The 130,090-nt window shown below is 42.6% G+C and overlaps 1 protein-coding gene and 1 pseudogene across 7 annotated transcripts; one reads left to right on the top strand and one right to left on the bottom strand.

Moving 5' to 3' along the window:
• Positions 1-9,827: 9,827 nt before the first annotated feature.
• gli2a (GLI family zinc finger 2a) lies at positions 9,828-128,846 on the bottom strand. 7 transcript variants are annotated; one of them, XM_061841137.1, is made up of 15 exons: positions 128,429-128,846; positions 107,797-107,812; positions 106,778-106,910; positions 64,779-64,884; positions 51,832-52,037; positions 49,851-50,060; positions 44,997-45,198; positions 44,600-44,798; positions 36,468-36,578; positions 31,425-31,565; positions 29,356-29,505; positions 19,703-19,867; positions 19,216-19,497; positions 13,190-13,556; positions 9,829-13,112 (listed from the first exon to the last, which is right to left on the bottom strand). In XM_061841137.1, the coding sequence occupies exons 3-15, from the start codon at positions 106,884-106,886 to the stop codon at positions 10,849-10,851; spliced, it is 4,512 nt and encodes a 1,503-aa protein (XP_061697121.1). In that variant the 5' UTR covers positions 106,887-106,910; positions 107,797-107,812; positions 128,429-128,846; the 3' UTR covers positions 9,829-10,848. The 7 variants fall into 7 exon arrangements, with proteins under 7 accessions (XP_061697127.1, XP_061697121.1, XP_061697120.1 ...); XM_061841136.1 differs by lacking the exon at positions 107,797-107,812; XM_061841140.1 differs by lacking the exon at positions 107,797-107,812 and having other exon boundaries at positions 49,851-50,003.
• On the top strand, positions 101,505-101,623 carry LOC133512777 (5S ribosomal RNA; annotated as a pseudogene).
• Positions 128,847-130,090: the final 1,244 nt, after the last annotated feature.

The raw sequence follows: 130,090 nt of genomic DNA, 5'->3' as shown, positions 1-130,090 counted from the left end.
CACCATCACCCTCTTGGGCCCCGTAGCTCAGTGCACTGCTTTGGTAAACCAGGGGTTGTGGGTCCGTATCCCACTGGGGCCTCGACTCCCTGAGAAGGGTTGCGTCAGGAAGGGCATCCGGACATATATATGCGTTGATCTGAGATGATATGCTGTGGCGACCCCGAAAGGGACAAGCTGAAAGAAACACAAACACACATCACCCTCTTGGGTAAAAATAGAGCAATCAACAGTACCACACCTTCAATTAAAGTATTATGTATATTCTGCTGAGAATAGAGTATAATACGGCAGACCAAGAATCAATTTTTGAAAAACACTATAGATATCTGGTTTAAATCACACAAACATAGGGGACACTCCTTTACTTTCACGCTTTTCTCCCATATGGGGTAATGCGACTTTTAAAGCTGGAAGAGCAGATGGGGGTTTTAAATTATGGGCAAATAATGGTATAAAATCAATAGGTGACCTTTATGTAAATGGTGAAATGCTTACATTCATTCAAATATGTCAAACATTTTCTCTCTCTCTCTCTCTCTCCTCTCTCTCTCTCTCTCTCTCTCTCTCTCTCTCTCTCTCTCTCTCTCTCTCTATATATATATATATATATATATATATATATATATACAAAGTAGTTATCCATTTTCTTCACCGCTTATCCTCACGAGGATCGCGGGGGGTGCCTATCCCAGCTGTCAATGGACAAGAGGCAGGGTACACCCTGAACTGGTTGGCAGCCAGTCACAGGGCAAATGGAGACAAACAGCCGCACTCACAATCACAAATAGGCGCAAATTAGTGTCCAGCATGTATATATGTATATATATATATATATATATATTAATTGTCATGTTTATTGTTTTTTTCCCCATTTTAAATCTTTTATCTCTTTGTATTCAAATCCTTTTAATCATCATCTTTTTGTATAAAGTTAGCGATACATATAATTTTGCTTTCCTTTCTGGCAGTATGGTAGTGCAGCTATGAAGCGTCTCACAGTTCTGAGGTTCAGGGTTTGATCCCGGCCTCGCCTATGTGGAGTTTGCATGTTCTCCCTGTGCTGCGTGGGTTTTCTCTGGGCACTCCGGTTTCCTCTCACATCCCAAAAACATATAACATTAATTGGATACTCTAAATTCCCCCTAGGTGTGAATGTGAGTATGATTTTTTGTCTATATGTGGCTGAGACTCTGTTTGTCTCCATGGGCCCTGCGATTGGCTGGCAACCAGTTCAGGGCAGGGAGTGCCCTGCCTCCTGCCCATTAACAGCTGGGGTAGGCTCCAGCACTCCCTTGACCCTTGTGAGCATAAGCATTTAATAAAATAAATGGATGGACAGATGCTATGCTTTCCTTCCCTATATCATCCTTCCTGTTTCTTGATTCAAGTGCGCCCAATTTGTCGATCGGGAAAAAAAAAAAAGGGTAAAAAGGGGCATAAAAAGTTGTTCATCTTCCGACCCTTTCATAGTCAAATTAAGTCAAAATTTTCAGGCAGACATTTTGAGTTTGAGGTTATGAAAGAGGTTTAATAATGAGTGGGGGAGCTGGACCAAGTACAAAGACTAAAAGGGACAAAACGAGCTATCAAGAACTACCGTTACATGATGCAGTGGAGCCATGGCTGTGGATTTGACCAAGACACTTTGGAAATATATTGCCAAAATGAAAAGTCTAGCATTTGATTTTTCGTTTTTTTAATATCTTCCGTGTCGTGTGACACCTTGTGTCGCCCAATGGGATTGTGTATGGTGACTGGCGCGTCACCTCCTGTGTCTTGGCCTTGTCAACATTTATTCACGCGCACGTTTGTTTACCAAAGCTTTAGAGCATGACTGGGCAGACCGCCAGCATTTATTTTTTTTTTACCTACAACCATTAGTGCTAACACTGGCTAACATGGCTGCATGGCATTTTGTTGTCTGTTTGCCGGTCGTGTCGTATTAAAATTTATGGAGATTCCTCCAGCAAACCTAAAATCAATGTCCTCTCGCGATCACCGCTGATGACCACCACATTTTTCTTCATTTCAATTGCTTCGTCCCCCCAAAACAATACATTGGCGCAGTGCATTGTTGTAGTTGCCCTCGTAATGAGTGTATCCTCTGGTCACGTTGACCAGTGACAGTTTTTCTGCCCCCCCCCCCAAAAAAAAAAACTATTTTAATTTGACAAGACCAGTAACGGGATAGGCTTTAATTGCTTGTGCTGGGACCAGTGACGGCTCTGCACTCGGAGCCAGTCCGGCCTGAACCCACTAGATGGCGCTAGTGTAGCACTATGGAGGCGCAAAATAATTGTCTTCTCTTTATAGCGGAATAATCTAAAAATAATATTTTATCATGTAAAATTTCCATAATTATGAATACTTCCAAAGCAATTCCATTGTAAACATTTTGCATATTCCAGCCCGTGAGCATTTGTTTAAAGGTCCACTGTCATGAAATGCATAAAACGGCAGCCGGTACGGACCGATCCATCTTTTCACATCAAAATATGATTTTGACGTATATGGCTTTTTGGAACTCCCGCCATGAAAATCCTCTTGAGGGATTTGTTTTTGAGAAGAAGCAGGAAGTGACGTACAGGGCAGTAGCAGACTCAGGCGGGCTTGTATGTTTCGATTTGTTTTGCCTGGGGGAAGGTAGCTCTTTGTTCAATCGTGTTAGCCAAAATGCCGTGTTATTGTATTGCTGGAAATTACTCGAACACTCGCGAGGATACATTCACTCTTCATACTTTTCCAAAAGACCGTTTGTCGTGAAAAATGGATTGCACAGGTGCAAACGACGAGAGCTTCGTGGGTTCCAAATGACAGGGAGGTGTGTACACAGCTACTAAAAAAACGTAATAGTTGAGGGGCGGGGGTGAAATCCGTAAATCAGGGGTGCTAAATGTGTCGATGTGCCACCCGGGCCGAAGTCGTGATTGTGGCTGGTCGCAGCACCGGGCCGCGGTGGAGATGAGCCACGGAAGTGGATTGGACAGGGATGCGGTTTGGCTGCAGCGTCGTCGTCGCTCGCGGGCATGGTTATCACTGCCATGGAAGTGGATCAGACGGGGAGGTGGTTTGGCCGCGATGTCATCGTCGCTTGCGGGCAGCGGTGTTTATCACCGACGTGGAAGTGGATCGGATGGGGAGGCGGATTGGCCGCATCGTCGTCGCTCACGGGCGCCGTTGTTCATCGCCGCCACGGAGGTGGATCGGGCAGGGAGGTGGTTTGGCCACATGCGGTTTGGCTGTGATTTGCAAATCATCTAAATATGGCTCAAAACGATAGGGTAATATTGCACTCGTCACTTCACTCGGTTGTGAGATGTTCTCTTCTTCGAAAAGAGCTTCTGTGTCAGAAGGGGCATCGGTAAAATACGAATATCTCTGTTGTTTGTCTCCTATTGTAGGTGGCACAGCGTGTTTTCAATGGCGAATGTCACAGTGTGACGTCACGGACAGAAGATGCAGCCAATATGGCGACCACTTGAATGTCGAATGAGACTTCTTCAACTTTGTGCATGAATGACGCGCTCTCTGCTCATATTTATTTTTTCGTATAGACATTGAAGTGAATAATGCTATATGTAGTTTTCATTACAATATCCATTTTAGAATGTTTATAGGCATGACACTTGTGATGAGCTACTAAAATCATAGAGCGCATGTTTTTAACTCCTCACAGTAGGCAACCATGGGGCCCAGGCCCAAATCAGCCAATTAAAATGCAGTATTGTAGTGACATACGTCAAGATGGAACAAATGTTCAGTTTTGCCAGATCGCGGCAGCAAGCTTTGTTTTCATTGCAAGCTAAAGAACTAATAAAAGCAACCCATCAATATGAATGATGTAGATACTTTAATAAAGACTAGAATGATCACTTTGCCACTTGAGGAAAAATATAAAATTAAACATTTGGGACAGCATCAGCTGATGGATTTTAACATTATTCAAGCAGGAAAGGACAAAACTCACACCTTCAACCCTGAATTCTTCAAGAGGAAAACATGGCTTACTGGATGTACAGAGCAGAAGATCGCTGTTTTGCTTTCCTTGCCAGCTCTTCGGGGAAGACATTAAATGAACTACAACAGGATCCAAAGATTTGAAACATCTTTCAGAATGTCTAGCCAAACATGAGAGCAGTCGCTCACATGTTGAGAATTCCCTGAAACTGAGTTTGCTTGGGACTGCTAGCATAGCTGCACAGTTGAATTCCATTCACAAACATGCCATATAACTGCACAATCAGCAAACTGTGGAAAACAATCTGGTGCTTGAACGAATTATTACATGCTTAAAACTCTGGGGTAAATGTGAAATCTCCTTATGGCCAATCACTGTGATTAATCAGATGCCTTTATGAATCTGGACATTTTATGCAGCATTTTTGAGACTATGTGTGAAGGTGATTTGTACTTCAAAGGGACCTCAGCGACTATTCAAAATTAACTTCTGCAGTTGATGTTTAATGTATATCAAGAAGAAGTTATAAACCAGGTGTCCGAAAGAAAGTTTTCAACTCTAAAAAGGATCAAGACATTTACAAGAAACACAATGGGCCTGCAGAGATTAAATGCACTACCAATGTTGTCTGTTGAAAATCTGAATGAGAATCAGCTTTATTGGCGATGAATGAATACATTCATGGATTATTGGACCTTGACAAATTGGTTATTGACAAGTTTGCCCAGATGAAATGTATCCTTTCTATTCAAAAAGTGAACAGCCGTGGTGTGTGATACTTTCATTTGGAATCTTTTAAAGCTTTTATTAATAGCCTTAATTTGTAAAGGTATGAATTAAAAAGGATTGTGTTCTTGATTTGAAATAATGCAGCCCTATGGGGGCACAAACCAGTGCAATCTGTAGGCCGGTCCCAAGCCCGGATAAATGCAGAGGGTTGCGTCAGGAAGGGCATCCGGCGTAAAAACTGTGCCAAACAAATATGAGCGTTCATCTAAAGAATCCCATACCGGATCGGTCGTGGCCCGGGTTAACAACGCCCGCCCCCGGCACTGCTAACCTGCAGGGCGTCGGTGGAAATTCAGCTACTGTGGGTCGAAGACAAAGAAGAGGAGGAAACCGGATCCAGCGTCAGAAGAAAAAAAGGAATGCACAGAGCCTACAACTGAGTGTAGGGACTTTGAATGTTGGGACTATGACAGGAAAAGCTCAGGAGTTGGTTGACATGATGATTAGGAGAAAGGTTGATATTCTGTGCATCCAAGAGAGCAGGTGGAAAGGTAGTAAGGCTAGAAGTTTGGGAGCAGGGTTTAAATTATTCTACCACGGAGTAGATGGGAAGAGAAATGGAGTAGGGGTTATTTTAAAGGAAGAGCTGGCTAAGAATGTCTTGGAGGTGAAAAGAGTATCAGATCGAGTGATGAGACTAAAATTTGAAATTGAGGGTGTTATGTATAATGTGGTTAGCGGCTATGCACCACAGGTAGGATGTGACCTAGAGTTGAAAGAGAAATTCTGGAAGGAACTAGATGAAGTAGTTCTGAGCATCCCAGACAGCGAGAGAGTTGTGATTGGTGCAGATTGTAATGGACATATTGGTAAAGGAAACAGGGGCGATGAAGAAGTGATGGGTAAGTATGGCATCCAGGAAAGGAACTTTGAAGGGCAGATGGTGGTGGACTTTGCAAAAAGGATGGAGATGGCTGTAGTGAACACTTATTTCCAAAAGAGGGAGGAACATATAGTGACCTACAAGAGCGGCGGTAGAACCACGCAGGTAGATTATATTTTGTGCAGACGATGTAATCTGAAGGAGGTTACTGACTGTAAAGTAGTGGTAGGGGAGAGTGTAGCTCGACAGCATAGGATGGTAGTATGTAGGATGATTCTGGTGGTGGGTAGGAAGATTAAGAAGACAAAGGTAGAGCAGAGAACCATGTGGTGGAAGCTGAGAAAGGAAGAATGTTGTGCGGCCTTCCGGAAAGAGGTGAGACAGGCTCTCGATGGACAACCAAAGCTCCTGGAAGACTGGACGACGTCAGCCAAGATGATCAGAGAGACAGGCAGGAGAGTACTTGGTGTGTCATCTGGTAGGAAAGGGGAGAAGGAGACTTGGTGGTGGAACCCCATAATACAGGGAGTCATACAAGGAAAGAGATTAGCGAAGAAGAAGTGGGATACTGAGAGGACTGAGGAGAGGCGAAAGGAGTACATCGAGATGCGACGTAGGGCAAAGGTAGAGGTGGCAAAGGCTAAACAAGAGGCATATGAAGACATGTACACCAGGTTGGACACGAAAGAAGGAGAAAAGGATCTCTACAGGTTGGCCAGACAGAGGGATAGAGATGGGAAGGATGTGCAGCAGGTTAGGCTGATTAAGGATAGAGATGGAAATGTGTTGACTGGTGCCGGTAGTGTGCTAAATAGATGGAAAGAATACTTTGAGAAGTTGATGAATGAAGAAAATGAGAGAGAAGGAAGAGTTGAAGAGGCAAGAGTGAAGGACCAGGAAGTGGAAATGATTACTAAGGGGGAAGTCAGAAAGGCATTACAAAGGATGAAAAATGGGAAGGCAGTTGGTCCTGATGACATACCGGTAGAGGTATGGAAGCAATTTGGAGAGATGGCTGTGGAGTTTTTGACCAACTTATTCAACAGAATACTAGCGGGCGAAAAGATGCCTGAAGAATGGAGGAAAAGTGTTCTAGTTCCCATTTTTAAGAACAAAGGGGATGTTCAGAGCTGTGGGAACTATAGAGGAATAAAGTTGATGAGCCACACAATGAAGTTATGGGAAAGAGTAGTGGAGGCTAGACTCAGGTCAGAAGTAAGTATCTGCGAGCAACAGTATAGTTTCATGCCTAGAAAGAGTACCACAGATGCATTATTTGCCTTGAGGATGCTCGTGGAAAAGTACAGAGAAGGTCAGAAGGAGCTACATTGTGTCTTTGTGGATCTAGAGAAAGCCTATGACAGAGTACCAAGAGAGGAACTGTGGTACTGCATGCGTAAGTCTGGTGTGGCAGAGAAGTATGTTAAAATAGTACAGGACATGTATGATGGCAGCAGAACAATGGTGAGGTGTGCCTTAGGTGTGACAGAGGAATTTAAGGTGGAGGTGGGACTGCATCAGGGATCAGCTCTGAGCCCCTTCCTGTTTGCAGTGGTAATGGATAGGCTGACAGATGAGGTTAGACTGGAATCCCCTTGGACCATGATGTTCGCAGATGATATTGTCATATGCAGTGAAAGCAGGGAGCATGCAGAGGAACAATTGGAAAGATGGAGACATGCACTGGAAAGGAGAGGAATGAAGATTAGCCGAAGTAAAACAGAATATATGTGCGTGAATGAGAAAAGTAGAGGGGGAAGAGTGAGGCTACAGGGAGAAGAGATAGCGAGGGTGGATGACTTCAAATACTTGGGGTCAACAATACAGAGCAATGGAGAGTGTGGTCAGGAAGTGAAGAAACGGGTCCAAGCAGGTTGGAACAGCTGGCGAAAGGTGTCTGGTGTGTTATGTGACAGAAGAGTGTCTGCTCGGATGAAGGGCAAAGTTTACAAAACAGTGGTGAGGCTGGCCATGATGTACGGATTAGAGACAGTGGCACTGAAGAAACAACAGGAATCTGAACTGGAGGTGGCAGAAATGAAGATGTTGAGGTTCTCGCTCGGAGTGACCAGGTTGGATAGGATTAGAAATGAGCTCATTAGAGGGACAGCCAAAGCTGGATGTTTTGGAGACAAGATTCGAGAGAGCAGACTTCGATGGTTTGGACATGTTCAGAGGCGAGAGAGTGAGTATATTGGTAGAAGGATGCTGAGGATGGAGCTCCTAGGCAAAAGAGCGAGAGGAAGACCAAAGAGAAGGTTTATGGATGTGGTGAGGGAAGACATGAGGGCAGTTGGGGTTAGAGAGGAAGATGCAGGAGATAGGCTAAGATGGCAAAAGATGACACGCTGTGGCGACCCCTAACGGGACAAGCCGAAAGGAAAAGGAGTGTTCTTGATTTGAAATATAATTTCTTGTGTAGGTTTTGCATCTTGTGCCCCACTCAACTTTTCATGCTAGAGACACCACTAATAACGACACTAGTTATACTAATCTTTCAACTCATGGGTTCTTACAGGTGTTTAGACACTATAAAATTATTCCAACGCATCACTCATCAGCATTGCCTTGATCATTTCCCACATGCTGTCCTGCCCTTTTCCGTCCTCCCTCATCTTGTTTTCTTGGTTAGTAATTGCATGTCCTCACCGAGTGACAACCCCCATCCACAAATAAGAACATTATTTGACTGTTGTAATGTCAGAGATGAAAGTGGAATTTCCTGAAACCGAAAGTGCAAAGTCCTGCTAGGGGTTCTGGGGCATGCCCGGCCTTGGAAAATTTTGAAAAAATGGATGGCTGTGATGCATTCTGGCGATATCTGTGAACAAAATTCAGACAAAAATTGAAATTACATTTTGAAGTCCTGACCAAAAAAAAAAAATTGGGTAGAAGTTCCCCAAGGGCCAAGCCCAGATTTTTTTTTGCCCCAATCACCTTATCACTGGATAGCACAAAATCACATTTGTCATTAAAATATGCTTAAAATATGCCATCTTGTCTCAAGACCGATGAATTGTAAACTATTCTGTAAAAAGACATTTAAAATTGTCTTTTTCCCCACATTATACATATTATAATATACACAAAAAAATATCCTAGAATTTCTACACTGTACAGCAAAACATGGTAAAGAAGTTGATCTGTAGTAATTACTATTAACGTTTAAGTCTCAAACTTGTTACGTCGTGTTGTACGGATACACTCGATCAGATTGCTCACTATCTTAGATATAAATCTAGTAATACTAATAGTATAATGACTTGCCTTTAATATATACATACTGTGGATATAAATATATTTGATTTTAACTGACTTACCAGGTTTGTCTCAAGCCATGACCACTTGAACGTGTTCCTAAAACACGCCTCTATTGCACGTATGTCAGCTTGCCTGTCTCCCTCTTTGAACATTGCGCTGGGGCCGTACCCGGCCGATCACGCATGTATTAGTTTACACAACACGCTATTCAAATACTCGACATTCAATGATTAATCTGCTTATTGTGTGCAGACGTGCAGCCTTTATGGCTTCCGGTGTCGCCGAAATCTCGAAATCTCCGAGATATGGCGAGTCATGAGAATGCGAGGGGAGGGGCATTACTGTTACTAGTGTTAGTGTCAACATGGCTACGCTCGTGAAAGCAAAACAACGAATCTAAACGTGTGTTCGTTCAATGTTGTCAACTAATATCTGGATTAATTTTACGCAATTTTTCCTAAATTTTCCGGAGTAATTTTCATGAAAATTTGAAAATCCAGAATTCCGGGAAAATCCGGAGTACTTTCATCATTGTGTATCTCACTATTGTTCTGCCATGGTTTGCATCCCTATTCCCCTTGTTTGTCCTCTCTGTCCCATAACGCCCTTTTCTGTGTTGCTGAATTTACAACAAACATCAGAGTAATTAAAAATCTTTAAAACAGAAGAGGAAGTATTTTAAATTCTCTGTTGCACAGCAAAACCGTCCTAGCAGAAAGACATACATATCCACCATTATGATGTAAAAAAAAAAGAAGAAACAGGATGCGGTGGTGTTGTGTAGTGTTGCCAGTGTTGTTCTCTGACCGAGATATGGTAAGATTTTATGCCAGGAATCTGACATAGTGCAACTGAGTGAGACCAAATTTGTCTTGTAGACTGAGAATGTCTGTTTACTGGTGCCCTTCAAACCAGTACAGTACTCAAACTCGGCCTGCATAGGCTCCAGTTCACCCATGACCATAGTGTGGATAGTATAGGACACAATCATACAGAAAAAAGGACAGTTTATTAGAAATGTCCAAAGATTATAGACAGTGTCACACAATTTAAAACATGCATAAAAGTATAGGCTGTTGTAGGAAATAAACATTTTAAAAGGCTTCTTAGAAATTAGACAACATAACAGAATTTGGGATTTTTGTTTGCTGGGCGAGTACACCAAAACAGGATTTTGAACATGAAGTCTCTCCCTTTCTGAATTTGTCATCCTATTCATCCAAAGCCCAAGGGGAGGTATGGGTTGTAAAAAAAGGTGGTGGGGGTGATATTATGAATGTGTTAACTAGAATTGGTTCCGATTAGGATCACACAGAGGGACTTGTATATTATTTTAGAGAATCTTCCCCATGATGAACAAGGATCCAAATTCCTGGATAGACCAAAGCATACCCTTGTCCATTTCACTCATTTAGCCTTGTGGGTTTGACACCATGGAGAGTTCATGCCTCTGATCCAGAGGTGCATCCGCAAAAGTTCAGACCTTGAACAAAAAGCGAGTCTATCGACCCTGATGTTAGTATCAAATATTTTACCATGATTGTACCATGATTCTGTACCTCACATGTCATTATGACAATTGGTTGTCAGACATCCTGGTGAACTTTATGACATAATAATTGTATGTATAACGTATTAGAACACATCACAAAAACCCATCACATAACTTGTAGGATGTACCATACAATATAATACTAAAAACATTGGAAAATATTACCCAACTTTCCTATTTCCTGGTGCTGGAACTGTAATTAAATGCCCGTACTCAAAGACCCAAGGTTTTCACTGGACCCCTATATACAGTGTATGTACATGTGAATGAGTCCTTTCTATTTACTAGACACTTGATGAAACATAATCTGATAAAAATACAAGAATATTATGCTGCCAAAGTAAAGGAAAACAACACAAACAAAATGGACACTCATTTTTAATTCCACTAGTGCTTTACCTAGTTCATATATTCCTGATGTGTGACTTATTGAGACTGAATGGCTTAAAGCTATATTTACTCCTAACTGATCATGTTGAGGAACTTACTTTCTTCAGCCAGTGCTGTGAGCATCGAGCTCATATCACCAATGGCCATGTTGCCAATTCCTGTTGGAAACGATGCAAGTGTAACAGAATTACGAGGGGTAGTGAGACGAGATGAATTCTGGGAGAGGCTCTGCAAAAGTCCAGGACTTAGGGTGCCTGACATTAGGCTGGAGTGATCCCCATCATCTAATATGGAATCAAAATCTATTTGGGTGTGTTCTGCGCCACCATTTCCACTCGTGGAAGAATCCACGGTACTGCTAGAGACCTGGTTGACACCTGGTGAGGCCATGTTACTTGCTGCAATGTTGTTACTGGTCTGACTCATATTGGGGGATATTGAAGCATTGAAGGTGACAGGAGTTTGTTCAAACAAATGAATCGCACCTGTGTAGAACATTTCAGAGTTGGGATACTCAGAGTTGTTTTGTTGGGTATCTGACTGATTAGGTCTTTTTGGACTTGCCTCTGATGTGTCGTTATGCAGGCCAGGGCTAACATCAGTTAACTTGGGTATCCTGTCCAATTGCATCATATCAGTGCCAAAATGCTGTGTGCCACCAGGCTTGGGCTCTCCTGGAGGTCTTGGCAGTAGCATTGCACTGGTATTATTAGGTACGTTGCCATGCAGGGTTGAAATGTTATTGTGCTGTTGTTGATGAACCACATTGTTAATATGAAAGTATTCATCAGCCTGTGCCCTTACTCTGTAACTTTGCAGTCCGTGAATCATCACAGCATTTCGAGTGGGTCTCACATTATTGCTTGCAGAAATAGAATTTGGAATTGTGTCTTGGCTAAGCCCTTGCGGCAAACTTTGGTCACTATATTTCAAATTGCTGTACTGTCTTTGCTGATGATGAGGATTGTTCAACCTCTTGGGGTTGTGGTTGGCATAGCCCTGCTTATGCATATGCTGACTCATGGGTATTGCCTGCTGGTTGTTGCAAAGGCTTTGACCTTGTGCCTGGAAGGAACCAAAATTGTTCCTCTGTGAAACAACAGCTAGGTTTCCCCTGAGAGAATGCTGTTGTTTGGGTGGCTTTGGTATGGTATCCACGGTCCCTGAAGTCACCTCATTCCACTGTACTGGCATATTATTCTTGTTCATGTGCGATGATGCTGAGAAAGGCTTTTGGGAGTCACTATGATCAATACCCTGAGCAGATTGCCTCATGCAGGCATCAACCATGGCAACCCTTCTCTGGGAATAAAATGAGGCTAGTGGGGCAATGCCCGTCTGGTAGCCCTGAGACTGGTTATGGAATTGGTAGTTCCCTTGTACCAAGTGATGACCTTGAGTGCCAGGGTTTTGGGACCTCAGGTATTGCACCATGTCATCAGGAAGAACTATATCATCCTCTGGACTCTGTTCTCCCCCTGTCCCCATCCCATCTACTGCCATGTTCTCCATAGCTACATTCTCAGAAATGCTTGGTGGTCTGGGAGTAAATGGATAGCGCTGCAGATTGCCATCAGAACGAGTGTAACCCTGCATTGCCAATGATCGGTGATATTCTGATGAACTATTCATGCTGTTCATACTGTTATAGCGCTGCACTGCCGAAAGGGCCAGAGAGTCAAGGGTAGGACGTCGCACTGGATCACTTGCCCGGCGGGGAAGGCTACCAGGTACTTCATGGGGCATCATGCTGTGATTATCATATCCAATATCGCTGCATCGCCGAGGCATAGTTGCAGAGGGTGGAAGGAGGTACTGGTGTGATGAACATTCCTGAGAGTGCCTATTGAGGGCCTTGCACATCTTTAGACTCATTCTGTCCATATTAGGTAAGGGGGTAGGCGGTGCACCACCAATGGCAGCAGCATATTTTGCCTTGAGACAGTAATGTTGAGCCGGAGTCAGACTAAGAAGGCTAGGGAGGTTTCCTCCACCTGCTCCTCCGAAACCACCACCTCCACACTGGCTCGCCTCGCTGGAGCGTCGGGATAAATCAGTGGAGATTGGGTCATAGGAATCAGCTGAACTGATATTGTTATGACGGTTGGCCCCAAATTGTGATGCCTCACTGGAGCGCCGGCTGGAGTAGCAAGGTGAGATGCCGGAGGAACGCCGACTCATGGTGTACGCTGAGCTGATCGTGCTGGTTGTGCTATTACGCCGATCATTCAGCTGGTTCAGCAGAGTCACTTCACACAAAGACTGGTCTCCCAATCGCTGACCATTGTGTAAACTGTTCAGGTTACTTGTTAAATTTGAGTTCTCCAGCGGGGAACCTGTAGATGCAAAGTACATGATTAATGGCTTTTATAACTGGTAGAGCTTGAATGAATCAAGATATCAGAGCTCATACCAACTGCAACTATTGGGGGCAGCTTTGTGTTGTTGCATTGGGCCTGTAGGGGCTGTGGTGCGGAACTGACCCATGGGCAAGAGTCTCTCACTGTCTTCAACCTTTCTTTCTTGATAGTCTCCATTTTGACGGTAAATGTGCCACTATGGCCTACTACTTTCCTTAGCTGAAGTCCAAACCCTGCGTGTTGCCCCCCAGCAGGAAGAGTAGAGTCAACCATGGCGCAGTCATCCTGCACACTGAGGTCCCCGAAGCTGCCCCCACTGTGAATGGCCATCTCTACCCCACTGTCATTGTTGTTGGTGCTGCTGAGAGGTGATGGCTGACTCCTACATGATGAGTGACTGCCAGGACTGGACTGATACATCTAGTGAGGGACAGCAAAGGAGTGTGTGTAAGAAAAAAAAAATACAAACCACAATGTAACACAGAGGGGGAAACCAGTGTAACTTGGCGGGACATTTAATACACGGACAACAGTGTCCATAGGTGTGAACATGAGTATGAAGGTTTCTTCCTCTACATCACTGGCATCAGGGCACAAAATGCCATGGCCAAACTGAGTAAATTTCATACGGTGTTCCACAAATATATATTTTTTGTCAGTGCCCATGTGTTCTTTTGATTGTATTTTTTTTTTCAAATTATTCACAATCCAAAGTGTTGAAAATGACTTGCTGTCTTTGGGAATGCAAAGTTAATGGTTCAACAAACACATTGTTATTTTGGTTTCTCAAAAAATGTTGGTTTTAGAAATAAAAGGATTCCACGTGACACCAGTTAAATGTGCCGGTGATTGAATGTCACCAGTATGGGTGTAGTCTGTCTCTCATAACACACCCAAATTAGCTGGGACAGGCAGCAGTTTCCCCAAAAGCCTGAAATGGTTAGTGTCTGTACAGATAAAAAAACTAAAAAGAGGAGCTCGTCTATAAGTCCCATTATGGCACATAATTTGATTATTCGAATTATTGGGAGTTTTTAACCATAAGAAGGTCATAATTGTTTTTTAGACATTGTAAAGCGGTGCGACGGTGACACAGCTGTAAAGCGTTAGCCTCAACGTTCCAGGTCCAGGGTTTGATTCCAGCCCCAGCCCAGAAAATGGATGGATGGATGGACATTATAAAGCAGTTGTTTCCACACTAAATGCCAAAATGGTAACCCCATTATGAAATAAAATGTCATGATTTGCAACATGATTTCTAAGCACGCCTTTTCCATCAAAATGTCATGATTATTAACATGTTTTCTAAGCATTATAATTACATTTTTGGATGTATAATATTTTTGTAAAATTTATCACATCAAAAACAAATGCATCTTACGGTCTTCAAGGATGGTTCTTTTACAAACATTAATTATTTTTCACTCAACCTGTCTTTATGTCATGGACAAAACACTGGGTTGGACCCAAAGTGAATGAGTCTGTAAACAAAGTATTGTTTGAGCAGGAGTTTTATTCAGTCCAAAATCAGTACGAAGGCAGGCAGTCCAAGAAGGCAAGAGTAGAAAAAAACAAGGTAGGGTCTATCTTACGAAACGTTATTTAGGTGAGCAAGACACTGCTGGAACGTGACGGTGAGGTAGAATGATCCGGCAAAGGACATAGTGAAACGGGAGGCAATATAGACAAGGGATAATCAATGTAAATCAGGCTGAGGTGTGGAGGCTGCTCCTAAGGGTAGGTGCACATGAGGCAGGGAAAGGACCACACCCATGACAGTACCCTCCTCCTAATGGCTGGCACTGGCCAGCCCCGGGGCCTCAGGATGCGCAACATGGAAATCCCTAATGACCAAAGGGTTGAGGATGAACCAAGATGGGGTCCACGACTGCTCCTCAGGTCCGTAGCCCTCCCAATCCATGAGATACCTCACTCTCTCCCCCGCGGCACAAGGACAGCAACCACCAAGACAGGACAAATGGGGACACCCGGGGAGGCTTGAGCAGGCTGGTGTGAAATGCCGGATGGAACTACATGAACTTTGGGAGTTTCAGCCTCATTGTGACCGGGTTGACAACCTTCATGATGGGGAATGGTCTAACGACCCTTGTGACCCTTCCAAGCTTCCGGGATTCCATATGGATTGCAATATGTTAGAAGACTTGCTGACCCACTCTTTAGGCTGGGGTCGTGGTCTTATAGGACCATCCCAGACATAGTAGCATACGCCGGACTCACTCGAAGGTCCACCTGCAGCGTCTCACCAAGGTCAATGCAGACAGAACCGAAGATTTGGGGGCTATGGCAGGAAATAAAGAGGGTTGACAACCATGCAAGATATGGAACAGAATGGATTCTGACGGAAGAGCATAAGTACTCAACCCAAACCAGTTTCTGACTCCAGGAGTGTGGGTCTTGTTAGGTTAGACATCAGAGCCCTGTCTCCAGGTCTTGTCCAAGTCTCTCAGTCTGCCCATTGCCTTCTGGATGGAAACCCAAAGATGGACTGACAGTGGACCCGATGAGGGAACAAAATTCTTTCCAGAACCGCAAAATGAATTGGGGCCCACTATCAGATACAATGTCGCTGGGAAAACCATGCAACTTGAACACATTTTTTAACATCAGTTCTGCATCCTGCTTATTGGAGGGAACTTTTGGTAGCTGGAAGAAATGAACAATTTTAGAGAATTGGTCTACCACAGTGAGAACGGTGGTGTGGCCCTGCGAAGGCAGCAACCCGGTCCGCAAGTCTACTGAAAATATTAGACCATGGATAGACAGAAGTCGCAACTCCCAAAAGACGTTGTCGGGAGAGTTTGTTAGCTGCACACATTTTTTTCATGTTGGGCCACCAGAGTTGTTGTTTTATAAGAGACTGCATTTTAGCTATGCTCGGTGACAAAACATTTTGTTGGAATGAAGCCATTGAATTACTTTTCCCCTTAAAGGAGGGACCACAAAAAGCCTGTCATCCGGGCACCCTTCAGGGCTGTGAGCATCCTTCAATGCGTCGTTGACCTGCGTTTCAATTTCCCAGGTGAAGACACAAATGAAACAAGATTCTATCAAAATGGATCTGGAATCAGATACGACATTCCCCTAACAATAGATCCATGATAGTGCATCGGGTTTGCCAATCCTGGCTCCAGGTGGGTAGGACAGCATGAAATTAAATTGAATGAAGAAGAGGGCCCACCTAGCCTGCCTAACATTAAGACTTTTGGGTAATTTAAGGTACTCTAAGTTCTTCTGGTCAATTAATATGAGAAACGGGAGCTGAGCTCTTTAATGCCAGTGCCTTCACTCCGCCAAAGTCACCCTGGCGACTAATAATCTGTGGTTGATGATATAATTCCTTTCCGTGGGTGTAAATTTCTTGGACAGAAACGAGCAGGGATTCAGTCTGCCATCATTGGGGTTCCTCTGAGACAGAACTGGTCCGAAACTGGAATCAGATGCATCCATTTCCACAACAAATTAGCGGTTGTGATCTGTTAAGGTGAGGATGGGGGGATGGAGCTTGTCTTTAATCTCTGAATGGTGGTCTGAAACCGTCGGATCCCAAGGTTCTGTGTGGTGAGATGAGATTGTGAAATGGTGATGCTGTTGTGCTGAAGTTCCTAAAGACTTACGCTAGAAATGAGCAAAACCTGAGAACATCTGAACCACTTGGCATGTCGTTGGTGTGGGCCAGTTAGACAAGGCCTCAATCCATTCGGATCACCTCCTGAGCGAACACAAATCCCAGGAAAGATACAAGTGGCCGGTGGAACTCACATTTCTTCGTATTAACATAGAAGTCATTAAGTAGGAGCTGCTGTTACAACACAGATTGAATATGACCAATGTGGGACTTTTCATCCGGAGAGAAATTGATATCTCACCCAGAAACACAAAAACATAAATATTGAGCATGTTATGCAATACATCATTCACAAAATTCAGAAAAACTGCCAGTGCATTTGTGAAACCAAAAGGTATTGCCAAGTATTCATAATGAAGTGTCGATGTGTTGAATCCAGCTTTCCACTCTTCCCCCTCCCTAATCTTGATGTGGTGATAAGCATTTCTTAAATCCATTTTGGTAAATACCCTAACCACCTCCAGGAGCTCAAAAGGTGGTGGAGATGTGGGAAAGAGGGAACCTGTTGTCTATTGTAATATTGTTGAATCCCTAATTGTCAATGCAGCAGATAGCAGGGTCTTATCACTCTCCTCTATGACGAAAAAAACCCAGCCGAGGATGACAAGGGTCCAAAGAGTCTGCCTGCCAGTGATTTGGTGCTACAGGCTTGAAAGTGAGAACAGCCTCCTATAAGGAGGTGTGGTACTGGGTAGCAAATCAATAGCACAGTCAGATGGTTTATGTGGGGGGGGGAAGAGATTTGGCTTTGGACTTGGAAAACATCTCATTTATGTCACGATAACAAGAAGGCACCATTTATTCTCGGTACTCTGTGACTCGAAACAGGTCCAGGCGCAATTAGAGCTCCATGACTTTACTGTGAATGCCACTGGAGAGACCCTCAGTATGTTGTTGGAATTAACCATATGGATCTGTCAGCTGAAGAGAAAGGATGAGGAATCCATTTTGCATTTACATAAAAGTAGAGAGCAAAACACCCATCCATCCATTATCTGAGCTGCTTATCCTCACAAAGGTCGTGGGAGCCCTGGAGCCTATCCCAGCTATCTTTGGGCAGGAGGCATGGTGCACCCTGAACCAGTTGTCAAACTATCGCAAGGCACATAGAGACAAACAACAGTCACACTCACAACAACACCTTAGTGTTACTTAGAGTCTCTTAATTAATTTATGTTTTTGAGATGTTGGAGGAAACCATAGTGCCCAGAGAAAATCCAAGGAGGCACGGGAGAGCATGCAAAGTCCACACAGGCGGGCTGGCATTTGTACCACGGTCCTCAGAATTGTGAGGAACACGCGCTAATCAGTTGCTCCAATTTGCCACCAGAGAGCAAAACAAATGGTGAGATGTGAAGGAATATATGAAATTTTTAAAATGTCAGAACTCTTGGATGTCTTTACCATTTTTACGACTGAATAAAGATAAGCATGTAATGGGTTTTAATGAGTAGTTAGAATGTGTTCTACACTTGTTTCCGGAGAGTGTGAAGTGTAACCTAAGGGCAATATTTAAATTCTTCAACTAACATTTTTTTGGTTTGTCTTTATCATTATGCACTTTTGTCTTTACTGTTACAAAAAGATTTCAATGTGTCACCACCATTTGCTCTGTCAATAAGGATTGCCTTTACTATAGATGCCTGCAATTTCACATCATCAAAAGTTTTCTTAAAATATGACTTATAGCAGGGCTGTTTCAGCTTGGAGAGAGATTTACTTGTATAAAACCAAGGCACCATACAAAAACTGCTGAATGATACTTTTTATATATGTGTCTTTATCATTATTTATGAATTTATATGAAAAATGAAACATCACCATCACTAATGATTTTTTGATTAGTGCTTCATGCAGGACAAGATGGAGTTTGACATGAGGAGACTTTAACACCTGTAGATTGAGTCACGAAACAGAGTTGTTGGAGTGCTCACCTCAGTGAAGACTATCCATTATGAAGGTTTTCAGGGAAAGAGAAAAGCTTGTTCAAGGTAAAACTAAAATTATGACTCAAGGATCCAGACAACAACCAGTCAGATATTTAACCAGGGTAATGTTAGTAAATAAAGGGGGAAACAAAGAGACACAAGTCATGCAAGTACAGCACAATATTCAATCAAATTATAATGATAATGACAATTCAAAGCATACAATCATGACTCACAATGGAATTCTCAGTTTTGATAGATTTGACTTGCAGGCAGTCTTCTATGGCTATCCATTGTGAAGGTTTTCAGGGAAAGAGAAAAGCTTGTTCCAGGTAAAACTAAAATTATGACTCAAGGATGCAGACAACTGCCAGTCAGATATTTAACCAGAGTAATGTTAGTAAATAAAAGGGGAAACAAAGAGACACAAGTCATGCAAGTACAGCACAATATTCAATCAAATTATAATGATAATGACAATTCGAAGCATACAATCATGACTCACAATGGAATTCTCAGTTTTGATAGATTTAACTTGTAGGCAGTCTTCTATGCTTCTAGTGGAGCCTTTGGTATCCGGCCTCCCATCTGCCCCGCCTGTGCCATTGTTAGAAAGGTATCCATAATCTCCATTGTCTTTGGGTGGTTGAAATCCTCGAGGACCATCACTTCGCTGTTTCTTGGTGATATGAGCTTCAGGTCCATGAACAGTCTTAACATGCTTCCTGAGTGAGCTGGGGTCCGTGTAGCGCTTGGTACATCCCGCAATTTTACATACATATGGTTTCTGTCAAGAGGGATTTAACACAATTTGTTTTAACAAGAGTTGCAATTCAGCGTCAGTCAGAAAGGAAAGATGAGCAACAAATAAAAATATACATTCAGTTGACATAAGTCATGACAATAACATATTTACCAACAAATACAGCGGACAATTGTTCAGCTCTACAAGCATTACCAAAGGACGACTGCACAAAAAGTGGTTGACATACCTCGTTAGAATGTGTGCGGTTCTGATGCTTGGCCCGGTCTGAAGCATTTGAGAAGGCCTTGTTGCAACCTTCATGCTCACACACATAGGGTTTTTCCCCAGTATGAGACCGAAGGTGGGTCTTGAGATTCTCTAGTCGGGAGTAAGCTTTTGTGCAGCCCTCAAACTGTAAACAGACAGAAAGTCAAATAAAAACATAGAAAAAGAACATGACAGTATCTATCTATCTATCGATCGATCTATCTATCTATCTAGCTCTCTCTATCTAGATCTAGCGAGATAGAGCTAGTATGAGCTAGCGAGAGAGAGAGCGAGCGAGCGAGGAGTCGAGCGAGCGCGATCTATCTAATCTATCGAGTCTCGAGCATAGAGAGCGAGCTAGAGAGCGAGAGAGAGAGCTAGCGAGCGAGAGAGTCGAGCGAGAGAGAGAGAGAGAGAGAGAGCCGAGCGAGAGTAGCGAGATCTATTAGCTATCTATCTCTATCTATCTATTAATCACTGCGATATTATCTATCTATCGAGCGAGAGAGCTGCGAGCAGCTCCTATCTATCTAGCTATAGCTATCGATTCTATCTATCTAGTCTATCATCTATCTATCTCTATCTATCTATCTCTATATATCTCTATCTATCTATTATCTATCTATCTATCCAGTATTTAGGGTATGCTGCCCTGTGACTGACTAGCACAACCAGTTCAGGGTGTAGGCTGAGGAACCAGGATAACCATTTAATGTCAATGTTTCCTCCTCAACAAACTACTCACTCTCTATCTTGGAGTCCTTCAGGTGTTTTTATTTTAGCAAACTCTATGCGCAGTTTCATGTGTCTTGCAATGAGGAGAGGCTCCTGTCGGGCCGCTCTGCCATAAAATACTGGTGGAGGACTCCAGTGATGGTTGACTTTCTAGAAAGCTAGCCTATCTCCCGACTCCGTCTCTGGAACTCAGTTACAGTGAGCTTTCAGTTTCTCTTTACCTCTCTCACCAAGGCTCTTCTCCCCCGACTGCTTAGTTTGACAGGATGGCCATCTCAAGGTAGGGTTCTAGTCGTTCCAAAAATCTTTCAGTTAAACCTAATGGAGGCCACCGTAATTTGGAACCTTAAGCAGCGCTAAATTCCTTGGTGTACACATCTCCGAAGACCTGTCCTGGACCACTAACACCCCAGTACTGGGTAAAAAGCCTCAACGGCGGCTCTACCGCCTGCGGAAACTGAGAAGACTGAGAGCCCTGTCCCCCAAAATGATCTCCTTTGACCGAGGGATGATTGAGATTGCGTGGCAACATCATCGTGTGGTATGTCAGCTACAATAAATCTTGTCACAAGATCCTGCAACACACTAGAGCAGCTGAGAAGATCATCCTTGTCTACCCTTCCTTCTGGAAATTTATCACACCTGCCTCATCCACAAGGCTACCAGAATCAGAGGTGACTGCACTCATCCACCCCACTACCTTTTCATATTGCTGCCACCAGGGAGGAGGCCGCACAGCCTTCGGCCCAAAACTCGCAGGCTCAAATACAGTGTCTTCCACCAGGCAGTCCCTCTCTGCTTTGCCCCCATTCTTATTATCAATGCCTGGCACTCACCACCACCAACTCTTGACCATAAATTAAGATCATGCACAAACCGCATTTTAAGCACTATTTGCTTTGCCCTTGCAGCACTGTGTATATTACCCAACTGATTACTCTCCTACACTGTTCATAAATGTCTATAATTTAATATCTTCTTCTTCTTTTCCTTTCAGCTTGTCCTTTTAGGGGTCGCCAGAGCATGTCATCTTTTTCCATCTAAGCCAATCTCCTGCATTTTCCTCTCTAACACCCACTGCCCTCATGTCTTCCCTCACAACAACCATCAAGTTTCTCTTAAGTCTTCCTCTCACTCTTTTTCCTGGCATCTCCCTCCGTAGCACCCTTCTACCAATATAAACACTCTCTCGGCTCTTGACATGTCCAAACCATCAAAGTCTGCTCTCTCGAACCTTGTCTCCAAAACATCCAAATTTGGCTGTCCCTCTAATGTCTCATTTCTAATCCTATCCAACCTGCTCACTCCTAGCGAGAAACTCAACATCTTAATTTCTGCCACCTCCAATTCTGCTGCTTCCTGTTGTCTCTTTGCTGCTACCATCTCTAATCCAAATATAATGGCTGGGCTCACCACTGTTTTATAAACTTTGCCCTTCAATCTTGCAGAGTCTTCTGTCAGATAAAACACCTGACACCTTCCCCCAGTTGTTCCGACATGCTTGGACCCGTTTCTTCACTTCCTTACCACAATCACCATTCCGCTGGATTGTTGACCCCAAGTATTTGAAGTCGTCCACCCTCACTATCTCTTCTCCCTGGAGCCTCACTCTTCCCCCTCGCCCACTCTCATTCACACACATATATTCTGTTTTACTTCGACTAATCTTCATTCCTCTCCTTTCCAGTGGAGGCCTCCATCTTTCGAATTGTTCCCCCACCTGCCCCCTGCTTTCACTGCATATCACATTATCATCATGGTCCAAGGGGATTCCAGTCTAACCACGTCTGTCACCCTATCTATTACCACAGCAAACAGGAAGGGGCTCAGAGCTGATCCCTGATGCAGTCTCACCTCAACCTTAAATTCTCACCTCTGTTCACACTTACGCCACACCTCACCAATTTTCTGCTGCCTTCATACATGTCCTGTGCTATTCTAACATATTTTTCCGCCACACCAGACTTACGCATGCAGTACCGCAGTTCCTCTCTCGGCACTCTGTCATAGGCTTTCTCTTGATCCACAAAGACACAATGTAGCTTTGTCTGAGCTTCTCTGTACTTTTACACTACTACTTTTACAAGGCAAATAATGCTTCCGTGGTAGTCTTTCTAGGCATGAAACCATACTGTTGCTCGCAGATACTTACTGCTGTCCTGATTCGAGCCTCCACTACCCTTTCCCATATTTTAATTGTGTGGCTCATCAACTTTATTCCTCTATAGTTCCCACAGCTTTGCAAATCGCCTTTGTTCTTAAAAATGGGAACGAGCACACTTTTCCTCCATTCTTCTGGCATCTTCTGTCTCGCTAGTATTCTATTGAATAAGTTGGTCAAAAACTTCACAGCCACTTCTTCTCTCATTTTCTTCATTCATCAACTTCTCAAAGTATTCTATCTATTTAGCACACGAATGACACTTGTCAACATATTTCCGTCTCTGTCCTTAATCACCCTTACCTGCTGCACATCCTTACCATCTCGATCTCTCTGTAGAGATCCTTTTCTTCTTCTTTCATATCCAACCTAGTGTACTTGTCATATGTCTCCTGTTTAGCCTTCACCACCTCCACCTTTGCCCTACGTCACATCTCAATGTATTCCTTTTGCCTCTCCACAGTCCTCTCAGTGTCCCACTTATTATAGCCTTACTACCTTTCACCTGCTCTCTTGGCTGCACAATATAGCAACCTCTCTCCTCATCATAATTTAAACAACTCCTGAGCCTATCCTGCAGGTTAGTGGTGCCGGGGGCGGGTGTTGTTAACCCGGGCCACGACCTATGCAGTATGAAATTATTTAGATGAACCCTCATATTTGTTTGGCACAGTTCTACGCTGGATGTCCTTCCTGACGCAACCCTCTGCATTTATATGGGCTTGAGACCGGCCTACAGATTGCACTGGCTTGCACCCTCATAGGGCTACATAATAATGTAATTTACTGTCCATAATACTCAATCGTATACATTGTTCCTCATCATGCCAATACCACAGATTTATGTGTATTGTATTAGGCAGATTGACCATATTGGTTATATTCTCTAGTATCAATTACAATGTAAATATTTTAGACAAACAAGTTTGTTTATATTTGATTCATTCAATTTTAACCATTTAATCTATTGTACCACCAAAGGTCCGACCACGACAGGAGTGCTATTTCAGGTATGCAGTGTGTCATGCGTATTTCACTCATCTGACAGTAAAGTTACTTCAACTTGAACTAAGGTGCAGCCGAATTTTTTTTTAAATGCCCACATCTCTGCCTTATAACAGTTCTGTCTCTGAGCTCCTCAGGCAGTTCCTTTGACCTCATGAATCTCATTTGTTCTGACATGCAATATGAGCAGGAAGGTCTTGTACAGACAGGTGTGTGGCTTTCTTAATGATGATGGAGGCCACTGTCCTCATTAGAACCTTCAAAGCAGCAGAGGTTTTTCGATACCCTTCTCCATATTTGTACTTCAAGATAAGCCTGTCTCAGAGGTCTACTGACGATTCTTTTGACTTCATGCTTAGTTTGTGCTCTGAGATGCTCTTTCACCTGTCGGACCTTATATAGACAGGAGTGTGCCTTTCCAAATCATGTCCAGTCAACTGAAATTCAAGTTAACCTGTCAGAACCTCTCAAGGATGATCAGTAGAAACATGATCCACCTGAAATCAATCAATGTTTTGAGCTTTGTGGCAAGAGTACATGTGATTCCTCAGTTTAAAAAAAAAATACATTTGCCAAAAAAAATAGAAGTTCACATTGTCATTACAGGGTGTTGAATGAAGAATTATGTGACAAAGAATTCATTCAATTTTGTAGTGATGCTGTTGCACAAAATGTGAACAAGTGAAGTGCTGTGAATACATTCTAGACACAATCTGTGTTTAAACCATTCACCAATATTTTGACACACATCAGGTCACACATCATCCCTGGGAGTGAACAATGTGCAACAACAGTGAACAATAACGTGTATATGATTTCTCTTTCTGTTTAAGCGTTCAACAAAATTAACCATGTTTTTTTATGTTTTTTGATGCATCTGGTATAAAAAGAATAATTTAAAATAAATTCAGAGATATTTAACCTATTAATGTTCAATCAGTTGTTTTCATTGTTGTCAATGTGCCTCAGGTTTTTCCTAAAACAGTTGAAATTTGTGACGATGCCGAATACTTTGATATATACCGTATTTTCGTGACCATAAGGTGCACCATATTAAAAGACACAGACTGCGCTGCGGCTGCAATTTCAGTATTTAATGCATATATAAGACACACCGTATTTTTAGGCATAAACATGGTGGCAATCACGAGACAGTGAGGCAAAATTGTCCCTTTATTTTTGCAAGCAGAAGAACAAGCGTCACCTTTTTTTGGTGGAAGCAAGTCACCAGTCAACATGCCATCCTCACCCACGGTGTCACACCAAACCAAAATCATTAAACCACAGCAAACAGAAAATCACAACCAGCAGATAATAAAGCAACCTAAACGATTAGGGAAACATGCACTTCAAATGTTATTTACTTACATGTTTAGCGCCGCAAAGCATCCAGCTTTATAGCTGTATAGCCACACAAGCATATAACATACGGTAGTATTCATGCACGCTGAATAAAAAGGCAATGGGAGCTAAACTGAGTTCACTTGTTTATTGAAGTGTTTAAAATGCCACTGACAGCCAAGTATACATTTTAAAATATATGTTATGAAAACTATATATAATATTGTTCCCTTCAATGTCTATATGAAAAAATTGAGCGGAGAGCGTGTCATTTCTGCGCAAAGTTGCTGAAGTCTTAGTTCACATCCCAGTGGCCTGCAATGTCATCTACAGATGTCGCACTGAGACAGTATCCAAAACACGCTGTGCCACCTGCAATGGGAGATGAACAAGACAGATTTTCTGATTTTTCTGACGCCCCTTAAGAGACTGAAGCTCATTTTGAAGAAGAGAACATCTCAGAATCTAGTGAAGTGACCGGGGAAATATTACCCTATTGTTTCAAGCCGTATTTAGATGATATGCAGATCACTTCTAACGAACAACAGACTTTCTGACAGACGGACGAGCAACCCGATGAAATATTCAAAATGACAGGTCTATCATTGTTCGATTTCCTCACTCTTTTACCAGTCTTGTGTATGTAGCGTACTCAGGAGGACCAATGTCATAACTACTTCAGGGGTGCCAAGACACGGCCAGTGGGGGGGAGACCTCCTTTCTCCTTTCCGCCAGCAGTGTGACAGCACGGGCCAGGCAACCTCCCGGCCCGACCCACCTCTGTGTCGGGTGAAACGGCGGCGAATGGCGGCTAAATGCGGCGACTGGCGATATGACGCGGAATCTTTTGTTACGTTCTGAGAGAAGGATTATGTTGTCAGACGCGGACTGAGCTTTTTATTCATCCTGCTGCTATCAGACAAGTACACAGACACCACCGATATGACATGGATCTTTTGTTACATTCTGAGAGAAGGATTACGTCATCGGACGCAGACGGAGTTTTTTATTATTGCTGCTTTCGGAGAAGTTGTTCGAATTTAGTGACTATCTGTCTAGTTAGCTAGCTAGCTCGTGTTACATGCTACGAAACTGTCTTTGTACTTCTATTTTGTTATTGTTTTGTGTTGTGTTGAATTGGGTGTGATTAAATTGTCTTAAACGCATTACAAGTGCTTTGTTATATTTTGCCGGTTTGACCAAGGGGATTTATTCTAAATTATCACATGAAATATGCTATAGACTGTGAGACAAATTAGTCCCCCCCAAGTATTATTTTTGTGAAATAGCTCTATACACACCTACCTGTCATTTCGAACCCACAAAGCTCTTATCCTTTGCACTTGTGCAACCGTGTTTCTTTTGGAAAGAGTGAATCCATTTTCCCGAGTGTTCGAGCAAAATCCAGCATTACAATGAACCGGCATTTTGGCTAACACACTGGAAAAAACAGGTAATTTCTCGCCGGTACAATAGGTATAAACCGTGTGAAGAGTGAATTAATTTTCCCAAGTGTTCGAGCAAAATCCAGCAATACAATGAGCCGGCATTTTGGCTAACACACTGAAAAAAATAGGTAATTTCTCACCGGTACAATAGGTATAGACCAATATAAATACTTGACCCCGCTACTGCAAAAATGTCACTTCCCGGTGCTTCCTCAACACAAAATCTTAGAGAGACTGTCCCTGGCAGGAGATGAAAAAAACAATATACGGTAAAATTCTGACTTGCTGTGAAAAAAACGATGGGTCCATCCCAGATGATTATTTTTGGTTGAAAACATACTAAATTTTATGTTTTAGGTGTCAGTGGCCCTTTAACAATGTAAACAGTGAGTTCGGTTGTAGTTTATTGAAGTATTTAACAACATAGCTATACAATATAGCTATACAGCGACACTCGCTTAAAATATGAGGTAGCATGCATGCACACCATTTAAATACTTCAATAAAGTAAAACCAAACTCACTGTTTACATCGTTTTCAATAAAGTACAACCGAACTCAGTTTTCCTCCAAGTGCTTTTTGAAATAGTGTGCATGCATGCTACCGTATGTTTTTAGATAGTGTTGCTATGTAGCTATGTTGTATTGCTTCATTGTTAAATAATTAAATAAACTGCAACCGAGCTCACTGTTTACATTGTTAAATACTTCAATAAAGTACAACTGAACTCTGTTTTGCTCTGAGTGCCTTTTTTAAACAGCGTGCATGCATGCAACCGTATGTTTTAAGCTAGTGTTGCTAGATAGCTATGTTGTATTGCTACATTGTTAAATAATATAATAAAGTACAACCGAGCTCACTGTTTACATTGTTAAATACTTCAATAAAGTACAACCAAACTCAGTTTCGCTCCCGGTGCCTTTTTAACAATGTACATTTAATTTTTTTATGAATCCTCATCCATAAATCCATAAGTCCTTATGTTGTGTATCTAAAATGAACAGCTGGGCACGTTCTCCATCAAACACGCTCGTCAATTTCATTGTCAGTCCTATTGCCGTGCGACTCCTCAGATATGATGCCGGCTTTTCGAACAACAGCGGAAGCAGACACATTAGCCCAAGCACCCATAATCCATTCACATTCCATTCCAATTCATTTGCGCTACCTTTGAGTAAAGCTATGCTCGCCATTTGTCATCCATTGCGCCCACGCCACTCGCAACTTCACTTTGTAAACCCTGTTTTATGCCCAGCGAATGAAGTTGCTTCGTCAAGGCTCCTGGAATCATAGCAAGCTCCGAATTCATTTGCTGCACTTGTTGTTTCACAGTGGTTGTTTGTTCTTTGATCGTTAATCCATTGCTGGAGTTGTTCTTCCAACTTGGACCACCTTACCTTGTTTCCATGGAAACTCAACTTTGTCTTCTTGTCTTGGTGTAGGTCATTTTCCTGCTACCTCAACTCTAGCACCATGGATTCGTTGATCTTGAATTATGTAGCGGTTGCTTGATTGTCATGTTTCTTTGCGTAAGTGGTAGCTTGCAGTTTATACTGTTCTTCATAAACGTGTTTCTTTATTGGTGCCATTTTGGGGGGTCCTTAGCCAAAGTGATGTTGTTTAGCAAAAAAGATTTACCGGCATTATGTACTTTCTGGGGGGCATGCTTTTAGCCTTTTCTCCCACGCCCACACTTCCCCCTGTAACATCCGCATGCTGTCCCCTCACTGTCCGCTTTTCTCTGTATAAGTAGCCTGTCAATAGGAAGTAATCCAAGTCAGTTACAAAATTTGGATGTCAATTCACACATAAGGCACTCTGCATTACAAGGTGCCCCATCCATTTTTGAGAAAATTTAAGACTTAAGTGTACCTTGTAGTCGTGAAAATACTGTAGTATAAATAATTTAGGACGTAACACATAGGCTCTTGGATGTTAAGATTCTCTTTACAAATCCTGAGTCAAGTTTAATGAGAAAATGCATAGGGATCTGGGCTACAATTTGGCTGTTTATATTTTTATCGTAATGATGAAACACACACCATCAATAAGTCTTCTTAAGTCATCTATTAAAATACTGTATGTCCAAAATAGCCCATAAAATTATTCGGAATAAGATGCGCCACTATCTGGTCAATGAAGTGCTTCAAACCTCCTAGCAACCTAAATGCAAGGACCAGGGATGAGAATGCCAAATGAGAAAAAAGTCTGAAAAGTAGCCGGGGGCCTGGGTGCGGCAGGCCCTCAGTGAGGTGCTGGGGCAGCGGCCCGTTAGGGACCCAGGGGGTGATGACCCCGGAAGCTAAGCGATTTTAGCAATTTGTTAGCCCCAAAACCATTAATTTCAACACTGAATTTAACTGGATTTGTGGAAAAAATGTCCCTTGTTTGGTCCTGTACCAGTACAGCAGAAATTGAAATATCAGTTTCATTTCTTCAGTGCTTGAATTATTGTACTTATTAGAAGCACATTACATATAAAAGTTTTACCATTTGCCAAACTTCAGAATGAATTTTCAATCTCTTTCACTGTTTAATATGGATACACCATTACATTTGCTTTTTGATATGCAGTCAGTTATTCATAGAATTAGTATAGTGTAGAGATGAAGCACAAGTTTTTAGAACAATATGAATAAAAATTACCTTACCAAATATGTGCTGTAGGGTGCTTTATCCATATTTCTCCTCAAGAATTTAATCAATTCAAAGTTTTTAGTATTTCAATGAATAGTTTATATACAATTGAAGAATGGTCATTTTGGTCTAAAAAAGGCAGAAAATTCTCATCCCTGAGGGACAAAGATTTTTTTGGGGTGATGTTTTGTGAAAGGGTTTAAGATTAAAGAGTCATTCTGTATACTGTATTCAGTTGAATAAAATCAACAAGCTAGAGATGTCAATTATGAGACTATAGAATATCACTCGTTGGTTAGTACTTACAGTGCATTTATGTGGCTTCTCGCCTGTGTGTCTCCTCATATGGACGACCAGCATATACTGGGCCTTGAAGGGCTTTTGCCCCCTCGAACACTCCATCCACCGACACACAAACTCCTTCTTTTCACCATGGATGTGGTCATTGTTGATGTGCTGAAGGGACAATTCAAGTCACAATGAGGCACATGTGTGCTACAGGGGTACAGATCCATTGCTTGATGACAAAAATGAGTCAGCAAATTCTTGTCTTTTCCTACAAAGCACATGCACGATAATGACACACATTGTGAGTGATGCTGCCATAAATAATCTCTGGCAGGCATTGTGCTTCTGCCATCAGCAGATTAAAAGAAAAACTGTAAAAACTGTCTCTGTTTGTACAGGCTGTCTACACTCTTGTATGTTTGCAAAGAAATGCGGGTTTCCTCCATCGAGGATTTATTGCCAGCTTCTATCTCCCTCCAGTGTATCTCAAATTTATCTAATTACAGCTCTTACATAAAGATGGGGTTTATTGACTTAAAATAACTTGTACTGCGTCATAGTTCTAAGGACTGGGCTTGTGTGGAATTTACATGTTCTCCGCATGCCGGTATGGCTTTTATTCTTGGCACTCAGGTTTCCTCCCAAATCCCAAAAACAGGCATGAAACTTAAGTGTGATTGTGTGTGTGAATGGTTGTTTGTTTCTCTGTGCCCTGCAATTGACTGGCAACCAGTTCAGGATGTACCCCGCCTCCTGTCTAGAGATAGCTGAGATAGGCTCCAGCACTCCCACGTACCTCATGAGGATAAGCGGATCATTGCAGACAAAGAAACATTTAAACCTCACAACCCAAATATCTGCGCATTGATAGGAATCACTTCATTTCCTGAGGAGACACCCTAGCTCACAATGCTCCAATTGTCACTGTTTTTTTGGTTTTGCTTTGTTTTTTACCAGCTAAATATGCTTTGGAGTGCATGTTTCTGCTGCAATCTATTTTGGGTGTAGGAAGAGGAATGGAAACAAGTTTGTTACTCAGCAAAAACATCTATCTTCAGATTACATACCACAATGGCCTCTTTATTTGGGGGCTCTTAAAACAGTATTATTTTGGTTAAGCAGAGCCAACGCTTACAGGTTCACATGAAACCCTCAAGTGCTTTAGTAGTTGCCGTCAATAATTTTTGTTGGGGTAAATAATATCCATCCATCCAATTATCCAAGCCACTTATCCTCACAAGGATCACAGGAGAGCTGGAGCCTATCCCAGCTAGCTTCAGGCGAAAGGCAGCCTACACCCTGAATTGGTCACCAGGCAGTCACAGGACAGATATCTACACCATCATTCAGCAGCAATCGATCCCACGCTGCCTGCTCTAGAGTCAGGCGGGTGTGTATAGCACTGCACGTAATAGTTACAAGTAATAGTTACACCCAAAATCTTGTAAGTTTGAGAGGCATCAAGATCTTATTAAAAATTTTGGAACTAGTTGCCGACGCATCCTTTTACTAAGTAGACACTCAAACACTACTTTATTCATAGGATCGAGAGTTGGGCCAAAGTTTTTTCTTGAGGAAACTACCACAAACAGACCCTTTCCTCCTGCATCTCATTTTGTGAACAAGACGTATCCCTCCGAACTAAAGATCAGAGCTCACTGACGGTCAAGAAGTGGAAAGAGTGTTGAAATGTCAGTCTAGAAATTGAGCAGCACATGTTTTCCAAAACCAAGAGCTACTGGCATTATGATAGATTTATGAGTGGCCCTCTGGCCTTCAGGAGTTGTGAGTGTTGCTGAGAGAGAGAGGTTCAGGGTTACCGGTCAGAGGGTCAGGTGCGCACAGGTGCAAAGCCTGGCCCGCATTTGGTGAGAGCAGGAACCCTCAATAATGTTGCGTGTGTCAACTAAACAGTTAAGGGTCAGTGGCTGGACTGATTTCTGATTAGCTTCAATTAACACGACTCTAGTGGCAGAAAGGTTAGGGGCAACTTTAACGTAGGCACCAAACAAATTGATGTGGTCTAGATAAACATGCAAAAAAAAAAAAAAAAGTATTCATCCTTTTATAAGACTAGCCAAACTCACATGTACAAGCTGGTCTTGGGTATCATACTCCTTGGTACAAAACTCCCAGTGGCAGTTGGTCTCATATATGGTCTCAGGTTCCTGTTTGCACTCATCTTTATCAAGATCCTCACTCAGGTCCAGAATCCCTCCACTATGGTCCTAAAGAAAAGAGACAGAATTTTGTCATTTAGTGAAATTCCAAAAATACACATTGTTTGAAAGGGTTGTCTTGTTCTCAATTTGTGACAAATATCTTTCCATACAGTTCAAGGCTAACTTGTAATTTCCATAATCTATAGCACACGGCAGTATATCCAGAATAATAGATTAATCCGCTATTTTAGGCTTTTGCTGTTAATTTGTTGTTTTACCGTTGATTATGGTCAAGAGAAATGTTTTTTTTGAGTATAGTTTGGGGCCGTCTTGAATGAGTTCCTCAATATAATATATGGGTTCAACCCCCAATTTACCTGCAACACTGTCAAAATATTCTCAATTGTCTTAATGAGTTCTTAGCTTTTCTTTCATGCCCCCATTAGTAACTATAAATAAGAAATGGGAATTTTGTGCTTCTGATTCGACTATCAATACTGCTTATAGATCCAATTCCTTATTGATTGAATTCTCGTTTATTCGTATTGGGTAAGGAAGTACAATAACACAAATATCTTCAGCTTTCGACTGAAGATACAGCAAATCTAGTATGCACTCACAATCTATCATGAATTATTAGGGGGGAAAAAAAGAAAAGAACATGACTAACTTCTCAACTTACCGGTATGTCAAGAGACTAACACGCACAATGCAGATTTGTGCATCTAACAAGATATGATTGTGCCTGAGGAAATTGTCCAGTTCTACTGTTATTGGTCCAGGAAAAAAAAAGTTTTTTTTAAATCCAATCAATGTAATAACTTGTAACTATGAGACAAAAAAGCCAAAAGAGATCTTGTAACTTGAATAATTCCTGGAAGGGTATCAATTTCCATCATCCACCAGTTATAGATTATTTCACTAGATAAATTTCCCAGTATGTGAGACTCTGGTGACCAATCATTTGAAAATATTGACAGCACTTTTTGCATTCACCTTGATCCAAAACTAATTCAGACAAAAAAGAAATAGTCGGCTCAAAAAGATTTGACCTTGTTTTGAAAAATACTATCCGCACGATTATAGTAACCAACTTTTTGTAAACTCCCACCAACTGAGAATGGGGCGATTTTTTTTTAAAAACATCCATGAGAGGTGAGAGTCAGGGCAGCTTTGTTAGTACGAAGCACCCGTGTGAGTGTGAATGGTTGTTTGTATGTTCCCTGCGAGAACATGGAAACTAAATTAGGGTGTATCACGCCTCTCGGCCTGAGTCAGCTGGGATATGGTCCAGCATAAGGATAACTGGCAAGGTACATTAATAAATGGATAATTGAAGATTCAATCTGATGGAGATGTCTGTTTTAAAACAGAAAATATAAAGATTACAATACTTTTTTCGTCAAATTTGAGTTATTTCATATTTTTTGTCATACTTGCTCAAAACTGACTGATCCATCCATCCATTTTCTAGCGGGGAAGTAGCTTCAGCAAGGATACCCAGACATCCCTTTCCTCAGGCACTTCTTCCAGTTCTTCCAGAGGTAACCCGAGGTTTCCCAAGTCAGCCGAGAGACAGTCTCTCCAGCGTGTCCTGGGTCATCCCCGGGGTCTCTTTCCGGTGGGACATGCTAGGAACAACTCACCACGGATCAGATGGTTGACGGATCTAATCTGCTTCCTCTCAATGCGGAGGAGCAGTGGCTCGACACTGAGCCCCTCCTGGACGACTGAGCTTCTCACCCAATCTCCAGGGAGAGCCCGAAAACCCTGCAGAGAAAACTAATTTCGTGCACTTGTATCCAGAATCTTTTTCTTTCGGTCACGACCCACAGGTCGTGCCCATCGGTGAGGGTAGGAACATAGATCGATTGGTTATTTAAGAGCTTCGCCTTAAGAACACCCCAAGATACTTGAACTCCTCCACTTGTGGCAGGATCTCATCCCGGACCTGGAGAGGGCACACCACCGTTTTCCAACTGAGGGACATGGTCTCAGATATGGAGGTGGTGATTCTCATCCCACCTCCTTAACATTCGGGTGTGAGCGTTGGAGATCATGGCTTGGTGAAGCCAACAGAACCACATCATCTGCAAAGAGCAGAGATGCGAGGCTGAGAACACCCTCTACATTTCGGCTGTGCCTAGAGATTCTGTTCATAAAAGTTATGAACAAATTCAGTGACGAAGGGCAGCCTTGGGGGAGTCCAACAGCACCTGCTTAACATTCGGGTGTGAGCATTGGAGATCATGGCTTGGTGAAGCCAACAGAACCACATCATTTGAAAAGAGCAGAGATGCGAGGCTGAGAACACCCTCTATGCTTCGGCTGTGCCTAGAGATTCTGTTCATAAAAGTTATGAACAAATTCAGTGACAAAGGGCAGCCTTGGGGGAGTCCAACTCTCACCGGAAACGAGTTCGACTTATTGCCGACAATGCGGACAAAACTCTGACAGCGGTTGTACAGGGACCGAACAGCCCGTATCAGGAGGTTCGGTACCTCATACTCCCAAAGAAACCCCCATAAGACTCCCTGAGGGACATGGTCGAATGCCTTCTCAAGGTCCACAAAACACATGTATACTGGTTGGGCAAACTCCCATGCACCCTTGATGATCCTGCCGAAGAGCTGGTCCACTGTTCCATGGCCAGGACCAAAACTACATTGCTTCTCCTGGATCTGAGATTCTACTTCCCGACGGACCCTACTCTCCGGCACCCCTGAATAGACCTTACGAGGGACGTTGAGGAGTGTGATCCCTTATACAGTATTTGCAACACACCCTCCGGTTCCCCTTTCTTAGAAAGGGGAACTACCACCCCAGCCTGCCAATCCAGAGGCCCCGATGTCCACGCGAGATTGCGTATCAACCAAGACAGCCACACAACATCCGGAAAATGTAGGAACTCCGGGTGAATCTTATCCTCCCGGGGCCCTCCCACAAAGGAGCTTTTTAACCATCTCGGTGACCTCAACCCCAGAGACAGAAGAGCCCACCTCAGAGCACCCAGACTTACCTTCCTCATTGGAAGGCATGTTGGTGGAATTGAGGGGGAATTTTCTCCCCACCGACTAACAACATCTGGAGTTGAGGTCGTCCGTGCCCCATCCCCACTATACATAGTGTTGACAGTCCACTGCTTCCCCCTCCTAAGATGGCGGACGTTGTACCAGAATTTCCTCGAAGCTGTCTTGAAGTCCTTCTCCATGACCTCACCAAACTCCTCCCACACCAGGGTTTATTCCTCAGTGGCTAGCTGGTACCTGTCAGCTGCCTCAGGAGTCCCACAGGCCAAAAATGCCCGATAGGACTCCTTATTCAGCTTGATCCCATCCCTCACTGTTAGGGTCCACCAACGTATTCGGGATTTCTGCTGCGACAAGCAGCGACCACCTTACAGCAACAGCTCCGGTTGGCCGCCTCAGCAATGGAGGCACGGAACATCATCCATTCGAACTCAATGTCCAGCGCCACCCCAGGAGCGTGAGCAAAGTTCTTACGGAGATGGGAATTGAAATGCCTTCTGACAGGGGGATCTGCAAGCCATTCCCAGCAGATCCCAGAATATGTTTGGGCCTGCCATGTCAGACCGGCATCTTCCCCAACCATCGGAGCCAACTAACCACCATGTGGTGATCAGTTGACAGCTCCGTCCCTCTCTTCACCCGAGTGTCCAAGACATGTGGTCAGAAGTCCGATGACACGACCACAAAGTCGATCATCGAACTCCGACCTTGGTCTTCTGGTGCCAGGTGCACTTGTGGACAGTCTTATGGCTGAACATGGTGTTCGTTATGGACAATACGTGATGAGCACAGAACAGTAACAGAACACCACTCGAGTTCTGATCCGGGGGGCCGTTCTTCCCAATCATGGCCTTCCAGGTTTCACTGTCATTGCCCACGTGAGCATTGAAGTCCACCAGCAGAATGATGGGGTCCCCAGAGTGGGCGCTCTCTAGCACTCCCTCTAAGGACACCAAAAAGAGTGGGTACCCTGAACTGGTGTTTGCTGCATAGGCACAAACAACAGTTGGTGCCCGTCCGCCTACCAGAAGGCAGAGGGAGGCTACCTTCTCATCCACCGGGTAAACCTCAATATACAGACCCCGAGCTGGGGAGCAATAAGTACACCCACACCTGCTCGGCGTCTCTCACTGTGGGCAACTCCAGACTGGAAAAGAGTCCAATTCATCTCAAGAGGAATGGTGAAGGAGCCCAAGTGGTGCATAGAGGCGAGTCCGACTATATCTAGTCGGAAATTCTCACGCACCAAGTCTGGCTCCTTCCCTGCCAAAGAGGTGACATTCCATGTCCCTAGATCTAGTTCCTGTAGCCAGGGATTGGGTCACCAAAGTCCCCGCATAGAATTAATGTAGCTCCCTCCTGAAAAAATTAAGCATTTAAATGATCATCCATCAGGAGCATTGATTCCAAATTTCTGCCAGCGGTTGAAGAACTTTTTTCCTTCCGAACCTTTCCCTCATTCCCACCATAATATGAGCCCAATCACAGGCGAAAGACAATTGCTTTAAGTGGCTTCGTGAGTGGACGCTGTTTTTTCTTCATTTCCCTATCTCCTCTTGTCGCTACTTGCTTTCCCCTCCACTGCATTGCACGTGAGAATTCGGCACACAAGGGGCCTCACTACTGGCCAAGCAAATTTATGTGTTTTTTTTTTCTTTTTTCTATGAAAAGAGTCAGCCACTGGAGTCAGCAGGTAAACTAACAAACAATGTTTAGGAATAGAATTAATGGGAACTGGTTCTAAAATATATTTCAATACCCATACCTAATCAGGGAACAACGGTAAATATTTGAAGCCTACAGACTGTCTTGGAACCATGTTACTTGTTAACTTAATCTAAAATTATACCAATTCAATTAAATTACAATATACAGGTACAATGGTTTGTGTGTTGTTATTGTTCAAGAAAGGTTCACAAGGTAAGTTGGATGTCCTTACCAGAGAGGTTGGTGACATGGGCAGAGGTCCTTCGACTTCCATCTTAACCTTTGTTCTCTTGGAATTTAATTGGTTGACTGTGCTGCTCACTGCTGGATCTCCACTAGGATTCTGAAAGACAGATATGACAGACACTGTCACTTAGTCACAGATATTATTTCCAATTTATGTGAAAAGGATTCCATAAGTCAGACCACGACCAGCTGTGGAGACTAAACAATTTAGACTGGGTTATGAGCACCCAAGCCACAGGGAAATATGACAGGGAAGGAGTTATTACACTTGTTAGAGGGCTAAGGGATGTTTATTTGAACATTGAGGTGGCTTTGATCTGCTAACAGATTCTGAACTTGACAAAAATACAAAGAAACACATGGGTGCTTTAGGTGCTGAGGAAATAAGGGAAACTCATTATATCGTTTAAACCAGCCAAAAAATGTGTCTATGAAGGAGGTGGCCCTTGGCTCTCACCCAGCAACTGCTGCTGGCATCGGTACAGATTTCTATGTTCACGTGTACTTTTGGCATTTGCAAGAAGACAGAATCTCCCATTGTTGAAAATTTGTTTGAGACAGCAACACATTTTATGTGTAAGACAAAATGATTCACTAAGTAGGAGGTTTATAGAAGGAGTCACCCGAGTGATGTTATTTTTCTCACTTTTCATAAAGTCAAGATGTTTTTTTCTTTGCTGTGCTTGCTTTGCCTCTTTTTACATTTTTGTTTTGCTGATAAGCTTGGTGTCTTATGAAATTCTTTTTAAAGCAACGGCTCCTGGATAGTTTTGAACCCGTGGGACTAAAATTTTCTTATTTGTGGATGTGAATGTGAATCAGTTGTTTAATCATTACATGAGCTTATTCTTCTTTTCCTTTCGGCTTGTCCCATTGGGGGTCGCCACAGTGTGTCCTCTTTTTCCATCTAAGCCTATCTTGTGCATCTTCCTCTCGAACACTCACTGTCCTCATATCCTCCCTCAAAACATGGTTGATGGCAACCTGACAGCTCCATCCTCAGCACCCTTCTACCAATATACTCACTCTCTTGCCTCTGTACATGTCCAAACCATCTAAGTCAGCTCTCTCTAACCTTGTCTCCAAAACATCCAACTTTGGCTGTCCTTCTAATGAACTCATTTCTAATCCTATCCAACCAGTGCACACCAAGTGAAAACCTCAGGATCTTCATTTCTGCTACCTCAAGCTCTGCTTCCCGTTTTTTCTTCAGAGCCACCGTCTCTAATCCGTACATCATGGATGCCCCCACCACTGTTTTATAAACTTTGCCCTTCATCCTTGCAGAGACTCTTCTGTCACATAGAACACCAGACACCTTCACCCTGCTTGGACCCGTTTCTTCACTTCCTGACCACACTCTCCATTGCTCTGTATTGTTGAGCCCAAGTATTTAAAGTCGTCCACCCCCGCTATCTCTTCTCCCTAGAGCTTCACTCTTCCTCCTCCGCCCCTCAAATTAATGCACATATATTCTGTTTTACTTCGGCTAATCTTCATTCCTCTCCTTTCCGTTGCATGTCTCCATCTTTCGAAGTGTTCTTCCACCTGCTCCCTGCTTTCACTGCATATCACAATATCATCTGCGAACATCATGGTCCAAGGGGATTCCAGTCTAACCTCATCTGTCAGCCTATCCATTACCACCGCAAACAGGAAGGGGCTCAGCCTGGATCCCTGATGCAGTCCCACCTCCACCTTAAATTCATCTGACACACCTACAGCACATCTCACGGCTGTTCTATTGCCCTTATATATGTCCTGTACTATTATAAGCTATTTCTCCGCCACACCAGACTTGCGCAAGCAGTACCACAGTTCCTCTCTTGGTACTCTGTCATGGGCTTTCTCTAGGTCTACAAAGACACAATGTAGCTCATTTTGACCTTCTCTGTACTTTTCCACGACCATTCTCAAGGCAAATAATCCCATGGGGCCCGGCCGGGCTCAGCCCAAAAGGGTAACATGGGTCTCCCTTCCCATGGGCTCACCACCTGTGAGAGGGGCCATAGGGGTCAGGTGCAATGTGGGCTGGGCGGCGGCCAAAGGCAGGGACCTTGGTGATCCGATCCTCAGCAACAGAAACTAGCTCTAGGGACATGGAATGTCACCTCTTTGGCAGGGAAGGAGCGGAAGTTTGTGCATGAGGTCGAGAAGTTCCGACTAGATATAGTCGGACTCGCCTCTACGCACAACTTGGGTTCTGGCACAACTCCTCTTGAGAGGGTTTGGACTCTGTTCCACTTTGGAGTTGGTATTTCAACTCCCACCTCTGAAAGAACTTTATTCACGTCCCAGAGGAGGGAGGGGACATTGAATCTGAATGGACAATGTTCCGCGCCTCCATTGCTGAGGCGGCCGACCGGAGGTGTGGCCGTAAGGTGGTCGGTGCCTGTCGTGGCGGCAACCCACCAACATGTTGGTGGACATCAACAGTGAGGGATGCCGTCAAGCTGAAGAAGGAGTCCTATCGGGGATTTCTGGCCTGTGGGACTCCCAAGGCAGCTGAAAGGTATCGGCTGGCCGAGCGGAATGCAGCTTCGGTGGTCACTGAGGCAAAAACCAGGGCGTGGGAGGAGGAAGTTCGGTGAGGCCATGGAGAACGACTTCAGGACGGCTTCGAGGAAATTCTGGTCCACCGTCCGGCATCTCAGGAGGGGGAAGCAGTACACCGTCAACACTGTGTATGGTGGGGACGGGGCGCTGCTGACCTCAATTCGGGATGTTGTGAGTCGGTGGGGAGAATACTTCGAAGACCTCCTCAATTCCACCAACATGCCTTCCCATGAGGAAGCTGAGTCTGGGTGCTCTGAGGCAGGCTCTTCTATCTCTGGTTGCAATGTGGTTTTCGTCCTGGCCATGGAACAGTGGACTAGCTCTACACCCTCAGCAGGATCCTCGAGGGAGTGCATGGGAGTTAGCCCAACCAGTCTACATGTGTTTTGTGGACATGGAGAAAGCATTCGACTGTGTCCACCGGGGAGTCCTATGGGGGGTTCTTAGGGAGAATAGGGTACCGAACCCCCTGATACGAGCTGTTCGGTCCCTGTACAACCACTGTCACAGTTTGGTCCTCATTGTCGGCAATAAACCGGACTCGTTTCTAGTGAGAGTTGGACTCCGCCATCGATGCACTGAGCACCCCTGAACTAGAGTCTGTCTCACCTCTTTTCGAAAGGCAATCCAACATTCTTCATTTCTCAACTTCCACCACCTGATCCTCTGTTCTACCTTTGTCTTCTTAATCTTCCTACCTGCTACCAGAGTCATTCTAAACAACATCATCCTATGCTGTCGAACCACACTCTCCCCCACCACTACCTTACAATCAGTAACCTCCTTCAGATTACACCGTCTGCACAAAATATAATCCACCTGCGTGCTACTACCTCCGCTCTTGTAGGTCGCTCTTGTAGGGCACTATATGTTCCTCCCTCTTCTGGAAATAAGTGTTCACTACAGCCATCTCCATCCTTTTTGCAAAGTCCACCACCATCTGCCCTTCAAAGTTCCTTTCCTGGATGCCGTACTTACCCATCACTTCTTCATCGTCCCTGTTTCCTTTACCAATATGTCCATTACAATCTGCACCAATCACAACTCTCTCTCTCTCTCTGGGATGCTCAGAACTACTTCATCTAGTTCCTTCCAGAATTTCTCTTTCAACTCGCGGTCACATCCTACCTGTGGGGCATAGCCGCTAACCACATTATACAAAACACCCTCAATTTCAAGTTTCATCAACATCACTTGATCTGATACTCTATTCACCTCCAAGACATTCTTAGCCAGCTCTTCCTTTAAAATAACCCCTACTCCATTTCTCGTCCCATCTATTCCATGACAAAATAATGTAAACCCTGCTCCTAAACTTCGAGCCTTACTCCCTTTCCACTTGCTCTCTTGGATGCACAATATATCAACCTTTCTCCTAATCATCATGTCAACTAACTCTTGAGCTGAAGTATGATGATGCCCAAAAACTACCCTGGGAATGCCCGAACTCGTCCAATCTCACAAGCTAAGCAGGGTCGGTCCGATCTTGAATGATACAGGGTGTTTCGGAAAAGTTGCAAAACTGGTGTCACAAAAGATATGAAGAGTTTATATAATGTATAAATCAAAGAATCAACAGAAACATGGATATATCTGCTTTTGCGTCTGAACTCTTCATATATTTCAAACCCACGCTACAACCAAAGAGAACCTGAGGTGTTTGCCTTGTTCAGTGTGCAAGAAAAGGCAAGAGTTGTGGCAGGATTATATGTGGATGGTTCACCATGACAACACACGTGCTCACAACGCCCTGATCATCTGATAGTTCCTGGCCAGGAAGAACATCTCAGAGCTTGAAAATGTGTAGTTTTGGTTCGAAATACAGTGGAACCTTAATTCAGCAGACTCATGGCCAAAGGGGTTGTCTGTTAAATCAGATTTTCCATCATAATTTTAAATTGAAATGTAAGCATTTTTTGCAGCTTAATAATACCAGTAACAGTAGAAAATTGTTTTGTACTGTTTTTGTGGGCTAACAATACGCGCAGAAGAAAATTATTGTAAATTAATCTGAAAAAACCCCTTTAAAATATTTGAAAAATGTTATTTATCTAAATTTAGCTCACTGATACATGAAAAAGGTGATTTTGGGTTCCAGCTGGACAGTATTTGCTGTCTTTCTTTTTGTGACAGTAGTTGTGGAATTTTTGGAACAAACCTCATACAGCGGCTGAAATACGTGTTTAAAACGACCATTTTTCTCACTAAATGGACCAATCACCAGAGATGATCTCTTTGGCATTCTCCATGTGTGAGTATAAAGAGGCCTTTAGCCATCATGAGATGCGTCTTACCTCACACCTTGGCAATGAAACCTTTTTGCAGGCCATTAATTAGGACTGAACCAGCTGATATTCATTTGCACTGACAAGAGAATGGATTGCTGTTTGATTATTGAAAGATTTTAGGTGTTGTCTTGGCCTTACATGCCTTTTCCGCCTCCTTTTCTTCATTTGTTAGTACTTTTTCACGATATCATTTGACATTATTACATGCAACTTAATTTTCTTATTTGTCCGGCTTTCTTTTATGTATACATTGTTAGGGTTGTTTCCAACATCAGGTGAAATGTTCATGTCAATCGCACTTTGGAAGATTTTTTATCCATCCATGCATCCATTATCTACCGCTATTCCGGGTCGGGTCGCGGGGGAAGTAGCTTTAGCAGGGATACCCAGACTTCCCTTTCCCCAGCCACTTCTTCCAGCTTTTCCGGAGGGATCCCGAGGAGTTCCCAAGCCAGCCCAGAGACGAAGTCCTCAGTGTCTCTTTCCGTTGAGACATGCCTAGAACACCTCACCAGGGAGGCGTCCAGGAGGCATCTGAATCAGATGCTCCAGCCACCTCATCTAGCTCCTCTCAATGCGGAGGAGTAGCAGCTCGAGACTGAGCTCCTCCCGGATGACCCAGCTTCTCACCCTATCTTTAAGGGAGAACCCGGACACCCTGCGGAGGAAACTCATTTCGGCTGCTTGGATCTGGGATTTTGTTCTTTCGGTCACGACCCACAGTTCATGCCCATAGGTGAGGGTAGGAACATAGATTGACTGGTAAATTGAGAGCTTTGCCTTTTGACTTAGCTCCCTCTTTACCACAACGGACCGATACAAAGTACGCATCACCGCAGACGCTGCACCGATCCGTCTGTCAATCTCCTGCTCCATTCTTCCCTCACTCGTGAACAAGACCCCAAGATACTTGAACTCCTCCACTTGGGGCAGGGCTCTCATCCCCGACCCGGAGAGGGCACACCACCCTTTTTCAACTGAGGACCATAGTTTCGGATTTGAAGGTGCTGATTCTCATCCCAGCCGCTTCACACTCGGCTGCGAATCACTCCAGTGAGAGATGGAGACCCCGTCTTGATGAAGCCAACAGAACCACATCATCTGCAAAGAGCAGAGATGCAATGCTGAGGCCACCAAACCGGACACCCTCTACGCCTGTCCATAAAAGTTATGAACAAAATCAAGACTTTGGAATCCCAAAATACACAAAGTCATCCAAGGAAAGAGATTAGCAAAGAAGAAGTGGGAGATGGAGAGGAATGAGGAGGGGTGTAAGGAATACATTAAGATGTACCGTAGGACAAAGGTAGAGGTGGCGAAGGCTAAACAAGAGGCATATGACGACATGTACTGCAGGTTGGATATGAAAGAAGGAGAACAGGATCTCTACAGGTTGGCCAGACAGAGGGATAGAGAAGGGAAGGATGTGCAGTAAATAAAGGTGATTAAGGGTAGCGATGGAAATATGTTGACTGATGCAAGTAGTGTGCTAAGTAGATCGAAAGAGTACTTTGAGAAGTTAATGAATGAAGAAAATGGGAGAAAAGGTAGAGTAGAAAAGGTGAGCGTGAATGACTGGGAAGTGGCAATGATTAGTAAGGGAGAAGTTAAAAAGGCACTGAACAGAATGAAAAATAGAAAGACAGTTGGACAAGATGACATACCAGTGAGGTGGCTGTGGAGTTTTTGACCAACTTATTCAATAGAATACTACCGGGAGAGAAGATGCCAGAAGAATGGAGGAAAAGTGTGTTAGACCCCATTTTTAAGAACAAAGGTGATGTTCATAACTGTGGAAACTACAGAGGAATAAAGAAGATGAGCCACACAATAAAGTTATGGGAAAGAATAGTGGAACCTAGACTGACAACAGAAGTAAATATCTGCGAGCAACAGTCTGGTTTCATGCCTAGAAAGAGTACCACAGATGCATTATTTGCCTTGAGGATGCTCGTGGAAAAGTACAGAAAAGGTCAAAATGAGCTATATTGTATCTTTGTAGACCTAGAGAAAGCCTATGACAGAGTACCAAGAGAGTAACTGTAGCATTGGATGCGCGAGTCTGGTGTGGCGGAGAAATATGTTAGAATAGTACAGGACATGTATGAGGACAGCAGAATAGCGGTGGGATGTGCCGTAGGTGTGTGAATTTATAAGGTAGAGGTGGGACTGCATCAAGGTTCCGTGCTGAGCCCCTTCCTGTTCGCGGTAGTAATGATAGGCTGACAGATAAGGTTAGACTGGAATCCCCTTGGACCATGATGTTCGGAGATAATATTGTGATCTGCAGTGAAAGCAGGGAGCAGGCAGAGGAACAATTTGATAGACGGAGGTACGCACTGGAAAGGAGAGGAATGAAGATGAGCTGAAGTAAAACAGAATATATGTGCGTGAATGAGAGGGGTGGAGGAGGAAGAGTGAAGCTCTGAGGAGGAAAGATAGCGAGGGTGGATGAAATACTTGGGGTCAACAATACAGAGCAATGGTGAGTGTGGTAAGGAAGTGAAGAAACGGGTCCAAGCGGGATGGAACAGTTGGCGAAAGGTGTCTGGTGTTCTATGTGACAGAAGAGTATCTGCTGGGATGAAGGGCAAAGTTTATAAAACAGTGGTGGGGGCAGCGATGATGTACGGATTAGAGACGGTGGCTCTGAAGAAAAAACAGGAAGCAGAACTGGAGGTAGCAGAAATGAAGATCCTGAGGTTTTCACATGGTGTGCACTGGTTGGATAGGATTTGAAATGCGCTCATTAGAGGGACAGCCAAAGTTGGATGTTTTGGAGACAAGTTTAAGAGAGAGCAGACTGATGGTTTGGACATGTAGAGAGGCGAGAGAGTTATTATATTGGTAGAAGGGTGCTGAGGATGGAGCTGCCAGGCAAAAGAGTGAGAGGAAGACCAAAGAAAAGGTTGATGCATGTTGTGAGGGACGACATGAGGACAGTGAGTTATAGAGAGGAAGATGCGCGAGATAGGCTTGAATGGAAAAAGATGACACGCTGTGGCTACCCCTACTGGGACAAGCCGAAAGAAAAAGAAGAATTGATTATTCACTGAAATTCAGTTTGATCTTTTTTTTTTATCTCATCGCTTTCCAGATTTATAATTTACTCACATGGAATTTATGGATCCTCTCGTATTTCAACGTGTTGTTTAATTAAAATACAAATTAGTGGATTACGGAAAGGAGTAATTGGCTCGTAAAACATGATATACCGTTTATTGTCAGTGAAAATGTGTAAAACATTTAAATTTATCGGTATACCCATTCCCACCTGATTCGCTTCGGAGTTGGTGCTGTTATGGGTGGTGGACAAAGGCGGAGTGGCCAGGGAATGTTGACGGGCAGAAAACGAGGACGGTGGCGGTTGAATGAGAGGGGGAGTGTGGCCAAAGGCATTCAGGCTCCTCTGCTGAGATAACAACTGCTGATACGCCACCGGGTTAATGGAATGAGGAAAGCTGAATGAAGGGCTGGGATAGAAATAAAAGGCTATTACATCACAGGAATAAGGAACACACTTTCGTGTGTATGTACACAAAAAAGTCACTCCTAAAAAGTATGAGGCTCTTGGCAGAAGAGTCAACCTTATCTGATCAAGGAATTCTGCTCTAGTTCATATCTGTGTAGAGTATGTTTTGATGATACATAGTACAATTGCTCCTACATACCTGATTCCTCCAACTGAGAGGTGCCCATATGAGCTGCTGGCAGCTGAACTAGAGCGGGAGTTATTGATGTAGGCAACCAGGGAGTTGGGAGAAGTACGGATCATGGTCTGCAGGTCAATACTGGCATCTGATAGTGGAGAGATGGATAGTGCCCTCTTCCTGCTCAGTCGTGGTGTCACCCGGGGACTGGAGAAACGTGAAACTGTACACAAACAAAAAAGCCAAGATTACAGTCATGTGATTCCTTGCTATTTCGTGGTTTTATCATTGCAGATTCACTGTATCACAATAAAAAACATGTTTTTAATATAGGCACTATAAGTCTAGTATAACCCTTACACACCCCTCTTTTTTTTTAACAGAGAGCTTTATTGGCTGTATGATTTTAATACATTAGCTCGTATCAGGTTAGTTGGGATCTTAATCCTTGCATAAAAATATTTGCAGAAAAAGAAAATTTACAGAGTAATCTTAATGCATACACTTGATCAGTCACTTAATTGCTTCATGTTACAAATATTTTTGCCATGCCACTGTTAAAAACACAAGCCACAATCCACTTTTATTAAATAAATCCAGAAATACAGTACCAACCTTAGCTCGACAAACAGGCCAATGGAAACATTCATAATAATATCGACAGAAACAAATGAAAGTAAAAAGCAATTAAGTTTAGCTTGATTTTCTTCAAAAACTGTAGTGTCTTTAAAAACCTTACCACAATGAATTTCGGGTCCTCATAATGCTTTTTTCAGAGACAAGTCCCTTGTGTGGATCAACAACTGCTGATTAGTGTGAGAGGATAGAAAGCAGGACTAGTTGTTTGAGTGCACATGTAATTAGGTCTTACAGAAGACATTATGAGAGGTGTGAGAGGCAGGAAAGCCGTAATGGACACGTCACCTCGGTATATGCAGTAACTCAACAGTGTTTCTACGCCTTGATTCCTGTCAATACTGTACGTAGCAATGACAGAGTTGCCAGTGGCACACACAGCAGTTTCAGCCAAATTAATCCTGGCACCATATTTACTGTGCTAGACCCATAGCAATAAGCTAGGGTCTTACTACCAAAACTATTTTTCTTGGAGGTGGTTGTCGTAAAATAAAGACATATGCACAAAGGCCCATTGAATTCGACAGCAGTTCTGGGGATGAATGCAAAAAGGGAACATTAGCAAAGACTTAGAAGTATATTAAAAGCAACGGTGCCATATGCCTCTTTTCTATATTAAAGAAACATTTTATTTAATTTCATATGTGGCAATGAAAAATTTTAATTGGAATCATGGGTATCATGGGTATGGCGGTCATTCTTAGAACCAATGCTTTAAAAGGATTGGGCATGTAGCTGTAATGATTTGTATTTTTTTGTTTTGTCTTTGCAATGTCGGCCAGTACAGCAATGTTCATATTTTATAAATATAATATTTTATAAAGCAGGAAACAGGCCTCCCAGTCTGGCAACGTGGTAACCTGCCACTTGCCTTGCCCCTCTAGGCGGTTTGTGCAAATCAAAGCACTCCGCTCCATCTTCTAACCATCGCTTAAAGCTACACTCTTAACTCTCAAGAAGTTGTTATGGCTCCTGCTAACATGTGCTATGCTGTTCATTTGGCTTAACAAATGAAAAGGCCAGCTTCTAAGACAGCAGTTGGGGCAAAGAATGTTAATCTTCAACGCAAATTTTTCATGAAATAAACTATCATTCTTTGCCATTGAGCATTATAAAGGTGGTGCATAAAAATTGAAATGGTGGGTTCTGGCAAGGAGTAAGAAAACAGATGTGCAGGCCACAGTTGCCTAGAAATGTGCACACATTCCAAATAGTGTCATGTGTGTGTGTGCGTGTGTGTGTGTGTGTGTGTGTGTGTGTGTGTGGTGTGTGTGTGTGTGTGAGTCTGCCTTACATGTAACATCCCTCTGTTGGAGTACATTGGGAGTCAATTGTAATTGTGCAACCTGTACTTGCATGGAGAAAATTACAGGCACAATCACACATTGATATAATTTTACAAAGCGTGTAAAGAGTAAAGAGTGTGCATGAATGAATGTGCTTTTGTGCTTTGGTACAATTTTGTAAAAGGTTGTGCAGGTTGTGTTTTATTCCTCACTCTAATCACAAGGATACTACAAAGTTCTTCAAAACAATCAGTCATTGCTCATGACAATCTTTCGTACCCCAAAAATAATTTAAAGTGATCCAAACAAAACAGAAAACTTGTTTTGTGTAAGAAGTACAGGCTTTGTGACTCATTTATAAAAATTAAAATGTTGGTGAAAGTTTGCAGCAGAACTGCTAAAGGATGTTTCTTAGACATTATAGAGTGCATAATCTTTGGCATGTTCCCCTTGACCTAGACATAAGTAAATAAAACCTCATCTTACTCCTCCTTTGAGATGAAGAGGACCAATTCTACATAAGAGAGTACACCCATGCCAGACTTCTTGAATTAATGACAGAAGGACTTTGTCATGATCCTGCCGGTCCAGCCCTGGCTCCATGGGTGCCCGCGCGGTCGCGCTGATTGGGAGGCACACACCTGCGGCTCATGCTGGCTGATTGGCCCCGGTGTATATAGGACCATGGGGACGACTGGTCCGGGGCCAGATCGTTGCGGTTCATGCCCCGTTCCAGCACTCCCATATCTCTGATCGTATTCCCGTGTGTACAGACCTCCGCCTGTCCTCCGACCAACCCCGTAAGCCTGATTGATCTCCCGTGTACCGACTCCTGCCTGCCCGCTGACCTGCTCTCTACGCCTGACGTCCTCACTTCCGCTGCTGCACCTGACTGCCCGCCCGATCCCTGACCGTGGAACAATAAACGTTTTTCCCGAATTACCTCTGCGTCTCCCGTGTACCAGGATTTGAACCTCAGTCGTCAGAACTGTGAAATGATGTACAGGATGTAGTAATCACTCTTCGACTGTGCCACTACTTTGTAATACGTGTGTGTGTGTTTTAACCTTTACATGGATGGTCATGTATCAGCGCTTGTGTTAATCTTTATTTCATCAATGCCATTATACAGAGCGGTTACCATGACCTCATGTCCTCATGTTTAATGTATCAAGTTGTGTTTTTTTTAGTTTTGGTCTTCCTAGACTTCTCTGAAACTTTACAATCCCATTGATATGGTGGGAATTATCATTTTAGTCTAACAAGTGTAGTGGTACACATGCCTGACTTTGGTGTGTGCAGCGTGGGATCGATTCCCACTCAGTGATCGTGTCGATATGTGCCCAACGACTGACTGGCGACTAGTTCAGGGTAGTCCAGCTTTTGTCAGCTGGGATAGGGTTCAGCACTCCTGTGACCCTTATGAGGATAAGCAGCTTGGAAAATTGATGGATACAAACACAAAAATATTAAGTAGTATTACAGACTCTGTATTTAATGCTGATATTTCACACAAAATCAAGCAATTGATATTCTTTTCATAAGCATTTGGTCTACCTTCTGATAAGTTCAAGTAAATGCTAATAAGAGCTTCAGTCTTGGTAAAAATACAGAGTACTCTGTGAAGGGGTTCAATCAAAGGTCAAGAAATTTTCTTTCTCCCAAATAAACCACGAGTGTAAGTAGTAGGTGTCTGATTAGGCACACTTTGGGGTCACTGAATGCTCCTTTTTGTGGTGGGTCTATTAAATATTACTGTACAGTATATGTAAAGTGATTTTTTTTCGTCATCGTTTAATCTGTGTTGCTGTCCAAAGCAAACACCAAGAGATGAAGCCCATATTGACCACCTCAGCCACTACTCGTCTTCTCTTACCCTGGCACTAAATAAGGTCTTTGATTCAGGCTGAGGCTGTCAGCAGAGACCATTAGATGGCTGCCTGGGTCTACATGGGCCCTGTGTCCTCTAAACGCCGCAATGCAAGCGCCTTCATGCAGGTACAAGGCCAAATCACAACCACATCATCACCACGAGGATGATGGAACGCAAAATAAAGCCATTGGGATGGTCCCAGTCAGTGTAAGCACAGCATTGGAGCATGTAGTGGTGGATGTGGGTATTAGAGTAAACAGTCTATCCAAACAGCAGCGGGTAGGCAGCACAGTGGTGGTCACTGAGGCGGGTGGAGGAAGAGAAGAACACCTTGTAATCATGTTTTTTTTTTTTTTTTGCTTTTATGGCATAGCTTACTTGCATAAATATGACTGCATTTGTGTTTTATTCTGAATATCCAAAGTCATATGTGGGTGGGGTAAGTGGAGCAATATTTGTATGAATGAGTGGTTGCACAAGAATGAAAGAAGAGTATTTAATTACTGGTATATGCCATTGAAAAATGGATTGCGCCCTGTGGTATCTATCAGCAATTGGTGAAAAATGCAAGCTTTTACTGGTTACGTAAAAGAGGAATGCTTCGGAGCTCGAGCCCCACCATGATCCGTCTTAAATATTCCATCCATCCATCCATCCATCCATTTTCTTAGCTGCTTATCCTAACAAGGGTCACAGGAGTGCTGAAGCCAATCCCTGCTGTCAACGGGCAAGAGGCAGGATACACCCTGCACTGGTTGCCATCCCATCACAGGGCACATGGAGAGAGACATCAGTCACTCACAACCATGTCAGATTTCAGTGTTGTGACATACAAATGTCACTCTGTGTTTGGTATGTGGTGGGTGAAGCAGGGCTGCTGCCATGGCATCAATAAAACTTGTTTCAAATAGTTGAATTTTCAACATTTAAATGCTATTTATTTGCAATAATTCAACAAAACGACAGCCAAAAGGGCACTTCAACCAAGCTTACACGCCAAAAAATGGAAACAGATAACAAACAAACAATCACCAGATAAGCTCACTAACATCACCTAAAATTGAGTAGACTTGTTCTTACCATCCACTGGACTAATGTAATCTGGTAAATGAGCTGCTGCAGCCGCCGCCGCTGCCATTGCTGCTGCTGCACCACTCTGCATCAAGAGGTCGCCATATGGATTTCGCTGGCTGGCACTGGCCATCAAATGGTAGTATTCTGTGGGGTTGGCCCCTGGTGGTGGTGGAGGAAGAGTGAATAGGGCTCGGTCTTTTAAGTGTTCATGGTTAACTGCCAGAGAAATGGGAACCACAAAATTAAGTTTAGGACTGATGAATCCATTGTTGTTGAACCTCAATGTTAAATATTGATAAAAACAGAATAAGAAGAAGCAGTTCCACTGGTACAGTAGGACAGTGGTTAGAGCCCTGGTTTGGCAAACCAGGGGCTGTGGCTTCATATCCCACTGGGGCCTCCACTCCATGAGAAGGGTTGCGTCAGGAAGGGCATCCAGTGTAAAAATTGTGCCAAACATATATGTGCGTTCGTCTGAGATGACACCCTGTGGCGACCCCGAAAGGGACAAGCCGAAAGAAACTTACATTTTACACCACACAAGGAAACAATTCAAATCCAAGCAGACAAGGAAGACATCTCCACAAAATAAATTTACTCTACATTAATGTCATGTACGGGGTATTCAAATACAAATGCTTGTTTATTTATAGCCTTGTTCCATGTATTATGAAAAAGTACTGTACTGTAAATATCTTCACAAGTGCCCAGGAAAAAGACTATAAACTTTCAATATATCAATCCAATGTTCCCAATGTTCATATTGTATACATTTTGACCCTTGTTCTTGTAAATAATGTACATTGAAAAATGTATGGGTGTGGTCAGTCATGCCCGCAGATATAAAGTTACGGGTGTGGTCCACCAATCATGACGCAGATATAAAGTTGTGTGTGTGATTAGAGATGTAATCTCTTCTTCTTCTTTTCCTTTTACCTTGTCCTGTTAGGGGTCACCACAGCGTGTCATCTTTTTCCATCTAAGCCTATCGCGTGCATCCTCCTCTCAAACACCCACTGTCCTCAGGTCCTCCCTCACAACATCCATCAAGCTTTTCTATGGTCTTCCTCTTGCTCTTTTGCCTGGCAGCTTCACCCTCAGCACCCTTCTACCAATATACCCACTCTCTCGCCTCTGCACATGTCCAAACCATCGAAGTCTGCTCTCTCTAAGCTTGTCTCCAATTATATCCATTAGATGATATCTTGCATGGGGCTCCACTCTGATTGAGATTGACCGTCATGTTTAATTTCTTCCAGTTTCTAATGATTAGAGTTTCTAATGATTGGTCCAACAGTGGACCTTTTTTTCACCATGCTGCTTGGCAATTTCTCCATAGCCCTTTCCAGCCATGTGGAGTTGTACAATTTTGTCTCTGGTGTCTTTGGACAGCTCTTTGTTTTCGGCCATGTTACAAGTTTGAGTCTTACTGATTGTTTAGGGTGGACAGGTGTCTTTATGCATCTTACGATCTCACACAGGTGCATCTGATTCAGGATAATAAATACATGGGGTGGAGGTGGACTTTTAAAGGCAGGTCTTTGAGGGTCAGAATTCTTGCTGATAGACAGGTGTTCAAATACTTTTTTGCAGCTATATCACACAAATAAATTGTTGAAAAAAATCATACATTGAGATTTCTGGATTTTTCTTTTTAGATTATCTCTCTCACAGTGGATATACACCTACAATGAAAATTTCACACCCCTCCATGATTTCTAAGTGGGGGAACTCGCATTGTAGCAGGGTGTTCAAATACTTATTTTCTTGACTGTAAGTTGGTTAAATTAAAATGGGTGCATTACTTTTTGACTGCCTCTCGTATGCCTCATATAACACAGCCTGTCAATGCATGATCAGGTAGATAAAAGCTTTCCGAATGAGATAGAATGACTTGTCTTTGTGTTGGACTTGCTTTCAATAAATTGCTGCAAAATTCCTTTCAAATATTTTGTTGGACTACATGACAGTGTACAGTGGGTCTCACCTTCTGCGGGGCTCAGTCCCCGTGCTGCAGAAATCATAGATAGCGTGGGGCTTCCATGTACTGAGCGTAGGTAATGTTCCATGTGGGGGCTCACGTAGGGATGTGGAGGGCTGAATGGAGACTCACCAGGCCCAGTTGATCCATGAGGTGATAAACGAATTAAGGAGATATCTGAGATTACTGGACTCCCAGTTAGTCCTGGAGGTCTGTTGGGGAAGAGATGGAGATGTCATTTTAGACGCATTTTTGCAACATTTTCTTGGCTTGCAGTCAGTGGTGGGCAGTGCATTTGGTACCTAGACCTTCGTTGCGGTTTTAATGGATTTACTGCACTGATAATAGACTGCTGGGAATAAAGTAATGCTATCTAATGGGTCAATGATTGGAATTTAGAATGTAGGTGAGTGCTTCTGGTCGTGTATCTGCCAGCAGAGAAGGCTTTGCTGGCTCTCACAGTTTGCCACTGATCACTGTCCTGTGTCTAATGGACCAAATAGGGATAGGGGGTGGAAATAAAGAATTTAACAGCTTCCATTGTGGTATCTGACGTGGATCTCTGCCAGCTGCAACCAAGGTTCATGTGCTTTAGTTTTGAAATGATTTGTTGCTGTCATTCTGATGTCTCCAAACATTAATTATGTTCATGAGTAAACACGCATAGTCTGTCTGAGCGTGCAGTTTGGACAGACGGTTGTCGGCTTGAGCTAGTTCTTTCTTTTTTTTTTTAAATACATTTTGGACCTATCCTTGAAGGGCTGTAGCTCAAATGGTTGCCTTTTCAGCAGATATGACCCAGACCTGTAAAATCCCTTATATATTAGGACCTTACACAAAAAGTCCAGATATTACGTTTAATGAGTTAAAATTACCCATTTTCTAAAACAGATTTACTCTGCTCTGTCGCTCTATATTGTATCAAAATCATGGTTTGTATGGCCAATTTGTTCTCATGTTCTCCCTAATTTTTCATTTTTTGATTTTGAATTCAAACTCACCTACAAAATAAAATATCCAAAGTATCACTAAAGATAGATGAAATTCTGAACAAAAAAAGAAATAAATCAATGGAACACAAAATAGTTTGGACTGAGAAAAATAATTGTATTGTTTTTTTTTAGTCCTGTGAAAGGGTGATTATATGTTTGGAATGCAAAATTACATTCATGTTGAAGGTTGGTATTCTTATCATTGACATTGTGTAACTTTAGTCAAAGACATAAAGAATGCTGTTGATCCAGTGTTTACATACAGTATTGATGGTGGGCCAAGCAAGCAGCCACTTTTCTGATAGGACCTCCTTTCATCAGCTGCCCTTCTCAGTCTCTCATTAAAACCGTCCCTTTACAGACACAAACTTGCACCCAACAAATCCCACCCCACTTCAGGCTGGGCCAACCAAGGCCTTTGGCTCTTGTTCCATTTCCAGTAAGAATCTGCAGACTGTCTCCATGTCTAGCAGCCAACTTTCTGCCATTGGGCCCACTCTTCCCCTACAAACAACCACAAAGAGCCTCCTGTCTTGGATGAGAGGAGAGAAGTGAGAAGAAACATTCACTACATATACAAAAACACTTCCTTTGGTCCAAATCAAACCTCCAAACAGAAACATTGACACTGCCTCCTTAGACTACAGTTTGGTTGTTTCAGTCAAGGTCCATGATTATTTGGAAGTGAGTCTCTTTTAATGCAATGTTTAAAATAATTTTGTTTACGTTCCAATTTACTATTATTGTGTTTTAAGCAAGGTACTGTACTGCTTTTTATGGTAACATTTTTGTCTCTGAACAATACCATTCAATGACATGGACAAGTAAAGGGCCATTTACACAGAGACCAACAAGCGACCCGTTGTTGTGTAAACAGATGCGTAATATCGCTGTGGTAACAACCTCCAGTAAAAATATATATTTTTATGTATTCCAGTTGTTGATAAAAACAGATTTTAAGTAGGTATTATTTCTACCATCTCTATGTACAGGTCTACAAATCTTAATGACATGATATTTTACTGACCACATTTAGAAGAAGCAACAACATATAATCAACTGGATTTCTTGAATGATTGGAAGCCCACATGATGGAACATACAAACTTTACTCATGGGACAAAAAGTGGGTAGAAGGTTTTGATAATAAGGAAACATTTACAACTGCCTGTCAGGAGACAATAATAGTTTTGTCTGGCAGGAACCATTATTGAAGCCTTATTTGATCCACGTTTTCTGACAAGATGGTACTTGAATTCAGTGTAAATTCCAGACGCTTCAATCCCACTTGTTAAATGGGAAACTGTTTGAGGACCTCAGATTCCTTGAACAGCAAAAGTCTCTTCATCAGCAGCTGCCATTCATAGAAACCTCCGGCATACCTCAACACAATGGGTGGCTACTCACTCGGGGGGAAAGAAAGTGAACTTCAGAATGGGCAAACACTTTTGTAGCATTTAAAATCAAATTTGTTGAGAATTGAAGAAAATGAGAGAGAGAGAGAGAGAGAGAGAGAGAGAGAGAGAGAGAGAGAGAGAGAGAGAGAGAGAGAGAAACAGCTTTGAACATGATAATTGCTATTCGTCTCTGACGTCCGTGTAATCCCATGATCAGTTGTACCATTGATAAAACTGGTAATATTAAAAATTGATTTGGACGTGGCTAAAATTGTTAATCTTATAAATAACAGGTAAGAGTACAATAGTTTGCATGACTTTGCTGGCAGGGAGCAATTAGATTGTTACATCTTAATTAAGGGGAAACATTATTCAGACAAACAATTTAAAGTAAAAATGGACTATAATACCAAACAGTTCACATTTTTTGGGATGCTGAGCTCAAATTGTGTAACAAGAATTGACAGTGACCAGGAATAGATCATCTGTATCACTTTTATGCTGACCGTACAGAAATGAACATTCAATGACAATCACTACACGCTAAACACACACATCTGTTATTTGAAGAGAAACTCTGAATTTTGTCACTTAAACACTGTTGTCAAATTCAAATAATTCTATTTTTCCATTCCATTTCCTGAGCTCTTTATCCTCACAAGGGTCACAGGAATGCTGGACTCAATCCCAACTATCATTGGGCAGGAGGCGGGGTACCCCATGACCATGTTGCCAGCCAATCCCAGGGCATATAGGGACGGTCGGACTCACAATCACACCTAAGGGAAATTTAGAGTCTCCAATTAATGCACGTTTTTGAGATTTGGGAGGAAACCAGATTGCTTGGCGAAAACCCATGCAGGCACATGCCAAACATCCAAACTCCACACAGGTGGGGCCGAGATTTGAACCTCGGTCCTCAGAATTGTGAAGGCAATGCTCGAACCCACAGGTGTAAAACCCGGGGGCCAGATCCGGCCCACCACATTAATTTATGTGGCCCGCAAAACCAAATCATGCAAATCATCTTCCCTGATTTTTGTTCAAATCTCTACCAACATTTCAAATTGTCATATTATAAATAATAACTTTGAGATATTGCGAGTATTCTCTGTGTTACCAAACAACAAAAGTTGAAAAACCCCATTACCCTTGATTTCTGATTCCAAAATTAATTCATAGACTTCATGTCTCAACATGATGAGGCGGTGAAAGGTTTTTTGGTTTTAGTCATAATGGCCCTCTGAGCGAAATCGTAACTACAATGTGGCCCACGATAAAAATGAGTTTGACAATCCTGCTCTAACCAGTTGCTCCACTGTGCCGCCCTGCAATGTAACAGGGTGAAAAACTCAAGGCGGTCTGAATACTTTCCATACCCTCTATATGTGTTTAGCTCAGCAACAATGTTGGTAACAAAACAGCAGGTACCACAGTCATCTTGCTAAATAATAAGTTGGAAACAATGCCTGAAGCCCTCATGCCAACATACTGTTTTGATGTCTGATCGGAAGTAACACCTATTAATGTCAAAACAGCTGGTGTTGTCTTTGACCAAGTGCCTTACACAGACATTTTTTTTCCTGAATGACACACCATAGTTGTATTTGGCATTCACAGGAAGAGCACCTGGATGAAGGTCATAATTGGGAGGTTTTTTTTTTATTGTTGTTTTTTGCTGACTGACGCATCTAGCAAAACAAAATGAGTAATGTAAATTAGCTTTCTCTCGTGTTCAAAGCAACACATCAAAGGTCTTTGGGTGACTTAACTTCTATGTTGTCTTTGCACATAAAAGCAGAATATAGTATCCATACAATTTAGATCAGGCAGCGGTTGCACAACCAGCCTTCATCATTCCTACCACTCTATATGTAGCATTTATATATGTGAATTCACATGTACAACAACCTAGTCATCATATTGTCCTTGGAAGAAAGTTCTATAAACTCGATGTTCTTCTCTACATTTTCACACAATACGCAGGGAACAGCCACTTTAAGCCCAGATCTGGTGCACAATTTTCACATTAGCGACACCGACACTCTGTACACCAGTTGACTAACATGCATGTGAGACGGTTTTGATTCATGAATAAGTTCCACACGCTGTTGTCTTGCTTTTCTCATGCTAGGACAAATAACCATAACACAAGTTAACTCACAGAGTTTTACTGGTGTTTATAGACAATAAAAGCACCCCATTGCACTCTTAAAACAAAGCAAGGCTAATTATTTGGATAGCACATTTCATACAGAAGGTAACTCAATGTGCTTTACATGATTAAAAGCATAAATGTACAAAGGAAAAAAACATTTAAAACAGGAACAATACAACTAAGGAGAATTAAAACAGCATCAAATATTGAAATATCATTATTAAGAGCACTGCCTTGCTCATTTTTCAGATCATGACCTTTCCTGCCCTTTGGTGTCCTTTCTCAGCTTATTGTGTTGAAATGATTTTTAAATTGGGGGTCGCACACCCAAGTGGGGGCCCGGCATGATACAGTGAAGAAAATAAGTATTTGAACACCCACTTATATTGCAAGTTGTCCCACTTAGAAATTATGGAGGGTTCTGAAATTTTCATGCATGTCCACTGTGAGAGAAATAATCTAAAAAGAAAAATCCAGAAATCACAATGTATGATTTTTTTAACGATTTATTTGTGTGATACAGCTGCAAATAAGTATTTGAAGACCTGAAAAAAACAATGTTAATATTTGTTACAGTAGCATTTGTTTGCAATTACAGCGGTCAAACGTTTCCTGTAGTTGTTCACCAGATTTGCACACATTGCAGGAGGGATTTTGGTCCACTCCTCCATACAGATCTTCTCAAGATCAGAGAGGCTTCTGGACTGTCGCTGAGAAACACAGAGTTTCAGCTCCCTCCAAAGATTTTCTATTGGGTTTAGGTCTGGAGATTGGGTAGGCCACGCCAGACCCTTGACATGCTTCTTACAGAGCCACTCCTTGGTTTTCCTGGCTGTGTGCTTCGGGTCATTGTCATGTTGAAAGACCCAGCCACGACCCATCTTCAATGTTCTGACTGAGGGAAAGAGGTTGTTCCCCAAAATCTCACAATACATGGCCGTCTTCATCCTCTCCTTAATACAGTGCAGTCGTCCTGGTCCCATGTGCAGAAAAACAGCCCCAAAGTATGATGCTACCACCCCCATGCTTCATAGTTGGAATGGTGTTCTTGGAATGGAACTCATCATTCATCTTTCTCCAAAAACGGTTAGTTGAATTATGACCAAAAAGTTCCATTTTGGTGTCATCAGACCCCAAAAACGTCTCCCATGACTCCTCTGTATCATCCAAATGGTCATTTGCAAACTTAAGACGGGCCTTGACGTGTGCTGGTTTAAGCAAGGGAAACTTCCGTGCCATGCATGATTTCAAACCATGATGTCTTAGTATTATCATGTTATCTTGGAAACGGTGGTCATGCCTGGAGGTGGGGCTCAAAGACAAGCACCTGGTGGCTGGGCCTGCACCCATGGGGATCGGCCAGGCACAGCTCGAAAGGGTAACATGGGTCCCCCTTCCCATAGGGTCGCCACCTGTGAGAGGGGCCATAGCAGTCCGGTGCAATGTAAGCTGGGCGGTAGCTGAAGGCGGGGAGCTTGGATATCCCGGCTAGAGAAACTGCCTCTTGGACATGGAATGTCACCTCTCTGGCAGGGTAGAAGCCCAAGCTGGTGTGTGATTTCGAGAAGTTCTGACGAGATATAGTCAGACTTTCCAATATAGACTGCATGGGATCTGGACCAGTCCTCTTGAGAGGGGTTGGATTCCATTCCACTCTGGAGTTGCCCATGGAGCGAGGCATCGAGCATGTGTGGGGAAACTGATTGCGCCCCCGGCTCAACATCTGTATGTTGGGGTTAACTACGCTGGAAGAGAGGGTAGCCTCTCTCTGAAGGTATCATGGCCCTGCCAGTCCCTGTCCTGGCTGTACCGGTCCCTGATGCGGCACGCACCTGCCGTAATCAGCAGAGGCACCCACCTGCGCCTCGTCTCTAGTAATTATGTCCCAGTTATATAGAACCACACGTACAGTCTGGCCTTTGCCACATCGTTGCTTCATGCGTCGTTCCCACACACTCGTAATCCCATTCCTGAGCTCCTGTGTACCGACCCCTGCCTACCCACTGACCTGCCTCCTACGGCTGATGTCCTTGTTACTCCTGCTCCCGGTGACTACCTGCCTGATCCCTGACACTGGACCAAATAAATATGTTTCCCGAACTGCCTCTACGTCTCCATAAGTCGTCCATTTGCGTTCAACCGTGTGTTCTGGTCATGACAGAATGATATGGCCATAACATGGATCCAGCCGACTCTGCTGGGATCCGCCAGTCCCTGCAGAACCAGGGCAGATGTATTGCCGAGCAGGAAGCCGCTCTACAGGTAACTAATCACCGGTAACCAGAGATACAGTGATGAAATAAGTATTTTAACAACCTGCTATATTGCAAGTTCTCCCACTTAGAAATCATGGAGGGGTCTGAAATTTTCATCGAAGTTGCATGTCCACTGTGAGAGAGATAATCAAAGAAGAAAAATCCAGAAATCACAATGTATTTTTTTTTTAACGATTTGTTTGATACAGGTGCAAATACATATTTGTACACCTGTCTCTCAACTCGAATTTTGACCATCAAAGACCTGTTAGTCCGCCTTTAAAAGTCCACCTTCACTCCATGTATTATACTGAATGAGATGCACCTGTGTAGGTCATGAGCTGCATAAAAACACCTGTCCACACCATACAATCAGTAAGATTCAAACTAGGAACATGGCCAAGACCAACAAGCTGTCAAAAGATACCAGAGAAAAAATTGTACTACTAAACATGGCTGGAGAAATTGCCAAGCAGCTTGGTGAAAAAAGGTCCACTATTGGAGCAATCATAAGAAAATTGAAGAAGCTAAACATGGCAGTCAATGTCAAACAGGGTGGAAGATGTCACCTCGTGGGGTCTCAATGATGCTTAGGAAGGTGAGGAATCTGTCCAGGACTATACGACAGGACTTGGTCAATGACCTGAAAGGGACCACCGTTTCCAAGATGACATGATAATACTAAGACGTCATGGTTTGAAATCATGCATGGCTCGGAAGGTTCCCCTGCTTAATCCAGCACATGTCAAGGCCCGTCTTAAATTTGCCAATGACCATTTGGATGATAGGAGGAGTCATGGCAGAAGGTTTTGTGGTCAGATGAGACCAAAATGGAACATTTTCATCATAATTCCACAAACCATGTTTGGAGGAAGACGAATGATGAGTTCTATCCTAAAAACACCATCCCTACTGTGAAGCATGCAGGTGGTAGCATCATGCTTTGGGGGTGTTTTACTGCACATGGGACAGGACGACTGCACTGTATTAAGGAGAGGGTGACCGCAGCCATGTATTGGGACATTTTGGGGAACAACCTCTTTCCCTCAGTCAGAGCATTAAGGATGGGTCATGGCTAGGTCTTTCAATATAACAATGACCCGAAGCACACACCCAGGAAAACCAAGGAATAGCTCCGTAAGAAGCATATAAAAGTTCTGGTGTGGCCTAGCCAGTCTCCAGACCTAAACCCAATAGAAAATCTTTGGAGGGAGCTGAAAATCCGTGTTTCTCAGCGACAGCCCATAAACCTAAGTGGACTGTAGAACTGGACTGTGGGGAGGAGTGCACCAAAATCCCTCCTGCAGTGTGTGCAAACCTGGTGAACAACTACAGGAAACGTTTGACCTCTGTAATTGCAAACAAAGGCTACTGTAACAAATAACCTTGGTTTTCTCGGGTTTTCACATACTTATTTGTAGCTGTATACCACAAATAAATTGTTAAAAAAAATCATACATTGGGATTTCTGGAATTTTCTTTTTAGATTATCTCTCTCACAGTGGACATGCATCTACGATGACAATTTCAGACCCCTCCATGATTTCTAAGTGGGAGAACTTGCATTATAACAGGGTGTTCAAATACTAATTTTCTTCACTGTATGTGCTCGGCTGGACTCCTGATTCACGTCCATGTCCAGTCCGCTGACAGCCACTGCCTCCGCACGCTCCCCTCCCGGTCACAGACACCCAGTTAACCGTGTGTACCTGTGTTCTCCGGAGACACGGGTAATATTAAACCCTTCCTCAACAAATTTGATCGCCATTTTGAATTGCAGCCCTTCGCCTTCCCCACTGACCGCTCCCGGATAGCCTTCGTTATATCCCATCTGACAGGAAGAGCAGAGGTATGGGCCACAGCTGAATGCAGGCGCGGTTCTGAAACCTGCCGCACCTGGACCTCCTTTATGTGTGCAATGATGCAGGTGATTCAATAAATGTCCCGTGACGCGGCGGCTGATGCTTTGATTTCGCTCCGACAGGCGCTCCGCAGCATAGCGGATTACGCCATCGAGTTTCGAATACGAGCGGCGGAGAGCCGGTGGAACGAGGGAGCACTCCTTCTTTTCAGGGGCTCTCGCCCGGGATTCAAAATCACCTCATCGCAGTGGAACTGCCCACAGACCTGGACTTGCTCATCGCCCTTGTCCTGAAGGTCGACCAGAGGCTCGCAATACAGGGGAGGGTCGACACGTTTGACGGAGGTTCGTACCACAGACCGCGCGCCAACTGGTTCAGCCTGTTGCAAGGAGGAACGACAACGACGCCGGCGAGAGGGTCGCTATTACTATTGTGGATGGCTGGGCCACCTTGTGGCTCGCTGCCCAGTCAATCCAGTACGACCCGCACTCAAGGTATCCACAACGGTGAGTCGGAATTACGCTGCGGGTGGCCCGACACGGTCTCTGCTTCAGGTGACATTAAGCGCAAGAGAACATTTATACATGGTTCATTGACTCCGGGTCTGACGCCAACCTCCTGGACTCGCGAGTGATTGACTTATTGACCTTCGAGAACTTTAGAAGGAGAAGTTTTTGTGCCAGATTACTCACCGCACTCAGACCAACATGACATTTCCAGACGCACACATTGAACACTTGAGTTTTCACGTGTTCGATTCACGAAGCAGTAACATCATCTTGGGGAGCCCCTGGCTCAGGCAACATAACCCACTGATTGACTGGCCATCCAGACAAATCAAGTCGTGGGGTTCGAAATGCGGAGGCACGTGCTTCACATCCCCTTCGGAACCTCCGCGGGGCTCTCCACAGGAGCCGGATTTAACCTTGGTCCCAGACTGCTCCACTGATCTGAACCTGTTTTCTGAAGCAAAGGCCAAGTCCCTTCCGCCTCACCGGCCGTATGACTGTGCTATTAATTTAATGCTCTTCACCTCACCCGCGCGGGGGAAATTCTTCACTCTTACAGGCCCAGAACACGAAGTTATGAGGTACTATGTGGGGGAGTCGCTGGCGGCAGGTCTCATCCGACCCTCCTCATCATCCGCCAGAGCGGGCTTCTTCTTGTTAATCTACGAAGGTTTGAATTTCATCACCATTAAAAAACAGGTACCCTCTTCCCCTAATCACCACAGCCTTTGAACTGCTGAAAGGAGCCAGGATATATACTAAGATGGACCTGAAGAACGCATACCACCTGGTGCGTATTAGGGAGGGAGACGAATGGAAAACTGCCTTTATCACGCCCACGGGGCTCGATGAGTACCTTGTAATGTCTTTGGGACTGACGAATGCACCAACGGTGTTACAGAACTTCGTCAATGACGTTCTATGCGAGACGCTCAACAGGCATGTTTTTGTATATCTTGACGACATACTGTTTGACTGACCGGACGAAGATTCCCATATCAGGCACGTCCAGGCTGTGCTGCAGCAGCTGTTGCGGCACGATGTGTAGGTGATGGCAGAGAAGTGTGAATTACACCGACCCTCCGTCTCGTTCCTGGGTTTTGTTCTAGCGGAGGGGGACATCTGCATGGATCCCGGCAAGGTCGAGGTCGTCCTTCAGTGGCCCACTCCCACAAATTGCAAAGAGGTACAGAGATTCATTGGGTTTGCCAACTTTTATCGCATGTTTATCTGGAATTCTAGCACCATAGCTGCCCCCTTGCATGTACTCACCTCTCCCTGCAGTGCCTTTGACTGGGATCTGGCCTGCCAGCAAGCTCAAGTACGGCTTCAGGTCAGCCCTGGTCCTCATCCTGCCTGACCCTGATAGGCAATGTATTGTCGAGGTGGACGCATCAGATTCCGGGATAGGGGCGGTCCTCTCTTAGAACAGTTCCAGGGATGGGAGACTACACCTGTGCGCTTTCCTCTCCAAGAGGCTGACGACGGCAGACATAACTATGACATTGGGGGCCACGGCGAGTCTGTCCTTGGGTCAGCACCCAGAGTCCATTGGCCAGACCGAACGGGTCAATCAGGACATGGAAACCGGTCTCTATTGCCTGGCCTCCCGTGACCCCGCCTCATGGAGTCGGCAGCTCGGTTGGGTGGAATACTCCCACAACTCTCTTCCCTTGGCATTGACAGGTATGTCCCACTTCCATCTGGTGCATAGCTAACCTCCCTTTCTCTTCCACTCTCTAGACACTGACTCACCGGTGCCATCAGCATTGGCCATGGTAAGGCACTGTAAGCAGAACTAGTAGCGAGCCAGATGAATGCTCCTACGTATGGGGTGCACCTACAAGCGCGCAGCGGACCGCAAGAGGTTGAGGGCACCGACCTATAAAGTTGGACAGCACGTCTGGCTGTCGGCGAGAGGCTTCCCGCTATGGAAGGAATCTCGCAAGCTGGTCCCCATGTTCGTCGGTCATTTCCCTATCACTAAGGTGATCAACCCGGTTGCAGTATCAGTGAAACTCCCGAGATTGATGCGGGTCCAGCATACCTTTCATGTTAGTCTGCTGAAGCCAGCTCGGTCGTCTCGCTGGTCTCGCCTGCCAAGCCCCCTTCACCCCCCTCCCATTGTTGATGGGGGCCTGGTCTACACTGTGCGCCAGCTCCTGTCGTCCCGCCATCGAGGAAGGGGTGTCCAGTACCTGTTAGACTAGAAGGGCTCCTGTCCCGAAGAACGATCATGGACCCCGTCCGGGTTCATGGTCAATCCCCTCCCTCATCAGAGACTTTCACACCTTTCACCCTGAGGCGCCTGGGCCGTCCGTTAAGGGTTTGGGGGTACTGTCATGACCTTGCCGGTCCTTGTCCTGGCCGTACTGGTCCCCGATGCGGCATGCAGCTGCCGTAATAAGGGGAGGTGCACACCTGTGCCTCGTCTTTAGTAATTACGGGTTAGTTATTTCGAACCACACATAATTGGGAAGAAAGTCCCCCTGATCAGAACCAAAATACATACACTGCGAATACTTTACGTATCATTTTTTTCTTCTTTTGTAAAAATGCTTAAGCTTATCTGACTTCCGGTATGGGATGCCATTTTTGGCATGCGAACACTACTGTGCATACAATCAAGGGTGAGAGAGCTGTTTGTCATATGTAAAATGTTGTATTTCTTTCCTCATCTGATGGTTTTCAGAAGAAAACAAATGAAACCCAGCTTGAAAATTACTGTGTACAGTAGCCTTTTGCCCATTTTGCGCAGTACTGCATGTTCTCAGATTTTCTGCTCAGGTTTTTTCTTCTTCCCCATCATGTACCATATTTTCACAACACAAAATTTCAAAATCTGCAAACTTTATTGTGTGAGTATTCCATTGAAGTACAACCTAACACATACAAATCATATTGTGAGCATACATTCTAATTTCTTCAGGAGGCAGTAATGAACAAATGCAATTGACTGTCGCCTACACTGACAGTGTAGGCAAGTCATTCATCAACATGTTGTTCACACTAATGGTGTCCCATAAAAACTAAAATTATCACATCAAAGCAAAGAGAATAGCATAACTTGCAAATAATAACACAATGACTGAAGAAATAATGGACACAAAACATGCACTTTAAACATTATTTACATCCTTGTTAGTGCCGCAAAGCATGTTGGGAGCACTCAAATCATGCTGGGAGTGTTTACTTTGCTAGCCAGCTTTGGCCAGAATGTATAGTCGGACATTATGATGTGTGTGTATGCGGAAGGAACAAGGGTGATGTAAAAATATACAACATGGGGGTAAGTAAGTATGCCTGGTTTCACACCTGGTCCCACTATTCCTTTGCACAAATGAGCTCATTAGAGGGACAGCCAAAGTTGGATGTTGTGGAGACAAGGTTACAGAGAGCAGACTTCGATGGTTTGGACATGTTCCGAGGCGAGAGAGTGAGTATATTGGGAGAAGGGGGCTGAGGAAGGAGCTGCCAGGCAAAAGAGCGAGAGGAAGACCAAAGAAAATGTTGATGGATGTTGTGAGGGAGGAAATGAGGACAGTGGGTGTTCGAGAGTAGGGTGCACGAGATAGGCTTGGATGGAAAAAGGTGACACGCTGTGGTGAACCCTAACGGGACAAGCCAAAAGAAAAAGAAGAAGCTATAGAAGCCTGAAAATTTGCAGGTCAACTCGAACGCCACATTCTGAATCTATAGCTTCACTGAGCAGCGTGTCTGAATAAAGTGGGTGAGGAGTAGTCTTTAATGGGCTGTCTGAAAGGAATTGAAGAAAACGTACCCTTGCGCGGTGTGCAGTGGATGGGGTTCGTAATGATATCGCCCCTCGTGGTGTCTCATGTTGATTGGGATGGGTGTATGAAATGTTGGGAAGATATGGTGGGCACCTGTAAATGAACATAGAACAGAATAGGTTAACGTGCAAAAAGCAATTAGTAGGATTAGGAGGAAAAAATAAATAGGACAATTGCTAATAGAAAGCAAGAGATCATGGGTATTGTCTTCACCACAGCACAAGATGTAACTACCATTTTACTGTTCCTGTAACTCATAAGTAATTGATACCTTCTAAACTGTCTGTGCCTTGTGCCTGAAGAGCTATAGTTAATTAAAGGCTTTTCCAATCTAATAATACCAACACAGATTTTACGCAACAAAGAAAATGTTTTTATGCGTGAAACAAACACAGCAAAAACGCCATTTCCTGCCATAAAATGGTCTCTTGGCTTATGGGAATCCTAATGAGAAAAACACACGGCTGATCTAAATTAATCGTTGTCATTACAGCTGCAGTAAAAGACATATTTTTGTTTGGACTTCAATTGACCCCTCCGTGGATATTGCACAATGCGCGTCAGTGACCAATCAGAGGCCAGAGATCTGCATAAACCAAAGCCCGTTTTTGCTCCTCCGATTTTCTCAGACAACATTGCATGGTCCAGTATAGGTTTAGTTAGCGTTTTATCGCGTATTTGGGTTATTTAACAAAAAATATGGTTAAGAGGTGTAGTCACGGACTTTGTAATAGTGACAACAGGTATCCTGAAAGGGTAGTTGGTGGAGTTCGATTCGTACCCTTTCAAAAACCGAAGACCCAGTACAAAAAATGCCTTCGATGGATCAAACTTTGTGGAAGACCGCATCATCAACTAAATCCATCTAATATCAACCGGAACACATATGTTTGCATGAAGGTATGCCCTATATTTGATGATCAATACATGTCTCGTATAAATGAATTTGAATTTCTTCGCTAGCATAACACTGCTGCGTGTGAACGATTGACACACTTATTCTTTGTTGAGCGATATTTAGCGATGATCGGACTGCACAAACGTATTGATTTCTTGCTGGCTCGTGGCCGAAGCTTAACCAGACTGTGTTTGCACGAAGATATGCCCTAAATTTGATTTTTAATACACGTCTCGTATAAATGAATGAGACGTTCTCCGCTAGCATAACACCGCTACGTGTGAACGATTGACACACTTTTCTTTGTTGAGCGATATTTAGCGATGATCGGACTGCACAAACATATTGATTTCTTGCAGGCTTGCGGCCGAAGCTTAACCAGACTGTGTTTGCACGAAGATATGCCCTAAATTTGATTTTTAATTCACGTCTCGTATAAATGAATGAGACGTTCTCCGCTAGCATAACACTGCCACGTGTGAACGATTGACACACTTATTCTTTGTTGAGCGATATTTAGCGATGATCGGACTGCACAAACGTGTCGCTTTGTTGCTGGCTCGCGGCCGAAGCTTAACCAGACTGTGTTTGCACGAAGATATGCCCTAAATTTGATTTTTAATACACGTCTCGTATAAATGAATGAGACGCTCTCTGCTAGCATGACATTGCTACGTGTGAATGATTGAATGAAATCAGAAGCATGGCGTCTCTCTCAGTTAAGAATGTATTGTATTTAGAATCTATAATATATCGTTGATTTGAATGAAATCAGAAGCATGGAGTCTGTCTCAGTTAAGAATGTATTGTATTGTATTTGCCATTTTTACTGTTTGTCTTACGTCAGCGCACGTGGCGTGATGTCACTTCAGGAGGCGTGGTTAAGTGCCCTGTACGGAGGGGTCAATTGTGAAAGAGCTGTTGTAAAATCTTGAATGTTAGATTCATGAAAAAAAACAGCAAAATATTTTTCTTAATGTGCATGTATTTGGACAGGAAAAATAGGTGCACACATGAAGAGTATTGGACCATTTGTGTCCCGCATCTGCCTCGATATCACCTGTGTGAAGTTTGCATTTTCTCCTCGTGCCTGTGTTTTCTCCAAGGTACTCTTGTTTCCTCCCATGTCCCAAAAAACGTCTAAGTAGATTGAACACCCTAAATTGCCCATTGGTGTGGATGTGGGTGTGAATGTTTGTTTTTTTTAGATGATAGCTGAGTTAGGATAAATCCTGCTGAATTTGGAATGAATGTTGTGAATACTCGACGTGGGACGCTTCTGGCGATTACTTCAGTGGACTAAAGTCACCATCTGTAAATTCTTAGTAACCAAATTGGAGCCGTATCGTTCACATTGAAGTAGCTCAGCCGAAAATAACCTAGCCTAGATCACTAACAACAAAACAAATCTGTTTTCTAATATTTACTGAAGAGAAAACATCAAGACGTCCTGCAAAGCCTACGTATCATATACAACGAGGATCGTGAGTACTCATAAGAAGTTGGGCGAGTACAAATGTCAACTTAAACTTGTTTCTCGGCCAAGTAATCCTTAGCTTAGCTTGCTAAGAATGACACGTGTTTGTGATCAATTCGTTGATGTTGAAGAAACATCGAAGTGGACTCAACCTTCAATACTAGAGTGAAACCCATTGTGGTTTGAAGCTCTTCCATCCCCATTTCCATTAAATCGCCATATCCTTTATATTTTCACACAGGTAGTATGTGATTTGTGTACCTTATGTGCTGACTGTGTTTATGTGATTGCTTTCATTTGACCTTATCTTTAACATAGATTAGGTAGTATGTGAATTGTGTATCTTATGTGCTGACTTTGTTTATTTGATTCCTTTTTCTTTTTGACTATTTGCAGCCCGTTGGGAAGCACAATATTGTGCTACCTGTCAGCCGGTCCCAAGGAGAGGGTTGTGTCATACGGATTTCATAACGGCTATGTCGTGCCCGCCCCCGGAAATGTTAATCTGCAAAGTGTAGGTAGAAAGTCAGATAATGTAGGTCGAAGACAAATAAGAGGAGGAAAGCGGCTTGATCAGCAGAAGAAGAAGATGAATGCACAGACCATAAAGCCGTGCGTAGGGACTTTGAATGTTGGGACTATGACAGGAAAAGCCCAGGAGTTAGTTGACATGATGATTGGGAGAAAGGCTGATATATTGAGGCAGGCAGGAGAGTACTTGGGGTGCCTTCAGGTAGGAAAGTGGAGAAGGAGACTTGGTGGTGGAAACCCAAAATATGCATCCAAGAGAGCAAGTGGAAAGGGAGTAAGGCGAGAAGTTCAGGAATAGTGGGAAAAGAAATGGACTAGGGGTTATTTGAAAAGAAAAGCTGGCTAAGAATGTCTTGGAGGTGAAAAGAGTATCAGCTCGAGTGATGATGATGATGAAACTTGAAATTGAGGGTATTGTGTATAATGTGATTAGCAGCTATGCCCCATAGGTAGGATGGGTAAGTATGGTAAAGGAATTTTTTGGGGCAGATGGTGGTGGACTTCGCAAAAGGATGGAATTGGCAGTCGTGAACATTACAACATTATTTTCAGAAGAAACAGGAATATAAGAGTGACCTACAAGAGCGGCGGTAAAAACACGCAGGTGGATTATATTTTGTGCAGATGATTTAATCTGAAGGAGGTTACCGACTGTAAAGTAGTGGTGGGGGAGAGTGTGGCTCGACAGCATGAGATGGTGGTGTGTAGGATGACTCTGGTAGCGGGTAAGAAGATTCAGAAGACAAAGGTAGAGCAGAGAATCAGGTGGTGGAAGTTGACAAAGGAAGAATGTTGTGTGGCCTTTCAGATAGCGGTGAGACAGGCTCTAGATGGTCAGGAAGAGCTCCCAGAGGACTGGAATACTACTGCCAAGGTACTCAGAGAGCCAAGCAGGAGAGTACTTGGGGTGTCTTCTGGTAGGAAAGGGGAGAAGGAGACTTGGTGGTGGAACCCCAAAATACGTGAAGTCATCCAAGGAAAGAGATTAGCGAAGAAGAAGTGGTACAAGGAGAGGATTGAGAAGAGGCGTAAAGGAAAATATTGAGAAGCGTCGTAGGGCAAAGGTAGAGGTGGCAAAGGCTAAAAAAGAGCCATATGATGACATATACTCCAGGTTGGATACTATAGAAGGAGAAAAGGATCTCTCCAGGTTGGGCAGACAGAGGGATAGCGATGGGAAGGATGTGCAGCAAGTAAAGGTGATCAAGGATAGCCCTGGAAATCTGTTGACTGGTGCCAGTAGTGCGCTAAGTAGATGGAAAAAGAACTTTGAGAACTTAATAAATGAAGAAAATGGGAGAGAAGGTCGAGTAGAAGAGGCAAGCGTGAATGACCAGGAAGTGGCAATGATTAGTAAGAAGGAAGTTAGAAAGGCACTGAATGGAATGAAAAATGGAAAGACAGTTGGTCCCGTAACATACCAGTGGAGGAATGGAAGCAATTTGGGGAGGTGGCTGTGAAGTTTTTGATCAACTTATTCAATCGAATACAAGCAGGCGAGAAGATGCCAGAAGAATGGAGGAAAAGTGTGCTAGTCCCCATTTTTAAGAACAAAGGCAATGTTCAGAACTAAAAAGGAATAAAGATGATAAACCACACAATGAAGTTATGGGAAAGAGTAGTGGAGGCGAGACTCACAAGAGAAGTTAGTATTTGCGAGCAACAGCATGGTTTCATGCATAGAAAGAGTAGCACAGATGCATTATTTGCCTCGAAGATGCTCGTGGAAAAGTACAGATAAGGTCAGAAGGAGCTGCATAGTATCTTTATAGCCCTACAGAATGCCTATGACAGAGTACCAAGAGAGGAACTTTGGTACTGGATGTGCAAGTCTGGTGTGGCGGAGAAATATGTTACAATTGTAAAGGACATGTATGAGGGCAGCAGGACAGTGGTAACATGTGCCCTAGGTGTGTCAGAAGAATTTAAGGTGGAGGTGGGACTTCATCAGGGTTCTGCGCTGAGCCCCTGGATAGTTTTGACAGACGAGGTTAGACTCAAATAACCTTGGACCATGACGTTCGCAGATGATATTGTGATCTGCAGTGAAATCAGGGAACAGGCGGAGGAAGAGTTAGAAAGTTGGAGGTCCACACTTGAAAGGAGAGGAATGAAGATTTGTCGAAGTAAATGTGCGTGAATGAGAGGGGCAGAGGAGGAAGAGTGAAGCTCCAGGGAGAAGAGATAGTGAAGTGGTCAAATAGTTGGGGTCAACAATACAGTGCAATGGAGCGTGTGGTAAGGAAGTGAAGAAATGGGTCCAAGCGGGGTGGAAAAGTTGGCGGAAGGTGTCTGGTGTTCTCCGTGTATCCGCCAGGATGAAGGGCAAAGTTTTTAAAACAGTGGTGAGGTAGGGCATGATATATGGATTAGAGACGCTGGCACAAAAGAAACAATAGGAAGCAGCACTGGAGGTAGCAGAAATGAAGATGCTGTCACGTCCCATCGGAACGGGGGTAGGACCCAAATGCAGGACTCGGACGATGGAAGGTAGTTCAAGGAGCAACGTTTATTATATGCCGAGGTCGGTCAACCGCGGACACCCGCACAGCCCGGGCTGGAGCAGCAGGATCATGACAGTACCCCCCTCAAAGGCACGGCTCCCAGACGTGCCTAAACAAAAGAAACAGACAATAATTAACACAGGCAGGGGTGGGCGCAAGGGGGGTCCGGAGGAGGGCACGCCCCCCCCGAACCCCAGTCTGTTGGCCATCCAGGCCACCAAATGCAAGGCGTCCGGGTGGACAGGTCAGGAGGACGACGCGGACGCCAAGCACCAAGGTCCCCACGGAGCGATTCGGGCGGACGACCTCTGTGAGGAACCAAACGGCGAAGCAGGAACCAGGCCGAGGCAGGCAACAGCTCCGGACGAGAACCTCCCACGCCGTGGTTGCGAGACGACCAGGGACTGGTCGCCACCGAGGCTTGGTCAGGAGACAGCCGTGGATTGGTCACCAACGAGGCCAGGTCCTGAAGCGGCTGGGAGCCCTCAGGAGCGACGAGGGTGATGGAGAGAAGGACAAGAGCCATGATCGCCACCCTCACAGCCATCCCGAAGTCTCTCCAGCTTCGGGGTGGCTCCACAGAACTCCCCAGCTCCTCCTCCTGGACAGCAACGTGAGAAGGCGGTGGCAGCATCGCCATCACGACCTCCTCCTGGACAGCAACGCGAGAAGGCGGCGACACCATTGCCGCCACCACCTCCTGGACAGCAACCTGAGAAGGCGGGGACACCATCGCCATCCCCATCTCCTCCTGGACAGGAACGTGAGGCGGCTGGGGAACACTCGCCACCTCCTGGACAGGAACGTGAGACGGCTGGGGAACCGTTGCCACCTCCTGGACAGGAACGTGAGAAGGTGGAGGCAGCATCACCAACTCCACCTCCTCCTGGACGGGAACGTGAGGAGGCCGCGGTGCCATCGCCCCCTCCTGGATGGCAACGTGAGGCGGCTGGGGAACCATTGCCACCTCCTGGACAGGAACGTGAGAAGGCGGAGGCAGCATCACCAACTCCACCTCCACCTCCTCCTGGACGGGAACGTGAGGAGGCCGCGGTGCCATCGCCCCCTCGTGGACGGCAATGTGAGAAGGCGGCGACACCACCGCCATCCCCGGGACGGGAACATATGGACGTGCCCGTCGCTGTCGGAGCAGGAACAGGGGATGACCGCGGACCGGTCGCCGACAGAGCAAGAACGGGGAGCGACGGCCACGTGAACCTGCGTCAGCAGCGAGTCTGTTGCCATTGCGACGTCAGAGTAGCTCGGCTGGTTCGCCAATCCTTGCCAGACCTGGACCGTGAGAGCCACCAATTCGGCGCTCTGCCGCTCTATCTGCACCCGCATTTCGCGGCGGAACGCCTCGTGATTTGGCGGCTCCTCCTCCATCTGGGCTGGAAGCTTCGCCACCAGCTGGGGGTCTGCTGGTTTCGCCGTTGCTGGCGAGGAGTGGGAGGATGGTGTCTTAGTTGCCGGGCAGCGGGTGGCACATAGGAGCGGCTGGCGGGGCGTCTCCTCTGGACGCCACGCGGAGGTCCCAGGTAGATGGCCAAGCGGGTTCCCTCATACGGATTGGTGTACTTGGACCTACCGGGCGAAGACGCTCGGGTGCTGGAAACGCGGGGAGGTGAAACAAACTGACTAGGATGAAAGATCGGACGAGCAGATTCATAATCAGAATAATCGGCGTCGTACTCCGGCAGCCAGTCATACAAATCACGGTCCACCTCATATTCCGAAAAGTCAGAGTCCAGAAGAATATGAGGAGCCGGACGGGTCGTGTTCTGGACGTATTCATACCTCGCTGGCGGAGCGTAAGACACGGAAGCGGGGGACGTCAAGGAGCCTACCCAGATCGGACAGGCTTGGTCCTCTGGCAGACGGTCTACCTTGCGTCGGTCCCGGCGACGCCGGGTCTTTCCTGCTGCGTCCTATGCCCGCCAGTTCGTTCTGTCACGTCCAATTGGAACGGGGGTAGGACCCAAATGCAGGACTCGGACGATGCAAGGTAGTTCAAGGAGCAACGTTTATTATATGCCGAGGTCGGGGATCGAGCAGGTAGTCCGGTGCAGCAGCGGTAGTTGGGACGTCGGGCGAAGAGAGCAGGTGAGCGGGTAGGCAGGAGTCGGTACACAGGAGAACGATAAAGGCAGGCAGAAGTATCAAAGGAGTCAGGCTTACAAGGTTGGTCGGAGAACGGGCGAAGGTCTGTACACACAGGTTGTCGATCAGGGATACGAGAGTGCTGGAACGGGACATGAAGCTCAACGAACTGGCCCCGGCCAGTCGTCATCGGGGTCATATAAATACACAGCATAATCAGGCTGGATGAGGCGCAGGTGTGCACCTCCCCATCAGAGCAATTGCGGACACCCGCACAGCCCGGGCTGGAGCGGCAGGATCGTGACAGATGCTTAGGTTCTTGCTTGGAGTGAAGAGAGCCGTCTTAGATCGTTTGGACATGTCCAGAGGCAAGAGAGTGAGTATATTGCTAGAAAGGTGCTGAGGATGGAGTTGCCGGGCAAAAGAGCGAGAGGAGAACCAAAGAAAAGGTTGATGGGTGTTGTGAGGGAGGACATGAGGACAGTGGGTGTTAGAGAGGAGGATGCACGAGAGAGACTAAGATGGAAAAAGATGACACGCTGTGGTGACCCCTAACGGGACAAGTCGAAAGAAAAAGAAGAAGAAGGTGGTATTGGGTGGAAACCAGTTTAGGGTCCATGACCTTTATGAGGGTAACAGTATCAGCGGTACAGAAAATGGATGTTCTCTTGTTTAACGCGGCAGTAACGTTCCCAAAATACCCTCATGTGAAATCCATGGAGTATCAGTTTTTTTTTTTTTTAATTTACAGTGTTATTTTCATTCACAGTATGTTTTCCCCCATTTCTTTTTTTCTTTTAAGTCTGTTAAACCCCTACCCACGCACTTTGTGAATTTTTTTCAGATAGGCATTAACATTTTCTCAGATTTCTCTCATTTAAACACTCAAAATTCAAACCTTCGTAGATTAACAAATAAAGTACACGAGAAGGGCAGCACGGTGGGGCAGCTGGAAAGCATTGGCCTCACAGTTCTTTCTGGGATAGGTTCTAGCACTTCCATGACCCTTGGAGAATAAGAGGCTTGGAAAATGAACAAACTGTGATGTTGGAGATGCAATAAATTATTAATAGCAATTCTGCTGTTGTGTCGTTGGTGCACGTGTCATGTTCGTGAAAAAAAATAGCTAATGGTCGTTGTTGCCGTTCTTTTTTTCTTCTGAACAAGAATATTCTTATAAATAGACATGCTACCTTTAATTATGTTAGAGAACTGAAGCCTGGACGCTTTTTGTGTGGTGTACCGAAACACTGAAGGGTCCGCTGCCCGGTACATCTATTACATTAGTAAGTAACGCGATACTTTATGTCATGTGAGCACATGTGCATCATATACTGTACCCTGTCACATTTGTATTTGCATTGTTCGGCAAACACTTCAATAATTGCAAGCTGACTTGAAACAGGAAATGTTCCACTGTGATTTTTGTTCCCAACTGAAGAAATTGGGGAGGCTGAGTGTGTTTAAAGTTTTAAGTTAAGGTTTAAAGTTGTTTTGTCTTTGTTGTGTTGTCTTTGGCATAAACTTAGTGGTGTGAGCAGGATGACTGCGTTCATCAGGCTTCAGTCCAAAATATTCCTACATCATTGTGGTAGTATTAGGCTTTAGAACTAATTCCATTCACGCCAATTAATTTTCTTTGACTGTGCAGCTACTGGCTTAGAAAACTTAAAAAAAAATTCACATATGCACATGGACAATCAGAGGAAGGGTCCCTGCCTTTCACTCTCTTTGCTTGGCTTAGAGACTATGATGGGTTTCATGTGTGCTTTCATGTCACTTTTTTTTCCCCTAATGAATGGGCACCTTTTTTTTTTTTGCCGCGATTGTCTGCCCTAAGTATCAGGACCACTGCTGCGGCACAACGCTTTCTATAAAGGCTTTGTCCTCCGGCAGCGGTCCGGTAGTAAGGGTGGTTGACATTGGTTTACAGTACCTGAACCAATTGGGATGCAGAAAACGATGCAGGGATTCCCATATCAAATCAGGATGCATGATTATTTATATAGTGCATTTCATACATAAGGTAAATCAGTCTGGTTTCCATGATTTAAAAGCATTTGAATACAAAGAAATAAAACATTTAAAACGAGGGGAAAAACAATAAAAATGACAACAAAATATATATATAAGAAATAAAAGTACAATTAAAAACAGCATGTAGTGCAAGAAATATCATTAAAAGTGGAAATACTAGTAATAAGAGAAGAATAATGAGATGAGGAAAAAATTAGTTTTCAACCTGGATTTAAAAACATTCACACTTGGGGCTTGTCTTGGCAACATATTCCATTTGTGTGCATCATAATAGTTAAATGCCTCTTCACCATGTTTGCCTTGGACTCTGCGCTCCACTATTTGACCTGAATCTGTCAATGTCAGCGCTCTAATGGGGTTGTATAGTCACCATTTCTTTAATGTATTCAGGACCTAAACCATTTACTTATTTATAGACCAGTAGCAGAACTTTAAAATCTATTCTTAGGCTTACTGGAAGTCAGTACAAGGACTTTAGAATTGAAGTTATATGCTCTGATTTACAGTATTTGTTCTGGTCAGAACCTGAGCTGCATCATTCTGAATGAGCTGCAGCTGTTTAATACTCTTTTTAGGGAGTCCAGTCAGAAAACCATTATTGTAGTCAAGTTTTTGTGATTGATTTGATATGACTGTAGAAAGTCTGGTCGGAATCTATCAGAACACTGAAGTTTCGGACTTGGTCTTTAGTTTTTAAAGATAGAAAGTCCAGGTATTTACTGACAGCAATTTTCTTTTATTTATTGCCAAAAACAAAAGTCTCCATTTTATTTTGGTTTAGTTGAAGAAAAAATTGGCTCATCCAGTTACTTATCTAGATTAGACAGTGACACAGAACTTCAAATTAACTGGAGTCACCTTGGGACACTGTTAAATATAATTGTGTGTCATCTGGATAGCTATGATAGTCTAAATTAAAGTTTTGAAAAATTTGACCAGAGAGTAGCATATACAGGCTGAACAGGAGGTGTCCAAGAACTGAGCCTTGAGGGACCCCATACTTCATTGCCATTTGTTGAGATTGAGCACTTCTAACGGTTACAAAGTAGCTCTGTTCCTCCCGGTAGGACCTGAACCATCTAAGGACCATTCCATTTAGTCCTGCCCACATTTCCAACCCGTTCAGCAGTATTTTATCACCATTTCAAAGGCTGCACTATGATCCAACAAAACCAAAATTGACACTTTTCCTTAGTCAATATTCAACCTCATATCATTTCTCACTTTGATAATAGTAGATTTTCTACTGTGATGAGTTTGGAAACCTGAGTGGAATTTGTAAAAAAGTCCATTTAAATTCAAGAAATTGCAGAGTTGATTTAAAAAAATTACTCAATCTTGGGTATGAAAGGGAGATTTGAGATGGGTCTATAACTTGCTAACATGGAATCGTCCACTGCTCTATTTTTTAGAAGAAGCTTCATGGCAGCTACTTTAAGAGCCTTAGGAAACTTGCTAGACTGCTTATTTCTTGCATATCAGCTGGCACTCACTTCACAATAGCTTTGAAAAAGTGAGATGGTATTGAGTCGAACCAGCTCGTTGATGGTTTCTATTGATGAACCGATTTCTCGACAGTTTTTTTGGTCAACTGTACCAAATTCTTATGAGGCGAAGGAGGTTTCCCTGCGTGAGTTCAGATGTAGAATCATTTAATCATTTTTCTGATTTGTGGTGATATTTAACCTGATGAATTGTACTTTTTCACTAAAATAACAGGCAAACTCATTGGATTTATCAGTTGTTACGAGATCTGGAGCTATCTGATTCGAGGGGGGGTGTGAGCTTGTCAACCACAACAAGCAGAGTACTAGTATTTTTGAGGTTCTTACTGATGATTTCAGAAAAATGTTGCTGTATCACCCTAACTAACTCTAGGTTGAAATTACAAAGACACTGTAGAGGTCATGGTCTTTTTAGATTATCTTTCTCACAGTGGACATGCACCACAATGAAAATTTCAGACCCATCCATGATTTCTAAGTGGGAGAACTTGCAATATAGCATGGTGTTCAAATACTTATTTTTTTCACCATATTGACACATGTATATATGTCCATCCATCCATTTCCTTAGCTGCTCATCCTCACGATGGTCGTGGGAGTGCTTCAGCCAATCCCAGCTTTCAACGGGCAAGAGGTAGGGTACACCCTGAACTGGTTGCCAGCCAATCGCAGGGCAAATAGAGACAAGCAGCTGCACTCACAATCACACCTAGGGGCAATTTAGAGTGTCCAATTAATGTTGGATGTTTTTGGGATGGCAAATAGAGACAAGCAGCTGCACTCGCAATCACACCTAGGGGCAATTTAGAGTGTCCAATTAATGTTGGATGTTTTTGGGATGTGGGAGGAAACCGCAGTGTCCGGACAAAACCCATGCAGGACGGGGACAACCTGCACAGGGAGGGCTGGGATTGAACCCAGGTCCTCAGAATTGTGAGGTCAACGCTTTCCAGTTGCTCCACCGTGCCGCTTGTATAATATAACGTATGTATATATTTGTTAAGTATCACAAGTTTTGCGATTTTTTACCTTTGGCGGAAACATGTCACATAGCCCCTCATACAATTGGTTCTCACAAAAGAGCCCTCAGCTTCACAAAGGTTGGTGACCCCTGGTCTACACCATGACAATAGACAGCCACTTGAAGTCATCACTTGTTTGGGACACATTAAAGGTGATGTTCTTTTTGTCTTTATAAAGTTGTGTGTGCCTGGTGCTCATGAGTCACTTACATTACACACCTTATTATCAGGCAGTCAATTAGGTAAATAAAATATGAGCAAATAAAGTAATTCAGTATGCAAGACTTAGTGACAAATGCTGATGGAATGTAGGAGACCGTTGTGTACGCAGTCATTGCTTTCTACTATCCGTTTGCAAGAACCAGAAGAGTGCTCACACTCGGGGTCTCATGAGTGTAAAACAAACCCAGTCATGAGTGGAATCCTTTTAAAAGAGAGAGCACCCAAATAAGGAACTGAGAAATTGTGGGGTCAGACGTTATATGATCAGTTTGATCACAATACCAGGAAGACAATCTTGATTAGTACAAAACTATGTTATATTTTGACTTCCAAAGACTTCAGATGGAGTTATACTGAATGAAATATGTTAGTCTTTTAATGTTAATCCATTTACATATTAGTTTATAGACCAAATTTCTATTTGCCCCTAACCTTTATTATGCGGTTTTAGTTCTGTCAATTGTGTTGAACATTCTGCTTTTAAATTTGCAACATAAAGCAAAGCAATGTTTTGTTCTGAAACTGAAGGCCATGCCAACATATTCACATCACACACATGACTGAGAAAGGAGAATCTTTCATAAGGAAAATCAGTTTTCCTTATGTAAAAGCTCCACTGTCCTGCCTATAAACATTCTAAAATAGATATTGTAATGAAAAATACATGTGACATTATTCACTTCAATGTCTATACGAAAAAAAAATATATAAATATGAGCGGAGAGCGTGTCATCCATGCACAAAGTTGCGGAAGTCTCATCCGACATCCAAGTGGTCGCCATATTGCCTGCAACGTCATTATCAGATGTTACACCGGGACATTCCCCATTAAAACACGTAGTGGCAACTTGCTATGGAACACGGAAACGCTTTTCGAAGCGAACATCTCACAATCAAGTGAAATGACGTGGGCAATATTACCCTATCATTTCGAGCCATATTTTGATGATACGCGGATCACTTCTAACTAACAGCAGATTCGCCGACAGTATGTAGCGTACTCTGGAGGACCCATGCCGGGCGGGGAGGAGAGCTCCTTTCTTCTCCCGCACGCGGCCAAACCACCTCTGCGTTTGGGCCAATTTGGAAGCTGTCAGCCGGCGAGCAAACCGTTGCTGACGGGCGAGCCATGGCGAGTGAGCCGATGCGGAAGTCGTCGCCGGTGAGCCATCGTGCGAAGCGGGGTGCCCAGACACCAGTGGCCGTTGGCGGGAGACCCCAGCCAACAACCTCCCCGCCAAATTCGCCTCCACGTCGGGCCAAGCTGGCCTTGTGGATCGCCGCAAGGCCGGCGGCGATCCACAGGCCGTGCGGAGGCCGTCCCTTCCACGGCTACTGCGCAGAAGCAGTCCAACGCGCACATCGACAGATTTAGCACCCCTGACTTACGTACGTGGATCTTTTGTTACGTTATAAGAGGATTACGTCCCCACACCTCCAACTATTGTTTTTTTAGTAGCTCTATACACACCTACATGTCATTTGGAACCCACAAAGCTCTTGTCCTTTGCACCTGTGCAATCCAATCACGACGAATGGATCTTTTTTAAAAGTATGACGAGTGAATCCATCCTCGGGAGTGTTCGAACAATATCCAGCAATACAACGAGCCGGCATTTTGGCTAACACAAAGGGACAATGAACTACCTTCCAGCAGGCAAAACTAGTATAAACAGACGAGCCAGCCTGAGTGCGCTGCTGCTGTTAACATCACTTCCTGCTTCTTCTCAAAAACAAATCCCTCGAGAGGATTTTCATGGCGCTAGGTACAAAATGCCATACATGTCAAAATCATGTTTCAAAAAACGGATGGGACCATTCTGTCTGCCTTTTTTTCATAACATAGTAAAAATCATGCATTTGATGACAGCGGACCTTTAAATAAAGTTGCGAAACAGGACCACCCTAAAGATAAACATAGTGTTCTCATGTATTTGAGGAAGTACTCAACAATAAAAAAAACAGTGCCTGCAGAGGCCTGGCCAGGAGCGAAACTGGAAAAAAAATTTTGTTGTGCAGTGGGAGAAAGACAACAAGAAGTAGAGAGAAGGGAAGAGAGGAAAACAGTGAGTTACATGAAGAGTAGAAGAGTAGTATTAGGTGTGGGGGTGCTCACTTGAGACAGGAAATTCCAGCAGAAAAAGTTGGCCGTGTTCCTAACTATATAGTCCAGTGTCAACCGCGAAAACAAATTCTCATATGCGCGCACATACACACAACTACACAAGCACGTTTGTCTTGATTTGTTTTGTGGCTTGCTCTTAGTAGATATCTGAGGAGACAAAAACACAATAACGTTTAGATTGAATAGCATTTCGAAAACACATCCACAAAAAGCCACTGTGCTTTACATGTCTTCAAATGGCTATATGTTCATCCATTCCATGCTGCAAAATATATTGTGAATCCTCTAGATTTATTAGTTTGCAAAACATTGCTTCCTCCAAGGTAGCACATTGATGAGTAACGGCGACACAGGGATTAAGGTCTTACAGCAGTGCATGTAACAGCGACTACCGGTTATAGACTTTATAAAGCCCCCAAGGGCAATTAAATCATTATGGTTTTGTTTGTTCCTCTGCAGGCACAGTTTTTTTTATTGTTGAGTACTTCCTCAAATACATGAGAACACTATGTTATATCCATCCATTTTCTTAGCCGCCTATCCTCCCAAGGGTCGCAGGAGATGCCTATCCCTGTTGTCAACTTGAATTGGCAGTTTTATGACTTGCGAGATACTTGCCAAACACCTAAAGATTTGACTTGAGTATAGACTTGGTTGCTTTGACTTGAACTACACGATCTGACAAGTCATCTCGGTAAGAGTTGGGAATCTATATTTTACTCAAGACGGGTTGCCTTTTTCTCTTTAAAGTAATACATATTTTGGGTTGTTTCATACGTGCCAGCCTCCATTACTCCGCACTTGCCACTGTGATGGAGCTACCTGGATGAGCGATGATGGAAGGCGTTCCTGAGATAATAAAATTTGGATTCAAGGGTGATCCTTTCAAAGAAGTCTGCAGAAAGGGGAGGCCAGCTTGCATCGCTTGCAATTGACACTAATTATGTCAGGTATTTAGGTCTAATGTATTATGTAATTAGTTTACAGTTTGTTGTATAAGACAGCATGAGTCTGTGTGAGTATGCGAGCTTCTTGTGGTGTCCTTGCCTCGTTGCCATGACCCAACGTTCCTGTGTCACCAAGCCAAGTGTGACTACCCCTTGTTGTGATAGATGCTGCAGCTGTCAATGGGAAGGAGTACTGGAACCTGAACTGGTTGCCAGCCAATTGGAGGGCCCATCGAGACCAACAGCCGACTCACATTCACACCGAGGGGCAATTTAGAGGGTCCAATTAATGTTGCATGTTTTTGGGATATGGGAGGAACCCGGAGTGCCTGGAGAAAACCCACACAGGCATGGGGAGAGCAAGCAAACTTGAAACAGGCGGGTTTGGGATTGAACCAAGGACCTCAGAACTGTGATGCCAACACTTTCCAGTTGAGCCACCGTGCCACCCTATATATATATTTAATGACATAATTTAAAAATCTTTCCACAGTCCCCCTCCAAAACTCAATCTACACTCCCCTTATGATATATCATATCTATATATATCTATATATATCAGGCCCGTTCACAGCCTCAATTTTGAACCTCCGGAGAAACTTAAAAAAAACTGGAGTTCGCTGCCACAAATGTCAAGGTTGGGGCCACATCCAGAAGCAGTGTCCTTCCACTTAATACATCACCAGGACATCACAAGTGAGGAGTATCTATTGTAACAGTCCTGAATCAACAGTGCTCCAACTCAATTCCCAGGAAAGAGTGTGCATAGTCCTGCAAATCTATGAACTGAGAGTATGTGCAGTGTTGGACACTGGAGCCCGAAGGAGTGTGGTACTTCTTCATTACCACGAGGCTATCCACCTGGACATGAGGCCTCCCCTGCAGCATTCAACTGTTGGGACCTTGATGGGTGTTGGGCTAGGGGACGTGCTTGTGCTAGGTGAAGCCTAAATCCCTGTCAATCTCTGTAATTGGCAAGTTATCATTGATTTTATCGTGGCAGATATAACAGGCAATTAAGTATTGCTCGGGCATCCCTTCCTCATTCAAGTTGAGGCTCACCTTGAATTCGGCAGGCACCGTATCGTTCTTTTTGGTGAACATACGCCCTACTACCGAACAGAGGCAAGCCCAAAATCACTGGCGGTGAAGTCAACATGATCTCTGCCTTTAACAAGTCCGTCTTCGTGTATTGAACTACGTTCATAAAGCCTGACTTCTGGCTGGACAACTGTAGGTGCGCATTAGGGATCGCAACCGGTTACAAATAACCGGTTTTCATTATTTTTTAAACCGAAACCGTAATCGGACTTTCGAAATCGGTTAAAATTTCCAATCATTTCTTCCGGTTCCGGTACTCCACGTTGCGCTATTTTTTCAACATCATTTCCACTTTTTTCAAGTTTCGCTGTTAGAGTAAAGTTGGACTCAAAAGAACATTCAGTTAAATCAAAGAAACATCAAACATGGCAACGAGGAAACGCTCCAAAGTATGGGAGTAAACTTGTTTTATTGGCAGACATCAAAACAGTACTCGCATAAGAGGGGGGGGGGGGGGGGAACTCTGTGAACTCGTCACTCCAGAAGAGCAATAACAAAAACAGTCAGTGCGGAACCCCGCACCCCAACTCGAGGTCCCGCGGGTGAATTACGTAAACCCCACTATGGTACTGGTTTTTTGCTACAGCTGTTCGGTTAAAGCCGGTTATGAAAGTAAGCGTTTTTTTGCGATCCCTAGTGAGCATGCACTGCTAGTACCACTGCCTGAAGTTGATGCTTCACTATCTTGATATTTTAGAAACAGAGTCATACCAACGGAAGATGAAAGAGTCTTCGCCAAATCAGCATGTCTCCTCTTTTTCCCGTGCGACTCCAGCGCTTTGACGCCCATCTTTTCAAGCTGGTAACTCTGCTTGCATAGATGGCAGTAAAACATGTGCCGATCTTTTGGATCTTAACGAACCCAGCTCCCGAACTCCTTACTTTCAACCCAAGCATATTGAAAAATGCGCTTCCGTGATACAAGTTGGATCGATGAAAGAACTACGCTACTTCGTAACGAAGACGAAGTGAAATGCCTACTCACGGAAACAAACAATGGAATATCGACAAGATGGCGACTAGTTGTCAACACGGTGACTTCAGTTGACAATTTCCGGCTGATTTGGACGCCAGACGTTAATGATGTCACAGTTGTGTATATCAGTTCATATGTTGCTGTACTGGAGTGGCATTATTTTAGTGCCATCCAGAGTGGGGGTAGTGTTGCGGGTTTCGTGTAGGTGGGCGTGTGTGTTGTGTGGGTGAGATGGACTTCCTATGCGTTTTTGGTGAGAAGCGAGTGTGAGAGGAAAAAGAAAGTTGATTCACGGCGACCGGGAACTGTTGTGTGCCAAAAAAGAAAATAAAGCGAGTAAACAGCAAGTCTATCTCCGTGAATTTACTACTCCCGCCATTGAGCTTCGGAGTTGGGACCCGAGAACGGAGTTAACCCCAAGGAGAACAACCTCGGCCCCAGAGAAGACGTCTTCCCTGCGTCACGCAACTACGGTCAGGCGACCGGAGTAGGAACGGTTAACACCACATTATGTTGAAGTTGAAAACCTAACCCTAACCCTAACCTAACCCTAACCCACCCCCGGCACTGTTAATCTGCAAGGCGTATGAAGAAATTGAGATGATGTAGGTCAAAGGTAAAAGAGAGGAGGAAACCGGCTTGGCTGACACAAGAAGAAGAGGAATGAACAGACCCGACAGCTGTGTCTAGGGACTTTGAATGTTCGGACTATGACAGGAAAAGCGCAGGAGTTAGTTGACATGATGATTAGGAGAAACGTTTATATATTCTGCATCCAGGAGAGCAAAAGGAAAGTTTAGGAGCAGGGTATAAATTATTTTACCATGAAGTAGATGGGAAGAGAACTGGAGTTGGGGTTATTCTAAAAGAAGAGCTGACTAAGAATGTATTGGAGGTGAAAAGAGTATCAGATCGAGTGATGAGGATGACATTTGAATTTTAGGGTATTATGTATAGAGAGTAGATTAGTAGATATGCCCCACAGGTTGGATGTGACCTTGAGTAAGAAATTCTGTAAGAAACTAGACGAAGTAGTCCTGAGCATCCCAGTCAGAGAGAGAGTTGTGATTGGTGCAGATTGCAATGGACATGTTGGCGAAGGAAACAGGGGAGATGAAGAAATGATGGGTAAGTACGACATCCAGCAAAGGAACTTTGAGGGTCAGATGGTGGTGGACTTCTCAAAAAGGATAGATTTGGCAGTGGTGAACACTTGTTTCCAGAAGAGACAGAAAGAGTGATTTACAAGAGCATCGGTAGAAGCACGCAGGTGGATTATATTTTATGCCGACAATGTAATTTGAAGGAGGTTACTGACTGGAAGTTAGTGGTGGGGGAGAGTGTACCTCAACATCATAGGATGGTGGTGTGTAGGATGACTGGTAGCGGGTACGAAGATTAAGAAGGCAAAGGTAGAGCAGAGTATCAGATGGTGGAAGTTGAGAAAGGAAGAGTGTTGTGTGGCCTTTTGGAAAGAGGTGAGACAGACTTTAGATGGACAGGTGGAGCTCCCAGAAGACTGGAATACTACTGCCAAGGTTTTCACAGAGGCAGGCAGGAGAGTACTTGGGATGTCTTCTGGTAGGAAAGGGGAGAAGGAAACTTGGTGGTGGAACCCCAAAATACGGGAAGTCATTCAAGGAAAGAGATTAGCGAAAAAGAAGTGGGACATGGAGAGGACTGAGGAGAGGCGCAAGGAGTACATTGATATGCAACGTAGGGCAAAGGTAGAGGTGGCAGAGGCCAAACAAGAGGCATATGATGACATGTACACCAGGTTGGATACAAAAGAAGGAGAAAAGGATCTCTACAGGTTGGCCAGATAGAGGGATAGAGATGGGAAGGATGTGCAGCAAGTAAAGGTGATTAAGGATAGCGATGGAAATATGTTGAATTGTGCCAGTAGTGTGCTAAGTAGATGAAAAGAGTACTTTGACATGTTAATGAATGAGGAAAATAGGAGAGAAGGAAGTATAGAAGATGATGAATGAATGACGAGGAATTGGCAACGATTAGTAAGAAGGAAGTTAGAAAGGCACTGAATAGAATGAAAAATGGAAAGACAGTTGGTCCTGATGACATACCAGTGGAGGTATGGAAGCAATTAGGAGAGGTGGCTGTGGAGTTTTTGGACCAACTTATTCATTAGAATACTAGCGGGAAAAGATGCCAGAAGAATGGAGGAAAAGTGTACTAGTTCCCATTTTTAAGAACAAAGGCAATGTTCAGAACTGTGGAAACTACAGAGGAATAAAGATGATGAGCCACACAATGAAGTTATGGGAAAGAGTAGTGGAGGCTAAACTCAGGCCAGAAGTAAGTATATCCGAGCAACAGTATGGTTTCATGCATAGAAAGAGTACCACAGATGCATTATTTTTGAGGAAGCTTGTGGAAAACAACAGAGAAGGTCAGAAGGAGCTACACTGTGTCTTTGTAGACAGAGAAAGCCTATGGCAGAGTACCAAGAGAGGAACTCTGGTACTGTATGTGCAAGTCTGGTGTGGCTGAGAAATATGTTAGAATCGTACAGAAGATGTATGAGGACAGCAGAACAGCGGTGAGATGTGCCGTACGTGTGTCAGAAGAATTTAAGGTGGAGGTGGGACTGCATCAGGGTTCTGCGCTGAGCCCCTTCTTGTTTGTGGTACTAATGGATAGTTCTGACAGACGAGGCTAGACGAGAATCCCCTTGGACCATGATGTTGGCAGATGATATTGTGATCTGCAGTGAAATCAGGGAACAGGTGGAGGAAGAGTTACAAAGATGGAGGTACACGCTGGAAAGGAGAAGAATGAAGATTAGCCAAAGTAAAACAGAATATATGTGCATGAATGAGAGAGGTAGTGGGGGAAGAGTGAAGCTCCAGGGAGAAGAGATAGCAAGGTTGGATGACTTCAAATACTTGGAGTCAACAATCCAGAGCAATGGTGAGTGTGGTAAGGAATTGAGGAAACGAGTCCAAGTGGGGTTGGAACAGCTGGCGGATGGTGTCTGGTGTGTTATGAGGAGCTTCTGCTTGGATGAAGGGCAAGGTTTATAATGTACGGATTAGAGACAGTGGCAATGAAGAAACAAAAGGTAGTAGAAGTTGAGGTAGCAGAAATGAAGATGTTGAGGTTCTCGTTCGGAGTGAGCAGGTTTTATAGGACTACAAATGAGCTCATCAGAGGGACAGCTAAAGTTGGATGTTTTGGAGAAAATGTTAGAGAGAGCAGACTTCGATGGTTTGGACAAGAGAGTAAGTATATTGGTAGAAGGGTGCTGAGAATGGAGCCTCCAGGCAAAAGAGTGAGAGGAAGATCAAAGAAAAGGTTGATGGATATTGTGAGGGAGGACATGAAGACAGTGGGTGTTAGAGAGGAAGATGCATGAGATAGGCTTAGCTGGAAAAAGATGACACGCTGTGGTGACCTCTAATCGGGACAAGTCGAAAGGAAAAGAAGATCATGTTCTACTAAGATCTGTTGAAATTGGAAATGATCATTCTTGAGTTTGTAATATTTTTCTATTTTACTTATGTATTAGTTTATTTTATTTTTAATTTACAGTTATGTTATATTAATCCAGTAAATTATTCTAAGGTCTTGAGATTCCATCCCTAATCAGACCCACAACTTTATCTGCGGGCATGACTGGTGGACCACACTCGTAACTTTATATCTGCGAGCATGACTGACCACACCCATACATTTTTCAAATGTGAGTGACTGTTTGTGTGTGTATATTATATCCACACACACACAGGTATATATTTTTAGAGGGTGTATGGACACATTTTCATTTCAGATGTCAAGAAGTGTTTGTGGCTCCCAATGTTGTCTTGCCAGGTCGTTGTGCTACTACGTCACATTCCCGCAACCCTTTGCCTACGTCCTGACTACTCTGTGTTCTGAACCCTGCCTCGTTAACGACCCTACCTTCACGCCTGCTGATTTTGGTCCTGCAGCTTTTTTGGACTGCCTGCCTGTGTTTTGACCTCAGACTGAATAAAGACGCTTCCTGAACTCTACCTGGTCTCTTGAGTGGAGCATTTTGGGTTCAGCCTCGTGTTCTGGTCATGATAGATAGATAGAGAGATAGATAGAGAGATAGATAGAGAGAGAGAGAGAGAGAGAGAGAGAGAGAGAGAGAGAGAGAGAGAGAGAGAGAGAGAGATTACAGAAAACAAACTTGTTCGTCAGATGGGCCATTACCCTGAAAATACTAGAAAACTGGCATTCCATTTTCCTGTTGGTGCCACGTGCTGTGCTGTGCTCAGACCATACTAGTAACCAGCTGCTTCTTTCAATTTACCTCCAATCTCAAAAATATGAAAAACCTGTTTTATTTGTAATGAGAAATTAAAACCAAACCAGGACTTTCAACCTTAATGTGAGTATATAGAAACAATGGTTAAAGGACAACAACTTTGCATTCCTTGCAGCTCTGACTTATTTGTCCATTGAAATAGTTTATCTATTATTGAATTACAAAACAAAAAAAATTCCATGGTATCATAGTGTGATTGTACAGTGTTTTATCTACAAGATTCTAATACACATCATAATTATCCTCATAATCCACTTTTATATTGTGCTGTACTGCAAAAGAACACATTCACTCCCATTTTTGCAATGTGCCCAAACTCACTTTGCGCATACGTGCCTCAAACTTGCTTAGTTTCATTCCATGAACTGGTTGGTGTCTTTTCAGCATGTACTAACAGGTCCTTCTGTTGGTCATTTTAATGAGTCAGTATTGTACCAGTTGTGAGTAGCTACATACGTATATATTTTTATACTACTGAAAGTGTTTGTTGAGGTTTCACGATTAAAATGTCATCTGTTATGTTGGCTCTTTGTTCAAGCTGCCTGCACTACATTCAAAATTGAGACCACAGCATATGAAACACAACCTCTAATCTAATGACAGTTGGCAATCGTCAGTACTGTACTTTGAAACTGGAAATTTTGAGAGCATGTGCACAGGGAAGCAACCACTTTTTCAGTTGTTTTTTTCAAATGAGCTGTACTGGTCATGTGTCACATACATTCATCAATCCATTTTCTTTGCCGCTTATCCTCACGAGGGTCGCGGAGAGTGCTGGAACCTATCCCAGCTGTCAACGGGTAGGAGGCGGGATACATGAACTGGTTACCAGCCAATCACAGGGCACATCGAGACAAACAGTCACATGCGTCACTGTGCCGCGATCTTCTTCCTCTTCTTCTTTTCCTTTCGGCTTGTCCCGTTAGGGGTCGCCACAGCATGTCATCTTTTTCCATCTAAGGCTATCTCGTGCATCTTCTTCTTTAACACCCATTGTCCTCATGTCCTCCTTCACAACATCCATCAACCTTTTCTTTGGTCTTCCTCTCGCTCTTTTGCCAACCAACATACTCACTCTCTCGCCTCTGAACATATCCAAACCATTGACGTCTGCTCTCTCTAACCGTGTCTCCAAAACATCCAACTTTAGCTGTCCCTTTGATGAGCTCATTTCTAATCCTATCGAACCTGTTCACACCAAGCGAGAACCTCAGCATCTTCCTTTCCGCTACCTCAAGTTCTGCTTGCTGTTGTTCCTTCAGTGCCAGCGTCTCTAATCCGTACATCGTGGTCGGCCTTTTTTAAACTTTGCCCTTCATCCTAGTGGAGACTGTTCCACCATGCCACCCATGTGTCACATTAAAATGAAAAATAAGTTGTGAAAATAATTTATATATAGGCGGCACGGTGGATCAGCTGGAAAGTGGTGGCCTCACAGTTCTGAGGTCCTGGGTTCAATCCTGGACTCACCTGTGTGGAGTTGGCATGTTCTCCCCATGGCTGCGTGGGATTTCTCCGGGCACTCAGATTTCCTCCTACCTCCCAATAGCATGCATTAATTGGAGACTCTAAATTGCCCCTAGGTGTGATTGTGAGTGCAGCTGTTCGTCTAGATGAGCCCTGCGATTGACTGGCAACCAGTTCAGGGTGTACCTTGCCTCCTGCCCGTTGACAGCAGGGATAGGCTCCAGCACTCTCACGACTCTCGTGAGGATAAGTGGCTGAGAAAATGAATGGATGGATGGATGGATATCTTTTCTCCTCTCCTCTCCTCTCCTCTCCTCTACTATATACAGTATATATTATGTTGAGAGAGGTCAAATATGTCTAGTATGGCAGAACGTTCTTTGGATGTTTTTTTCCATGTTATTATCATTATGAGTCTCCCGTTATAACCAAATAATTGTAGTCTGTACAAATAACTGACAGCAGTTCTGAAAAATCCACCATAAATCTTCTATTGTATCTTGGAAATCTATAAAGGATTGAAATAATAACCTTAAGGTCACCTTTAACTAAAAAAACAGATATTCAAAATATTTAAAATCCACAGAGTATAGTTTCCTTACACTGAAATACTTACTTAAAAATATGCAATAACATGCCATTTTCCCTGTTCGACATTTGTTCATAAAATTTAAATTTGCTGGTGTTGACTCATTTAAAATGCTATTACAGCTAGTTACTGTTAACCATGTTTCATTTAATAACAAAAATTTTATTAGATTACTTAATTAGATTTTAACCCCGGTCCTCAGAACTGAGAGGCCAATGGTCTACAGGTGCACCACCATGCCACTAAAGTTATTTTAAAATGATAATCTAAATTTGTAAATTTTGTAGCACTTATTTATGATGCCAAGCATTAGTAGCTTGGGCTCATTTCATAATGGTTGGGACTGGACATGAGAGTGCTGGATGTATTGAAGTGCAAAAGGTGTCAATAAATGTCTTGGTGAGCATTATTCCATCAGTGGGACGTGGGCCTCACTGTGAAGAATAATAAGATGTTGGTATCATAAGCTCATCACATTGATAGTTGAAAGCAATTTTCTAATTTTGAACAGGAAATTAACACTTATTTTGAGGAAGAGTAAGAATTAACTGTTGGCCAGTTTGACTTAAAGTTATGAAAAACAGATATCAGTTGGGGATATTATCTGCAGTGAATGTGTTGACGAAATTCAAATGTGACCAGCTAAATTTACTCACCACGATGAACTTCAATGATAATGCTCATCACATGACATATACCTTTTTTTTTTTTTTTGCACGATTTCAACATTTTGGTGGTTTTTTTCGGCTTGTCCCTTACGGGGTCACCACAGCGTGTCATCTCAGATGAACGCACATATATGTTTGGGACAATTTTTACGCCGGATGCCCTTCCTGATGAACATTCTTAAAAGCTTTTTCCTTGATGTTTATGGCCAAAACACTAACCAAGTCAACTTCAAATGATGGGAACTCAGGGGGCAGAGTTTTTTCCACCTTCCCTGAGTTCTTTAACCCCTCAGACACAGTTGACCTAGAAGGTGCCAGTTCACACAAAGAGTGTCCTCATTGCCTTATGGCTACATTCTTGGTGCAAGGTCAGCACACCCCTTTTCCTCGACTCGTTAACAAGGCTTTTTTTTCTTTTTTTCGGGAAGAGAACAAAACAGGGAAAATACTCAAAACAGAATACAATGTGTGTGAAAAGAAGTTTGTGCGCATCAATCTTGATCATCTTTGCTGGGGGTCATCCTAAAGAAAAGGAAACTGTTTGTTCTCCATATCCGAGTGGGAGGCTGGGAAGTATCCACTGGCTAAACAAGGACTGGTCTTCATTGGCTGCAATGTGGAGTCTATTACACAGCAACAGTTTTAAACTTCACTGGCTTCATAGTAGGTAGAAAGCAACATGGTGCCGTGCCAAGTTATGGTGTAAGTGTAATGAATCTGCACACAAAAATGTGTGCAAAAATATCTTCAGAAGTTCACCTTCAAACTTCATAGACTTGGCAAACTAATACACTTGTTTTGAATTTTTGTAGTCATGCCGAGTTAGACAATATATGATTAAATTTGTAAGATATCGCTCAAACCTTTCATGTTAAAGCCCCTCGTGATTTGGGGTCAGAGCCAATGTCAGGACTCACACAACTCAATTTTCAGACCAACAGCATTTGAAACAAAATGTCGTACTAATGTAATGAGTAATGATTACTTCATACAATTGGAAGCAAAAAAATAAAATTAGAAAAGTGCAGCTACACAAACTCACCCACACTTACCCCATTATACACACATACATGACTGTACAAAGTTGACTTCACCATGATAATGGACCCATTTCATAAATTGGTTATGCAAAGGAAAAAAGAGCACACTTGTATGTTAATTGGACAAATGCTTTGTTCAGGAAGACCTTTTCCTCACCTGTTTGGCAAGCAAACAAGGACCACAATTCTGAAGGTATTCTGAATTGATTGATTTAAGTAACCTGACCCCATCTTACCAAAGTCTTTTTCTGTGCTTGGCAGCTTCAGAGCAGGTGGAAAATGATAAATATGAAGCACTGTCCTGTTCTTACTTATGTCCTGTAACTGACTATGTATAAATGAGTTTAAAGATGAATTACCTCCAGCAACTGTGAAAGCACAAGCAAAAACGTTTCGGCAAAAACTACACAGAAGCTGTCAATGAAGGAGATGTTTGTGGAGAAGTAACACATGAGCCTAACTAGATCTTTTGAATTTTGTGGGAATCCAGATAAAAAGGCTGATCAATGAAACCATATCTCTTTTTGCAGTTATTATGGAATTGGTACACCTGCCCCATCCAATTATTAAAAAAAAGGTTTTACTTTGGTCAGTACGATAGTAAGTTTCTTTCAGCTTGTCCCTTTCGGGGTCGCCACAGCGTGTCATCTCAGATGAACGCACATATGTTTGGCACAATTTTTACGCCGGATGCCCTTCCTGACGCAACCCTTCTCAGGGAGTGGAGGCCCCAGTGGGATACGAACCCACAACCCCTGGTTTATCAAACCAGTGCTCTAACCACTGAGCTACAGGGCCTCTTCACTTTGGTCAATACGATATTTGCTCATTAAATGATGGATAGTTTCATGAGACCTTTGGATGACGGTTTTGACAAACTCTATATTCTAAAACAACAGTCTCAACCCTTCCCCATCACTGGTTAATCCCAGTGCCAAAAAAAACTTTGAGCAATATGTCTTGTTTGACCTTTTGAAATGGTTCTTGCAACCACCGAAACACCCTACAATTATTAATGGACTAGCAAATGTTCACATTAAGAAGAATGACATTTTGATCTGGAGAAGGGGAAAGGTGACATGAGGCCCAAGTCTTAATAAGGTTCTGTGAGCCTTTTATGCTTGGGTTTAAGGCAATTTCCTCACCTAAAATTAGGGGATATCCCCAACACAATAGAGAAATTAAACAGTAAAACCTTTCAATGCAAATTACTGCTTTTCCTGGGAATTACTGAAAAATTCTTCATATGTAAACAATCCCACCCTCTCAGTCACCCCTTCCCCTTTGTTTCATGGGAAACTCAGATGGGCCAAATTCTTTACAAAATTACTTTGACAAACACAACAATTGTATGAATAAAGCTTATGCTACTTCTTTCTCTTCATAATTTCCAACTTGCCTTTCCAAAATACATGCATTGCAGATAATGCAATTTTCACCTGTATCACAAAGTTGCATTTTAGCCCTCTAAAGGGAACTTTTCACATATTTAATATTTTAACTATCGATTATGATTTTAGGAGTTTTTACACTCTCCCTCCTCCCATTGAAGTCATTGGCCTTATAATTGACCCCTCCGTAGAAATTGCGCAATCCGCGTCACTGACCAATCAGAGGCCAGAGATCTGCATAAACCACACCCCCTTTTTGGACCCGCAGTTTTCTCAGACAACGCTGGATGGTCCAGTATAGCTTCTGTTGGCATTTTATCGCGTATTTGGGTTCTTTAACAATAGATATGGCTAAGAGGTGTAGTCATGGACTTTATAATAGTGACGACAGGTATCCTGAAAGGCTAGTTGGTGGAGTTCAATTCGTTCCCTTTCCAAAACCGAAGACTCAGTACGAAAAATGTCTTTGATGGATCAAACTTTGTGGAAGACCGCATCATCAACTGAATTCATCTAAAATCAACCGGAACAGAAGACCGAGTACGAAAAATGTCTTTGATGGATAAAAATGAATCCATCAACCGGAACAGATATGTTTGCACGAAGGTAAGTCCTATATTTGATTTTCAATACATGTCTCATATAAATGAATTAGCAGTTCTTCGCTTGCATAATATAGCTACGTGTAAATGATTGACACACTTGATCTGTGTTGAGTGATATTTTGCGATGATCTGACTGCACAAACGTGTCTCTGTTCGGCGGTGAGCTAAGCTAAACCGGACTAGCAGTCCTAAAAGCCTTCGACGTGCACCGAGACACCAAGACTGAAGGAAGGATGTTTGAGGACACTAAAGTAGTGATTGTCGTACTCGGTCGGGACTTACATAGGTTCGGCACTAATTAGAGAATAATTATTGAGGGGAGCGCGTGACGTTACACAAAGAAAACGAGAGAAACAACTCGTAAATCAAGCCTCGCCTTCTTTTCCTTCATACGGCTATACAGATACATATACAGATTCTGCACACAAGTGTGATATGTAACACGAAAATAGGAAACTGTCAATGACGAATTCGTCTTTGGGTTATAATATATTATATTATGTGGCTTCTCGGTCTTCCTCTGACTCTGGAAAGATCTCGCGCCAATATCATTGGTTTCTCCTTCGATATGCATGTAAATACCATTGAAATACCGCTCGCTGAAATACTTGAAGCCCTGCTGTCTGCTTTTCAACGATATTTCACTGTTAGGTAAGAATGCGAGTGAGAAATCAGCCGGTAAATCGGACAGTTTCGCTCTATTCTTTTCTTGCTGCGGCGATATTTTTGCTAATTGTTTGTCTGACGTCAGCGCACGTGGCGTGACGTCACTTCAGGAGGCGTGGTTAAGTGCCCTGTACAGAGGGGTCAATTATATGAAATAATAGTAATCAAATATATGAAATATCATTACATTTCTTAGTTGATTGACTAGAAGAACGCACATAGTTGTGCTTTCTTATAGAGAGATGTATCTTCAACTGTGGTATAGGTTATCAAATATCCTTGTTTTAGGGCTACATTACACTGATTTCAAAATTGTAAAACTTTGTTACTCAGCGGTCACGAAGTTCCATTTATTGTGTTGTCTAAGAGTCTCAGTGTCCTCATAGACGTATTTGGGGGAGTCCAACAGTAACAACACTGGAGTGTAGACAAGGACTGTGAGGACTTAAGAAGAAGCAGTAGTTTGCTGAGGTATAGTACAGCCCATGGGAATTGCAGAAATGTACACAGCTTTGCCATTCATCTGTATGTTTCCACTCTGCGGTGGTGTCGACGGCGGGCTTCAAAAATTTATTTACAACTGTGGGGGAAATGGAGTGTCTGCAAATGCTACTTTCCTGCACTGCGACTAGGAAAGTAGATTAAGTCTTAAAAGTTGATTTGATCTTTAAAAAGTCACAGTAAGGAGAAATGTAGTTGAACGAGTAGTATCGCTATTGCCCACCACTGGAGCATGAAAAAGTGCCCATCTTTTTTCCTCCTCTTAGGTGTCCCCTCAGCGCAACAACAATGTATTTGACAGGAACAAATTGTAAAAATGATTTCATGTGAACTTGTCCATCACGAGCTGGTCTCTGATGCAGCCTAAGCTTCAGTCTCGGGTAATTCGATTTAGTCCTGCAAACAAAATAAACTTCTGAAGAGTTGAGACATAAGAAAACAAAAATGTGTACTAACTGTAGACACAGGCACGACGTGCTTGTGTAAACTGACCCTGTTCTGCAGTGGTGAGCTGATCAAGAGACAGACAGTATGTGGTCAGGCTCTTCACCCCCACCACCCACACTCCTCTGCCCTCGCCTGGAAACATAGCTGTGGTCCACCCTTGTAGAAATATTAATGGGAAAAAGAATGAACCACATTGCTGCACACTGTGAGGGAGCTCACTCACCCATGAGAAAAATCCCGTCTGATGTTACTCTGGGATCATTTAGGAGTAAATCAAAATTCAAAAGTATGCACCTCAGAGAGCATGTATAATCATACCTTTGTATTTCCAAGGAGAGTGTTTGTGTATATTATATGACATATTATATGGCATCCTGCAGGGCAGTACATGACATAAGGGCAATTTGGAGTCACCAATTAATGTGTGTTTTTGGTCATTGACCAAATCCTGTCGTGTAGTCCTGGGCTGATTATATGGCCGCGGCCATCCTCTCGTTAATACAGTGTAGTCGTCCTGTCCCATGTGCAGAAAAACACCCCCAAAGCATGATGGTACAACCCCCATGTTTCACAGTAGCGATGGTGTTCTTGGGATGGAACTCATTATTTGTCTTCCTCCAAACATGGTTCATGGAATTATGATGAAAAAGTTCCATTTTGGTCTCATCTGACTGCAAAACCTTCTCCCCCGACTCCTCTGTTTCATCCAAATGGTCATTGGCAAACTTAAGAAGGGCCTTGACATGTGCTGGTTTTAGCAGGCGAACCTTCCGTGCCATTCATGATTTCAAACCATGATGTCTGAGTGTATTACCAACAGTCACCTTGGAAACGGTGGTCCCAGCTCTTTTCAGGTCATCATTGACCAAGTCCTGTTGTGTAGTCTTGGGCTGATTGACCATCATGTTTAGCTTCTTCCATTTTCTAATGATTGCTCCAACAGTGGACCTTTTTTCATCAAGCTGCTTGGCAATTTCTCTGTAGCCCTTTCCAGCTATGTGGAGTTGTCCAATTTTGTCTCTGGTGTCTTTGGACAGCTCTTTGGTCTTGGCCATGTTACAAGTTTGAGTCTTACTTATTGTATGGGCTGTACAGGTGTCTTTATGCGGCTCACAACCTCACAGAGGTGCAACTGATTCAGGATAATACATGGAGTGGAGGTGGACATTTAAAGGCGGACTAACAGGTCTTTGAGGGTCAGAATTCTAGCTTATAGACGTGTTCAAATGGTTATATGCAGCTATATCATACAAATGAACTGTTAAATAATCATACATTGTGATTTGTGGATGTTTCTTTTATGATTATCTCTCTCACAGTGGATATGCACCTACAATGAAAATGTCATGATTTGTAAGTGGGAGAACTTGCAATATAGCAGAGACATGGATTATACTTTACATACTAGGAGGGATTGTTAAAAAAAAAAAAGAAATTGTGAGACTCAAGGGATAACATTATAACATTAATTCACCCAAAACACACAAACTTGTATTTGTTTTCAGGATTTTAAATTTAAATATCTTTCACAAAAAAAAAAGAAAAAGAATAATATTGGGGGATTTTGGGCAAAGATCTAGTGACTAATTAGCAATACTCCATGGAGAACAAATTGCTCCATTCAAATAATGAATTGATTTGTGAGGTGTGTGGCTACACATGAGCAGATCACCAACAAATACAAGCAGAAACTGATTTAATAAATAAAGGTTAGTGAATATAATGCACAGTATTCCGACAAAGAAAGACATTGCAAGTGAGAAACAATATCAGTCTTTCTTGAGATATGTCCTTTTAGAATGGAACTGAATTGGTGATACTATGCAGGTGTAGGACAACTATGATCCATTAGGAAAAGTTATAAGAGATGACACCTGATTTTCCCTGAGAATTATAATATAAAGCTCCAAAATCAAAAACCTCAAATGCTTAGTGTCTTTAGAAGCCAAGGAAGTTGTATGCAGCTGTGTCAGTGGACATTTTTTTTTTTTTTTTGTCTTGGCCTCAAAAATAATTCCCCCAGGTGATGTGTGGCCCGAACATTTGAAACAATTACTTTCCCTTCCTTTTTTTCAGTGAACCCTTTTGCATTAGAAGAGGAATTTACTGATTCTTTCAACTACGTTTCAGAGCCAAGAAGTTAAAATCAAAGAGGGCAAAGGGGTCTGGCACGCATGCGGTCAACTCTGCATAACGCCGACCTCTGAGCCCTTATCCATTCCTCTACCTCTCACGCAGTCTGTGAAAACCACAGCCGCAAAAGAGCCACATTTAGAAGCATAGAAAGAAAGGCAGAACTCTCTTTCTCAGGAAGATTAGTGGCTGTCCCTTTGGAGTAGGCCCTTGAATAGAGCAAGGCGTGGGGAGGAGGGTTTAGGGTATTTTTTTCCTTCTCCGAGACATTTTTCTCTGCCCAGGGGGCTGTGACTTGCTCCAGAGCGCCCTCCAGAGAAACACAGCTAAGCACCAGAGCTGCATCTGAAATGCAGCCACGATAGCCGTGATTAACACTCCACTTCAATCAGTGGTCATGATACAAGACTTCTCTTCATCCGTCTGCACCAGATTTACACTCAGAACGAGAAGCATATACAATCAATGCTCATGTTGTTGAAGGAAAAGGAAGATGGTGTGCTGAATGTTGCATCTTGGTGCATCCCAGTAGTACTCACCCCCAGATACACAACAGCTCTGAGTAACAATGCAGATACTGCAACAGGTTACAACACTAAATCACATCAGTACTTTAAGTGGGCAAACCTCTACAAGTATTCATATATACTCACTGTTTCGGCAGCTAAAAATTGATCAGTTTGCTCTATTGGCCTAGTACGGACAGAATATACAAGCGTGAAACAAAGACAAAAAAGCTATAATTGAAACAGAAGTCATTGATGAATACCACAGCACCTAGGAGTATATGTGATGATGATGATGATTTCTTGTCAAGTACGGACTTATACACATGTTTTTCACAGGTTTCCCTATAGAAATGGTTTGATCTTTCACTGTTCTGTTCTTAAGACTCAGGTTAATGCAGGCTTGTAAATATTTGGTCTTTGGAGTCAGGTTGCAGCTTTTGGAAACAAGCCCTGTAGCTATCAAAAAGAAGCAGGCTGTCCCATTGAATGTGGGGCCCCATTTAGAACCATTAACTAGGCTTAGAGAAAGCAGTTTGACTCTTATCTCAAGTCGCTAACCTGTACTTTTGTATTTGCAACTCAAAGCTCTCTTTTTCCTCTCCTATCCCCCACAAACATTTTTGTTTAGCCATGTAGAGGATATAAGTATATATGAATATATATTACAAGTTAAATACAAAATGCTCCACGAAAGCATGCTGGACTCCGCCATGTACAGTGAAGAAAACGAGTAATTGAACTCTCTGCTATAAGTTCTCCCACTTAGAAATCATGGAGGGGGCTGAAATTTTCATTGTAGGTGCATGTCCACTGTGAGGGAGATAATCGAAAAAGAAAAATCCATAAATCCCAATGTATGATTTTTAACGATTTATTTGTGTGATACAGCTGCAAATAAGTATTTGAACACCTTTCTATCAGATAGAATTCTGAACCTCAAAGACCCGTTAGTCCACCTTTAAACGTTCACCTCTACTCCAAGTATTATCCTGAATCAGATGTACCTGTGTAAGTTTGTTAGCTGCATAAAGACATCTGTCCACCACATACGTTCAGTAAGACTCAAACTTGTAACATGGCCAAGACCAAAGACGTGTCCAAAGACCAAAGAGACAAAATTGTACAACGCCACACGGCTGGAAAGGGCTACGGGGAAATTGCCAAGCAGCTTGGTGAAAAAAAGTCCACTCTCAGATCAATCATTAGAAAATGGAAGAAGCTAAACATGACGGTCAATCTCAGTTGGACTAATGTATTACCCACAAAACCTTGGAAGCAGTGGTGCCAGCTCTCTTCAGGTAATCGACCAGCTCCTCCCATATAATTTTGGGGTAATTCCTTACCTTTCTTAGGATCATTGAAATGACACGAAGTGAGATCTTACTTGGAGCACCAGTCAGAGGGAATTTGACAGTCATGTTTAGCTTCCATTTTTTCTAAGAGTTAATCTTTTTTTTTTTTTTTAACAAAGCAGCTTGGCAATTAGCCTGGAGTCATTTCCAGCCTTGTGAAGGTCTACAATTCTACAACTTTGTCGTGGTCTGTGTTTTGGTAGTTTTTACATGTTTCTCGTGTTCCATGTATTGTTTGTTATTTGTCTCCACGTGTTCTCGTGAAACTCCTCCCTTGTTTTGACCAATTAATAAAAAATAAAAAAAGCTCCTTTTAGCCACTCGTGTCTTGTCCAAGTGTTCCTCGTTGTCTAATCACTCTGTGTGTATTGAGATCCCGAGTCTTTTTCACCTCTTGTTGGTCTATTGGTTGTCCATGTCTCTGTTCATGTTTGTTTGTGTCTAGTTTTTTCTTGTTTTTTATTCAGTTAAGGATCTCTTTGTTCCTTTGGTTAGTCTGTTTTTTACCCATGTGCCTTGTTTGCCTTCTTTTGGGATTACACACCATTTTGTTGAGACGCTTGGATTTCTGCCTTGCCTCCTTGCTTCCCTGCGCTTGGGTCCTTCACGCCTTGCCTTGCCTTCCTCGTGTTCTTAAACCCAACCCAGGGTTCATACTCAGTCTGACCCAAAAAATTTAAAGGCTTTTTAGGGGCATTCTTAGGGGCTGACACGAAAAATTTAGGGCTAACACGGAAAAAATTTAGGGCCGACACGAAAAATTTAGGGCCATCGTGGGAAATCAAGAGTAGGGAAAAAAGACTCACCCAATGGTGCCATCAACCGTTCTTGGTTCATCAAATGTTCCAGTACCTCAGTACCCGTGACAGTGATCAACTGTCGCCCCTTGTGGCAGTTCTCATTGATATGACCATTGTCAATGTCTTCACATAACAGTCTACAGAAAAACAGATTCTAAGTACAATTGCAACTATATATTCAAATGTCTTCTACTGATGTCTGTCTCAGCACCCCTACTCTAGCTCCTTGAGCCTACCCAGTGCTTCCTCTATTTGTTGCTGCAGAGGTGCCAAAGTGGCTTTCTTGTCCTTTGCTCTGCCTCTGAGTGCATTGGCCTCGGTGATAAACCTCAGCTTCCTCTTTTCTCCTGCCTGCTCACACAGCCTGTCAGCCTTCTCAATAAGCGTAGATATGTCAGTCTCTATTCTTGCTTTTTTGGCTTTGAGGCAGTAGAGAGGAAAAGTGGGCAGCGATGCCAAATGTAGCCAGGTACGAAGTCTTCCTTTCCCCACAGTGGTAGTTTTTAGCAATTTCACTGTCTGGGAACATGACTGCTTTCGAATTATTTTCACAAGATTTGTAACTGTAATGGCTTCAGATCATTCAGTCCACACGATCTCTGCCTTTAACGAGTCCGTCTTTGTGTATTGAACTACGTTCATAAAGCCCGACTTCTGGCTGGTTGAAGTCGATTGCTGGAAAACTGTAGGTGCGCATGCACTGCTAGTACCACTGCCTGAAGTTGATGCTTCACTATCTTGATATTTTAGAAACAGATTCATACCAACGGAAGATGAAAGAGTCTTCGCCAAATCAGCGTGTTTCCTGTTTTTCCGGTACAACTCCAGCGCTTTGACGCCCATCTTTTCAAGCTGGTAACTCTGCTTGCACAGATGGCAGTAAAACATGTGCCGATCTTTTGGATCTCGACGAACCCTGCTCCCAAATTCCTTACTTTCAACCCAAGCTTCTTGGAAAAATGCACTTCCCCGTGATACAAGTTGGATCGATGAAAGAACTACGCTACGTCGTAAAGAAGACGAAGTGAAATGCCTACTCACGGAAACAAACAATGGAATTTCGACAAGATGGCGACTAGTTGTCAACACAGTGACTTCCGTTGACAATTTCTGGCTGTTTTGGACGCCAGACGGATCGCTATTTTTTTTTTTAAATAAAAAAATTTTTTTAGGGAGAATTTTGGCAGTAGAGGTCCTCCCTTTGATTTTTTTTAATTCAAGGCCTTTTTAGGAGCTTGACCGGTTTTGGCGGCTTTTTAAGGACTTTTAGGAGCGAACCCTGCAAACCGTGACACTCTTTGATGCAAGCCATGTAAATAGTTGGTGTCTTACCGATTGTGTGGTATGGACAAGTGTCTTTATATACCTAAAGATATCAAACAGGTGTTTCTAATTTAGAATAATCAGTGGAGTGTAGGTTGGCTGTTAAATCAGATTGACAGGTTTGAGGGCCAGATTCTTTGCTGATCGGCAGATGTTCAAATACTTATTTGCAGTAATAACATGCGAATAAGTTTTAAAATATTCATACATTGTGATTTCCAGATTTTTATTTTTAGATTATGTCTCTCACAGTCAATGTTCCCTCTAAGATGCGCAGCTGCGTTATTGCGCACTTCTCGCACACTCAGTGCACAACAAAACCTATCCGGAGCAGTGAACGCATTCCAAATGAATTTCAAATATATAACGTTTTTTCCTGTATCATTTTGCTGTGTAATTCAGTGAGTGACAGCTGTCCAGCCAATCATACGATATGATGCAAATACGCGACGTAACTAATCACGGCATTGACGGTACATGTGCAAGTGCTGTGCTTGTACACACTCCATAACAATAACAGTGCAGTGGAGTTCAGTAATGCTAATGCTAACCCCATATCATGCTGAAACAAGCACGTAGTGAATTTGATGCGTTGGATCCCCAAACCAAAGTAAAAAAGGACTGCTGTTCTTTGAAGATGAAATGGCTGTAGGAGTATGTGCAGATAGATGAACAAGCGGTGAAACTGGGTGAGATCTTTTCTTTTTTAAGGGAGAAAAAGTGCTCTGCCTAACATGGAGTGATCCTAAAGTTGTCAATGGAAGCTGGACTACCTAAAGCAACACATTCACTAGAAAAGTCATTTGAATGCGATTGGAATTACTCAACTCAAGATGGGAGAAAGGATTGGGACATTATTGCGAGAGAGCGCAAACGACCGGGAGAAAAAGAACTAGCTGTCACACAAACACACATTAAAATCTGTCATGGTCCTGCCGGTCCAGCCCTGGCTGTGCAGGTTCCCGTGCAGCCGCGCTGATTGGGAGGCACACACCTGCGCCTCATGCTGGCTGATTGGCCCCGGTGTATATAGGACCATTGGGACGACTGGTCCGGTGCCAGATCATTGCAACTCATGCCCCGTTTCTGCACTCCCACATCTCTGATCGACAACCTGTGTGTACCGACCTCCAACTGTTCTCCGACCGACCCCGTAAGCCTGACTCCCTTGACACTCCTGCCTTCCCCCATGGATCTCCCATGTACCGACTCCTGCCTGCCCGCGGACCTACTCTCTTCGCCCGACGTCCTGACTACCGCTGCTGCACCTGACTGCCTGCCCGATCCCTGACCGTGGAACAATAAACGTGTTTCCCGAATTACCTCTGCGTCTCCCGACTCTTGCATTTGGGTCCTACCTACGTATCGATGGGTCGTGACAAAATCTGACCTGGGCAAGTTAAAGTTCTCATAGACAATATTTTACTTGGCATTAAAATGAATGCATCAATGCTGTCAGTTCAACGTTTACGACCATGCTACCTTGAGAACACCTGATCTTGTCAGATCTCAGAAGCTAAGCGAGTTTGGCCCTGGTTAGTACTTGGATGGGAGACTGCCTGGGAATATCAGGTGCTGTAAGCTTCTCTCCCCGGCTAAATGCGGAGGGGTTGGATCAAGAAGGGCATCTGGCGTAAAACTGTGCCAAAACAAATATCTATATCTAAGATGATACGCTGTGGCGACTCCTAACGGGACAGGCCGAAAAAAAAGAACGCTGTCAACAAATCCACGGTCACATGGCAAAGTACAGTGAAGAAAATAATTATTTGAACACCTGCTATAGTTCTCCCACTTAGAAATCATGGAGGTGTCTGAAATTTTCACCGTAGGTGCATGTTCACTGTGAGAGATATAATCTAAAAAGAAAAATACAGAAACACAATGTATGATTTTTTAACGATTTCTGTGATACAGCTGCAAATAAGTAGAATTCTGACGCTCAAAGACCTGTGAGTCCGCCTTTAAAAGTCCACCCCCACTCCATGTATTATTCGGAATCAGATGCACCTGTGTGAGGTCATTAGCTGCATAAAGACACCTGTCCATCCCATACTATCAGTAACGGTATCGGTAACATGGCCAAGACCAAAGAGCTGTTCAAAGACACCAAAGACAAAATTGTACAACTCCAAACGATTGGAAAGGGCTACGGAGAAATTGCCAAGCAGCTTGGTGAAAAAAGGTCCATTGGTGGAGCAATCATTAGAAAATGGAAGAGGCTTAACATGACGGTCAATCTCAATCAGAGTGGAGCTCCATGCAAGATATCACCTTCTGGGGTCTTAATGATCTTTAAAAAGGTGAGGAATCAGCCCAGGACTACACAACAGGACTTGGTCAATGACCTGAAACGAGCTCGGATCACCGTTTCCAAGGTGACTGTTGGTAACACTAAGATGTCATGGTTTGAAATCATGCATGGCACGGAAGGTTCCCCTGCTTAGACCAGCACATGTCAAGGCCCGTCTTAAGTTTGTCAATGACCATTTGGATGATACAGAGGAGCCATGGGAGCAGGTTTTGTGGTCAGATGAGACCAAAATTGAACTTTATGGTCATTATTCCACGAACCGTGTTTGGAGGAAGACGAATGATGAGTTCCATCCCAAGAACACCATCCCTACTGTGAAGCATGGGGGTGGTAACATCATGCTTTGGGGGCGTTTTTCTGCACATGGGACCAGGATGACTGCACTGTATTAAGGAGAGGGTGACCGGAGCCATGTATTGTGACATTTTGGGGAACAAACTCTTTCCCTCTGTCAGAGCATTGAAGATGGGTCGTGACTGGGTCTTTCAACATGACAATGACCGAAGCACAGAGCCAGGAAAACTAAGGAGTGGCTCTGTAAGAAGTATATCAAGGTTCTGGCGTGGCCTCGCCAGTCTCCAGTCCTAAATATATTGGAAAATCTTTGGAGCCCAGAAACCTGTCTGATCAAAAGATCTGTGTGGAAGAATGGGCCAAAATCCCTCCTGCAGTGTGTGCAAACCTGGTGAACAACTACAGGAAACGTTTGACCTTTGTAATTGGAATAACATTGGTTTTCTCAGGTGTTCACACAATGTATGGTGTAACACACAAATAAATCGTTAAAAAAATCATATATTGTGATTTCAGGATTTTTCTTTTTAAATTATCTCTCTGACAATGGACATGCACATACGATGAAAATTTCAGACCCTTCCATGATTTCTAAGTGGGTGAACATGTAATATAGCAGGGTTTTCAACTACTCATTTTCTTCACTGTATGTGAGTATATCAGAAAGCTGGCGAAGCAAATACTTTGAATTTGTGATTTCAATTAATGAGATAGTGCAGAATGAGACGAGGCGTAAGTTTAAAAATGCAACCTGGCATACCCTTATAGTAGATGGGAGCACAGACAGAACAGGACACAAAATGCTGGTCAAATATATCAAATTCAGGGAGGAAAATGGTGTCAGCTATAAAACTGTATAAGTTGGCCAAATGAGTTACATTAAAACTAAACTAATGGAAATTGCTGTTGTAATTTGATTATTTTTATAAACCATGGAACTTTCTATGATGATGTGTGATACTGGCGTGTGGCCACAATGAGCACTTCTGATGTTGCTCACAGTGGTCCTCAGTGTGCTCAGGGATTTTGTCTGTATGCTCAGACTGATGAAAAATTAGAGGGAACATTGCTCACAGTGGACACGCACTGAAGATTAATATTTCTTTTGAGCTAATATAGTCAAGCGTCTTTTCGGGAATGATGCAACAAGTTTTCACAACAGATTCAGGGATCCTCTCCCATTCCTTCTTCAATCAAATCAATCAATCAAAAGCCTTTGTCATTATATGACTGTGCATACAACAAAGTAACGAGTGCTTCTGCACAAGGTGCTTCAGCAAATAAAATAGAATAAAAATAATTTATGTATGAGGTAAAATAGCAGATAAAATGCATACAATCAAGACATAGTTGCTGCTAAAAGAACTTTAAAATAAATGCATAAGGTGTCTTTTACTGTCTTATACTCCCTGTCCAAACCTGGGTAAGATTATTAAAACCCACAAATGTGTGAATGTGTTTCCAAATGTTTATCTATATATGCCCAGGGTGTGGGCTGCCTTTTGCCTGAAATCTGCTAGGATATGCTCTAATGCAGGGGTGCCCACAGTTTTTTTTTTTTTTTTTATGGGGGAGGGGGTGCTTACGCTGCAACTGCCATGGAGAAACCAAGTGACAAACGGCAAATAGGAGGCCAACTTGCTTGAACGCACCTTTTACATGCACATGCGCAGCGACAAATGTCAAGAGAGACCAGGATTGAACATACTGACTATCAGTCAGGTGACGCGCAAAAGCGACGTATTGGCCATCCCTGAATCAAGTGATGAGATGGATGATGGGCTGATGTCTTTTTTTTCTGGCATGCGGTCACGCAACTGACCAAAACAGCCTCGCCAATCAACTGATCGATCTTGATTGACGCATTACACTCCTCTGCTCTAAAGTGACCCTCACCAGGATAAGTTGTGTTGAAAATGGATGGATTAAAATCTTTGAATGTTTCTGCTTGTTTGGGTTCTTTTTGGGTTTCATTTTTAACTTTGTAGACTTTAATGTAATCTCTGAGGTTTGGAGTTGATATTTCTAAACACAACTAACCTAAATTAATACTGCCCCTTTAAGAAGAATGTTTGTCATCCTAATAGGAATTATTGATGAGTACACATTTGCTCTGTTATTTGCACATGCATGCTTAAAATCTGGATCATGTAATGAATAAACTACATAACAACAAAAGCAGAGCAAATATTTAAGGACAATCTAATGTTCTACTTTTTCGCGTTTAAGTCAACTTTAGGCTAGTATGAATGATTTGCTCCTGCAGTGGCCCTTAGATGAAGCATCTGTGTCTTTCTCAGGGTTTTCAAAGTCTCCAAGGTGGGTCCACTAGTAGCATAGAGTAATTTACATCACCGGTACCTCAGAAGCGTGACCAAGGTTTTGCGACCTTGTTAAGCACAGTATTTTTCAAATATTTGCTCATGAAAACAAGAGCTCTCATCTTTTGGTTATGTCTACTTTGTAACTTTGACCCGCCATGCTTCCTCTATGCAGTCACTATGATTTAACAGCCATCGTACTCACAAATCCACAGAGTCGAGCACGAAAAAAAAAAAATTACGAGTAGAAACACATAAATATTGAAAGACGTTGCTTATTTTGTGTAGTCTTGCCCAATGTTCCCTCTAAGCTGTGGTGCTGCCCAATTGGACACTCTCAGCGCACATGAAAACCGATCCAGCGCAGTGAACCACAGTCTGACATCTTTACTTTTTAAAACATGGAAGCACACGGTCTCTGCTGCTCAGCCTACTTCTATTTCCTAGTTTACCTGACACCGCCTCCCTCCGCTCTTAAAGGGGTACACTCATAATTACAAACACACACCCGCAACTTTATTTTTCAAATGTGAGTGACTGCGAAAAGAATGTTATATGTTCTTGGAATGTTATAACGTATCGCTAGTTTGTTGCCACTAACGCCGATTATGTTGAACTAAACTTTCAGCTTTTTTAAAACATTGCGGGTATAGACCGTTCGTGTTTATTCCTTGACAGGCCAGTGCATTTAAATTTTCTCCAAATTAAGTTTGTCAGATCAAGAATTGTTATTGATGAAAAATTTTAAATAACATTTAATATCATGTTCTATTTATATCTGTTGAAATTGGAACTTATCATTTCTGAGTTTGAAATTTTTGTTTGCTATTTTAGTTATGCATTTGTTTTTTTTATTTTTCATTTACAGTTATGTTATAGTAATCTGTTAACAAGAAGTTTTAAAATGATGTTTTTTTTCCCCCAATTTATTAGTATACTGGTATTCCATCCCTGATCACACCCGCAACTTTATATCTGCGGGCATTACTGACCACACCCGTATATTTTTCAAATGTGAGTGACTGTTCTATGTCTTTTCACATGCTCAAACAGACTTTGATAAGTGAACATAAGTTTTTGTAAGTAGTGCAAGGTACTGACATGTTAACCCCTATGGAGCTACACAACGTGCAATGGTCATAACTATAAATAATTAATCTCCAAGCTCGTTATATATTTTCTTTGTTGACTTGAAAATACTTGCAGACTCTTTGAATAGGTGCCAAGGAGGGTACACTGAAACGTCCTAGTTTCAACCTCGCATCCCTAAACAATTACTGCTCATGGCTCAACTTGTGGCAGGCCACCAAGATCATCTTTAAGAAAAAAAAGCTAATACCACAATATTATATGACATCTTGTTTGCATTTGAAAGGACCTTACTTTTTCTCTGCCATTATAAGAGGCTTCTGACACACCATGTTGGCCACAGCTATCCCAGCCTTTTTTAGTTATTCATGACATGTACAGTACACTTGGGAGGTGAGAACAAGGTCTTTTGACCTCATTATAGCATTTTTTTCATCTAGTCTCATGATGCAGCCCCCATCTCTTTTCATGTATCACCTAATTGCTTATGCGAGTCATCATGTTTTACATTATGCTCATTGCACAGTGGAACATGATCCTACACTCAATTAAAAGTAGAGCTACAGTATGCTTGTGTGTAGAAATGGGGTCCAACTGTAGTTTTCCATCTAGAAAAAAACCCTGATGACTTGAGGTGTTTATGGACTACCTTCCAAGAACAACAATCATTTTCCATACAATAGGCTTGAGAAGAAATTGAGCTTTGGAGAAATGCTGTACCTCTTGAAGTGGGAGAGGGCTTGTTTGAAATTTCAGAAAAGCTGCTTCCATCCAAACCAGGACCCTTGGACTCCTTCTTCTCTGTGGCAGTTGGAGCTGATGTCTCCATGCTGCTCCTTTAATGTCAGACGACCTAGACAGAAGCAAGGACATCTATGGTTAAGTCTTGAACATGCAGGGAACAATAAAATGTATAATTACAGTAGTAAACATTGCTTCTGCCGTAGTTCATGCTGGGCCTTTCATGCAGATGGCATGCATTCAATTCTATGACAGTGCCCCAATTCTCAGCCACAGGGTGTCCCAAACTTAGATGAAAAATTGGTGGATTAGGTTACGAATGGTGAACTTTGATGAGACAAGTCGAAAGTCTAAATATAATTACAGTACACCAGTAATATTCTCATTAGAGGAGACTATACAATGAGTATATTTGACATTGACTTCACTTTCTTACACCTTACGGTTTCTACATGTGTGATGGACAAATGTTGACATGTCTATGAATGTATCTTGCTTTTGTCTCTTTCCAGCTAATTAAATTAGGTAAAGGTTTTGACTTTTTCTTTCAAAATTGAGAAGGCACGAGCAGATGTAATTCAATATTTACATGGTTGTTTCATTATGGTTGTGGATATATTTATTCTGTCAGTGTAAATAATGTCAGGTCAACCCCTAAACACACATGGATTTCTCAGTTTGATGTAATGAGTTCACAGTACTTACATTTGTAAATGTAAGTGGCACATCGTGCTGAGGTTTTAGCCACACACTGTGTCAATATCTCCCCGTGTGTGAAGGGATTGATGACGTGGCAATATGCCACTTGTTTGACTTGGTAAGTTGGTAGGGTCATTCTCTGCTGAGAACAAACATGACCCGATCCAGTCCTGTTAGTGAAGCCATCAACACTCTCATGCAAGCTGGTTATCATCATTTATTTTCAGACTCTTATGAGAAAATGTCTGCATGCGCTGACACAATGTTGTCAACAGAGAGAACATTTCAATGAGACTCACTTAACATGCTGTGGAACTGGGCAAACAAACAAACAAAAAAAAACACAAAACATGAGTGAAAACTGTAAATTACCCATAGGAAGGAATGAGAGTGAGAATATTTGTCTGTATGTGCCCTGCAATTGCCTGGGGACCAGTTCAAGGTGTACCCCGGCTATCGCCCAGAATTAGCTGAGATGGGCGACAGAACGCCTGCAACCTTAGTAAGGCGGTACAACAAATGAATGGATAGATAAGAAAATGTTTAATTGTAGGAACAGAATAAATATTAAAATATATGCAAATTAATATTAAAAGTTGATATACCAATTATCGTGACCAAAAATATCTGTATTATCATGCTGTTGCTATGCATTTTATTTTTGTTTTGCTGGTCCTTTTTTATTCTCCCAAAAATATGTATCCAGTTTAAAAAAAAAAACGGACTTCAGCCCCCATAACTTGGCCTAACGACGACTCTGCTATGAAGTGCTCCTGTTGGTTTTATGTGGTTATGGAACATGACATCTTTTATTTTGACATTTGTGTCTGAACTACCAATCTTGTCTGTGACCCTTCAGAGGTGCCAGTCGCCTGTCATAGAGCCAAAATATGAATATTAGAGATGAGGAACAAACAGCTTTATCGTGCATGATTCTTTTTGTCTGTTGCCAAAACGTCCTAGAACCAGCCAGCAAAGCCATTTTGTCTGAGCTCAGGCATTTCAACCACCCTTATAGTTCACATCATCTGTGTCGTGTTTGCATGTTCTCCCCATGCCCGCGTGGGTTTTCTCCAGGTACTCGTGTTTTGTATCTCATCCCCAAAACATGCACAGTAGATTAATTGAAGACTCTAAATTGGATGTAGATATGAATGTGAATGCAAATGTTTGTTTGTATATATATTGCCTCGTGATTGGTTGGCTATCAATTCAAGGTGTACCCCGCCTCTCACCCAAAGATAATTGGAATAGGCCACAGTACGGCCAGGACACTAGTTTTGATAAGTGATATGGAAAATGGATGGATGGATGAATGACATTTGAGAGGAGGGCCCTTTTCTTTTAACGGTTCAAGCAGCCCCCGAAAAAGTTTGACTTATAATGTTCCCACAAGATTCGATTGAAAAGTACTGTTGTTATCGATGATTTTTTTGCATTTATTATCATTTATATATATATTATTATATATATTTATATTTATTATATATATTATTATCTGAATCCTTTCCCGATCATATAATAAAACAAGGCTTAATATACATGATGCATTTAATACAAATAGCTGAGTAGCATTGGAGTCTAAAGCAAGTTATCAATTTTTATTTTATGGTTGTCTCAAGTCGTTCGAGCATGAAGATTAATTCCCATATTTACTGTGGCTCTTCTACAGGTTAGAACTATGACACCACAAGTGACAGGGAAGCCCAGTGGTAGCCTAGTACAGGTGTCAGAAACCTATTGGCTAGATTGGAGAGGCCAAAGGAGAAAAACAACAACACACGTTTATTATCTTCTAGTTGGCTTGGCAGCCCAAAGCAGCATGCACGGAGACCACACCCCATCCTCCTCTTTCTCCCAACTTTTTCTGAAATATGACAATTCTTTTACACGGCTGGAAAGGGCTACGGAGAAATTGCCAAGCAGCTTGGTGAAAAAAGGTCCACTGTTAAGAGCAATTATTAGAAAATAGAAGAAGCTAAACATGATGGTCAATCTCAATTGGAGTCGAGCCCCATGGAAGATATCACCTTGTGGGGTCTCAATGATCCTTAGAAAGGTGACGAATCAGCCCAGGACTACACGACAGGACTTGGTCAAAGACCAGAAAAGAGCTGGAACCACCGTTTCCAATGTCACTGTTGGTAATACACTAAGATGTCATGGTTGGAAAAAATGCATGGCACGGAAAGTTCCCCAAAACCAGCACATGTCAAGACCTGTCTTAAGTTTGCCAATGAGCATTTTGGATGATACAGAGGAGTCATGGGAGAAAGTTTTGTAGTCAAATGAGACCAAAATGGAACTTTTTGGTCATTATTCCACTAACCGTGTTTGGAGGAAGACGAATGATGATTTCCATCCCAAGAAAACCATCCCTACTGTGAAGCATGGGGGTGGTAACATCATGCTTTGGGGGCGCTTTTCTGCGCATGGGACCAGGACGACTGCACTGTATTAAGGAGAGGATGACTATGGCCATGCATTGTGAGAATTTGGGGAACAACCGCTTTCCCTCAGTCAGAGCATTGAAGATGGGTCATGGCTGGGTCTTTCAACATGGCTTAGCCAGTCTCCAGACCTAAACCCAATGGAACATATTTGGAGGGAGCTGAAACTCTGTGTTTTTCAGTGACAGCCCAGAAACCTGTCTGATCTAGAGAAGATCTGTGTGGAGGAGTGGGTGCAAACCTGGTGAACAACTACAGGAAACGTTTGACCTCTGTAATTGCAAACAAAGGCTAGAGTACAAAATATTAACATTGGTTTTCTCCGGTCAGGGTTCATACTCAGTCGGACCCAAAAAATTTAAGGGCTTTTTAGGGCCATTCTTAGGGGCTGACACGAAAAATTTAGAGCTGACACGGAAAAAATTTAGGGCCGACATGCAAAATTTAGGGCCATCATGGGAAATCAAGAGTAAGGAAAAAAGACTCACCCAATGGTGCTATCGGCTGTTCTTGGTTCATCAAAGGTTCCAGTACCTCAGTACCTGTGATAGTGATCATCTGTCGCCCCTTGTGGTAGTTCTCATTGATATGACCATTGTCAACATCTTCATATAACAGTATACAGAAAAACTGATTCTAACTACAATTGCAAATATATACACAAATGTCTTCTACTGATGTCTGTCTCAGCACCCCTACTCTAGCTCCTTGAGCCTACCCAGTGCCTCCTCTAGTTGCTGCTGCAGAGGTGCCAAAGAGGCTCTCTTGTCCTTTGCTCTGCCTCTGAGTGGATTGGCCTTGGTGATAAACCTCAGCTTCCTCTTTTCTTCTGCCTGCTCACACAGCCTATCAGCCTTCTCAATAAGCGTAGATATGTCAGTCTCTATTCTGGCTTTTTTGGCTTTGAGGCAGTAGAGATGAAAAGTGGGCAGCGATGCCAAATGTAGCCAGGTACGAAGTCTTCCTTTCCCCACAGTGGTAGTTTTTAGCAATGTCACTGTCTGGGAACATGACTGCAAACACTTTCGAATTATTTTCACAAGATTTGTAACTGTAATGGCTGCAGATCACTTTTTAAGTCCACACGATCTCTGCCTTTAACGAGTCCGCCTTGGTGTATTGAACTACATTCATAGAGCCTGACTTCTGGCTGGTTGATGTCGATGGCTGGACAAGTGTAGGTGCGCATGGACTGCTAGTACCACTGCCTGAAGTTGATGCTTCACTATCTTTATATTTTAGAAACAGATTCATACCAACGGAAGATGAGAGAGTCTTCGTCAAATCAGCGTGTCTCCTTTTTTTCCGGTGCGACTCCAGCGCTTTGACGCCCATCTTTCCTAGCTAGTAGCTCTGCTTGCACAGATGGCAGTAAATCATGTGCCGATCTTTTGCATCTCAACGAACCCAGCTTCCAAACTCCTTACTTTAAACCCAAGCATCTAGAAAAATGCACTTCCCCATGATACATGTTGGATCGATGAAAGACGTAACGAAGACGAAGTGAAATGCCGACTCACGGAAACAATGGAATATCGACGACAAGATGGCGACTCGTTGTCAACACGGTGACTTCCGTTGACAATTTCCGGCTGTTTTAGACGCCAGACGGATCGCTATTTTTTTTTAAATAAAAGATATTTTTTTTTTTCGGGAGAATTTTGGCAGTAGAGGTCCTCCCTTTGATTTTTTATAATTTAAGGGGCTTGACCGGTTTTCGCAGATTTTAAGGACATTTAGGAGCCCCTAAATGCACCTTCGAAAATTTAGGGGTTTTTAGGGACTTTTAGGGACGCGTGCGAACCCTGCCGGTGTTCAATTACTTATTTCCAGCTGTATCACACAAATAAATCATTTAAAAAAATCATACATTGTGATTTCTGTATTTTTCTTTTTAGATTATCTCTCTCACATTGGACATGCACCTTCTATGAAAAATTCTGGCCCCTCTATGATTTCCAAGTGGGAGAACTTGCAAAATAGCAGGGTGTTCAAATACTTATTTTGTTCACGGTAAGAAAGCCAGAGTCACTGTCAAATAATTTACAATGCTTTTTAACATTTGATTATTTATACAGGCTAACCACATCCCTTCTCTCCCAACTCTTCATCATATCTTCACCTCCTACCATCTTTGCCTAAGACTTGCAGACTTGTGTTAAAACATGCTAAGTGTTTTTCTGAGAGCCTCGTTCCATTTCAAGTGTCCCTCTATTCTACTACCGCTCAACAGGTCCCCTTTCACTAACACTGAAAGGAATGAAAATAGAGATCAAAGGAAGCCCTCTCATTTTGAAGACATCCAGTTTTCATACTTTCTTCCTGACTATCTTTCAGTCAGTGTGATCCACATGCTGGTAGGCTCTCATTCCTGCCAGCAATCATATAAACAAAGCATATTACGCACATTCCCTCTAACTGCTGCTACCCACAGTGCTTAATTGGCAAACACAGGAGATGGATAGAAAAGGTCTGCCACCTGGAGACCTCTCCACTGAGGTTTCTGAGGGTGATAAGTATGCAGGTTATCAAAATAACAACCAAAAGCTAAAATATATCTTTGTTTTACATACTTTTGTGTCTTTATCATATGGGCTTCTACTGAAACTGTAGAACGACATTTGATTATGTGCTCTGTTGTGAAACATATTTTACAGTCCTTTGCTAATTTTAGGAAATTAATTGACTGTTTACAAAGTGTTTGATTAATGATTATGAAAAGAATGGACTACACTTTGTAAAATCACTCTGTGCATGTCCAAGCCTCTTCAGATACGCCAAACGTCCAACCACAATAATACCCTTATGGAATGGATTAGTCATGACAACCATTCTAATTTATCTTTGAATAAGATTCACCAAATCTATGGTGAAGGTTTGATTAACCTTCTGGTTGGTTAAAGAGAGATTTGGTCATGGCTGTAAGAAACCAGTGTCAACTGTTGGTATGTGACAACCCATGAAAGAGATGATAAAATTGTTCCTTTGCAGGCCAAGTGCCTTACAGGAGGGTTGCTGATAGCGAATATTCGCTTTAGACAGCTTTGAAATGGTCCTTTCACTTCTGCACACACATCAAACTTTACAGCCTATGGACTGACATTCTTGACCGATTTCCAGGATTCATCTAAATATGCAAAAGAAAAAGGAATGCCTGGAACACATCTAATTTATAGGTGGACAGGTGTCAAGACTACAGTGCCGTGAAAAATTACTGCATTAGATTTCTGTTTGGGTTTTTTTGTTTGCATATCTATCACACGCAAAGGTTTCCAATTATCCAACAAATTTTAATATCACTCAGAGACAATGTAAGGAAATAAAAAAATGCAGTTTTAAATTGACAATAAATTTTTTTAAGGCACAAAATAAATCCAAACTTTTCTGACAAAGTCACTGTAACGAGCCACAAATTGGGAAAAGATGAAAAACTGCGCCAAATATTTATGAGCGTTCATCATACGATTTCTACTTCGACAGCATAGGATGGTGGTGTGTAGGATGACTCTGGTAATGGGTAGGAAGACTAAGAAGACAAAGGAAGAGCTGAGAATCAGGTGATGGAAGTTGAGAAAGGAAGAATGTTGTGTGGCCTTCCGGAAAGAGGTGAGACAGGCTCGAGATTTTACAGGAAGGGCTCCCAGAAAACTGGAATACCACTGGTATTCAGAGAGGCAGGCAGGGGAGTACTTGGGGTGTCTTCTGGTAGGAAAGGGGAGAAGGAAACTTAATGGTGGAACCTCAAAATACAAAAAGTCATCCAAGGTAAGAGATTAACGAAGAAGAAGTGGGACATGGAGAGGACTGAGGAGAGGCAAAAGGAGTACATTGAGATGCAACGTAGGGCAAAGGTAGAGGTGGCGATGGCTAAACAAGAGGCATATGAAGACATGTACACCAGGTTGGACACAAAAGAAGGAGAAAAGGATCTCTACAGGTTGGTCAGACAGAGGGATAGAGATGGGAAGGATGTGCATCAGGTAAGGGTGATTAAGGATAGAGATGGAAATGTGTTGACTGGTGCCAGTAGTGTGCTAAATAGATGGAAAGAATACTTTGAGAAGTTGATGAATGAAGAAAATGAGAGAGAAGGAAGAGTTGAAGAGGCAAGTGTGAAGGACCAGGAAGTGGCAGTGATTAATAAGGGGTAAGTCAGAAAGGCACTACAAAGGATGAAAAATGGAAAGGCACTTGGCATGACATACCGCTAGAGGTATGGAAGCAATTTGGAGAGATGGCTGTCGAGTTTTTGAACAACTTATTCAACAGAATACTAGCGGGCGAAAAGATGCCTGAAGAATGGAGGAAAAGTGTTCTAGTTCCCATTTTTAAGAACAAATGGGATGTTCAGAGCTTTGGGAATTATAGAGGAATAAAGTTGATAAGCCACACAATGAAGTTATGGGAAAGAGTAGTGGAGGCTAGACTCAGGACAGAAGTAAGTATCTGCGAGCAACAGTATGGTTTCATGCCTAGAAAGAGTACCACAGATGCATTATTTGTCTTGAGGATGCTAGTGGAAAAGTACAGAGAAGGTCAGAAGGAGCTACATTGTGTCTTTGTGGATCTAGAGAAAGCCTATGACAGAGTACCAAGAGAGGAACTGTGGTACTGCATGTGTAAGTCTGGTGTGGCAGAGAAATATGTTTTGGAGACAAGGTTAGAGAGAGCAGACTTCAATGGTTTGGACATGTTCAGAGGCGAGAGAGTGAGTATGTTGGTTGGCAAAAGAGCGAGAGGAAGACTAGAGAAAATGTTGATGGATGCTCTGAGGGAGGACATGAGGACAGTGGGTGTTAGAGAGGAGGATGCATGAGATAGGGTGAGATGGAAAAATATAACACGCTGTGCTGACCCCTAACGGGACAAGCCGAAAGAAAAAGAAGATGAACAATCCATCAGAGAACGTAAAGTAGGCTACGGGATCTCAAGAATCAATGCATCATGCATCACACCACAATCCAAAGAAATTCAAGAAGAAATGAGAAAAAATGTGATTCAAAACCATTAGTCTGGAAAAAGTTACAAGGCCATTTCCAAGAGTTTGGAGCACCAACGAACCACTGTTAGATCCATCATCCACAAATGGCAAAACCTGGGAACAGTTGTAAACCTTCCCAGGAGTTGACAACCAACTAGTTACTCCAAGACTGCAGCGACTAGTCATCCAGGAGATCACAAAAGAACCTTGGACAACATCTGAAGACCTGCGACTCTCTGTTAATGTCTGTGTTCATGACTCTATTATAAGAAACACACTGGCCAAAAATAACATCCATTGGAGAGTTCCCAGGTGAAAACCCCAGCTGAGAGCAAAGAATCCAAAGGCTCATCTCACATTTGCTATAAAAAATTAAAAAAACATCTTGAAGAGCCTCGAGATATTTGGAGAAACATTCTGTGGACTGACAAGTCAAAAATGTATCTTTTTGGAAGGTGTGCGGCCTGTTACATCTGGCCTAAAAATGGCACAACATTTGATAAAAAGAACATTATGCCAACAATCAAGAATGGTGGTGCCAGTGTGATGGTCTGGGGCTGCTTTGCTGCCTCAGGTCCAGGACAACTTGCTATGATTAATGGAACAATGGATTCTGCTGTGTACCAGAAAATCCTGAAGGAGAATGTCCGGGCACCAGTTGGTGCCCTCAAACTCAAGCACTCTTGGATAATGCAGCAGGATAACAATCCGAAACAGACCAGCAAGTCTACCACAGAATGGCTCAAAAAAAAAAAAAGGTTTTCGAGAAGCCAAGTCAAAGTCCGGATTGAAATCCAACTGAGATGCTGTGGTGTAACCTGAAATGTGCAGTTCATTAGAAAACCCTCCAAAATGGCACAACTCTGTAAAGAAGAGTGGAACAAAATTCCTCCACAGCGATTGGAAAGACTTATCACCAATTATCGCAAACACTTGATTTCAGTTATTGTTGCCAATGGTGGCGTAACCTGTTCATAGGCTCGGGGGGCAATTATTTTTTCACAGAAGATCAGAAAGGTTTGAATTTTTTTGTGCCTTAATAAATTGAATTGTCATTTAAAAACTGCATTTTGTATTCCCTTTCTTTGTCTCCGAATGATATTAAAATTGGTTTCACGATTTGATACCGTGGGTGTATGTGATCTGGTAGGGGGCAAATATTTTGTCACGGCACTGTATATACAGTAGTAGAAGCATGAAAAAGTATTTTTGAGATTCAGTTCCCACCCGAACCACCCTAATTCAATAATGCGTTCACAAGAAAAACTGACTTAACCGCTAAAATATAATCCATGATCTAACTTGAAACAGGAAAATAATTACATTTTATTTAAAGCTGTTGCCAAGATTTTAGTTGTTGCTTAGTTGTCTTCAGATTAGTACCTTTATAGCCTTCATATGTAACATGGGTCGTTTCTTTATGTACATTTGTTTTTCCAATATACTATTGCACTGTTGTTCTGTGGATGATCAAACGTATCAGAGGCAGAATTAAAACATGAATATTGCGACCCCCCAACAGAGGCACAGAGAGAGACGTTGGTTCCTTCAAGAAGAACAACAAATTATTGGTCACACACAAAGCATTCAACACAAACAAGTTCACTTTGTCTTTGGCCCTAAAGTGTCTTCTCTGAATGAGGTCTCATTCATCTGCCACACACATTCTTTGTTCCGTGTTTCTCTCCTGATCACCAACTACTCACCTAGGCATACAGTCCTTCAATGTGAAATTGAATTTTAATACACAATACGTACAGACCAAATGCATTCGATAACCCATAATTACTCCCACAATCATCAACCAGGTTTGTTACATTGATGGTGATTCTTAATATTATTTTTACTTCATTTTGATATTGTTCGTGATACGCCTGCGATGTCACCCAGTATTGGAATCTTCAGCTGTACTGTAGCTCTTACACGTATATATAAATCCAATGTGCTCCTTGAATAATTCAGGTAAAGTAAAGCTATTTATGTTGATACCATCAAATTATAAACTCTGACCAGCACACATGCTTTTCCATAGAATTGTGCTATAATTTAATGAGCCTTTAAATTACCATACCATTTGTTGTCCCAATGTGAGTTCTCCTCGCTAACCAAATGCTTCCATCTTTAGCTCATGTTTAGTCCTCGCTGTGGCAGTACCAAGCAGGCAACTAATTTAAAAATCACAATCTAAAACTTTGTTGATGCTTTACCACATTGTAAAGAGTATTCCTACCATCTTGAGCAGCACATATTTTTGAGCTAGAATTAGTAATTCAAACAGTCATTCAGTCTGTCCCTCCGCCTAACTCTCTCTACATTATGATTATTGACCTTATTAGGTTATAGGAAATACAGCGTCATGAGCAGATAATTATTTTAATCAAATGGGCAACAAAAACAGCAGCGAAAACACCCTCCTGGATGAGTTCTTACCCCACCCTTGTGTCTAACATTTCTTGTGAAGCAATATCCTGTAGTTCAGCTCTGTCTCCCTGAACCAACTGAAAACATATGTGAAGCTGATGGTATACTACCACACAAGGAATCTACAAGGATGCCCTTTGAGATTTTATATTGCAATGGATCCTTAAAGCTCAACCAACATGCCTAAATACATTTTAAAAGATATCGTTATGAAAACTACATATAATATTATTCACTTCAATGTCTACACGTAAAAAAATGGGCAGAGAGCGTGTCATTCATGTCCAAAGTTGCAGAAGTCTGACTCGACATCCCAGTGGCAGCCATATTGCTTGCAACGTCATATACAGCTGTCACACTGGAACAGTTGCCATTGAGAAGATGCTGTGCCACCTGCTATGGGAGACAAACAACAGTGATTTTCTGATTTTTTCGACGCCCCTTCTGACACGGAAGCTCTTCTGCAAGAAGAGAACAACTCACAATCAGGTGAAGTGACCGGGGCAATATTACCCTATTGTTTCGAGCCATATTTAGATGATATGCGGATCACTTCTAACTAACCACAGACTGCCCGACAGTATGTAGCGTACTCAGTACTTGTACTCATGCTGGGCGAAGTAATTGGCTGGTGGGGGGGAGGGGCTCCTTTCTCCTTCCGCACCCGACCAAACCGCCCAATCCACCTCCGCGGCGCCGATGAACAACAACGCCGCAGCCACGAGCGATGACGAACAATGCCGCGGCTGCAAGCGACGATGAAGAATGTCGCAGCCGAGCACATCGACACATTTAGCACCCCTGACTTACGTACTTTATTATGTTATTATGACGCAGATCTTTTCTTACTTCTGAGAGGATTATGTCATCCCCCCCAACTATTATTTTTTTTAATAGCTCTATACACATCTACCTGTCATTTGGAACCCACAAAGTTCTCGTCCTTTACACCTGTGCAATCAATTTTTCACGACGAACCGGGTGTTTTGGAAAATTGTGAAGAGTGAATCCATCCTCCCGAGTGTTCGAGCAATATCCAGCAACATAACGAGATGGCATTTTGGCTAACACGCAGGAAAAAACAGCTACTTTCCCCCTGGTAAAACTGGTATAAACACACAAAGCCACCAGTGTGGGCGTCTGGAAAAAAACGTCGCTTCCTGCTTCTTCTCCAAAACGAATGCCTCGAGAGGATTTTCATGGCGGGAGATAGAAAAATCCATATACGCCAACATCATGGCGTGTGGTGAAAAAATGGATGGGTCCATTCCAGTTACGTTTTTTCATTAAAAACATACTAAAATTCATGCTTCACATGTCAGTTGACCTTTAAGCATTGTAATGCAAATGTAAACAATTCAATCAATTCTTAAAATTCAATAAATGATAACTTTTCCTAGTTGAATTAATTAGTGTAACTTGGAAGTGCCAAAGTCTTTCAGCAGCATTCAGTAAGCATCATAGAGCTGTCCCAAAGGATGAAACTGTTTACGGTTTACTGAAGAGCTTCGATAAAATTTTAAGTTGTCAACCTTACCAATATACTATTATTTATAAAGAATATTAGCTGTGAAGTCCAGAAATAACAAAGTTTAACCCTTGAGTAGCTGACAGAGCTTCCTTACATTCTTGACTGAAGTCTCGACCAGGGACAGCTAAGGCTTGGCGAAAGTACTCGAATTGACAACAATTCCTTTCAGATCTTGAATAGAAACTACTTTAATTTATGAATTAGGACTTTGAATTTTGTCAGCACAAAGTACAGCATATTCCTTTTTTCTTTCTCTAGACTTTTATTCATTTAAAACAACTTGAAAAATTCTCTATTTGTGTTCCACTGTGTTTGTTGTGTTTATTTGTCATTTTGTCAAAGCTTGTTTGTTTCTTTTGGCAATTTCCTGATAATACTGGTAACCATGATAATTGTGGTCACTACAATCACAATATTAAAGGTGCCATATTTTACCAAACCAACTTTTTCTAGTATTGGGATGTCATGTTGGCTCTATGGTGCCTCAGTAAAATTGTGAAATATTAAAGAAAATCATCCACACGTTTCTGAGTTCCATACGTTTTTTTGCAGAGAGGCCGGAACTCAGGTAATTTGAATTTCTCAAGCTTACTGTATCGACATCACTAACAAAGATTTCCGCCTCCCCCCTCGACTCCCTAGCCAGTGCTGTTAACACACTTGTGGTCTCACAAGTCGGTATTGTACACTAATGCAACCAATCAAAGAAGGTCTTAGCTGCATATAGACAAAGCAGACACAAAGCTGGATCAAATAGAAATAGCTTTAAGAGGGGCCTTTTCTGGAGACTGGAGAAAAAAAACACCGTTTTTGCCTGGCAAGCAGTTCAAGTTGTACCATACCTATCATGCAAAGTCAGCCGAGATAAGCGCCAGCACACTCATGACCCTATTGAAGATAAGTGGTTAAGAAATGGATGGATGGATAGATGGATGGAAGAATAGATAGTATTTCTCAAGCTTTGCCATATCATACCATCCTTGATAATGCAGATATTTTCTTGTTCATGATACAAAGATAATTGTCTTGCAGTAACAGTATTGCATGAGACGTACTTATTTGCATGCGATTTGGCATGCACATACTAACAACATTCAGGCCATAAAAGGTCTGATAGAAGAGCACCAGTATGTCAGTCTCCAGTGGCAATTTTTTTTTTACCAAAACTGGGGGCTTGTTGGCCACTGTTTGGTCACTGAGTATTGGAGGGATATAAAAAAATTACAAGACTGTGGTGGATCCCCGCTATCCGAAGGGAATAGATAGGTATTAGATACTGATAGGGATTAGGTCCAGATAGGGATTAGATACAGAGCAGAATCAGAATCAGATTTAATGTCCAAAAGTGTAAAAACACACAAGGAATTTTTCTCCAGCAGTCGGTGCTGCCCTGGTACGACATACAGAACAAGGAACCACATAGCAACAAGAACAAAGAACAAGAGACATATCTGTTTATAGGGACTATTCAATATAAGACGTGAAAGATGAAAATCTATACAAATAAGTGTGTTAATAATGTCAAATGTGCAAAGGGAGCAGTTTAATGTGACGAATCGTGTGGTATAAAAAAGTTGCAAAAAAATGACAGAATCCAAAACTATTTCAGAACATTTGAGAAATAAAGTAATTGAGAGCTATCAGTCTGTAAAGGCTTGCAAAAGTCATTTCAAGCTTTAGGATTTCAGCAAACCATAAGAAGAGCCATTATCCTCAGATGGAGAATACCTGGAAAAGTAATGGACCTTCTCATTAGTGGCCAACAACAAAAGATTACCCCAAGAGAACAGCAATACCTCTTCCAGGATGCCACAAAGGAACTCAGGATAACTTCTACAGAATATGCAAGCCTCCCTCGCCTCAATTAAGATCAGTGTTGATGATCCAAGAATAAGCAAAAGACTGGCCAAAAATAGCCTCCATGGCGGAGGTCCCAATCAATAACCTGGGCAAACAGAACATACAGTAGTGTTCAAAATATCAGTCCAATGTGACTAACCATATTAATCTATGTTTCCAGTATATTTTTTGTTGCTACATGTCAAAAAGTTGCAAGTAGGTGCAGCAGATATGTAGAAAACTAAGAAGACTCAGTATTCTTGACATACACACTCTTAATCAGAATCAGCTTACATGGCCAAGTGTGTAAAAACACACAAGGAATTTTTCACAGAGAGTCGTTGCTGTTCTGGTACGACATTCAGAACATAGAACAAGGAACAACATAGCAACAAGAACAAAGAACAAGAGACCTTTCCGTTCTTTTCTCCCACTGAGTGAATGAATATTTGATGTTGTTTGCATGTTCTCCCTTTGTCTGGGTGAGTTTCCTCTGGGCACTCCGGTTTCCTCCAACATCCCAAAAACTTGCAACATTATTTACACATTCTAAATTGCCCCGAGGTGTGATCATGAGTGCGGCTGTTTGTCTCTAAGTGCCCTGCAATTTGCTGGCAACCAGTTCAGGGTGTATCCCGCCTGCTGTCCGGTGACAGCTGGGATAGGCTCCAGCACTCCTGCGACCCGGCAGGAGGGGGGTTACACCCTGAGCTGGTTGCCAGACAATCGCAGCGCAATATATTTATTTGAGATATATATATATATATATATATATATTCCATATAAATTTCAAACGAAAATTTAAAGATTTTTTTCCTTCTCTTTTTGAACGAAAATCCGGTACCCGAATGCCCTGAAAAACAACGGAAATAACATAATGCTCGCGGCCCGACAAACTTTGTTATTGTGGAACGCAACGCCCCGTGAAAAAAACCAGAAATAATATAACGCGCACGGCCCGACGAGCTGACCCACCTACAACGCGTTTTCTTATTGTGAACTCCAATGTCCCCCGGAAAAACCTGGAAATGACATAACGCGTGTGGCGCAACCAGCTGACCCACCCACAACACGCTTTGTTATTCTGTATAATGCAGCCTCTGTACGCGGACGTGTCCCGGTAGTAACTTTTTCTTCCTATTGACGACTATGAACCCTCAATCATGGCTCCAAAGAAGGCAAGTGGAAGTAGTAATTTCTGCTGGTGCTGAAAAAAGGAAAGTTGTGCGTAAAACTATCGACTTTAAGAAAGAATTGATAGCCAAATATAAATCTGGTGTGCCTGTTTCTGAGCTATCAAAGGAGTATGGCATGGTGAAATCGGCGATAAGCACCATTCTGAAACACAAGGACACCCTTAAAGCAAGTGATGTTGCTAAAGGAGCAACCGTGTTGACCAAGCAGAAGCCACAGATCTCTGAGGAAGTTGAAAAGTTGCTTTTAATTTTCATAAATGAACAACAGTTAGCTGGGGATTGTTTCAAAGATTTCGTTAACTGGAGTTACAAGTTAATGTTTTCGTGTTACTTTTTGTAAAAATAAAAAAAACATTTTTTTGCTTATTTTCTCCCTCATTATTGTTGTTTAAAAGTTATTCTGCACTTTTGTACATGAAAAAAAGTTTACAAGGCTGGGGGCCGAGTCGCTACAGCTATGGCAATGGACTCCCAGCCTAGCCTACTCTTCTACTAAAGCATACATTTTAGCCAAAAAATGAATATACACATTTTTTAGGCTTGGAACCCATTATTTCGTTTTTCATTAATTGTAATGGGAAATATCGATTCGGTTTTCCAATAAATCCCTTCTTGAACCCTCTTCTGGAACAGATTGTGGTCGAAAACTGAGATTTCACTCTATCTATCTATCTATCTATCTATATGTGTGTGTGTATATATATATATATATATATATATATATATATATATATATATATATATATATACATACATACATACATACATACATACATACATAGAGAGAGAGAGAGAGAGAGAGAGAGATACACAGGAAACACAGTCTACGCAGGTCTGAGAGTACATAAAATGTTAACCCGAACCCTAACAAAGCAGTAAACCATGGATCATTTACCCCCGGCAACAAGTGAGTACATCAACAGTGTGCCAATGGTACTTTATTGAACTCACTCCTATTGTGCTCATTCAATAAACATTGGCAACACCGCAATAACACCTGTAGTGTCGTGTCGTGTTGTGTATCGTTTACTTCTTGCACTTCTAGCCTGGCTGCACAGCTATCATTGAACTGTCCTGACTCCTTTGAGACAGTAAGAGATGGGTTATTTTCTTTTCACAAAGTTATATTGTTTAATTTTTGGTTCTGGTCTGGTTCAGTCTGTTAGCCCAAAGATATTATTGATTTTACAACCATGTACAATTGTCTCAAATATGTTGTCCAGTTTTTGCGATCATAAGCTCTTCTTTTTTATTTTTTTTAAAGCCCCACTCACACATAAAGTGTGGGTAGTGGTAGAAAACCGCTATTCAAGTGGAAGTCCATTTACTATTGGTAAGATCAGTGATTCTTGACCAGTGTTCTCATTAGTATACCATGAGTGCTCTTTAGCTGTGTCATGCAAAATTACTAAATTGTACGTAGCTACTCAAAAAAATTATTCATTTGAAATAATGTATCTTTGTTCATCTATTTGTGCCAGTGAGAAATCGTAACAGAGAGAACTAAAAAATCCTCTTCAATGAGATGGCAGAGAGTACATACAGCAGGGCTCAGCAACATTTTTGAGGCTGAGGGCTACTTTATGAGCACCGATCGTATGAACGGCTATGTGACCTGTTTGCGGCAAATTTCAGACTGAGTTCATTAAACGTACATAAAATATTTTTGTTTTAATTAATTGTAGTAAATGACATGACAGCTATTTTAAAATTTAAAATCACGTAAGCAAGGCAGATTCAGAATTTAAAGAACAAATAATGGAAACAATTTGTGGCCTATGGTATTTTTAGAACATACCTCACTGGCGCCCTATATGGTCCTCGCGGGCTACCATTCGCCGGCGACATACAGTAATAAATGTATACACTATTTGTGACATTTTTATTTGTTTTGTGCCATGAGATTTTTCAATTGTAAAATATGTGTCTTCGTTCCATAAAGTTTGGAAATCATTGGGTTAGATGAAGTATCTGAGTTTCTCTGGAAGGTCTAGCCCAAACCCAGATTGATTTCGAAAATGCATTCAATTACTTTGTCCATGTAGTGTAGTGGACCTCCACATACTTGCAATTTTGGATTTGCAAATGTATAAATGTACACAACTTTTTTAACCCATTGTCAGTTATTTTCACATAAAAATTCACCTACCTCCAATTTTATGTAACCAAGCAAAAAAAAAAGAAATAGGAATGTAGTAGTATGTACGAATATGCATGGTTGATAAATACATTAAAGCACAGTATAAATGTTACTGAAACACTATGTAGCTACTCCAAAAATGAAATGTGAGGGAATATGTCAACTATACATTCAAATTTATATTCAAATGCTTTGGATTTACGACCGATTTTGAAAGAGGACAGGGATATCAGAATCTGACACTCGCTATTGTCCATTGTCTGGAGAGTTAATCTTGTGTTAAGATAATGAAATGTGTTTAACCATCCCCCTTCACAAACCACCTGACCTCCCATGACCTGGGCAGGCTTTTCCCAAAAGACATGAGAGCTGCAGTCATCACTGTTGCTTTGAAAGCCAAAAGACTACGATGCCGCCGCTGATGAAATTTGTTTCTTTCTCCCACAAATCTGAAAACATATAATTGTCCAAAAGGTATTGCAGCAGCATGACTTAGGTGTGATTGCAAGTACGTACATGGGATATGTGAAAAATGTTGATCAGTATCTGCTGCTCAGACCTTTTTAAATGTATAGTTTAGCTGAATAACCCCACTCCCTGAATTCGATGAATGGGGCTCTGTTAGAAAGTCATCGAGAGACTGACAAGGTTTTTTTTTTTTTAATTTATGTGTTTGTTTGTTTTGTCTAATTTTACCGTGTAATACACATAATAAAGGGCTAGATGGGTGCATTTAAACCACCGGTCAGACACAATGTATTTAAAGGACAATACCATTTCCGAAATATTGCAGTTTTGCAGGCAGTTTGACAGTCCTTGGATGATCTCAGTTTCCCTTCTAGGGTTGGAGTGTTCTTTCATTGCTGTTCCAGTTTAAAGAGGTGGAAGTAAGAGAGCTGCTCACTCTGATTCCCCCCACCTCATTCTCCTCATCTAGGATATGATGGGTGTCTATTTAACTTCACACTTGAGAAAGAATGAGTAGGACTTCTCAAGGAGAGTGAAAGTGTTAAAAGAGGCAAGCGTTGTTCCCTGCTGTCCACATGCCAAAAGGAAAGGGGACTGAATTAAATGAAGTGCTCTACAGATAAATGTAAGCAACAATCTCCTGCTCACTCTTCCACGTTTCCCTTTCTCTTAAGCCCAGCACCAAGTAATGGATTCATCACGTCCATTCAGTCTCATTTATTGAATCCTGCACATGCATACAGACTGTATGTGATACTCTGGTTTCTCTACACAGTATTTTAAACTCATGTATTAAAATATATATTCACAAATTTTGTGGCTGTAGTTTTTCATGTGAATGACTATTCTCAATGTTTTATACTGTATCAGCAATCATGTTAAGTTTGTAATAGTATCTCACAAAAGTGAAATATTGGATTATCCCTTTTCTGGACTTCTTAATCATGTTTCAAAATGAAATTCACTCAGTTGCATTTATTTTCAAAGCAATAACTAATGTTTAAATCAAATCACTGTAATTGAATCAATGATGCCAAACAGAGAAACATTCCTGCACCAAAATTTTCCACCCTACAACTGCTACCTATCCCTTTACAAAATTTGAAGATGATTCTTCACGCCGTAAAACTTAATCTGGAGGGAAATTGGCAAACGCCCTTCATCTCTATGCACAAATAAATTTAAAAAATGCTGAATGGATTGTCGGCGCCACCCTACCCACTTTTGAAGACTTGCACGGCACTCGAACTAAGTCCAGAGCAGGCAGGATTGTTTTGGACCCTCCATCCTGGGTACCAGCTCTTCTAGCTCCTTCAATCAGGTATGCACTTCCGATCAATGCAAACCAAAACTAGCAGGCATTCAAATGTTTTTTTTCCTGTTGCAATGAAGTCATTTGTTTTTGTGTTCATGTTTTGGAAACGTCATCATTGTTGGATGCATGTCACAAGCAGAGAGCTGTGATTGAATTTCTTGCTTTGGAAAGGAAACCACCACCAAACATTTTCAAGAGCTTGACAAAACCTGTCAGGTGTTGTCAACAATGATGATACATGATGGTGATGTCATCATTGATGAGTCTGCGATCTTCTCTGATCACTGCCTTGACGCTCGCACTATTCCCAAGATAAATCGGTGAGGATGTTCTGCCGTGTCTTTGCTTGATACAGTCACTCAAAACAGGCTCTTGTTCTTCCCCTGTGCTGTAGCCTATTGCAGTTTTCCCATACATATTATGGAACCTTTTGAAATTGATTAGTGGCGTTTCCCCTTCCAAAACTTGAAGTTCACTCAACAGCTCTCTTCGTCTAATGAGCATCTGTCAATGATCTCACTTCCAAAGTGGCAGAATGGAAGACGACAGGTTTAAACAAAACTTTTTTTTTTTTTTTAAATAAACCTTCCATTAAGCATTTAAACTACGAACCACATTTTTGTGGAGAAAAACATTTGTTAGTAGGTTAAATTAAATCAAATGAAACGAACCGATTGACTACCCCACGTAATTTTCAACAAAACCACTGTGGCCTCAACAACCTTCACACAAGCTGTATTTTCTCACAATGGCCGCTGAATGGCTTTATTGGTATAGCCCGGTGACTCGGCTCAATGAAGTACTGGATAGGCAGTGGTTGGGTTTGAATGGCTTCTCCTTCCTTTTCCTTTTGAGGTCACCCAGCAGGAGTTGGTGGTGATAGTAGGAGGGTACTCCTCCCCCACCTTCCAGTCACATAGTGTTGACCCGCTCCTCTAACCCTCCTCCCTGTCCCTGTACGCTAGACTTCATCGGTATTTGCTTTCAAAAACGCGGTTCCACCTCCTCTCACTTGCCTTCTCCTTGAGCTCTACCCCATCCAATACACACATACATGCACTTGCAACCCAAGCACCCCACCCTACTTTTCACCCGAAAAATAGACCGAAAGGGAGTTGATCAATAAAGCAGGGTATATTTAGACCGGAGATGTGTGAAACAGTGACAACAGCAGCATACAATACATCCACATCACATCTACACACACTCAACACGCTCGATGGACTGAAAAAGATGAAAGTAACATGACCACTACTGGTCTCTGAACACTCCAGAGCAGAGCCCCCGAATGCAGACTAAATGAGTTGAATAGACTAACCCATTCTTTACTCCTTTCACTCCCCGTAGGCTTTAACTGTTGATACCTTCGATTCTTCACAACAGTATAATGAACTAAAACTCTCTTTCACTAATGCAAATCAACTCAGCCGTGACTACAGTGGTCATAATCTGAAGTGGAACACACACATTCTCCTCATTAGAAAACTGTGGCAAATATATTATATGTTAAGTTACATTTTTTTTAAAAAGACTTTCTTGAGTGTTTTGCTTTTTTCTTTGAATTCTTATTTCTTGGATTAATTGTAGTTGTTGTGCGAATGCTGCTCTTCTTGACCTTAATGCACATTGTTTTTCATGCTGTTTAATGCTGAGTTGCCCAAAAAGTCTAAATCCAAGCGTTTTTTTTCTTTTTTGTAAAGTCACGCTTTATGAGAAATACTGTACCTTGGGAACACCATAAATGTAATTCTCAGAACTTTGAGGACCTAGGTTTAGCTGCTTTCTTTAACACGTGAGGAGCATGATCGTAGACCTGCTCCATTTATGAAATGCCTTGAACTAATCTATGTTAAATTTAGTTGACACATCTAGATAAAAAGTGAAAGTCCGAAGCCCAAAAATGAGTTTGAATATGATTAGCAGTGTCGAAGAGATAATAGCAAAAGCCAACAACAAATATCGCTGCTAAAGGGGCGCACAAAGACGTCAAGTGTTTGTTGATTGTTCAGGCTGAAAAGCAAACAGCGAACTTCAAAACTTTCAACAATAAGTACACAACTCTGTTATGCAGTAATGCTGCATTCCCCACACTGATGTTTATTTGTGTTTTGGCTTAGTAGCATTAAGAGATTAGGAACTGTGATTGTGTTATTACTTTTGCGCTTTCATGCAGACAACAAGAAAAGTCTTTGAACAGCAGTTATGTTAAGTTTAGTATACATGATTTTTGTCAATATTTTAACTTAACATAATGCATTATATATGCGCAGGTCAGTGGAAACAAGAATTCACAATAGTTTTAAGTGCCATTTAAATTAGATGTGCGTCTCGGTTTCTGATTAGATCTCTTGCCATACGGACAAGACAAAAATATTGGGGATTACGATGTCAGAAGTTGAAAGTGCAAATAAAATGTGAAGCTGGCTTCGTCATCTGCTGTTGACACGCAGTGCAAAAAGAAAACGAGGGAAATGAGCATGACACCCGGCAAGCAAAAGCATTTCTGGCGATTTGAAGGCACGAAAGACCTATTCGTAAGTGTAACGTAAGTGTAAGTGACTTGTCAGCATCACTGCAAACTTTTGCTTACCTCCTCTGAGGTTACTTTTCACTTCGAAACTGTTGCTCTCCCTCTTCTTTCTTCCGATTTAAACTCCGATTCCTCGGAGAAGCCAGTACGCCGCCAGGAAACTCGTTGGGAAAAGTTTAGAAACAGCACAGAGTTGGTCGCCTTTCTGAAAGCAGAACCGAAGATGTAGCGTCCAAATTCTTTTTTTTCTCTCCCGACAGCAGTAAAAGGTGCGCTTTGTGGCACTCGCCTCGTGCGCCTTTCGGCCAAGACTTGTGAGAGTTTGGGGCAACGTTCGCAGGAGCACAACGAATTTAAAAACGGTTGCTGGGAGAAGGACATGCGCTGGTGTTGAAATCATCAGGGCTGCTGATCTGTTTTCAATCCGGCCCTCCTCCTTTCGCTCCCTCCCAGGCTCCCTGGTGAGTTAGGACATTTGCTGCACCAGATGGGCCGGCCTAACTCAATCCAGCAGGGGCACATATGTCAAGGAGGGAGTTGGATAAAATAACATTGATTATTAAATTCTCAAGGTGCTTAATAAAAGGAAGAGCCTCACTTAGTTACTTAGCTAACTGAGTGAGAATTGGTGTGAACTAGACACGAAATGCATGTTGCGAATGAATTCCTGTCCAATTCAATTATCAGTGACATTAAAGTGGGTGCTTTTGATTTTGTACAAAAGCAAAATAATTGCCGTCTACCTAAATACATTACTGTGGGTAAGTGAGGTGTAACGTGGAGGGAGGGAGTGCAAACTATTGCATTTGTATCAAGAATATGTAAAATAATCAACTGAAAAAACAAGAAGACATTTTGAGCCTTAAACGCCGAGGTAGAAATGGAACCACATTTGTAAGATGACCATTTTATCTATGACATTACATTAACATAAACAACATTGTTGGTACGAGGGGAGTAATATTCCTCAATAATATGATTCATTCATCCCATGACCCTTGTGATGATGTTCAAAAAATGGATGCACAGATCGGTATTTATTCCTCTTCGATAAAACTGCCTCATTCTGTCCTCGGATAAAATAAATTGATTTAATTTCTTTTTAGAAGGTAATCAATCGATTGTATAAACACACAGAATACTTGCATGCGTGTGTATATTTTGTATGTTTGTATTGTTACTCGATTGAGGTGGCCTGTCTATGATGTCATTACCTCACAACGGTGCTGACGGCAGATAAACAAAATTAATACGGTGAATGTTATGTAATTAGTGAATAATTAAATTAATCAAAATTATGGTTAGTCTGGCATATGCAATGGTGTGATGTTGTTGTGCGCTATAATAGGAACAGGACATGGAAGCGCACTTTTATTTTGAAAGGCAGCAATTCCTCTGTCATTTATTATTTTTCGTTCTTCTCAGTGTTATTAATGTTATAAGGAATTGTGTGTTTAAAAACGTTTTTTGTTTGGGGGGGATGCTGTTGAATTGTTGGTGGACAATCTGAGAAACACAGGAAGTAGGCTGCATGCTTTATTTTGAAGCCACACTTATCGTGTGGCGGGAGGAACAGAGAGAGGATTAAACTAGGTTGAGACCAGCCAACCTGTGTCTTCTCATTTATCCATCATCCCCCCCCAAAAAAAACAACGCAGAGTTAGACCCACTACACATTGAAGTATTTATATGGAAAATCAGTGTGGAGGCACCCTTCAAAGG

Source organism: Syngnathoides biaculeatus, chromosome 14 (assembly GCF_019802595.1).
Source record: "Syngnathoides biaculeatus isolate LvHL_M chromosome 14, ASM1980259v1, whole genome shotgun sequence".
Taxonomy (NCBI): Eukaryota; Metazoa; Chordata; class Actinopteri; order Syngnathiformes; family Syngnathidae; genus Syngnathoides; species Syngnathoides biaculeatus.
This window is presented reverse-complemented; position numbering and strand designations above follow the sequence as displayed.

Coding starts and splice junctions, on each gene's coding strand:
- gli2a (XM_061841137.1), bottom strand. CDS start 106,886: ATGGAGACATCAGCTCCAACTGCCACAGAGAAGAAGGAGTCCAAGGGT. Junction 44,799..44,996: donor CTCTCAGTTGGAGGAATCAG/GTATGTAGGAGC, acceptor TTTCTATCCCAG/CCCTTCATTCAGCTTTCCTC. Junction 13,113..13,189: donor GCCCCCAATAGTTGCAGTTG/GTATGAGCTCTG, acceptor TTGCATCTACAG/GTTCCCCGCTGGAGAACTCA.